We start from the raw sequence: 144,179 nt of genomic DNA, 5'->3' as shown, positions 1-144,179 counted from the left end.
GCAGAGCCTGTTGGGGACAGAGACGGCCGCCGGGGGACCGTGATGACTCCCCTCATGCGACAAATGCATCCCCTCCACCCTTCATGGACTAACAAAGCAGGACTGGAGTGTACTGTGGGAGACGGCTCCTCTCAGACAGTTAAAGTGAGTCCCCAAAGGAACCAGAATTAAAACTGTCAACTTTCATTTAGTCCAAAGCGTTCACCCCATAGCATTTGTTTTTGCTGTCAGCTGCACACTGTGTGCAGTGATAGTTATATTAGTGGACAGCATGCCTCACTTTGGATAAACGTCTGTATTACAGCTGTGGAGGTGTGCGTCCGGACAGGAGGAAAACCGACCAGATGACGTGGGATAGGCCCTCTGCGGTCTAAGGGCCACAAAGGTGCCATGCGAGTGTGAGAGGTTCATTTTAGGATACATAAACACACCCTCCCTGTTTGTCTAAATGTTTCTCTGTCTGTCTACTGTATGTGCAGCACATTCCAGCCAGACAGACAGACAGCCCACATCTAGGGAGTGACCAATGGGTGGCCATCCCTCTTCCTTCTTTTCTCCCTGCTCCCTGCGTCTGTCATCCCACCCAGAGAGGGGAAGTGGTGAGGTTGGAGTGGTTGGCCAGACAGGGCCAGCTGTGTGACCACAGACCTCTGAGAGTGTGCATGTGGGAGGGAGGGAGGGATCGACAGGCCTTATTACAGATGCAACTAAACACTGGGCCTCACAAACAGCTACTTCACAGCCAGCGGCAGCCACTGAATAGCAGGAGAAACACTGCAGGATTTGTACTGTGACAGGATGAGAATGTATGCTTGTGTGATACCATCAATCACAATCAGGCAGACCTAATGTTTTCTTCATGCATATTTCAATGGCTGGTTCATTTCTACATGTAAAAATAAAAATAAATGTTAGGTTTTGTGCTTCAAAGACAAAAAAAAACAGATTAAGTCACTGAAATGACAAACTTGGTAAACTGATACAGATGTTAACTAGCCGTGGCAGTTTTGGGAGGAATGTGTTGTAACACAGTCTGCTGCCAACTCATATCAGCTGAAAGCGACTGTTGTTGGACTGCACAGTCAGCCGGATCACAGGACAGAAGGTCTCAGAGTGATGATGTCACTGTTTTCCCTTGGTCCCCAGGGTGGTGATTTATGAGCTAATCTGGGTCTGTCTCTCCAGATTCCAGGTCTTTTTCTCCCTGGGGAGCCGCTAATGGAACAGTGGGATGGAGCCACCGTGCATCTGAAGTCCTCTAGGCTCACAGGCCCCAGCATCCATCTCCATGATCACAGACATGAAGGAAAAAAAAGAAGCAGAACAATGTTGACTTCAATGTGAAGTACACATAGATGTTCACATACACATGCAAGCATGCACACAAACTCATACGGACCAATACACACACACTTGCACAGAAGCAAATACAGAATAAATTAAGCGTTGCATATATAACCTTGGCTATTTGCAATTTGTCATGCAGCCCAAGAAAGATAATTGAGGCAACCTCCCAGCATGCAAATAGAATGATAATCAGCCTGCGCCACTCTACCAAACATATGCACACAAAAAAAAAACAGTTACATTGTTAGCAATTTCTAATAGAGGACACCTATTGACCCATTTTCTCTTGGAAAGCAATTTGTCCCTCCAAAATAAAACTAATAGGTGGCAAAATGAATGGATTAGAGTGGGCTAGACTGGGTGCACCGTGCCACAAGGCACTAAATCACCAGATTATTAGTTTTATGAGCCAAGCCCATGAGAGAATAATTGCTAATGTTCCCAGAGTAACCAAGGGAAATAAAGGTAATGGAGCAATTTATAAATTCTGATTGGTATACATAGAGAACTTCCAGCCCACCTCCTTTGTTATTTTACTGCTCTCAATAAAATACGCCCCAAGTCACACAAACACTAGAACCAGCTATCAAAATCAATACAATCACAGAAGCGCCAGTGCTGCTTCTGCTCCTTTGTTATTTTAAGTGCAATGCAGCCTGACTTGCAGTTATAAAAATAATGTGGAAGAAAAACACACCAAGATCAACTTCTGTTTCTTAACTTAATTTAGCCTGTCTAAGAGAAATACAGGCGACGATTTATTGATGACAGACGGACAGACAGACAGACAGACAGACAGGCAGACAGACAGACAGACAGGCAGACAGACAGACAGAAAGACAGGGTGCTGAGGCAGGTGTCCTGTTTAATCCACCCAGCTCAGATGAATAACCGTCCTTCATTCATCCTGTTTTGTGTAACCACACAACTTTCCATCACACAGACCCAAATCCCTAATTTCCACCTCTTCACAGCTCTCTGATGTTTAAATTGTAAGTTGCACTAAGTCCAAACGTCGTCTGAAATGTTTTGCAGATGTAAACCCTTCTCATGTGGCTCATGAAAGCAGAGATTTATCTGGTTAGAGAGGACTCATTGCTTTGCAGCCGCAGTCTGGCTGCCTCATATTCAAGTCGAGGTGGGTGGTCCTAGTGTCTTCTCGTCTCCATTTCTCAGGAGGATAAACAGCACGTATCCTGCAATAATCAACTCCCGTTGTTATGTTTTGAACAACCACTGAAATTATAATTTTATTCAAATCAAAACTAGCCCGCGTTCTGTTTAAACTAGACATTTGCAGCTATGGCCTCTAATGTAATTTGATCCACTGCTGTAATGGATTACACATTGAAGTCAGGGTAGAGAAGGTAAAACAGAATACGTGTGGGGAGCAATGTATCAATATGGAGGCAGGGTTAGAGTGTCATATCATCTCCCAGCCCTGAGACGCTTGTCTGTTGATGCATCTGTGATAGATTTGCTCTGCTGGAGTGTTTGCGGCAAAGCTGAGCTGATGTCCTGCCATATGCAGATACAGAACATGCAAACACACACACACACACACACACACACACACACACAAACACACACACACACACACACACACTACTTGACCTTTCAACAGTGGTGATGACAGCTTACAAGCTCCTCTTGAAACTGAGAAGCTCCTCATATACTTTTAACCCACTTCTTGTTTTTCTGTGGTGAAACTGCATTGCTCACTTGTGTCTTTACTTCCTTGTCTTAGAGGTATGAAGCAACACTGAGAACTGTGACAACATGATCTGTTCAGACCTGTGTTGAGTTAAGGTAAGTATCCTTCTGTGTATTTAACGTTCATTCCTAAAAGGGTGATTTAGCATAGACAATTCACCGATGTCACTGGGAAGATATGTATACATCTTTCAAATCCACACTCCCACTTATCTGCACTTTGTCATCCCATCTGTACTCCAGTAGTCCCACAGAGATGGTGTTTTCGGGTTAGATTGTGGGCTCGCCATCCCCTCACATTTGTAGTTATGAAACAGCACGACATCCGACACGGTGTAAAACAGATCTTAACGAACCATGAAAGCGGAAACTATGTATGATGGAAGTTTATCTTACAGTGGGATGATTTAACTCTACTGAATTTCATTCTGGCTTCATAGTTTCATTTAAATTGAAGCGGGTTTTCAAGCAATTCTCTAGCAACCTCAAATTTAAATTTAATTCCACACACAGCTTTCAAGAACCAGCGACAGCAGGACACAAGCTCAGACATGGAAATTGATTTTCCAAGGGATTGATTTCACCCCGGATCTTGTGCTGATCTACAGAGAAAAAAAACAATAATGACACATTCTGTGATCCCACAGTTTCTATACGATGTGGTTAGGTTTTATCCAAATGCGACAAGGCCTGTAATAAATCTTGTCTTTCTTCCATCAGCTTGCCAGCAGCTGGGAGCTGTCAAGGGAAGCCACCCCAAGCAAAATGTTATTCCAGCTTGTTAGTGTTTGAAGTCACAGCAAGCTGGGCTGCAGAAGCTGCTGCCTGTGGTTTATGGCTTGTGGGGTTGCTCAAGATATGGAGTCTCACTTTCCAAGTCAGGATGTCTCACCGCCATTGAAGCCACAACTGTAGCTGTGAGATAACGCAGGCACATTGAGAGGAAAGGACTTCAGAGCACACATGTGGTCTTGACTCAGTGAGTGACACACACTAGTGTGTGTGTGTGTTTGTGTGTGTGCGCTTTAGCTCATGTTATTTTTCCACATCCACCTACTGATGCAAGGCTGCAACCACTTGCTGACACACTATTGCTTCCTCTTCTTTCTACTTTCAAATGCTTTCTTTTATCCAGAAGCGTGCAATTGTTTTAAGAGTCTTTAAACTTGCCATGTTTTTGCACGTCAAAACATTGCTATGCTCTGTTTCATTATGACAATAAATAAATTAGGTAGTCCTGACAAACTGGCAAAATTAATACATTTGTACTCAGACAGAAAAAATGAAAAATGAATATAAAAATGTTATTGTTTTTCTGACTGCGGCAACAGACGGAGACATTTTTATATTCCACTACAAGGCCACTAAACCACATAGCTTGTTTGATTACTGAAATTCAATTCTATCTTGAAAATCTTTGTTCAGATCAGTGTTATAGTGATTAAAGTGGTTGTATTTCAACAACAAGAGGTCAAAGGTTATCTAAACCTATTGTACCCTTGCTCCAGTCTAAGAAATTTATTTCTATAATCCCTCTTTGTTGCACTGTAGGACTAATCCCTCATGTTCCACCATAGTCACAGCGAGGACCCTGAAGCAACAACTGCTTAACAATTTACAACCATCAGCAATTTTACTGGACTGTGAGTGAAAATATTTTGTTAAAGTATAAAGAAAATGTTGGTGGTTTACATGAAAAAGCAGCAATGCCCACAAAGGTACAGAGAAGTATTATGAGCACCAAGTCCCATTTTCAAGGCTCTATCTGTTTGAGGTGGAGGTAATCTTCATTACTTTATATATTATTAGGTTTATCCCAAAAGCAACATGTACAGCTATCAAATAAATGCTGTGAAGTAAAAAGTACCATATACAGAAGTGTGAAGTTGCACACAATTGAAATTAAGTACAGTACATAAGTATATGCTTTCAATTACTGTAGAAATTCACATTTAGAAATCAGTGTCTCTACATGTAATTATATGTTCTTCTGTCCAATGTATCAGTTCTAATTAAGGCTAAAACCTAAAATTATTTTAATTATCAATTTATCTGATGATTACATTCCTTTTGTCTATAAAATGCTAGAAAATAGAAAACAAATCTCAAATGTGTTGTTTATCCAACCAGCAGTCCAAAACTATAAATATATATATATATATATATACATATACAAATATATGTAATTCACTATCACAAATGAAAAACAAAAGATGCAAAACCTCACGTTTAAGAGGCTGTAACTAGGTAATGTTTGGCATTGCTGTTTAAAACATGACACAATTAATCAATCATTACAATAATTGCAGATTCAGTGATCAACTATTCATTGATCATTTTACCTCTACTTCTATAGGAGTAACTAGCAGTCATTCGTACACTCTGGGCTCAATGGGATAAATTCTCCAAAAGAAAGAAGAGGGCAGGACAGAGGCAGCTGGAAGAAAGTGCTATCAGTGAGAATGACAGGGGAGGTTGTGAAAATGTCTCTTGTGTACTACTATGAATAATCCATTAGAGCTTAACTGAAGGACATACAGACACTAATTGGATATGCTTAGTTGATTCTATTACACTATGAAGATAAGGTTAGGCAGAAAGGTCAAAAGGGCAAAGTGATGCTCCATCTGATTCAGTGATAGTTTTCTACCAAACCACCCTCCACCACACGCGCACGCACACACAAACGCAAACGCCCACGCACATGCACGGACGCACGCACGCACTTGCGCAACCTGGGGGTCAGTCGCGGCTCCAGCGCGTCCCTTAGGGACAGCGGGCGGACAGGCTATTGATCAGTCGCACTATTATCAGAGCTGAAGCTGTTTATCATGCTGTCTGCTCTCAGCAGGGAGTCTCCGTCTCTAATGGGCCGTGGTGCGGCACTCCCATGCACCTGTCCTTGTCACCCCCACACCTTAAGCACCATCGATCCCCACGTCAACCGTCCTTGCCCCCTGGCGGTGCACTCTCTGGGGGAGGGTGGCTCCTCATGTACTGCCAGCACTGAAATATGTTTCTCATTGGTGTTGCCTTGCTGATGAATCTCTCTTGCCTGTTAGGAACCACTGCCACCATGGTATCCGCAGTTTGGAAACACTCATGAACATAATCATCATACTCTGACCTCTGACATATTTATGGTTATCATTGTCATAATCTTCCCCCTTAATGCATTGTGTTGAAGGGCTACTCCAGAAATTTAGTACTTCCTTTAAATTGGAGAGCTCATGAAAGAAAGACAATACAAGAATTATCAAAATGTAAGCGGCAGAGTAAGAGATACCCTTATTTTTTGTTACTAGTATGTGTCAACAGAGATGGTCTGGAACCAGGATGGCCCAACTCAGAGTTATTGGACCCGTTGTTCACAAGACACATATCTCTAGAACATTCTGACACTAAAACGGCAATTTTGGCAGACCAACAAAGTAGGAAAAAATAAACCTTTTTCCAGACCTTTTTTTCTCTCTCTCAGAACCAAACTTAGGAAAATCTGACAACACAGATAACGTCAAGTTACTTTGCGAATGCCCTAACAAAACTAATCTCCGTAACACTGAATTTGTCTTTTAGCTGGTTAAATATCTACTGTCAGGAGAAAATATTAACAACTCGACAGCATCTTTCAATGACCCTCCCTTTTGAAAAACATAACTCCAGTTTGAGACACAGGCTTTTTATTATAAATTTGTCTCCTAGACCATGCCTAGGTAACCCTAATTACATCACTTTGACATCATCAGAATTAATTTCTCATACTGCTGCGCTATCTATAGACATTATTCAACTGTTTTCACAATCTATGATCCACACACTAATCTTGATGTGTAAGATCAATGAAGTGCCACTTTAAATGAACCCAAATTAGGCCGCCCTGGAAACTCACCTGGTTCAGCTGTCCTATCCAACAAAGGCCCCCAAAGAATTTGCCCAATTTCTGTAAAACATCCAGACTTGTTTTCAAAAGCCTGTAATGCATTTCTAACATTTGTCCTAATGATAAATAGAAAGATGCAGCCCATGTTTGATAACAAAGCTCAAGTGTATTTTCCATTGACGGTGTATGACCCACTAAATGTGCTCACTTGATGGGGAAAAAAACGTTTCCAGTCACACACTTCGAGGCAGTGGTCAATATCCTTTCTGTATACAGCGGAGCTGTTACACTGGCCTATTAAAAAAGAGGCAATAAATGTCATACACCAGAAGCTGGGCCCATAAACAAGCCAGTGGACAGTGGTTATTCAGAGGTCACGCAGAGTGCTCAGTCGTCTGTGGCGGCTGGCCGGGGGAAACAAAGTGATGAGGATTTAATGATATCCAGCTTTGTGGCTATTGATAGAAGAGTCAATGGGCTGCACTGTGGGTGTCTCTCTGATACACAGCAGATTAGCAGCTCTGTGCCAGATGAAAACGTCAGAGATCAATAGGACACAGGGGAGAATCAATAATCGTCCCACTACTCTGTGGCTTTCATTTGTTGGATTTCTCTGGTCCTTTACGGCATGCCGTGTTGTCAGCGTGCCATCAACTACATTCATAAAACATGAATCACAGATCTGTCACAGGCATCATATGTTAATGCCTGCTGCTAATGAATATGAATGCTCTGTTCATAAGCCAAGTCTCTCTCTCATTACATTGCTTTACACCTCGCTGAGCCTGGAGAGCTCGACTTGGATGAAATGTAAATCACTGCTTTATTGGGGTAAAATGCATGACTATCATGCTAAAACACCATGCAGATGAGAACAAAATATACTGACTTTGCAGTAGATTGAATGCTTTAAAGCCAATAGTCTTATTAACTTGATAATAGTCTTGTAAAAGTGTGAGAAATTCAAGATCTAATTGTAGCATCATCACCAAGCATGGGACGAGGAAATAACAGAATATTCAGTCATGTCCTAGATACTATAATCAGCATTACCTGGCTTGTCGCGCTTCATTATAGTCCTGAGATCTTAGATTAATTAGCATTATTGTGCACAGTGAGTGAGAGAATTGGACAGTAATTACATTAACCTTCGGGATCACACCTTGTCTTTTTACAAGACGTGTCTGGGCAATAAAAGATTGCTACTGCATAGATGATTACTCTTATCCTCGACAGTGTCTGCCTTCCAAATTGATCCAATTAGCCATTCAGGGCTAATTTAATTACTTGGGGCTGCTATAGCCTCTTTATCTTTCTGTCCTTGCCACCAGGATAATCATAACTCTGAGCAGTGGAACAGATTATCTTTAGCACATGCATGAACAAAGCAAATTTAATCTGATGTGGGAAAACATGAGTGAAGAATACCCCTCGTTGTCCTGATTTCTCATGTATTGATGTGCTCTTCAGCAAGCATATTCTTCAGTACAGACAGACCTGTGAAAAGGTAGTGAGTCTAGCCTTGTCACAGTCTCAGAAGTCTCTTGGTAAACTTCTCTGGAATATCAATCACATGAAAAAAAAACGATGTTTCCTTCTAGACACTAATGAAGGTGAAAGCTAGTTCATATGAAAGAACATATCCACGTGATTAGTATGCATGGGACCGACTTGAAGTTGATATTGGGTGAAACCGTCTTCATGCACACAGAGTAATCTCATCTGCTTCATTTTGAGCACAGCAGTGGGACGCTGGGCACAAACCAATCTTCTCTGCTCTGGGGACAATCTGGGTTTGAGAAATGAGAGGTGGAAGCCACCGCGTTGCCAGCCACATCCATAATTGGCAAACTGAACAAGATGAGAATGAACTCTGGGCTTGGCTCGTCTTTGTTGTAATTAAGATGAAATTCACCAATCATTTAAAGCTCACAAATGGAGGTTTTGACAAGAGGCCAAGAGCCCATTGAAACACCATTGGCTTGCAGTTTAGGTATTTATCCGTCTCTGCAAAAGGAGCCAGTATCATAGCTTTCCCAGAGGAGTCACCACCACAGACAACCACTGACTTCTATTCTGTCTATTGCAGATGGAAAACAAAAAAAGGTTATATATCAGAGAAAGCCGAAAGAATGTACCCTGTAATCTGAATTGAAACAAGACACAGGAAAATAAATCACAAATTAACCTTTTGTGAATTTGAAAATGAATTTACCATTAGAGCTTGTTGTCCGGCACATACATAAATACATTTACATGGTTCACACACACACACACACACACACACACACACACACACACACACACACACAGGAAAAGATATCACAAATTAACCTTTTTGAATTTGTAAATTACATATACGTACATACCTATACGTACACGCATAAATACACACATACACAGATCCATGAATACATACACACACACACACACACACACACACACACACACATACACATACACATACAGTACATACATACATACATATATACAACATAAAGAGCCACAGTAGACAAATGTTGAATATCTTGGAAAGTGGTCCTTTGTATCTCCTCATCACTCTTGGGATTTAATTCTTGAGCATGACATGTTAGAGTCAGGCCAAGTTTTGGAGCTAATGAGTTGAAACAGATCCAAAGACTTGGTGTTCACAATAGCCAGTGGGAGCCACATTAAAGACACTGTGTTCCCAGCTCTGCTTATCCTACAGGGTTTTCTTCAATGCCTGTGTGTGAATCTCACTTGGACATGAGCAGAGCATATAAACAGGGCTTTAATCAGGGAATTGTTTGGGGAGAGTTCTTTTAATCTGTGATTATAACACCAGATCAATGAGGATTGCTGCTCTGAGCCGTGTCAGTGATAAAAGGGAGGATTTACATCAAATATTCATAGCTTTCCCAGAGGATTCACCGCCACAGACAGCCACTGACTTCTATTCTATCTGGAGCAGATGGAACAAAACCACCAAGTGAATTCTAAAAGCCGGAGCTGCTCCAAATTGTGTCTCATGTAAGCAAAGTTGCAAACTGTAGTAATTATCTACAAAGTACTGCTTTATGTTTTGAAAAAACAACAGAACTTTAAACAGAAAAAAACTGTGCTTTGTTGCCATCCTCCCCTTGCAACCAGCGAGAAAACAACATGTTAAACATGGCTACACAACAGTATTATATAGTCAATGAAGGGAAGTCTCTGGAGACAAACTTAGCCTTGTCATCAGACAGTGTTTGGTCTCCACTTCATGACTCCTTCTAAACAACTGAGGCATAATTTAAGAGTTGTCACTGTATCAACAAAGTGAAACGTTTAAAAAGTTTTAGGGATTAGAGCGGTAGTTATCTCTTGCTATCAGCAGATTGCACAAGTGAAAATGGGTTTTTAATGATTTAGCTTTTTTACATACAAAATCCTGCAATAATGAAAAGAACACTTGTTTCGTGTGTTGGTTGTATTCACACATTTCTTCATTATTTACTATTTGTTAATGTATTTAACGGCACCAATTTTCTGAATGGTGACCTATGCTACAACACAGTGTTACTTTAGTGACCCAATTGGGTGCTAACAAATCAGAGCCTTAACGCAACATGGCCATTTATAACAAAACAGAACATAGAGCACAAACACAAGCTTATAGAGATGCAAGCCAGTTTTCTTTTTTTTTTATGTTTGATGGTATTTGCCTGAAAGCGAAAGCAACAAGTACATAATTATTCGTCTAGCAGCCGAAACACAAGCACAGTGCTGGAGCACCTCTGAAACAGTGAGTGCACCATTCATTAGCATGTGCTATAAGCTTATTAATCATCTAACAGGCAATTAGCACACTGTTACCATTTGCAGTGGGTGTGTAAATAAATTCCTGGGTTAATTTCTTCCTCTGACAATAAAGGGAACATTATGAAAATTAGCTCTGTGACTATGTAAATGATCTATGTCGTTAATTGCATAGCAGCGATAGATGTTTGCTGTGAACTGGGCTGGTGATGCAACAAATATTTCCCGGGCTGTTAGAGAAATTAATCGGGTAGCTGCAGATTCCCCGGAGAAATCCACAAGCTACAATAATGACATTTACCCAGCCCTCTGGCACACTGATAATGACAATGTCGCTGCTTGGCGGCAGGCCAGTGGGAGGTGAGGCCAATGGTGTGGGGCTGGCAATCATCTCTGAGAAAGCATGGACGCATGGACACACAGACACACACACACACACACACACACACACACACACACACACAGACAACTATCCACACACTGGCAGAAAACTGTGGGCTTTAAGGGCTAAATCCGCTCTTGTATCACCCACTGGTAATTAATAATAATTGCTTTCTAATAAGGGCCGTGCCATTAGCAAATTACCTTTTCTCCTGACATGCAACGGCAGCACAACATGCTGTTATTGGAAATGGAATCTAATGGGATTCACTTGACCAAAAAAACACACACACACACACACACCCACAAACACATACACCCACAAACACACAATGAATTCATTGAAATCAACTGATGACCACTCAAGGCTAATGGAATTAGATGCATAATGCATTATGGGTGTCAAAATAATGTCATCACTTCCACAGATATCGAGCTGTAGCATTGTGCAGCTCTGACAGGAGAACTGAGGGGAGATTTTACTGTTTCAACTTTTTACTGACAAGTCAGAGAAGTGAGAGATGTTGGGATGTTGGGATAAAAAAAAAGCGAGGTGGGCTCTGTTTCCTTTTGCTTGAACTCCACCCCCGATATGTTTAGGCCTTGTGATAAATGCTTCAAGCTGGTCTTAATCATGCATGTGACAGAGGAGGAGATGGAGGCCAGTGCAGACAGACAGGATGAATGGAGGATTTACTTCGGGTGGCTTCCATAAAACAGCCTTCCATGCAATACTGCCCTCGTACTGCTGACAATGCCTGGCTACTGACTGTGCAGCTCAAACGCTTTAGCATTGCACTTTGCAGGGCCAAGCGGGTAAAGTATAGCTTCACTAATGCCAACAAATGGATCTGCCAACAGTACTAGTAAACTTTTCAGATGGCATTGCTTACATGACCATTCACAGTCACGCTTGTTGTTATCTTGTGCTTTCGTGATTATGAAGGTATGTGGCATATCAAAAGTATCAAAAAGGACTACATTTTGCTGCCACTTCATTTTGTCACATTATGTAAGTGAATGTTCCGAGTTAGTGTTTATTTATCAGCTGCTAAGCATGAATTCTCAGTGCATCCAATTCCTCCCTCCTTCTGCTGCCCAATCAATTAACACACGGGTATTACCAGGCCTATTAGAGCCAGCCAAAACCTTCCCAGCCCTGTCATCTGCTGTTGGAACAATTGCTTAATATAACACCAGACTCAAAGGAGCACTTACCGGGGCCCAATCTTCTGGAATCAATAACAACAGGCAGGCTATATTGTTTCAAACAAGGAAACTGTGGGAGAGGAAAGAAAGAGAGGAGCGAGATGGGAGGTGGGTCAATACAAGTGCTTGGGTTTAAGAGACGCTGGCTCAGCCATAAAAAGAAAAAAAAACATGTGCCCCAAAGTGCTGCTGTTCTCTGACATGAATAAGCACCACATCCTGGGCACAATGTCTGTGTTGTCAGGATCTGAGGAAGGATGTGGCCTATCACCAGGCCTCTTCACAAATATGAGAAAAGTCATGAGTTTTAACCTCTGGGCTGCAGCAACAGCTAAAGGGCAGCAGCTCGGGTGGGGGTGGGGACCGTCTGCAGCTTTTGTCCGCAGCACTGTGGGACACCGTCAGGGAGTGGCAGCAGCCATGGCATTTAGGGTCAGGGAAGATTTCATTTTCTTGATGATAATTCTTCAGGAGCTGTCCATCAAAGTTGATGAAAATTCAAATTGTGCTGCAGGCTGATGATTAGAAAGGCATTTGCCATCCACACAACACAAATGTCACAGCCTTGCTAGCATAACAATGACAGGGCAGATCCGCCCAGCCAAGCAAATGGAGAGCATTTTTCTGGTAAGTGAAGCTGTCGCCTCTCTCGGGCTTGTCAATGTCAGAGCTGGATGAATCGCATCATTTCCTGTGCCAGCAGGGTGAGCTGGCCGGGGACACCACAAGGTATCGATCTGTCTGTAATCACAAGAGCAGTTTAGGCTTCAGAAAACTTCATCCTCAAGTGGTTATTTTTAAGGACAGGATTCAATTTCTTTGCACAGTGCAGGAGAGGCCTGAAGGAAGGAAGAAGGGAGATACAGTGTCAGTGATATTTACTACATTCCTGAAACTGAAGAGCAGACCAAAAATGACAGCTTGCTGTCTATCATCAGCACTGAAGACCTGACTTTGCCCCTGCACGACCCAGTGAGACCTCGTCAGCACTGAATCCTTCACTGTCCAATGACCAATCCTTACAGTTTTCGGTCACCAGATCGGCTTGGTTCAATCAGTATTTTCAAAGGGAGCCTCAAAAAGGCGGCAGATCAATGACACATAAAAACCAACTGAGAAATTAGACGCCACATTCCTGAAATTCTCCGTCTCCTGTTTTCAAAGAGAAAGAATGCTTTCTGTATGTGAACTCATGCATTTCTATTAACAAATGATCACTGCAGCCGAATGGCTTTGACGAAGTATGAATTTCTGAAAGAGGTAAAGATCAGCCTATTTGATGATGATACAATTTGAATAATTATTTTGGGAGCAGAAAATGTAGTTTTCACTAACAATGAACTGGTGAATGATCACATCTGCATCTCGGGATGAATACACTGAACCTCGACGAACAGAAAAAAGGATTGAGTGAGTGAAAGGGAGGAAACAGGTGAAGAGGAGGTTTGAACTATAACATTCTCCCAGGAGGAATATGATCATTTCTGACTCTCATCTCCCTTCTCTTTGATGTATTCACATGAAGTATCGCCAACGCAGACTCAGAATCTCCAAATGAAGGTTCAAATGTCTGAAAATTGATTGTGATACGGTATATTGTTTTACATTGTTTATGGATGCTGTCAATGCATAAATTACATCTACAACAAGAAATCTGTTCACGAAGATTTTACCCATAATAAAGAAGAAAGAAACATTTCAGAGGTTAAATGTAAAAAAATGGCATTCCTTCTATATTAGGTTTGCCATTGGAATATATGGCAACAAAGGAAAACAAAATACTTTGTAAAGAATCATTTAAATCATGAATCTGGGTGACTATTTACTGCTGTCCCAAATTGGTGTGAAAGCAGATGTGCAGCGGACCGTCCGCCTGCAGACAGGCACAGAGCCGTGTGCTCCTGTATGGCTGCTATCATACAGCACACTATGACTTCTTCCAGCTTACAGCACGCTACCTGCATACATTCCCCCCAGTTGCCATGGTAATAGAGACTGGCGTAAGTAGTGACGGGCCAACCACAGACATCAGAGTGGCTCAGAAAGAAACATCAGACGACTGCTGGCGGAGGTGATTTATTAAGCCTGTGTTCAAAGTCCATCTGAACCATAACAAGCCTATAAGCATGCAACGGATCGAATACATTACACTGGTTGAAAAAACCCTCTCCCTCTTCATTATAGTGTTCATATTCCATTACACCATGCATGAAAGGCTGAATGAATGGACAAACAATAATCTGAATAAAAAATACTGGGGTGTTTTGAAAATCAAACTCACAATCTTATTTGAAACACATCCTGTTTATGCACAGGATGAGCCGTTATTTGCTGCTAAATAATTGACTTCTCTGGTGTTAAGATCTCAGGAGACCCTTTCGGTTTATTCATTGAATGGCCTTTGCAGCACGCGCAGCATATTAGCCTTTCAGAGATGTCTTGTCAGGCCTGCCACCGGGCTGTACGCAGAGACACTTCTCTTCCATGCCTTTGCCTGAATAATAACCTTCAACTAACCTTTAAACCACAGTGAATAATTTCAATCCTATTTTCATATCAATGGCTGAGTCAAGCCAGGCAATTATCTTTTATCTGTATAGTTTGCTGTCAGTGGAGAGAATAATAAAGTTTTCCCTTGTGAGGAGCTGGAGAAGGAAGAAAAGAGAAGAAGCCAAAAAAAGCAGAGCAAAATGTGGAGATGCTATCTAAAGACATGAATGCGGCGATGAATTATTCAGTAATGACTACAAGATCTGTCATAAAAAAAAGCTCTGCTAACATCTGCACTGTGTTCTGAGGGGGCTGAGCAGAGCAGGGCATTGACGCCAGAACGCCTCTGAAGATAAACATGACAAATTGGCAGATCATCTGTTCAATTAGGATAGCGGAGCAGGTGCGCCGGTAAGGCGCCTGTGCCACAGGATGACACAGTTATCAAGCCAAACCAGAGGCATTATGGGAAATACCTTGTTTGTGTGACAGTGATTTAGAGCGATGCACCAGAAGGATACCCCAAGAAAAAAAAAAGGATATTCCCCTTGGTACTCATTAAAATTCGACTGCAGACGGCACCCTGCCCCTCTCCCCCTCCGTTTCAATGCTTCATCCTTCTGCTTTTGGCTCCTCAACTGCCTGGCTGGACCTTCCAGGATCATTTCTTATTAATCCATAAAACATACTGCGCTGGTGATTGGATTGAAGGGAGCGGTGGAGCAGCAAAACATGAGATATGGAAAAATATCACACATTTTGGCGAGCAAGCAGGCAGGCAGGTTTTGGGGGTGGGTGGGGGGAGTGTGGAGGAGAATAAGTGGTGAACAGGGAATGGGATGTGTGTGAGAGAGATGATGTTAAGGGGGGAGGAAAATCATGGGGGCAAAGGAGGGAGGGGAGGGATGGAGAGAGGAGAGAAGAGGGAGGGGGTGCAAGCAAGAAACATGTTTTGAAATATTAATCTGTGGTTCTGGCCGTGGGCTGGAGCACAGACATGAAAAAAAGCAGGGGAACCTTTGAAGCGAGGGAATGTTCGTTGCATTCATGAAGCAGGAGCTGAACAGACGGCCATGTTGGTGGAGAACAACTGGGGCAGGTGCAATGTTTCAATGCAATGTTCTGAGAGCCCTCGTCTCCACTCTACCCCATACGGCTTATTGGTGCAGCGTGTATTTAGAGTGCTTCTTTTTCCCAGCCCTGACACAAATGAGATGAGTGTGGTAGTCTCTTAATCCCCAGTGCCTTGTAAAGCCTTTAAAAAGAATACTTACTGCGGCATAAACTATCGTTCACAGTCTTAAAGCAAGCACATGAGGCTCTGTGCTGGGAGGTAAAGACAACTTCCTGCACGCAGCATCCACTGGCTATAACAGCAGATTTAGGTGAAGAGGAAACATTTATAACTGGATATCACAGGATCTTACTGAACCTTAATGACCTGCTGAAAACCTGCTGAGAGTCTAATGGATTCAGCACTCTGTTGCGACTGCCCTGTGTACCCGTTATAACCACGGCCCACTTACTCACAGCTCTCTGAGGCTGAGCAGCCAGCCAGCCACATCACCTCTCAGCCATCTCTCAGTGGTATCACACATGATCTCACTACACGCACAACACCAACACTCCCCACTCTTCACATAGTCGTACAAGAGCCGTGACCACTACGCACATGGAGCTGCATGAAGATATCTGCACAAAGCGGCAAAAAGAGAAGGCTCATTAAACACAGAAGAAAAAAACTCATTTAGATGGATAACTTAATATGCAGTCGTCGAATTTACCAAGGCAAACACATCCCCTATGAAGACAATACATTAAAACACTTTGAAAAATCACATTGGGAAAAGTCATCATCATTAAAGCGTACTCAGGCTAAGTATCTTAGATGAATTATGCTCCCTGCATCAAAAGACAGCAGAAATAACATTGAGAGTGTGTCCTTTTCTCTTCTATTCTCTGGCAGCACCCTGCTGGGAAACTTGAAATTACCCTCTGTCTGGCTATTCTCCACTAATAATAATGATAAAGTTTTTTCTCCCTAATTATGCAAAGAACTCTCAATTAGCATAACTCGTCCTCTGTGTGAGTACAAACATTAGAACACCCTGCGGGCCTATGATGGTTTCATTCTCAGCCTGTTGTGGTTTTTTCGTTGCTTTTTTCCCCCTGACTTCCTCTAGTGAGCTAATGAAGATGTATGTTAATAAAGAGAACTGTGATGGTTTTGGTGGTTGTGTTGGTGCAGGTGTAGGAGGTGATGCTGTGTTTAGTATGCTGCCCTCTGCAGGCACCCCAGAGGGGCTGCAGCGCTGTGAAAGCTAGGCCTAAAGCCTCAATGCAGAGGCAGTGACACACTCCCTCTCACACAGCCTGCAGCAAAGATTAAAGATGTATGTTTTGGGCAGATCAAATAGAATACAGAATCCACAGGCCCACAGAGTGAAAACAACACATTAAAAAAGATTTTAAATAAAACCGTACATACTGTAGCTTGAGGCTTTGTCTGAGCCTGGAGTCGTGGAGGCTGACAACGGCCATCAAGCCTGCAATCATCAAAAGAAACAGGCAACAAGAAAAACACTGCTACTGATTGTTAAATGTGCTTTTGAAGGACAATGCCATCCTGAGGGGGAACCATGAAAGAAGCTGCAAACAAATGGCGGCTGGTCCAGGAAGCTCTTCACGTAAATGAGTGTACAATGTGAGTGCAATGCCACCTCTAGATAGAAATCAGTCCTAACAGACACATATAAGTGACACCTTGGATTCAAAGGTGTCATATGTAGTATGTTGTTTGTTTTAAAAGCACAGAAGTGTGAGAGGAAAGTAACACATTAAAATCTGAGAAACACAAGCGCGGAAGTGTGCATTATGTACTTCTTAGTGCTGATAAAACTGCCGGAAGTCCTTAAGGGTTTGGCAGTAAACACTACAAACAACAATCCCCCAGAGAGGCCTATCACCTCCTACCTCCTGCCTTTACTGAGGAAGAGCTCTTTAAGAAGGCACACCAAGACCACACTGAGGCTGAAGACACCATTTCTTATAAAAAGTCAAACCAGAATAGATCTAGTTCTGCTGACTTGTGCTCAAGTACGTTCTGAGTACAACGTTTTGACACATCAGCAGCACTCCAGAGGGCCTGTGCGACTCAAGTGTCCACATTCTTGATCAGTGGGCGCTCGGCCCGGCCAGAAACACAAACACACACACATACACACACACACACACACACACACACACACACAGGCACGTACAATGCACAGGGTGGAGCAATGTTGCCTGTGAGAAGTGGAGATGAAAGGTTACATTATAGTGTCAGATTAAACATAGCTTTGAGTCCGGCCCTCTCAGAGTCTCGGTCAGAAACATTAGAGGGACATGTTTTCCTATCGCCTCATTTGAGGTGTGCTTTTGAGCTTCGTGAAATCCTCTCTCCTCCTTACATCCCACTTTCACCGCCTCAGGCGCTCACAAAGAAAGAGAGGCGAGAGTGAGAAAGAGAAAGAGAGGGTGTGTGTGTGTTTGTGTATGTGTGTATGTGTGTGTGTGTGTGTGTGTGTGTGTGTGCGTGTGTGTAAAAGAGAGCGAAGATTTCACGAATGCCTTCATCATTTAAACGGCTGTGCTGTCGCTGGAGCGCAGCATGAATTATTCAGTGAGATTGCTCCTTCTTCAAACAGACAAATAGAACAGGATTACGCCTCCACACAGCAAATGGTAAACACCACAATCAAAACAACAGAATTAATTAGGTAATTAGGGAGACAAAATAAATGTGAAACAATGATAAACTCTTCTTAGACCACAGCTGCAACTCTGCTACAGTATGCAAATATGCAGATTCAAGAGTTCAGAATACATTACAGGCTTAGAGGATTGTTTGGAATGAATGACGTTTTTAAAATGATGAGATTCAACACTTAATCCATATCCAAGCACACGGCTGAGAAGGACTTTCAAAAGTGTATTTGCAAGACATCCTTGCACAAATCTAAATGAAGCCAATCAAATGGATGGTGCTGAATATTTTAAAATATTTCAGGAGATCGTCAGCAGTATTGTATTGTTTAAAACCCCATTGCTAAATGAACTCATACTCTTATTAATGCTTGTATTTGAAAAGTTGAAAGAGATTATAAATCTTGTCTGGCAAGAGTAAATTTGTATATACACACTGACACTGATGGGTAGAAGAGAAAAAAACAGATGGCGGCTTACATAATTGAAGAATGAACAGCAACAAGGATTTGTAGTTCATTTGCAGTCTAGAGTTAAGGCATTTATCTCCTCCTCATTCCAGCTGGAGTAGTTCACTGCTCTGTAGCAGATTAAAAGTCTAAGCAAAGAGAATCCTTCTCATCTCTGAGAAATCCAACCATGAAGAACAAGTGACAAAAGCGTGCAGAGTAGCGGCCCTACAGAATTTTGTTTGCCTTGTGATCTGGAAAGGTCAGGGCTAAACATTCCGCTAGCAGAAATGAATGTCTTTGACTCGTGGTGCAGGAAGTACAGTGATCATCAGCCGACATCCTTGGCTTTCATCACATGACAGTGATGGGAGGCTTAGGTGAATATGAGCTATCCATTTCAAGCAGTATTTGAATCACATTTCCAATTTGCAGCCCATGAGCAGAAGTTTTAAAGCGGGATGAGGAGGTTGAGGCATAATGACGGTTTCTCCAAGGGTTATTGAAAGCGATGAATGCTCAGTAGAGGGGATTGCTCGTAGTGAATTCATGAATTTGAAAGAGATTATTTAAGCAGAGATCAATTTAAAAGTCCTACAGCGCAACATTGATGCAATATTTCAAGAGCACAAAAAAAAAAACTGAGCGTGACCGTAAGCATTGAGCCCTTCTGCCACTGGAACAAATTAGTTCTCAAAATCTGATAATGCCTTCTTCCAAACCAGTTTTCATCAGCAATATCAGGGCTCGATACATGGCGCTCTGGAGCGAAGAGACACTGTGCAGATACAGTTCAGCCAATTCTAGCCACTGTATTTGCGGAAGCAGCATGTAACGATGCATACCAAAGCAGCAGGGGTCACAAAAAAAGGGAAAAAAAACAGCAGCCCTTATGGCCATGGAGCACAAATTTAGAACCAAACTGCCTCTAAACTGCTGGGACTAACTATATTAGCAATTGCTGAAAACAAACCCCTAAAGAGAGCATTAAGGGCTCTACAAGGCAGACTGGAATTCAGTGTAGCTATCAAAGGACCACGGAAACAGATCCCCTGTGTCGAAGTAAAGAAAAGAAAACACATCACTAATGAATGAACATGAGATACAAAGAAAAAAGAAAATCTGGGACAAAAAAAGCGAGGCGCACGTATTTTGTGTGAATCTGGGAGTCAAATGGAATAGCGAATGAGGAGCTTCTGTTGCTGCTGTCCTGCAGGGGCAGGGCGGCTGTTTTTCTACAGCAGCACATCCCTGTCTCTGCCAGCACTCATTTACTGATCTCATTAATATCCCTACTCTGAGGAGAAAGACAGCAGCCGTGAAACAGCCTCCCCCATCTTCTCCTCCCTCCATACTCCATGTGCCTGTTCCACTGGGTCCCCCTCCCTCTCCTCTCCGCCTCTCTGTAGTTCAGTAATTGGGCTCAGCTCATTGTTATTCAAAACCCTGTAGAACCAATTAGCTGCAGACCTCCTGACCCTGGGTTGCTATGTAATGGTGCAAGCTAAAGACTCTAAGTGAGGAAGCCAAGAGCAAAGGTTTTAAATTCCTTTAGTTCCTGATTAATAATCCTGTCAGGGCGATCAAAGACATTAAAGAGAGACTCTGGTTAGCCTCCTGCTTTTATGGCTTCCCCCTCATTTCTAGGATGTCCATTAAAGCTTAATGATGCCGGGGGTCGCTCTCTATCCTCTGTCTTGTCAGATAAATGTACAGTTAACAGGATGATGAGATATCCTGATCCTCCAGCAATCATGGACAAAGCAGGCCTGCGACCCCGCTGGGGAGAAGCAGGGCGGCAGGGAAAGATGAGTGGAGAGGACAACAGAGGCAGTGGCGGCAGGGATGGTAGACCGAGATGTCCGGCAGCCCTAGAGGATAGAGATGAAAGAGACAGGGCGGATAGAACCCGGGGTGGAAGGCAGAGATGAGAGGGATGCAGATAACACCTCATGCAACATTGATGAGGCGGGCGAAGGTAAAGGAAGAGTAGTGGTGAAGGCTGCATAGACGGCCTGGTGCTAAAAGTGATTTTTTTAGCATGGAAAGATGCGTACAGATGTTGCAGTGTAACATTAGATTCCCACTTAGGAAATAATAACTAATCATACTACAGGAGCATGTGTCCATAAATTGCTTCATTTGGCATGACATCAACATTTCACAGGCAAAAGTTATATCCTAAACAGCCCTTCAAGCTTAAAGCCGGTTTAATGTATATTTCTCCATATTAACGATGGGTAACATTTCTTCTTGTACGTGAAAGTGGTCCCTTATAGTGATGAACCCACAGATTTGACTGCTTTGTCTCAGTCACAGCCAAAAAACTGTAAAACTGTACTCTACCTGCCTGGCACCAAACTTCAGACAAACAAAGTTAGCTGCTAGCTTGTGAATATAACAGCAAACGCTAAAGAGCCAGATTCTTCCCTCAGGAGTTGGTGGAAACCAAAAACAGAACTGAAAAGGAGAGTGAGTATTGGACTTAATATTTGCCATGTGTCCAAAAACACAACTTCAAATGAATGCTAATTTTGCTCTGTGTCTGCTGGATGTGTAAATAAGCAACTGTTTGCTTCACCAGGCATTTACCAGATCAACTTAAAAGGGTGATGTCATGTTAATGTTGTTTCTGCTCCCTCCAAGTGGCCAAACAAACTCTGTTATTGCAGGTTTAAAGTAAATGTTCAACATATTGGGAATTACGCCAACTTTCTTTCTTCCAGGGAGTAAGATTGTCATTTCTGCAGATAGTTATCTTAGTTAGCATTAAAACAGGAACCAAAGAGCAAATAGAACAAACAGAGCAAACAGCTAGCCTGGCACCGTGCAAAGGTAAAAAATAAAATAAACTAGACCAGCACCTCTACAGCTCACTAGGAGGATTGTTGATACCTTTGCCAGGCTAGCTGTTTCTCCCTATTTTTAGTCTTTATGCTAAGATAAGCTCAGCTAACTTGTGGCTGTAGTTTCATAATTCACATTCATACATAAGAGTGGTATCAATCTTCTCATCTATCTCTCAGCAAAAAAGTGAATGGGTATATTTTTCCTAAATTTCAAACTACTCCTTTAAATTGCTCAAATCTATTCGTAACCCCGAAGGTATCTGTTACAAGCTTGTTGACTGTCTTTGTAGTTTTTGGTTTCAGTTTAATAGAGCGTATAATTGTATCAAATCCTCACAAGGCACAGAACCATCATTTCCAAATGGGGCCATATATGGCCACTGACTTGTCTTGTTTGTGAATCCTCTCTGCAGACGATTACAGTTTTTGAACCAAGGGGATTCCAAGCTCACACCTGTTTTCTGAAACCTATTTTAAAAAAGTTGTGATGTTTGCATTCCTGGTGCTGAAGTGCTTATTTGGTTCAGTTCTCCATGCTTGGCTGAGAGTTGGGTGGAGGATTCACATGCAATGCTGTAAACACTGGCTGCTTCAAGCCCACTGACACTGATGCATTGCCTCCAAGGCTGCTATAAATCCTTTTACAACAAACTCCATAAAGCTCTTTGGTGCCTAAATATTTATGGTTGCCTGAGTTTCCCTTGAGGGTTGTTTTCTGTCAAAGTACCAACAGCACTAAGTCATGTGGAGCGACTCTAGACATCTTATCTGGAAGTCAGGGTAAAGGGCCTGGTGGTCTGGCCCTGTCCACCAGAAGAGGAACACACAGGGAGGAAGGGCCACTTATGAGTGTTTCCCCCTGCCTCACTTCTCCTCACCAACCTCCTCTGTTAGTGGAATCAATTGACCCGTCAAACAAACATACTGCTATGTGACCTCTGCTGAGCAGACAGACAAACAAACTTTTCCGTGTCAAAACCACCAGCCCCGCCGCTGTCAGGGACCACAATTCAGTCAATGTAGGACAAACATGCTGGAAATATCGATGGACAGAAGACAATAACGGACACGACTGGCTGTAACTGGACCTGGCTGCTGGATGACTCATGGATAGGGAGGTCAAATCGTGTTATCATTGCAGTACACACCATCACTGTGTGGATAAGAGATGGTTGGAAAGTAAATACAGGTGTGCGGACAGTGAATCTCATAGGCGGATGCCTTCCTGAAACGTGTCATTTCGCCCATCGCAGTGTTGCTGACAGCTGCTGAACAAGGTGTCTCCTTGAAACAAGTGTCTCTAAAAAAGCAGCAGCGGGCCTGATGAGTCCTCAAGCATCCTCCCAGTGCTGTGATTACTGACGTTTACCCTCTTTAATATGTGTAATTCCCATTTTCTCTGATTCATGAGTAAGAGCCCTCAGGGGGACCACGGTAAGTGGCAGTCTGCCAAAGCCTTCCTGTAGGAAAGGCTCTAAGTCACTTCTCCCTCAGCAGTTAGATACAGCGTGACAGTTACAAGTTGTCTCATTTTACCTTTATTATTGTTATTTGCATCTCAGAGCACTGATGATAGCTTGATTATACAATGCCTAATGTTATGTGCTTCACATGCAGGTGTGACACAATTATGACTGCATGTCTATAAAAAGGCACAGAAAAATAGGTAGATGATGTTTCACAAAACATTGGCTATAAATGTAAGACATGTTGCTACTAATCGCACGCCAGAGCCCATATAATGACCACTGCTTAGTGAAGCCAGCATGACTGTCCATAAAGGACACTAAGACAGGTATTTTCTTAGTCCATTTTCCAACACACTCTCATATAAAGATCTTAAAGATTTAATGCATTATGCTACAACATCACTGCCCAAATTTACATTTGTGAGGCTTGAAATGCAGAGAAGTGTTGATTCAACTGAATGTGCAAGAAAAACGCATGAATCATCAAATGAGATGTTGACTCTGTGACAATTTCCAAAGGGCTGTCTTTGCTGCAATGACCAGCATTATATTATCTGGCGTTCATGTTATTTTGTCCAAACCCCTATTGTACTTTAACTTTTGATGATCTTCAGGTGTAACCTGACCTGTTTCCAAGTCTCACACAGAAGTAGGCTAAACCTTGTTGACTGCAAAGTTGTACATACAAGCAAAGACAAACAGCTTGTTGTCAAAATGACATTTCCAGTTTCAGTTTAACAACTAACAGAAATTCAGAGACAAGTCAATATAATATTGGATTTCCCGCCACGTCCTGGCAGGAGGTACTCTTCATCTCCACCAGCAGAGACGATGCGAGACATAGTGGTTTCATTTAATGTCTAGTTAGTGTATTCTTTCATCTTTGGGTTACAGAGTGTGCTATAGAACAAACACAGAAGGCCCACTGTTGGAGAACAGTAACATGATGACAGACCCACCAAGAATGTTGCCCTGACCGCCATATGTAATGCAGCACCAGAGTTCCCTTATTAAGGAGTGAAATAATTTCCACCAAAGTGGTTGGTGGTGCTGACAGCTCAGATTAATGCTCTCTGTAAAACAGCCAGAATAACAACTGCTCCTGCACGCATCGTGAAAACCAGTATATGTTTGGCTGAGGGAAGCCTGCCAGCTCTACAAATTCATGCATATTTGGGTCTGTGAACATCTGCCAGCGCAAATAATTTATGCTGTTCTCTCAGTTAAGGGGCAATGAATCCCCTCTGAAAAGTTTTCTCCAACTTCTACAGTAAGTCTGCATCCCCCCCCTCCCCTGTCCCTGGTGTGAAGTGGTGCAGACACACGCTCCAACCACAGACCAGGCTGAATGAGGGATCCTGAGGCGTGTGGGAAAGTCCCAGGCACCACTTCAGTCGACCAAGAGCCAACTGTTTCCTGTCCCTCCTCAGGCCTCGGGGTTAGACACGCTGTCAAGGCCATATCCATAACATCCTCCATGCTGCAGCATGAATGGAGCCGTGCAATGGGTGGGATCTGCAACAGCAGCCCCAGACACAGAGCAGATATCTGCATGCACGCCTCACTGTTGGGGCCCTGTAGACGTGTTTCTCCACTGGAGCGGTGAATATCTTATGAGCCATCGGGAAGGTGGATCAAAACATTTGAGCTTGATGACACTACGGCACTTCCAAAAGCTCTGTTGTTGTGTTCCAACACAATGGTATCAAGTGAATTAACATCCGAGAGGAGTTGTATTGATATTCAAAACGCCACCACAAACAGATTGCACATTAATCATTAATTGATTCTTTGCCATTTCTGTTTGATCTACAGCACAAAGTTCTGGGCTAACTTAGCTTCGCTATGTGCCGCTCGGTGATGATAGACTATTTATGAGCATAGAGGGAACCTATCATTTTCCTCTAAAATTATAATAATACACCGCTCCCTGTTCCTGTAGTCAACACACCCCGTTGGACATGAAGCCAGCTCATACTCCATCATATCAGCTTGCAAATTAAATAACAACCGTCAAAATATTTTTGTCATTATACACCTGACAAATAATTATAGCTTATGAAAAGTACCTGGAAGTAAAAGAAAGTAGTAATTAAATAAAGGAACACTTTGCCCTTAGACTAAAACTGTTGAAATGATTGGGAGGAAAGCCCGGAAAAAACTCACATTAAATCTGCCAAATGTGTGTGTATGTAATGTGTGTATGAGGTGAGGCAAAAACTTGTCAAGAAATTCCCCTCCTCATTATTCCTCCCGTCTTCACCCTCTCAGCCCAGTCCAAACCGCTCTCCTCCAGCAGACTGGCAGGAGGTCAACATCAGGCCAATCCCTGGCAGCCCCAGATGGGAGCTGCTGTCAACAAGCAACAAGCATAGTTTGAACACTGAGGGCAAAGCTGTGGCACGCTGAGGTCAGGAGGAATCACTCAGGACTGACCAACAGCACAGTTGGAGGAGACGTAACTGTCATGGCTGAGGCCTCCTAATGAGATATCACCACAACATTCCTACAAATCTTAAGAATGCTGCTGCCTGTTCTGTTGTTGTTCATTTAGAAAACTGCTATTAAACTGGGTACTTTATTAATTGGCTTTTCATTCTAACTTTTGAATCCATAGTGCATTAGTAAACAGTATGTTGTTACCTTGTTAGCAATACAAATACAAAAGCATCATACACAAACTTATACACCTATTGCCAAAATGAATGCAGTCTAATACAACAGTCCTGCAATAAATCCCTTCATTAAGTTATAGTATTCTGTTTTTGTTAAATTTGTTTTAGAGAGGTGTTGATTCAACATAAAGTATATTTTAAAGGCTTTTTGTGTTGTACTGTAATGAGATCCGTTTCTTGTATTTAGTCTACCCTTTGATATACAGTAAATTGGATGATCATTAAACCGAACATTACAATTTTCACAAAGGTAGGATTTGTTGCTGTATTGGACTGAATTAGTTTAAATTCGGTGTACCTAATAAAAACAACTAGTAACTAAGTATAGCTTCTACTATCCTCTGCTCTCAACTCAACTACTAATTTCTCAGTTAAGTCTGCCCTCTGCAGGTTAAAACATGACTGTGTGCCTTAGTCAAATCCAATGTGGATCATTTTGTATCATGACGTTTTGTCATTAAAAGATAGAAACGAAAACATACTCAACCCGACGAAAAGAATGCTCTGCAACAACAGTCAAATCTCTCTTATACCTGTTGATGTTACTGAACTTGGAAACAGTAAAACAGGTTTTCCAACACCAACGTCTGTTCACATTGTCCCATCCAGAGGCCGATCCTTCCTGAGATGCAAGACTTCTTTTTTTTAGCCATGAGGCTGAAAAATCCTGGGAAGAGATGGCAAAGGTTAAATAACACCTCTGCCCTGAATCTGTGTTTTGAAGTGGGCTTTCAGAAAAAGTCTTCTAAAAAAATCTAAATTAACATAGAGACAAATCTACAGCGCAGAGGTGCAATCACTCAGGCGTGGATCAAAGCTGTGAGGGCACACAGGGGAATAGCAGATGAAAGAGCACATTAAGCTGTTTACTAAGGTGACATGAAAAGGCGTTTTAGCTCAGTATTCAGCCCCATAATGAGGAAGAGAGACAGAGGGTTATCCTATTAGGTATTCAGAGCTGGCAGTTCGCAGCCTTTTACATCCCTTCTCAACATCAAAAGAAAACTCAGTCTTCTGGCAAGGTGAAGTCTAATAATAGTGAGGTCCCTGAAGAATAAATTAACATTTAACTATTTCATTTGCAGGCTCAATTGCACTCTGTCATTAACTAGCTGAAGTAACACTGCACTTAATGGTGTGTATTTTGAGTCTATTGTGAGTCGAGGTTGGTTCCCAACCTAGGGGTTAGGGCCTCCTTAAGAGGTCATGCGATCAATTTGAGGGGTCTCCAAATGATTAACAGAGGTGGAAAGCAAGGCTGCGGCTAATGATTATTTTCTTAGTTTATTTATCTTTTGATTATTCTCTAGATTAATCAAGATTGTTTGGTCTATGAAATGTTGTAAAATTGTGTAAAATGTCACAGCGTTTAAAGCTTATCTCAAATGTCTTGTTTTGTCCACAACTCAAATATTTTAATTTACTACCATAAAGGAGTAAAGAAACTGGAAAATATATTTACATTTAAAGGTGCAATATGGAAGTAGATATTACTGCAGTACAAATTCAAAAAACTGGAGAGAGTTGTCTCCCCCGCTTATCTCACATAGCCACACATTACTTCATAGCACAGCGGAGGGACTTTAGCTAACTTTAGATAATGGCTATATTGACAGTCACAGAAGCCCGTGCTCACACAGAGCTCTGTACCCAAGTGACAGACACAGTTTTTCGGCTTAGAATTACGGTAGGAACCGTTAAAATAACACTATGTTGCCATCCTCACCACCTGACTTAACAAACTTTTTGGGCTTAGAATTACGGAAACAATCGCTAAACACACTGCAAACTCACGGTCCTCTCTTTCCGATTTACAGCCCCCCTCTTGGCCTAAAATAACTCACTGTTGTCGGCCACAGCCGCTAAATAGGCTACACGTTGTAAACAGCCGTGGCCCGCTTGCCCGGTCCTCCAGTAACGTTAGCAGGGTTAGCATGGCGGCGTTAGCCGTTCTCAGACCACTTTACAGGTTGTCTCAATTTGTTTTTGCGAGTAACTCAGGTAGGTGTAGCTATATATAATTCAATGTGAATATACACAAATGTTGAAATGAATTAAGATGTCCGTCCGTTGTAGCCGTGATAAATATGCATCATAAATATGCTTACCTGTTCAGAAGAAGGTTAGCCAACTCTGCATCCTTTTGGGCTCTAAGCTGTCTCCATCTTCCAAATGATTCTCCAATATTTACCCAGAAACATGCAGTTTTGTTTTAGGTTGGGTAGAAGTTGGTGATCCGGGTCTTTTCCACAACCCCTACCAGATGGTCCAAATATTGATTTGCTCCTTTTGGTTTATGACCAAATATGTGCAAAACTAGTGTTAAATAGTTTAATTATCAAATTTCAACATGCTAAACTGACAATTTTCACTGCTAATTATCAACATTATAGCATATTATCATAGTATTAAGTTTAAAGTAACTCTGTGTCAAACTACAGCCTTACAGAACTGCCACCATGGCTTTAAATCTTTTAGTTTTTAAAATACTGGAGAAAATGTTGAAATAAAACACTGAAAAAAAACTGTATGCTTGAAGAGGACATAACTGTAGACAACACATGAAGAGAGGTTTCAAGTAGACATTGGCTTTGTTTTAACAGGTCAAGTTAAAAAGAGTTAGGATCCACTCCAATCCCACTGATGGAAAACAGAAAACACATGAACTTCTCTAAAAAGGTACCAAATCTGTTTGCTTACAGATCTACAAATTCTTACTAGTCCTTTGATTCTGCTTTATTAGTAAATTCCGTTGTCAGATCATAAAACTCAAATTAAATAAGAAAGATACAAAAATAAGCAGCTTCTTCTCAATTACAATCTTAATCAGAATAAAATGACCACAGTCTGGGGCAGAGGTGAGGAAGAAAGGGAATAGTAGTAATACCACAGTGTGAAAATACACTACTACAAGTAAAGTCTCCAAATTATGTGGTCTCAACTTCTTGAATTTGAATCCCAGGGATAAATAATTTAAAAAAAGAAGGTAGATGTGGGTTTACTAACACCGTCAAATTATTTTTATGGATGAACTCATTACATATTAAAGTGACTGATTATCATAAAGGATAGTGTCACTCATTCTTTGTCAAATTAGAAAAATAACAACTAATAAGTACAAAAATTGCCCCTTAAATGGGGTGGAGTAAAAGTATAAAGAAGCAAACAATGTAAATATAAATTTACTACCAGTTAATTTCCACCACTGTTCCTGTTTCAGCAGAGAGCATGACTCATCACACATGATAAACCAGAGTGAAAATCTAGCGAAGGCCCCAACATGCTCTGAAGCCTCCATGATTCTTAGTTTCCCACTGAGTTGAGATCTTGTACACAAAACCACTACTACGCTGCATTGAAAACAGATGGATCATACAGTACCTCCCCTTTATTTGGACTGCTCTCTGTTATTGGAAAGAATTTCAGTAAGAATTACCAAATCTGGCCGCCATTCAGGAAAACAAATGGACACAGATGTAGTTTTCCATTTTACAGGCTGTTTATGTCTTGCAAATTCCTTCTCCAGAAGAGCGGGGTATGTTCTTTCATGTTTTAATGGTTCAGAGTGACCGCAGCCCTTTGTGGCAAATGCACATTTCCATTACTAATGACATACAGTCACACAAGGCTCTGGCAGCAGCGTGCTATTGAGGCTGCGTGCCCACTGTGTAATTAGTCTCCCACTAACTCCTAGTCTGGGGAAACATTCACAACCACATTAAACACTGACGGTTTTTCACCTCAGAGAGTCTGAAACAGATGGATACGCTCTGAAGCAATCATATAGAGCACAAATGGCTTTCATTAGGCAGTTAAACTGATAACATTAGTTGTCTCAGGGGGATCTCAGCGGTCCCTGCAGGAGTTTGTCTTGAATTGAAAGCCTCTAAAGGACCGAGACACATTGGATGACAATCTTTTTAATTGTTTTGACTTGTCTTTTATGTGTTCCTGTTAGAAGAAACAAATCTCTGGAAAAAAATAACAATCCAGGAGTCCAAAATGTCAGATCCCCTCAGAGAACTAACAGAGATGCACAAAGATATTTCACTTTAAACACGGACATTTATAGTTTTTATTCTTTCCAACTGTATGTATCTAGTATCTAGATATTTATATTTTTCTGGGTTTTTTTGACGCTGTATTTCATACAGGCATTCAAGCATTTATTTATTTTAATTCATATAAATCATAACTCGACAAATGTTTCAGTGCTGTGTTCTTTTTTAAACTTTGAACTTTGCACGTAATTTCGTACTACAGTGTACTGTAGTATGGCAATAAAGAAATCTGGAATCTTGAATTGAAAGTGTGTGGCTTTGTAGTTCTGTGCAATCCTGACATCTGGAGGCTCTCACACAATATTACACCAAATCAAATTAACCAAAAGAAATTCAGTTGTGGAAGAAGTATAAAGCTATTTTGCTGAAAACAACTAAAATGTATGTTTCTAGATCAGTGCATCAAATGACTGTGAGAACCTAAGAATATGGAAGAAGTTCGCTCGTAGTATTGAACCTACAGAGAATTATCACCTGAATCTGCAGCTACCCTCGGCTTTACAGAGCTTTAAGGGAGTTTCTGCTCATTGCTTAGAGTCTGGCCCGCAACAAGACTGTTTTGATTAATTCTCACCGCTCTCATAGTTGTTTTCGGCCATAGCAGGCATTCAGTGAAAAAGCTCTAGAAACATACACTACCAGCTCGGCACCAACATCAGACAGACAGCATTTAGCAGCTAAAAAGCCAGACATTTCCCTCAGGAGTTGGTGGAGACTAAAAACAGAGCTTAAAGAGAGTGAGTATTGGACGTAACACAATTTCAAATGAAAGGAATGCCCCCAAGTGGCCAATACAACATTACAACAAACCAAAAAGAAAATCAGGTATTACAGGTTAAAGCTTTGCCATTTTGGTTGTTAAAGGGTTATAGACATAGACTGTTTTATGGTTATAGTGGTTGTGTACCAGTATCTTGGTCTGACAAGTTTCAGCAGAGAGTCAAGGAAGATACTGGTCCGAACGGGTCGGGTATGAACCAAGAAGTAGCCTAGCTTATTCAGAACATGGCTAACTGCCAGTAATATGGCATTTGTCATTTTTACACTTCAATTTTCTCATTAAAAACAATATATAATGGGTTTAGATTTTGAGCGTTAGGACGTGCAGGTAGGTGGATATTGTTACCTTTGGAGAGACAGGCTAACGCTGTAGTTAAGTGGTCCTTGAGGGTGTTTGAGGGGGGGCCCCAGCAACAAAAGTTTTCACTATAGTTCCACACGATGACAAAATGTGTGACTTTTTGGGTCATGGGTTTCATACACTTTCTATAATAAAACATCAAAAAGCAAAACTCCTATCAGGTGGGGGACCCGTTAGACAAAAATCTTATCAAATGGTGGGCTAATAAATTTAGGGGCCCTTCAGTAGGAAAAGTTTGAGAACCACAGGGCTTACTTTAAACTAACACAAAAGACCAAAACCTTATTTTCTCTAATATCTAAAACAGAACCATACATAGATGCTAAAATATTCTCTTAAATCCTATGATCACCCCCAAAAGGGCAATGAACTAAAGACATGTCTGATCTCTGATTCAAGCAGTTCCTGCAGTGTGTCTTTTGGTTGGCAGACCGGATCAGACGAATGTGGGGGGAAACCTGCTGAAACCATCACTCCGACTTGAACCAGCCTCATTAGCCGTGACTGTATCATGCATGTGTCTCTCTCATCAATGGAGTAATGACAGCATGAAGGCTCTGTGTCACCAGGGTCACATGAAAGCCCTCACACCAGAGGAAGGCCTCATGGTGACCCTGCCTCCAACGCAGAGTGTAAAGTGTTAATCGCAGCAGTAAATGGAGCCAAGAAAGGAGCAGGCACTGAGGTGTTTCCCTGAACGGATCAGCAGAGGAGTCTTGTGTGCATGTCAGTCTTTCTGATGTGCTGTTAAAAGCCATCAGGGCGCTGTGATCTGAGAGCACACTCCAGTGAAAGCGCATATGGTGCTGGTTAAAGCTTTGGGGAAATTGGATTAGAGAAATTCTTCTTGAAATGGTCTGAATTGTTTTGCCGTAACAACTGCGAGCAGCTGACACGGACAACCTCACAAATTGGTCTGAAACTATTATATGCTTCTCTTTTTCATTTCAAGAAAGTCACAATTGTGGAAAAGGGGAGGCTGTGGCCTGGTATCAATAGCCTATTACATTTCTTTTCTCAAAAAACACTCAGCCTTCCATGCTTCCATCAGCGGGATTTTCTTCCACCACCGCAGCACTGTTTTGTTAACTTCACACGACATCCATCTCAGCCAATAAAAAGGAAAAAGCTCAAACAGGTGTCTATCTCAGCGTTCGATCACATTCACCACTTTGCTCGAAATGATTTAATAAGTGGAGTAAAAAAAAGCTTTGAGGCAGATCTATGGTATAGACCAAAAAAACATTTCTTTTAAGTGATTAAATTAAGAGCACATGTCCAATTCATAGTAAGTGATCAGTTTAATGTAATTTTTTTTCAAAACAAGAAGGAATCTTGGCTTCAGTCACAAAGCCACAGTTGGCTGGAATAAAGCAGGCTGGAGTCAACGTTTGGCTACTCAAACATCCCACGTTAACTTAACAAAGGAGACAGAGCGGGGACATAAGCAGACACTCAAGTCTTGCTTTGCCGGACCTTCCTCCACAGCGCTGCGGAGGAAGGTCTGGTTAGTCCACACATAAGAATAAAACTTCTTTAAATCAATCACAATTGTCATGGGCCGCTGCAAAATAACCTTGGGAAAGAACTTGTTTGGGTGGAACGTGTATGTTAAAGTGAGTCATGCAACAGAAAAGTGTGGACAAATAGTGTAACTAGTGGTCTGGATTCACCCAGCAGAGATCCGAGGAGCAGAGTTATTTGCTGCAGTTCATCCCCTCTTCAATTCCTGTCTTTTTCCCTATTAAAAGGCAATTATTACAGTTTAACCATTTAATGGCCATTCATCAAATTATGGATCTCAAAATGTCATTTATCACACTTTAGGTTTAAAAAGTGAATGTTTATCCTAAACAGATGTTAAAAATGTGTTTTTTAATAAATATAAATATATATGAGCATTTATTGGAATATTGCATTTTAACATTTGACAATTTAACCCTATTTGCCTTTTCAGTGATCCTTATATTTTATTTTCAAATAGAATGAATGCAAAAGCAAGCATGCAATAAGCAGTAAGCATTTTGTTATGGTTAAGTAATGGTTCAAATTGATATCAGTTCCTCCTTGTATGTAAAATTACTACGAAATATATGCAGCCTTCATTTTTGCAGATTCAGAGTGAAGAATTTCAAATAATTTACTGTTTCTCAAAGTACTAAACAAAAACAGCTCCTCTCTGAAACATCTGGCTTTTCAGGCAAAATGAATTTGTCTTAATCCCCTCTGGTACATTGTTTTTTCTCCATGAATTATTTTCATAAACAAGAGATCATTTAAGACACGAAAACGAAACGCCAATTTACTAAAGATAAACGGTAAATGAAGAGGGGAATAAATTCTGCCTTGACCTAACTATCTTAAACTAGCAAATCAAAGATGGACCAACAACTTCAGAATGAGACTTTTATTAGAAAATGATGATAGCCTACAAGACAAATTTAGCCAGCATCTAAACCAAGACAGGAAACAAACAAAAAATAATCATGATACAATTCCTTTTCAAAAGATCTTGGTAAATCTCCGGACAAAACAAGTATCGTAGAAACTAAAAAGTGGTACTGAAAAACATACCAATACAGGAAGAGTGTACTCAGCAGCTTTCCACATGAAAGAAAATGAGTTTGTCCAGGGATTAGTGTGACATCTTGCTCGGATTCTTCCTTAATAAATCAACAGATCTCGCACAATCCGTTCTCTGAAGGCCTTTTGTGAAATCCCATCCTTTCAACAGATAAGAATGTTGTCTCCAAACTTCAACATACAAAGGCTTTAGATCCTGAAATGAAAAACCTTAAACTGCCTTGCGGTGGTACTCTGGAGGGGCAACTTCATAGTCACTTGCATTGAAGAGCGATGCAGAGTTCTTTACAAGATACCTGGAATGGAGTTACATTTTACTCATTTCTGCTGCAGATTAATCAATACAAGCCTTACTAATACCAGTTTTGTGAATACTCACTTTAGGAAGTCTTGTAGATAACTGAGCAGCAGTGCAAGGCTCTTCTCATCCAGGGGAGTGTACGCCAGCATCGCTCCAATTCTCACTTTGAAAACCAAACAAAGACAGAATTTAACACACCACATTGTCTCTAACCTCGCCTTCATTCCTAATATTTTCAATATCATACTGATCCTCTAGGAGGTCATTTAAGTGATTAAAAAAAGTACAGGTTATGGTGGTAGATAGAGATGAATACTGTGTACAAAAAGAAACAACTTGCACTGTTATTTATGGGTATTATGGGTGCTGATTTTTTTACAAGAAAGTATTTTTTTTACTGTTTTTAATTGTACAAGAGGATAATATAAATCGGTTCACATAAGTTGACATAAATTCTGAAATAGCGGACAGGGGCCTTTTTATTGACCTCAACTGCAGCAAGTACCAGACATCATTTTAAAAAATATCAGTTTGTTTATTTATCAAACAGATATTTAATGATAAGTCATATTTTAGTATTTACATTTTTGGTCAGCTCTTGTTTGCATCTTTACATTCTTATACTAACACACATACAGCCACTGAAAAAAAAAAAAAAATACTTAAATAAATCCAGAACAAGTGTTAGAAATGATGTTGTTGGAATTATTAAATTAAATGTACATTATTCTTAGCAAGCATGCACATTTTATGAAAAGGAGTGCCTGCCAGAATGAATTATTGAAGGCCATAAAGGGCTGGGAGCGTAGGCTGGGACTGGACCGCTTGTGTGACAAATTGATAAATGTTGGCAGCAGTCCAAGGATGGATTTATTATTATGGCTTTGTTTTTAAGATATGATTCTAGTATAATTTCTATTTTTAGCTGCCTTTATTGCACACCATTTCCCATGAGACTTAGGCGGGCTAAATGTTGTGGCTCAACAGATGAGGTGATTTATTAGAAACCTAATATTGCTAATTCTACTTTGACTGGGATTACTTCTACAGTCAGATTGGTGCAGATGTTTTAAGTACCAACGCATTAAAGTAGCACCCTTCCCTATGACAAATACTTCAGAGTAGTGTTGATCAGGCGTTATTACCAAAGAGTCTGAGTAGGTGAGGGGCACCGTAGATTTGAGACATAGATGTATCTGGATGGTTGGCCAGGATGTCTGCGTACTGCGGCCTCTCAAATTTGTAGAGTAGTTGTGTCCCCAGCATGACACTGAAATATTCCCGGATCCCAGCGACCACCTCGTTCACAGCGAACTCCCTGCGCAGTTGAGGAAATCAAGTTATATCTCTCGGACACACAGAGCGAACAAGCGAGTCATGTTTTTGCACCGCCTGTGTGATCCACCACAGCTTAGGAACGTGTGAAATCTAAAACCATCACACAGAAAATGACAAGCGGCGATGTGTGTTTTTACTTGCTGTCAGAGTTTCCTCTTGATTTCTTGTAGTTTGCATAATCTTCAAGGACTGCATCCACGTTCTTTTTGGCAGGCAGGTGGAAAAGCTGAAGGCATAAAACAAAAGGAAAAAAAGAAACATGCAGATAAATTACTATGTAAATGTTACAATGTAAATGTGTACGATAATATTAACTAATGAAATGGTGTGAATCAAAAAATAATAAAAAAAGAGTTGATTTTAGGGTTAATTACCTGTTTTTGCCGTGTAATCAGGTCCCAGTCGTCCACAAGCCATGGTTTCAGCTCCTCGGGGATTTTTACTTTAACCTCCACTCGATTTATGAAGGTCTCCTCCTGAGCAGACAGGAACACATTTAAGAAATAAGCCATGAGGAGTCTTTTTAGCGCAATGTTTACACGGTTAGAGTCATCGAACCTCCAAAACATCTGAATCAGTATTTTTGAATGTTCCCACTATAAATCTGCAACTACTATAATTCTTACTTACAGTGGATATAAAAAGTCTACACACCGCTGTAAAAAATGCCAGGTTTTTGGGATGTAAAAAATGAGACAAAGATAAATCATGTGAGAACTTTTTCCATCTTTAATGTGACCTATAACGTGAACAATTCAATTGAAAAACACACTAAAATCTTTAAGGGGGAAAAATAAAAACTTACAATAATGCACCTCCTTAAACTAATACTGTGCTGAAGTACCTTTTGATTTTTATTACAGTCTTTTTAGGTAGGAGTCTATCAGCATGGAACATCTTGACGTGGCAATATTTGTTCACTCTTCTTTGCAAAAGTGCTCCAAATGTGTCATATTGCGAGGAAATGTCATATGCAGAGCCCTCTTAAGATCCCCCCCCACAGATGCTCAATTGGATCAGGTCTGGGCTTTGGGTCGTTGTCATGCTGAAAGGTGAACTTCCCCTTCATCTTCAGCTTTCTAACAGAAGCCAGAAGGTTTTTTGCCAAAATTGCCTGCTATTTGGAACTGTTCATAGTTCCCTCCACCCTGACTAAGGCCCCGGTTCCATTTGAAGAAAAACAGCCTCAAAGCATGATGCCGCCAGCACCATGCTTCACTGTGGGTATGGTGTTCTTTGGGTGATGTGCAGTGTTGTTTTTGCCCCAAACATATCTTTTGGAATTATGGCCAAAAAGTTCAGCCTTGGTTTCATCAGACCATTACACATTTTCCCACATGCTTTTGGGAGACTTCAGCCGGGCTTGGATGTTTTTCTTTGTAAGAAAAGGCTTCTGTCTTGCCATCCTACCCCAGCAGATTGTTGTCATGTGTGGCACACAGCCAGTACTTGCCAGTACTTGCCAGAAATTCCTGCAGCTCCTTTAATGTTGCTGAAGGCCTCTTGGAAGCCTCCCTGAGCAGTTTGCTTCTCGTCTTTTTATCAATCTTGGAGGGACGTCCAGTTCATGGTAATGCCTCTCCCATGTTTTCTCTACCTGATGATGACTGTCTTCACTGTGTTCCATGGTATGTTTAATGCTTCGGAAATTATTTTGTACCCTTCTCCTGACTGTTATCTTTCAACAATGAGATCCCTCTGATGGTTTGGAAGCTCTCTGCGGACCATGCCGTCTGCTCTGAGATGCAACTAAGAAAATGTCAGGAAAATCCTCCTGGAACAGCTGTGCTTTATTTGTGATTAATCAGAGTCCCTTTAAATGATGGCAGGTGTGTAATGACGTCTATTTAACATGAGTTTGAATGTGATGGGTTATTTCTGAATACAGCCACATCTCCAGTTATAGTGTGCACACTTATGCAACCAAGTTATTGTAAGGTTTTTTATTTTTCAACCTCAAGAGTTCAGTTTGTTTTTCAATTGAATTGTTCACATTATAGGTCACATTAAAAGTGGATAAAGTTCTGACATGATTTATCTTTGTCTAATTTTTTTACATCACAAAAACCTGGCATATTAACAGGGGTTTGTAGACCTTTTAGATCCACTGTAGTCACTTTCAGTGCAGCTTAGTTATATTTGACGTTAATCAGCAACCAACCAGAACAAAAATATATTACTAATAGCAACTTAGTAAATCATGAACTTACACTTTCAACAGTTGGGTCGACGCGTGCCCTCTTCTTTCGTGGAGGGTGGGTCGGGTCTCCTCCTGAACTAGTGCCTTCTCCTGCACCAGGAACTGCACAACCAGAAAAATGCTTAAATGTTATTTCATTCTTTTTAAGAATACATGCCAAAGTTATTGTGATGCCCTTTGATGCCCCTTAATGTAATTATGTGTGTATTTTCTTGGTAGTTTCCAGTTTCTTTTGTAATGATGCCGGAAACACGGCTAACACATCTACACTTATGTAGATTTGCAACATGATATACTTACTCTTTTGTTTGTTCTTTTTGGTTTTCCTACAACAACAACAAAAAGGAAAGATTTTAAAATACTAAAACGAATCATTAACCCCTCTAAACCTGTTCAGCAGGAGACATCACAGCAGGTCAAAGGGAGGATAACTAACGACTTAAACTCACACTTCATTTTTCTGCGGTGCAGGAGGTATCTTCTTATTCGGCGCAGCACCCCTCATTCTTCCCTCTACATAATGGTCTCTAAATTAGGAAAACAAAACAATTACTTGAAAATACATCATTCATATCAAAGTCAGTCTATTTTCAGGAGATTTTATGACGGACGACAGTTGGTATTTTTGTAAACCTCATCAGTATTTTTCTGTGTTTCGGCAGTGCCATCAACGCATCGAGACTTAACGCATTGTCCTGTGTGTCCCACGTCAAGTCTTATATACACTATTCACCACATAGAACATTTTCTACTAAAATTAGATACAACTTTTTGTTCATTTGCTCTCTCCTTGGAGATAAAAAAAAAAAAACTCATTATAGTGGCATTTGTAAACAATAAAGTTGGTAAGAAACTACCATAAAAAAAGAGAAATTAGACTTACTGATTTGCCCTCTGAAGCTCTTTCTGTTTCTGCAGATTACTGTCCACATACTTCAGCACTCTGCTTTCAGGAACCCATTCGTCCCAACTGGAAGATAAAACGCCAAGAAAGAAATCAAGCACATGGGAAATCTTGACTGCAGAACGCTTAAATACTTGATTTATTTAAACCAAAACTTACTTCTTATTCCAACCACTGTAATGAATAAAGTATTTGATTTGTTTGTCCTTGATGTTTATCTTAACACACTGCAGAGAGAGACACAATTCATTGTCAAAAAATGTTTTCGTCAAGAGACACAGGGGAGGATCACATGATCAGTGAAACGGGCTATCTAATGCCTACCTTAGCTTCGTAGAGCAATGGCCCATGAAAACACAGCACTCTTTCACCTGAACAGAGTGTTGGTCAATTAAAATCAGCATGAGAGCAGTCCAAGTAAAACACGATGCAATTGTTACGCTGACTAAACTACTTGCAAAAACACGAACAATAGTTACACCTTAAAATTTAATTCCTTAACGTGCGGTCTCTTTCTGATGTTTGAGAAACAATCATTACATAAATGTTTAAAAGTTCATTTTAGCCACACATAGACTCAGATCACATTAAACAAAAGAGAGTCAGACTAGAGTCAAGAGTTCACTAGTAGAACTTTAGAAAGGCTTGACTACAGTGTGCGCCACATAAGCTAAAAAATATGAAATAAATACATATAATGGTATTGTAATGTTTGTTTTATTTTTGTTTAATGGATTTCATTAAATTGATATAAAAAAAATAGTTAAGGAACCGGAATCAAATTTGCGGTGAGGAACATTTTAGAAGATATCCAGCCCTAGTTTAAGAACTTGTAGCACATTGCATTAAGTTAATTTACAACGATTTCATTTGAGACAGTTGTAATTATTATTATTATTATTATTATTATTATAATAACACATGCATATTAAAACATCAAATTAGAATATCTCAGCTCATGTGCAACGTTTTAAATAAGTAACTTGGTAATGACTTGTAATGTATTTACTGTTGATCGCCAACTAAACTCACACAGCTATAGAAACATGATTCACATATTTCTGTTTACAGTTAAACTCAGTAATTAACCAATACATATGATATTTACTATACTTAATTAATTACAGAATGTATTAATTATTTACTTAAATAATAAACTCATTACAGATGTTTTTTAAATTTCTTGAGTAAACCTGATTTGCTACACCAACAAAGACCACTGGAGAACATTCACAATCCACGATGCACTGATCATATGTTAGAGAGAGAGAGCTGCATAAACCCCTGACAACCTGACAATAACAGTCAGCCAGCCAGCCAGCAGGCCAGCCGGCCAGCTAACACTCAGCTAACACTTCACTGTGTGAACAGAGAGGTGGGCGGTGAAATCAATAGGGCGCTAACACTGCATGAATGGAGCTACTGCTTTTAGATAGCTAGAAACAACATCGCTGAAATAAAAACCATGGATTTTGCCGGATTACGCTACCGTAATTGTTACACTCCGTATAACGTTACGTAAGAAAAGACAGTGTATAACTAACGCGGCAAGTAAAAAAGCAATACTTGTTTTTGTGCCACAACAATGAAGGCTAACAACGCTAGCGGTTCGGTGGCGGCAGTGTTAAAGCTAGCTAACATTTCGGACCTTTCCGACACTGACCGACACCATAAATCTATCTGAAATGAGAACTGACAACTTGTTACCTTCTTGAAATTTAGGTTTCGGGTCCTGTTTCGGCGCCATTCACGGATTAAACTATCAAAATATGGGAAAAATTGCTCGCTCCCATTCCAGTCTGAAACGGCGCCGCTCTCTAAAAACGTCATAACCAACGCGATGATGCATTAATACCGCGGCAAAAGCCAAAGAGCTCTCTCTTCTTCTTTGAGTTTCAATGGCAGCTTGAATCCATCCTTAAAGTTGCACTACTGCCACCGTCAGGAGATAGGTAACTCCTACAATATCAAGTATGTTACACTTTCCTCATCAGTCACGTTCTCATTGGGAGGCTGACTATGTTCTGCCTTGTCTTTTTCAAACTCCAGGATGTTCTATAACTCCTGCTCCTGTAACCCTCATCACTGTCAAGTTACTTTTTTTCCCTCAGCTTTTGATAATATAATATTGACTTCGACACTGTTTTTTTTGACTGCTTCTTTCGCCAACCTGTCTGCTCTCTCGTTTCCGAGGGTCCCTAAATGCGCTCGGGCCCACATGAACAGTATATGTTATACATTTTTTTTTTAAACAAAGCTTCATGAAGAAGATCCTGATGGCCTCTGGCTGTCCTGACTTTATGCTTGCAAGGGTCGAGACATAATCACTACAACATTATCCTCCAGGACAATTTCACAGGAAAAAGTGTTTTCATGTTATCTAACTTTTCTTGCTTTGGTGATACTACACTTAATATCGATATTTCAAATGAAATAATACAATAAAATAGACTGAATGGATAGCCTAATGCAATTCTCCATACTAATTCTGGTACTGAATGAAGGGTTTGAAAAAAGCATCAAGTAAATCTGTTTTATCGGATTTTGAATTTAAAAAGCCATTGAATTTCTAGCACTGATTATTTATGCATTGAAATTATGTATCTGTATTTTTTGTCTCTAAATTTTACTCTAAAATCTGATGAAACAGATTTACTTCCATACGTCGATGCTTATTTCAAAACCATCATCTATTCAGCCTATTGTAATTTTATTTAATAAAAAAATTCTATATTCTAGATTCTAAATTCTATTAAATACAATTACAATAAGCTGAATGCATAGCCTTATGCCTTTCTCTATACTATTTCAACCCCAGGATGAATGGAAATAGACTGATTACGGTTACTTCTGCACTTAAAAAACGTTTTGTCCAATTAATTTGGTTTATGACCAAAACTCAGAAAACTGTCACTCCCATCAGCATCAACAGTACTTAATGTTTAGTGTTGATTAGCAAATGTTAGTATGCTAACATGCTACTACTAAGGTGGTAAACTTGTTTAAATATTACTTGCCAAATATCTGCATGTTAGATATGGCTGTAGACTTTTAGTCTTGTTGCTAGATGTAAACTCAGCAGGACATTTCAGTTGACAAATTGAGTTTGTCAGTACCCTCTGGTAGACAATATAACAGGACACCATTTCTAAACTACTCAAATATAGATTGGCTTTTCTGTACAGCAAATACTTGTTACCGAATGGCCTTCATATAAGCTGATAGATATACATGATAGGTATATGCAAAAAGCTATTATTGGCCAATATATCTGCCTCTACGCATTAGCTTTAGTAAAGTGTTTATAAGGAAGGTGTGATTCTTGCCAAGCCGCAAACTAAATTAGCAGACTGGATACTGAACACATGCAGCTGGATCTGGACCGCCCTCGGAGCAACTACAAATGTGCACTTTCTAATATCTGTTTAATTCTTACAAATATTAAACAGCACAGTAGACCTTGTAGCGGTTCAAAATGATCAAAGCCTCAATTGAGTTATTGACATCATCCGATAGTAAAACAAACAGAAAATGTTACAATGCATGTCAAGCAACTATGACATCTTTAAATAGCATTAATTATATAATTACAAAAGAAATATTACATACAATGACAGCAATGCATATCCACGAAACAAACAAATGCTGAAAATATATATGATAATAAATAATCCTAATTATAAGCACAAGTCAAGAAAAATAAAGGGGGGGGGGGATGCGTAACTCCTGGGCCAAAATGCATGTTGTGATCGACTCAAAGACTAAGCCATCACAGTTCTCTTACAGGCTGTTGCAAATACACCTAAAGGCTACGCATCCTGGGACAGCATAGCACTCCAACAGCTGATCTTTCTGGTAATTCGCAAAGACATGCAAGGCTGAAAACTACTCTCAAAATGTTTCCTGCAATTATGAACGCTTCACCGCTCCACACAGCCTTTACGTGCCAAACATCATGAAATGTAAAATTAAAGAACTACCTCAAGCTGACCAGAAACTCGCTTTGTCGCCAGACCGGCCACGTTGCTGTAGTTTTCTGTATATTGTACTTCAGAAAAACATTACACTATAAAAAGGCTGCTTGCTGGACTAGTGCCATTCATTGATTTACACACTGAAAATGCCTGGTCTTACAATACTGACTTAGTCCCAATTTATATGTATCTTAGGTACAGTCTAAACTATACACTATTGTTCATATTTGAATGACTGAAACAGGCAGAACATGTTATGACAACAGAAGGATCTAGCGTTTGCAATTCTAGTGGCAAGACTTCCTAAAAGCATAAAGGAATGCTTCTTTAAAAACAGCATACATCCCACATAACTTACATCATAAATAATTCCTTAAAAATAATGACCACAGCATGAATGTCTTACAGAAAAATCTACAGTGATGTAAAAAAGGACCAGATCTTTCTGCTGTCAAAACATTTGACAGAAATGACGTCATTTAGAAAATAAAGAAAGTGTTACACCTTTTCCTGTTTTGCCATGAGTTGCCTTTTGTATATCTACAACAATGCCCATTTCCTTTATATTCTAAATATCATGTTACATAAGGTGTAACCTCATGGGGTTCTGTGTACATAACATGAAATAATGCCATTGACATGGAATATCGAAAACAAAACTGTAAAAACCAGGTACAAAAGGTACAATATAATCAAAGGACCACATGAAGAGGTGTGAAAAAGGCTTCAGTATTCACAGAAAAATATCAACTGAAGTAACTCACTGGACAAGAAGCGTCCTAAGTTTATATACATATGATAAGTAAATTGAAAATAGATTTTCCTCTCTGTACATAGCACTGTATTCTTTCATCTTAGTCTTCCTTATTTACAAAATCCTGTCCTTGGGGTCTCCCTTGTCTTTCAGTTCTGTGTGGATCTAGTCAAGTGAGATAACGTCAGATATGGAGCCATAAATGGCTGCCGCCGCTGCAGATTCCACCGAGGACCTCGACAATCCTGAGATGGTGTGGCTGTCCCTGTCTCTGTCTCGCTCTCTGTCTTTGTCGCGGTCCCGCAGGCTGCTGGAAGACACCAAACTACTGGTGCTGCCACTGTTGCTGCCTCCGTTGGTGGCTGCCAGCGTGCTGCTCCCTGGGGTGCCCGGCTGCTCACGTAACATCTGAGAGGAGCCGTAGGGCAGGAACCGGTTGAGGAGCAAGTCGTGGTCCTCTGAGGCTGAAGCTGACGCAGCTGCTGCGGCAGCCATCACCATGTTGTAATGCTGACAGACATAAAAGAGTTACCATTAACACAGCAGCCAGACACAAACACACTACAGTATGACAAAGGTCAATAGTTTGCTTAAATATACCTGATTGTCTCCTTGGAGGAAGGAGAAGAAATTCAGATCTGTAAGAAAAAGAAGAGGGCTCAGTCGATGAACTTCATTCTGTATATATATACACCAACGTTTAGTTACAAACTTCTTTAACAAGCAACAAACATTATGTATTCAAACATAGGTTAGCTTGAATTTTGTCAAGTCTGTCTTAATAAAAACACTTGCACGGCTTATTAACATTGAGAGAATGATGTGTCGCTGTAATAATTCATTCTCCTGCTCATCCTGGCTGCGTAATGATCCTTTCCTTCTTGAATTTTTGTCCCCTTACAAACACGGTGAGCAGTTGGAGCTGCAGCAGTGACTATGACACAAGCTCCTGGAGGACATTAAGGTATGCTTCTTTAAAAGCCTTAATTTGTGTCAAAAATAGTCAATTAGTCAGAACACTTACACTCCGATGTCCATCCAGCATGAATTCATAAATCTGCTTAAAAATCATAACTCCAGAATTTGCCAGAGGATAGTCACGTAAAAATAAAAATAAATCCCGTATCCAAGTATTCCAGTGATAGTAGTCTGTACAGACATGGAAACATTGCAAACAAGCAAACTGAGTTAGTCAAATCAGGTGGGTGTCTTCAAGACCAGGTTCACTGATGAGGATTGTCCCAGCAACAAGTCTACACACAACTAGGACATAATCCTCCACCACATCTCAGGAAGTAACCACTGTTTGTGGAAACATAAAGACAGATTTTCAAATACTATAACTTTAATAGATACCCGTTTGATTCAGCTGACTCAGACTGCTGAAGCATCATGTTAGCTTCAGCTGAAGACGTATTGCTTTACCACCAGTTTTACTGATACTGGGTACCGGGTACTGGATACTGGGTTAACATCTGGGCATGTGATTACCTTATTGAGGCAGACTTAACAAAAATCAAAACCTTTCCGTTAAGGCAAAGCAGGTGTACCTGGCAGGTCACTAGCTGTGTGATAATAGTGGCGATAGTCCTGGATAAGAGGTGGAGGGGGAGGAATGTAGCTGGTCTCCACAGGGGGCATGCTGGGAGCTCTGCTTACAGGTGAGGCCTGGTTGTGTAGGTTCAGTATTCTGAAAGGAGATAAAAGAATTAACACGGCTGACCACAAAGTCACTAAAAATTCATTTGTTCAGGGTGCTCTTATTTCCTGTTTGTTTATGAGACTCACCCCTTGTTCGGGGGTGGAGAGACGGGTGACACAGAGGGACAGGCCCTTTTAGGAGGCGGCTCATCATCTAGCTCATCCTCAGAGGAGCTATCCAGTGTCAGGTCAATCACATCAACGGTCTTGCTGTTGTCATTGGATGATCCCCGTTTTGGCTCATGCGTTTCTGTTCGAGACGAATCTACAAAGCAACCGTTAGCTCACACTGTGCTCAAAGATCACAATGCACGATTACACAAGAGAAATCTGAAATGTATGAGCTACATACCACTATCTACCCCATTGTACGACGCAGACACCTCCTGCACCTCCTTCTTCGACCTCATGGGGGCCCAGTTTCCGTCTTCTTTGAATTGGATTTCATCACAGTCAGAACAGCTATTCAAGATTTCCATGAACAACCTATGAACACAGACATTTTAACTGTTTGGCCACTTTGCAACCAGAATTACATAAGCTTTTAGTCCTTCCTCATCCCTTAAAACTTATATAAATATAAAAATATCAATAAAATATTTTGGATATTCAGTGTTATGGGCACTTTTTAAAGCTGTAATTTATTTGGGCCATCAGACCAAAAAGCACTTCTATATAAAAAAGGGCTGCCTTGGTGGGTACATATGAGACGATGAAAGATGATGCAGGAAGTTGATTAAAGCAATAGATCCATGAGTGTAAAGACTTATCAGAAGCCAAAGCACGGCTCGGTGCCAAAGAATACCATGGAGAAGGATTTTCTCTTAACAGTTTTAACAGCAGCATTTATTTTGTGCTCCTTCTCAGAGTCACCAGGTAAATTGAGTGTAATCTACAAGGAATGTTTGATGCGTTTTGCTCACCCGTCAATAATGAGTTGCTCATACGGGGCCTTCTTGTCACAGACTGGACACACCCAGGTTGGCTTCTTCTCATTCATTTGGATGTAAAGTGTTGCATCAAAGCACTGAAGGTGAGAACACGTTATCGCTCTGCAAGGAATAGTCAGCCTCATCTTCCCCAGCTTTAAAACAAAACAAAAAATAAATGTCACTTATCAGTACTACATTTACTACTGCACCAGTTAGTTTTATAGTGACAGAACACAGCAGGGGTGTGACGAGACACTCAGCTCACGAGACAAGACGAGACACGATATTGGGGTTCACGAGGACAAGATTTTCACACTATTTTACAGAAAACTTCAATGACAAAATATGACAACTTTATTAGTTTCCTTGCCCTACAAACTCCAGCCTGTCAGTCTGTAACCAGGGCATAGTAAAGACTGTGCCTGTTGTCTGAAGTGAAAAGTTAACTACACCGCAACCTCGCCATTAAATTATATTCCAGCAAACGCAGCCAGCGCTTTGAATTTTGAAAACCTTAACTATACTTGTGACTCTTTACCAGCATTGTTGTGACCTAATTTGACTTGAACGCTTCAAATGCAACGTAACGGTAGTCCCGCTCTGACGAGATCTCATCACACCTATAGTATACAGTATATGGCAGCACAGTGGGAAGTACTTTTTGTCTATCCACACAATAAATTACAGGTCTAGGGGACAAAATTACAGAGGGACAATAATCCCTCTGTAATTAGAATTGTCAATTTCTTGATCTGTCAAAAGGCTAATTGACTAACTGATTGTAAAGGTGTGCTGTAGACTTCAAATTATACTTCTCACAACTAACTACAATACTAAGTTCTTAGTTGAGCAGTATAGTGGGGTATTTACAGGACACAGGAGAGAGACTCGGAGACTGGTGGTGGCGATCTCACTCTCTGGATCAGCTGTTAATTTCTCTTTGACTGTGAAAAAGGAAAAACACAAAGATTAAAAACAAGTATTATGACTGTTTAAGCCAATTATGCCAATTTGTTTAACAAGAGCCCAAAACTCCCTCACAATTAATCTTTCATCATTTGATGGATGGTTGAAATATGTAAATTCTATGTGTGAGCAAAAAAGTGCAGTGGAACAACAAATGTTCTGAGTATAGGAACTTTTCCCAGGAATCTTTAAGAAACTAAGGAATTTAGCAGGACTGCGTTCCTTTTTAGGGTCCTAAATTTAATTCCCAGAACTCACAAGTTGGTTGTTACTACGTGGTGAAAAAGGTGAAAAAATGCACAGTATTTACTATATGACAGAAGGTAGTTTATGTGATTGTTATGTTGCATGTTCTATGCTTTTAACACAAAGTCTAGAGACAACTTACTCAGAGCTCTGGAGTGGTCGGGGTTTCTAATTCCTTTGGCCCGTAGTCTTTGCAACAACACTGCAGACGACTGCTGTCTTACCAGATAAACAGCCATGGAAAAACTCTGCCAAACACAGATAAAATAATGAGCACAACAAGTTACATTGAGGTGACTTAAGTCCTCTTTAATGGACTATGATGCTAGATTTCGAAGGTTTTGCTTGAAATTCCTACCCTCCCAATTTCTGAAGTCCACGACACCACAATTGTGTTGGGGACTGTTGTGGACAGTCGGACAAGAGAGGTTATGTTGATGGGACGGCTGGGCCTTTTTGGTTCAACTCCATTTTTGGTTGGAGGAAGATATCCCTGCAGACCAAACATCAAACATCAGTGACCTTGATTCTCAGTAACAGGTGGTGTGATACACAGAAAATATGACGATTGACTCACCGGGAGATTACAAGGTTTGCCATTCACCTTCACACACAGATTCGGGGGGAAATGATCCTCCTGGGGACAGCTTGTCTCTGATAAACAAAATCTGAAAATGAAGAAAATAAATGACAGAAGCGGTACAATTAAATGTCGAGGGACAAATGTCAAAAGCAATTTGGTTCTGTAAAGTTGCCACTTTCACAAAAAGGTTGGCTTGCTTATTTTACCATTTCAGTTCTGTCAAGTACAGCCATCTCCATCTATGATATAGGAGAGCACCTCTTAAAGGATGGCAGTCATCCATACAGTGAATATTTGATCAGAAACACATCCGTTTTTGTTAAGGTTATTTAATGTTTTTGTCAAGTTAAACAATGCCAACAAAGTGTGCCTGTTTGGTTAAATTGTTTTAAAGTATGGTTATTGTAAGATAATAAAAACGCTTGCACGTAAGCTATCACAAAACTATAATCCTGGAATTAAACAAAATACAAATTATTTATCATATTGGTGAAAATTTTGTCTAATAACATCTGAGCACCTTTTTTTTTTTATTTTTTTACAAATGCCTCAACTTCATTGTGAATAAAAACGAGTGCATCCAGGAGACAAGCGTCCCTGCATTCTTTACTCCACAATTTAAAACCTGTTCTCTTGAGCATTCATTTTGAGTCCTATAATTGTCATTTATCAACACCTATAACTGTAAACTTAGGTGAAAGTTACAACTTGGGTGAGGGTTTTAAATTCTTGCGTCTGAATCTGAAAGTCAGACTAAACCACTAAGAAGAAAGACTGAAATGACAAAACTATTTCCGTTTGCTTCAAAACTAAGGAGCTAAACGCAGACCCATCACTTAACGCAAATATACTATTGATTAAAAAAGAATGTTTGTATGCTCTGAAAAAAAGTATTTTAAACATACCTTAACTGAACTTGAACAGCAAAGTCACATTTGGTCCCAGATATGTCCCTAAAGTATTAAAAGAAACTCAGATCAGGCTGAACAAAAGTTTCACATTCAATTTAATGACAACTCAGTGTATTCTGACTGATTGCTCTGTCTGATAATGCATTTTAAATCATGTAAACAGTACAAATAGGTTGGTAGTCTCAAGGCTTTAACAGTATTATTTCTTCTTCCCTTTCATCTCTTACCAGATAGCTTTCTCACTTACATGGAGCTGCTGATCTGTTGAACTTGCTGTGGTGTTAATGCAAAGGCATAACATGCTTCCTGGAACCGCTGACTGTTGTCCGAGGCTACAAAAAATAAACGAGGAACAGAACACGACAGTCAGAATCACTAGGCCCTAATGTCAACTCAAACCGAACTGAACCATTGTTACTGAACATGGTTTTGACAAGTCCCGGCTCAGACATGTTAGTGTTATCGCAACACAGCCAGCAGATTAGAAAGTGGTTGACTCACCCAGGCTAGTTGGCTTAATGAGCTCATCCAGAACGTCATAGAATGGCAATCTCTGGAGCTTGACATCAGGGTGTACAGGGTGCAGGGCGGAGGGGAGGTGAGGCAGACTCAGCTCATGCTTGGGCCCGAGTAAAGAAACAGGCAGAAGAGGCGATGGGGAACCGTGGCTGTCAAATCCCAGCTGAGCGAGGCCGGCGGGCAGGCTGGAGGCCGAATGAACACCGGGCAGAGCCAGGTCTACTGGCGAAACCATTTTGGTTGGGAAGCGTCGTCTGTAGAGCTCTTTGATCTTCATCTGCACAGCAGGACTGCAACCAGCCTTGAGTAAGTGAAGAGCTTTGGTCAAAAGTTCGTGTTTGCGCCCGTGCTTATTCCGTCCTGCATACCCCAACAAAACTTGAAGCTCCGAAACTCGAAGGCTCATTACCATTTGCTGGTAAAGAAAAGAAGAGTGTGAAAAATTGTCTTTTAAAATTTTTTTCATATTCTGATAAAAAGAAACAAGTTTCCTTTTCTCATTTGAGACTTCACCATTTAAAACATTATTATTAAAGCATGTCTGATTTCTTTCTTTACATCCTTAAAAACCCTTCACTACCTTGCAAATCGTCTAGACCTATAACATTTTCACTTTTGAGACAGGCTTGGAGCAGAAAGATTGGTACAGTTTATTTGGCCTTTGTAAAGTACTTTGGTAGTATCTTATAAAAAAAAAAATATATATATATACAAACACACACACACACACACACACACACACACACACACACAAACACAAAAAACACAAACAGTATATTTCACAAACACATCCACTCTGAGATTAATTTGGCTTGAAGCAGAAAATGCACATTACTACTGATTTCTACTTCAGGTTTTAATCCTCACCACCTCATGCTGCAAGTGACAATACAGGGTAGGGCTGTGCAATTAATCAAATTTTGATCGTAATTTCAATTTAGGCTCCTAATGATCACAAAACAATGTAATCAAGAAAAACAATTATTTTGCAGATTACACTGCAAGTAAACTGTTATTTTGTCTTTTGTTCTGAAGGGGAGTTTAAAAAGGTGCAACGGGAAAAGTCTGATTTTTACTATTTAGTCGTTTTAAGTGCAGTGAACGCAACATCTTTCCAATGGTCAATGAGTAATCGTGTTAAATAATCATGATTTAATATTGACCAAAGTAATTGTGGTTATAATTTTTCCAAAAATGGAGCAGCACTAATACAGGGTGTGGACACAGTAACATGAGTATCTGTACAAAATAAAGGAATCCAATACACCAGAGACTTTTTCTTGAGACTGTGTCAGAGAGGTGTTAATTTCCATTTCTTAAGAAGATAGTTTGCAACGTTGTATTAGGCGACCCTGTTATTCTGTTGTAGTAACATAATACAATCTAATGACAATTTGTTTTTGTTTTTTAATTCTTAACTAAATTCACCCTACAGTGTAATGAAGTCAAATAAAGCAAAACCATGAATTTCAATTGAACTGGATCACACGAAAACATTTTCATCTCCACAAAAGCGAGCTTCCATTGCATTAGGTTGTATTATATTGTACTGGTACATCTGTCCTTAGGTCCACCATTAGTAAAGTCATCTTTTGTGAATGGCTGTGTGTAAAAGGTGCAATGTGGCCCCACACGAATGCAACATTGAATGACACTTAATGGCATTAAAAAGACAACCTGCATAGATATGCAAATGTTACTGGCAATCCACTTTATCAGTCAAGGTCATTCCAGCAACTGTAAAACATCCGGATGACGCTAGAAATGTGACATGTTAATAAAATGTGATGTCGCATACCCCCGGATATAAGTGGTACATTTAGATATATTCAATAAATGAACTGAACGTTGATGATGAATGCCTTTTGTACCGTATAGAAATATTACGGCTCATCCGAATCAGAATCAAAGAAGTCTTAAAGGGGAAGAGATTTGTTCAAGAAGGGAGCAGATCAAAACGAAAACGTTTCACAAAGAGTGTTTTCTATTAATAACTGATTACCAACATTATACGAGTAGAATAATGCCGGTTTAAGCTGACTGAAACAAAAAAAGAAGGTAACAGTATTTACTTTATCTCGAGTGACTAAACAATTATCGCAAACATGAGTTACATTACCTTACATTACAGCAACGATACTGTGGATAATGACTATCTTTCGTGGACTACCGTCCTTCACATGAAAACCTGAAATAATGCTAATGGGGGCTGCGCTTATCTTCCAGGGAATAGACAGAGCCCACTTTTAAACAGACACTGCGGTCCTCCAGGCGAACTAGTGAGAATGTCAGGTGGTTAATACTACAGTGCCGTTGGGTACAAAACATTAACATGAAAGTAGTTTTCACATTTAACTAAAAGCGATATTTGGCCTTATGTGCAGGTGAGCAAAGGCAGGCTAACGGGACGTCGGCAACAATAACAAAGCTAATGCTAGCGTGCTAGCCAGCCAGCTAACAGTTTATCTGGTCTCCACTGCTCTCCTGTTTTGGTATTATATGCTTTGATAGTAACATTCATCGGGTATATACTGTCAATTTATAATGATTCTATGATCTGGAATTCCCAAACTCACTGTGTGAAACGTCAATTTGTCAAGCTAATGTAGGGGCTCACTTTACCTTCAGTTCCGCATTTTCCGCCATCTTGTTACATTGGGTACGCATGCGCAAAAGCCATCCTCAAGGGACAGAGCAAAATTCTAAATTGTGTGTCGCTTCCTCGCCGCGGACAGCAGGGGGCGCTGCCGCAACACAACACCAAAGAGGACAATACTGCACATGGAACGTCAAGGGTATAGGTTTTGACGGGCCAACAGTCAAGAACAGAAAATTGAAAGATGATTATAAAAAAAAAAAAAAAACAGTCAAAAAAATGAAATAGCGTGCATTTAATATTCAATGATATAGTAAAAAAAATCCTCACATTTATTAAATGAGCAAATCTTTGACATTTGTGCTTGGTAAATGTCTTGAACGATTAATTGATTATCAAAGTATTGCCATGAATTTTCAGTCAATGACTAATAGAATTATCGATTAATCGCTACAACCCGAAATAAAAATAGATAAGCCTAAGTAACACATAAGAAACACAATTATACTATGTCAAGCCTACCTACACCTGTCCGTTTTAGTTTGATGTGTTTTGTATTCGAGCAAAACAAAATTCCTCTAAAATTTAAATGGTAGGCCTATTCCAGTGGTAGGATAGGCATTGAAAGGTTTAATAAGGGATGTCACATCGGGCTCTGGGAACTATTTCTCACTATTTCTGACATTCTGTTGTCTGCACAATCAATCAGTGGATCAGACAGGCTCACTGGCAGGGGAAATAATCATTAGTTGCATTTTTTCGTTGTGTTTAAAAAAAAAAAAAATAATAATAATAATCTTTTTTGCTGTATCAAACAGGCTAGTGACAGGTAAAAGTTGCGCGTGAATTCAAAGGCAGATCAAATTTACTGCTTCTCCTAATGGTAGAATTAAGTTAAGCCAAGCCCTAAACGCATGGAATAATGCATGATGGCAACATCAAGGGCAATAATCCACATTTCTTTTAATAAAATGATTTATTCATTAGCGATGAAAACAAATATGCTACATGAACAAATACGCTATACTCTTGATATGCTACTTACAAGGTCGTGGATGTACTAATTTTGACTACTAACTTTGTTTTGTAAGTCTTCAGAAACAAGTAGGCATGGTCTGACCGCTACAACTTTAATAATTATATTGTAGGCCTATTTCAATGCACAAGCTTTTTAAGTTAATTCCAATCATTAGTTTAAAGTGCATAGGATCCAAAAGGAAGCCATTGGCCTGCAAAGAAGAACACAGCAAAAGTAGTAGGCTAATTCACAATACTGAGAGGAAGAGGAGCAATGAATTGGCTAGTCAAAGCTGCTATGTTGACAATAAAAAACGAAAAAACACCCTACCTATTACAAGATACATACATTGTCATTGCACTTTGCCACAAATAATAAATATCATCAATGGTATCATTTCATCAAAACAAATTACACTGTATGCAAGATAAATGCTGAGGTTTAGATCGATCTTTTTTTTTTTTTTAAATATCCCAAATACAAGTTAGTCTTCTTTCAACTTGACCCTTCGGATGTTATCCATGATTTGACAGAAGCTCTAGATGTGTCCTTTGTTTGTATAATCCGATTTAGGGTGGTAGCAGAGGAGGTTTGAAGGAGCATGATCCGCTGCAGTGGCGAGGAGTCAACATCTTACACGAGAAATGGTGTAAAGCGTCATGAGCTCCTATGAAGAAGTAGATAAAACAATCAGGAGCCTAGTGTACGTATACAGTGAGAGTAAATCGGCCTTATTGAAAATGATATAAAAGTACAACACACAGTAGACGTGTTTCCACATGCATGTTTAGGTTGAACACAGTTACAAAATAATAGGGTCAACCGATCAAAAGCATGCTCCCAAAAAAGGCTGGATGTATGTAGAGTTAAGTGTCTGCCTATAGGGTGCCTATGGGTGCGTATAGGGTGCAGACATTTTTTTTGGATCAACTTTTGCTGCTTTGGTCTAGGTCGCTAAAATGTCAGCCTCAACATAAAGACACAAGATGCACTGAGCCCAGCCCAAGCAATCAATTTAAATCTCGGAAAGAAATATTAAGCCTATTTATTTGTCATTTCCAAAAGGTTATAAGTAGGCTATTTGTCTGTATATTTGATTAGATTATGATCATGATTAAAAAAATCTCACAAGGGAATTGTGAGAAAACTCACGTAAATGCCAGTGATTCGCGTGAATTTAACAGCATACTTGCTTGCGAATCATAACAGTAAATGAAAATCTCCAGACAGCCCACGCAAATCAGTGATATATCCTGTATACACAGAGCATTACAAGCTGTCTAGTAGGCCATCTGTGAATCCACGCCGCTGTATCTGCCTGCCTGATGTTTCTCACCTCTGACGATGTGAAGCTGCTGAACCATCTCCTCTCTATAGGAAAGTTCCCTTTTCATTTGATCCTGAAAATTATCTGAGGAACAAATGGCAGACATGTGTTTCAGTGATGAGGTGGGCCTTTATTTAAAAAATTAAAATGAAAAAAAAATAAAAATACAACCATCAATAAAAACCTAATTATACACACAAAACTGTAGGATTGAGCCAGATTGGACCCTAGGCTGCTGTATCAGGCCTATTTGTAATTATTAAATTTTAGTTGTTCTGACATTTGTCATGAATATTCGTGAGGACATAGGTTTATGATGTTAGTTGGATGAAGTCTCGCTATAAATTGCTGACTGATAACATTGATAACACTTATTGTTTGCAATGAAGTGGTCCATGCAGCTCGGACCATCCCCAGCCTCTAGAGGGCGCTGTGCTCCGGATAAAGCTGCAAACTGCAGCCCCATGTTCAAGGCTCCCATTGTAGAAACTATATGTCATGATAAAAAATACTTACATTCATGTCTTATAGTGGAGATGAGAAATGTGCATTTAAAAAAAAACAGTGTTATTAAATAACACTTATAACATATATTTCATAAAACATGAATTAAAAAGTTTAAGAAAAAAAGTGTAAAGGGAAAGCAGTTTGCAAAAGTACTGTAATCACCTTTAGTTTAAGATATCTAAATTAAATCTAAAAATGTCCTTTGTAAGGACCTGTTTAGACATTTGAGTTGATGGAATTAACTTACTTTCGTCAGTAATTTAATTGTCTTGTTTGCACATTAAGACTGGACTTGATCAAATGACAAGCCACCTAATGCCAATAACGAGTTGGATAAAAATGTTGAATAAATGTATAACGGAGGGGTTTGCACCAAGAATCCAATGCTACAGTGGTGCTGTTTTGTCACATATTATGCTTTGAGTTTGTCAAATTCCCAAAAGCTTGATCCAAATACAATGAATGCATAAATAAATGGTTTGTGTGTATTCAAGTAAAGTCCAACACACAGCTCAAAATGATTCAAAGTGACAGCTCATGTAAGACACATCCCTGGGAACTGACAACAGATTTGTTAGCTAGTGATGGAACAACAGAACCTCAAAATACTTGAAAAGTATTAGGTGAATTAATGGAGAACCAAATTTACATTGATTTTAAAGTTACAGTTAATTTCTAAGACATCCTCTTACTTTGACACATGTAATGTTGCACAAAAAGGATAGACAGAATAAACATAATTTCAAACAAAATGCAACAAGTCATAGTCTATTTCAAATACTTTTTAAGGTAAAATGATTAGTATCTTGTATATTGTCTTGTCTATCTTGTTTATTTAAACCCAAAACAGATGAAGACTGATCTGGATCATATGTGCTGGTGTAGCAATGTAACCATTTTGATAAAAAAGACTTTGTTAATACTTAACATTACAGAGTCCCTTGTCTATCCCTTTTCTGTAGATCTGAAGTTTTGCACAATTAAATTCAATTTAACATGTCTGTGATAGAGCCTACTCTTACAACCCCCCCACCCCCACCATCTGCCCCCCCTTTGCAGCACCAGTGTCGGATTTTTTAATAAGCTCTTACAGGCTGTGTATATAAGTGCAGATGTTCTAAATGCAAGCCCATTTATTTTTCACATTTTTCTTTGTGTTGCCATTCAAGATAATATCAATTCTGATATTTAAATTCTCCTCAGGTACAGTACATAAACTTGTTTCATTTTGCCTTTTTTATTTTTGTACGTCCATATCTATTTACAACAAATGATTTGTGCACTGTATCAGTGATTCTGTAAATTACATTGAGTCCGTAAATATCTGCACTTTCTTCTCCAGAGAGAACTATTTTCTATGATGTTTTTGAACAGAAGGATGAAATCATTATCCTCTCAAATCATTGTTAATGGAGGTTTTGGAAGCATCTCTTCCCAGGGGGAGTGTGCCCTGAACCACTTAGAATATTTGGAAGAACGATGCCCTTTAACAGATGTTTGCTCTGCAGAGAGGAGCACATGAATGCCACTGTGAAGGTGGATTTGGTCTTTGCATGGCAAGCGTTCATGTTTCTGCTTGAATCACAAACATGAAAGAAGACCAACACTTAACTCGAACCAAGTCTCTGTCTATCAAATCACTGCTTGGTGATAAAAGCCCAAATAGTGGGAAAGCACTGTTGCAAATCTTGGCTTACCTTTCAAGTTTTGGAATTCACGTTCCAGCTTTTTCCTCAGCTCAACTTGCTCTAACAGCTGCTTCTGTAGTTCCTCTAAAAAGCAGACACAGATAGAGGGCGTTGGAGGTGGAAAGGTACAACAGGCTTTTGTATCATCTTCCTTCTAGGACAGTTTTCTATTTTTAATGACAGTGATGAGGACACCGTCATCATTTACACTGACTATTCAGAGCAGGTCTTCCTGGGCCTGCAGTAAAAAAAAAAAAAAAAAAAAAAAAGAACTTCCATTTTTATGTGTTTTAGGACAAAAGCCAAAGAATCTGCCTCCAGGCAAAAACATAGAAAAAAAATAATAATATAAAATAATAATAATAATAATAATAATAATAATAATAATAATAATAATAATAATAATAATAATAATGATAATTTTTGTAGAAGAGGTTCTCATCTGTCAATCATTTTATCTAACAGTAAGACATCGTCTTACCTTTTGCCAGACTTTCTATCATGGATCTTTGGGTAGGCAGAGCTCTGGCTGGCACGTCCTCGCCTGAACACACAGAAAATAAATAAATAAGATTCCTCTGTCTGCCAAAAAAAAAAGTAGAGCGCTATCTTTTAAAACTTAGCGCTCATAACAGAGAAAACTCCCCTGAGCTGACCTCGGTGTAACTTACCCTCATCCGGCTCTCGCTGGCTCTCCTCGCTGCTTTGTTCGTGGAAAGATTTCGTTTCGATCTCCTCCACTGTGGAAGACGGCTCTTCTTTACTTCCACTCTCATCTTAAGAGAAAATAAATCGATGTAATTTTGAGCCCCTTTTCTTTTTTGGTTTTACAGCGACATTTTTTTTTTTTTTTTTTTACAAAAGCAGAACAAACTGTCTAACCATTTGTTGTAACTCCAGTCTTGTAATTTGCAGGTCTGAACAGATACGGACTGCTCCTTTGTTGCAGCTCAGCCCTCTCCGGTGAGTACACCTAAAGAAGACACAATCACCATTTCTTTGAGCTCTTAAAAATACAAGAGGTTTCGCAAAAATAATTATAATTTTTTTTGTTTAAATAAAAATCTAAAATGAATTAAATATAATAATTAAAACTATACTCTAGGTTGAAGTGTATACACTTTTTATTTAAAGAAGTGATTTGTGTGTTTTTTCTCTAAACGTTGTGGACATGCTGTTTGCTGCTGCTGTTACACTGTTGAAACATAAAAGACATTTACCCACGAGAACACAGATAAATACACACAAGCCAAGGAAAGAAACAAACTTGCAAAACACTTCAGAGAAATATATTACATCTTGTGTTTATCGCCAGTTTTTCTCAGTCATGAGTCACTCACTTCAGTAAAAGACGCAGCTATGTGGGTCTCTGATAACTGCTTGTTCTGCAGTTCTCTGTCAGAGGACTGGGACACGTTAAGGCTCCTTTTCTGGGAATCAACCAGACTGCTCTCCTGCAGGCTCTTGGAGTCCGAGTCGTTTGGTGAAACACTGTGAGCCGAGCCGGGAGGAGTCCGAGGACATACCGAGGACAGAGGCCGGGAGTCCTCCTCCTCCTCTGGTGTTTTATTTGTCTCCACATCCACGTCCGGCTCGCCCTCACTGTCCACGCAGGGGGACACGGACCGGTAGCTTGAGCTCTCACTCAAAAAATCGGGCGATAAATAGCCGGTGCGACACCCGTTGTAAGCGCCCCTGTTGCCGTACAGCTTGGCGATGCAGTCTGCGTCTTTAATGACGGGTCTGAACGCGGAGACGTAGCTGATTTTCCGGGACGCGAGGGTCATCCCCTCCAGCGGCCTCGCCTCGTCACCCGACTTGTCATCTTCGTTACGCGTAGACTGAGTGCTGGAGCACCGGTCGTTTTCAACCATGCTGTCTTTGGACGTGTTGGTGCTCCGGTCGCTGTGCTCAGATATGTCCATGTCTGTCTGCCTGGGAGGACACAGCAGCTCTGGTGGGGGTTTGTGCTGAGTCTGGGGGTACGGAGGCATGGGCAACGCGCCCGCCGCGGGCCAGAACATGGGGAAGGAGTGATAGGCGCTGTCCTTGGTACCAGGCCACAGCACACCCGGGAGGCCTGCTTTGCTTTGCTCTCCCAGCATACTGTCGTCTTTCTTCTGACAAAGGCCGAAAGTTGGGAACCCGTACGGATGAGGGAAGAGCGGTGGTGGGATCTTTTGGAGCATTCCGAAGCCTTTACTGGGCACGGGGATCACCGGGTAACTTCGTGTGCTCGTCATGCCGCCCCGGTTGTCCTCGCAGCTGAGGATTTTTGCCGGCATCTCGGGTGAGTCTCGGGGACGGTTGTGTCCATGTGGTTTCAAGTTAGATCCGGAGTCTGACCCGCTGCCTGGCAGCGTCCTCTTGCGACTGCCCCCATTGAACATGGCCTTCACGTCTTCCCATGCGTGTAGTACATCTGTCTGGCTGCCTTTATCTGATAATTTAAGATGCCGCCTCCAAGAATTAAAATTAGCTGCATCTGGCTGCGTGTACTTGGACTCTGGCGTGCGATGCGAATGAAATATGAATTTATTTGGAGAAAAATACATGTTGCAATAGGAGCACTTGATGCACTTGGCCCTGGAGCTGTTGTATCTGGCCGGGATGAAGTTGCCTCGACTCCCCCAGGCACATTCGTGGGAAACATCGAAGGCAAAATTCTCTGGTAGTTTTGGCGGAGCATGAGCTCCTAGGAACGACTTGCAAAGTCTCTCGGCCTCGCGTTTAGTGATCATCCCGCAGCGCCGGGAGGAGATTGGCATCGCACCGGCTCTCCGCAGGATCTCCAGCTGGACAGGAGTGCACTGGACGCAGGTGATCCCCAACGCCACACGCCGGTTGTGTATCTCGTTATAGCTGTAAGTCTTCAACAGCGTGTTCGATATCTGTGCAAGGCAAAGTCTCTCCTGGCCATCTATCACCAAAGACACGATCGGTATTCCGTACAGCACCGTCTCTCCGACCTGGTTGGGCTTCAGGTTCTTGGCGCTCGGGTAGGAAAGTTCTTGTTTGGAGCTTGGCGAAGAGCTGGAGTCTCGTCCCGCAGGTATGGAGTCCATCCTTGGAGGTCTGGAAGCTGCATAGACGACGTTTAACATGAATATCTAATATTTGCCAAAGTAACAACAGCCTTAATAACTCTTTAAAGGAGCCTTTTAGTTCATTGTCCCATAGCAAGTATACATAAAAACAGAGTGGACAAGATCAGACTTTCCTTATAATAAAGTTGCATGGAGGCATTTGATTTGTGTTTAGACTGAGCCTTAATAATATAAGGAACCCCTAATTAAGCAATATGTCTGTGACATGATGAGCATATTATATATCCCTTGCACTTTAAACTCCACTTAAAGTAATTGAGACTGTTAACAGGTTTACATTTTGAACAATCGCATGTAATAATTTAAACAACGAAGAAACCGTCAGGCTACATGGACTGAGGTCATGACACAAATACACAGTGCACTGTCGAAATCACTTTCCCAAACTCACCTTTAATGTTCGCGCAGCCCCCCTTCGTCGTGAATGAGAAAGCTGTGATCAAGTGAAAGTCGGAGCGATGAGAAGACTCTAGTCTGTGTTGGAGGATGTGCTTTAGGAGTGGGACGCAGTTGTCCGTGCAGCCCCGCCTCCCTCCTGCTCACTGTTCTCTCTCTCTCTCTCTCTCTCTCTCTCTCTCTCTCTCTCTCTCTCTCTCTCTCCGCCGTCGTTGTGTGCGGTATGGTTTGTGTTGTGATAGCAGCAGCAGTGTCCACATGGCAGGCGGACTGTAGTCCAGCCCCCTCCACGACACACAGCAGTCAAGTGACGACAAAACTTATGGCGAGGCTCTCACACTCACACACACAGTCCGCATTAACTATGGATTCATGACCAATGAAGACGGTCGGGTTTGAGTGTTTGGTTTTATAGCAGCATGCAGGTCTACACATATTGATAACATGTTGTCTATTATCAAATCGAAAATCCCTACCTAAATGTGCTGTTTAATGCAGGCTGCATTAAACAGCACATTTAGGTAGGGATTTTCATATATGTTTGCATAACTTACATTCTGAATAAAAAAAGAAAACATCCACATTAATCTTATATTACTTTGCAGCTGGTTTGGCCGTAATGCGTTTAATTAATTCTTTTGCACTTTCCAGTTGAAAAAAAAAAACCACACACAATGTTATTGACATTATGCACGGAGGAGGCTGCAATAGGAGTTGGCATTCCGCTAAAAACAGCAGGGACCCAGCGACACATTGTTGTGTGCAGGCAGTCAGGGCCCGCTGATGAATACGGCGTGGAGGCCTTCAACACGTGCGGGGTTCCCACGGATTCATCGTTCACAAGCTACACTTCGCCTAGGCTACATGTGTTTTGACAATAACCAGCTGCTCTAAAGGTCACCCTCTGTGATCTGCGCTTTGTTTTTTTTATTGTTTTACTCGAAGCTGAAAGAATGAATGATCAGACAGAGGAACAATGCGGGCAGCCTCGCGCCATAAGCGACGGGCGTTTAACTTTTTAAAGTCAATACAGCTTCGGGTGGATTCTCATCTGGCAGCACGCGCAGCGCCGAGCACCCATGTAATATTGATGAAGGAAACAGGACACGTCCCTGTTGGTGCTATTGACTTCACACAGAGCTGGACAGCATTAATGACAATTTGTCCATAATTATTCACTAATTGGAAGAGAGGAAGATGTAGCCTTGTTAATTTTAATTACATAGGCTACATTTGGGGAGTCATTTCCAAAGAAACAATAATTTTAATTATAATAATAGTAATACTAATAATAATATGGCTGGTCTATTAAAACAATAGTTTGATCGCAAAACAGTTACCAAATGCAAATTAACAATATGACTGTTTTTGGTTATTACCCAAATTTTTGTCACATCGTTAAAAATGTCTGAAATGTGATTTGTGTCTTTAGCTGGAGAGGGAAAATAAAAAAAATAAAAAATTGCTAATCTATTGGCCTCAGGGATTAAATACATTTCATAACTATGAAACCACCGTTTAAATCTTATTTGAAAATGCATTTAGCTTGAAAGAAAAAGTGTGTAGACGGTTGTCCAACTTGAGGCGTCTCCTCCATCTGCTTATCTATCGATTATTGAACGGGTATGGCCTGTTAAACATTGACTGTCATCAACACAAACATCTTAATTAAAAGTCATTGTTGCTATTTGATAAATTATTGGTATATTGACCGTGTAAACAACTCCAGTTGAAATGAAATGACCCCAAATGCCTATTATCTCAACTAAAGAGACCACGAATAAACCCTTAAAATTCCGATTATGAAATCCATATTTTCAAACTAAATGCAACATTCAGACTCATTCCTCGAAGGAAGTGATGTAATATGAGTCCCTATGGGAGGAAATGAAAAAAGTAACCCAAAAGTCAGAAAGGTCATTATCAGGCTCATGCTTATTCTACCTTTTTTGTGCAAGAGAGAACAGCTCATTTAAAAGTGTGTCTGCATTAATCACAGTGCGGCATCAAAGTATGATAATCACCTGAACACTCTATTAAAATAAAAGTGCCAGCCCAGGGGAAATCTTACCTTACTCTTTAATTGTTTTGAGGCTTTGATAGGCTTTTTAATCTAAGATTAATTTATGCATTCTTAAATAACTCTACATATGATTAATAAGCTTGAAAATTAAAAGGAGACTGAAGCAATTATAACAAGTGGTTGGTCATCACCTCATTAGATGATAGAAAGATGCAGTTTGTGTGTGTGTGTGTGTGTGTGTGTGTGTGTGTGTGTGTGTGTGTGTGTTTGCCTGATTGGGTATCACAAAAATTAAGAGTTGCAGTGTAAGAGCAGAGCAAAGTGAAACTGTTTGGAGAGCTGCTGGCTAATAATTCTGGATCTTTTCTAATATTCTGGTTGAGTCACAGTCATTTATTAGAAACTAGATATGATACATGGCTTATTTTAACTGACATATTAAGATCAACTCAGACTGGTCCAATCATTCACCATGGACCTGACTGGATTCTGAGCTGCAAAGACAACAAAAGAGAAAGATCAGCTGTTTGAGAGGCCACCGGAGAGACGCAGTGAAAAACAGTGAGACTTGCTAAATGGTTGCTAATGTGTAAACAAGACATCACTCCTCTCTTGCTCTGATGTTTATTTGTCTCCTAAAAGCCCACCCCTGGGTCCTGACCCCCACATCCTCCACCACTAAACGGAACATTTCTTCTCGCAGGAGGTGGTGTGCAATATATGTGTGTGTGTGTTTGTGAGTGAGGGGGGAGTTGGGGGAGTTCATCACTGCATCAAATGAGGCTGAGCACAGGGACCCTTTTGTCACAGACAGGGACTCATCTGCCAATGGTGAGCTGTGAGGTCCTAGGGGAAGGCAGGAACAAAGGTGCTAAAAGGCTGTGTGACAATGAGGGTGCTCCAAGGAGAGCCTTCAAGTGTGGGACGCAGGCTGCACGGGACAAGCTGTGCCAATCACGCCGCAATTACTTTTTTGTCTCAATCCAGAGGCCTTGTGTGGGCATTCATGAAGAGACGCAAGGACACGAGCAGCCACTCTCTCACTAACTCGCTGCTGCTTACATAGAGCTGACCTAAGCTCATCATGGCATACATGTAAATCACCTGCTCTTCTGTGGATTGGATTGTAGAAAACCTGACAAGAAAATCTCTGCGTACCCACCAGAGAAGAAGATGAGATTTGACACTGAAAAGATTCAAAGGTTTATCTGTCACAAATGCAAGTTATTTTTGTAGTGAAATGCAATGTGACATACTCCTAAAGTTTTCGGAAAAACACAATTGGAGAAAAGAAATATAGATGATCAAAATTGAAGATAAAATTTAAATAAAATTAACAAAAAAAGTAGAATGTACATGTCACAAGCGCAAATATGCAATGGACAGGGGAATGCAAAGGATGCACTGAAGATAAGGCTAGAATATGTTTCTCTCTCTATGTGTGTTGAAAAAAACAAAACATAAAATTGACATAAACCATTTAACCGTAATCTGAGGTCTGGTATATTATGTGTATACACATATTTTAGAATATGAAGAAAAATCATACATTAGACATAATCTAATGTTTTAAATGCAGTGAACTCTGTTTTACACGGCATTAGATGATACCACACTCTTCACCCAATAAAAACTACAAGTAGAGGTAAATCTCCCCACAATGTCCACAGTGAAGAAGCTTAATTAATTTTGAATTTCCATTTTGCTTGGAATTATTAACAAGGACATGTAACATGATATCATGTTGACTTATCGTTTAGCCATATCTACAAAAAAAGCACAAATACAGCAGCACAGAGGCCTCTCTACTGCTAATTCAGTGACAACCCTCATCCTTAATTGTCATTATACTGACTACTTCACTATATTTATTTAAAGAGTTTAAGTTTTGTGTATCAACAATGTATGCTACAATGTAATAAAGAAAGATGCAGGAATTTGTCTATCCAACCCCGAGCAGTTTCAATGGTGTAATGAGAAGTCAAGTGAGAATGGGAATTATCGTAATGATAACAAAGGTCTATGCACCATAGCCTGGGGCTATATTGTAGGGCATTACCATAAAGATGTGATGTGCTTGTATTGCAGGGTTTTTGTGAGGGAGCAGGCCAAAGAGATAATAACTATTAGTAGATGACAGTGCTTTGTGGGATTCCAGCTGTGGAGCCCAAATTTCCATACAGATAGAATGGCTCTGGGTGGATGATGTGCATGTGTGGGGGAAGGGCTGGGTGACTCAGTGGACACACACACACACACACACACACACACACACACACACGCATGCACGCACGCACACAGCAAGTGGTAAATCTCAGTGTTGGCCTTGGTCTTGGTGTCCCCAGTTACACTTTAGGGTGAGGTGAGAGCCTCCGGTCTGAACACTCTGCAAGTCTCTGTGGAGGAACTGTCCAGAGTACTGAAACAGCAAGCTGTTGCTCTGCTGACAGCTTTCAAAGTCAGGAAGTGCAAATAGCTAGGGCTGTGTGTGTATGTGTGTGAGAAAGAGAACAGAGGACCAGCGATTTCCATCAAGATGAGGTGGTGAGAGGGTGTACAACATAGTTGTCGGCATCAGGGATTGGGGGAAACCTTGTCTCACAAACAAGTAAAAGCTCTTGTCCAAACAACGATGCCCTTTCAAGGTTACAAACTTTCAAAGAGGCACACGTCCCAGAAATACAAGGTGCACCAACACGGATGGGAGTAAATAGTAACTGTTTAAAGGGATAGCATGGCATTTTATATCAGCTTTCTCACAAAATTAGATGAGAAGATTGATACCACTCTAGTCTATGTGCACTTTAAATATGAAGCTACAGCCAGAAACCTAAGAATACTTCCCTTTTGCTGTACAGTTTTATCAATGTTTCAGGAACGAAAAACAGTGGTCCGAAAACAGTGACATCCGGCGGAATTACCTGCAGAACAGGAGCAACCCGGAAGTGGAACGCCATGGATACACTATAGACTGGGTAATCACAAACAAACTTACTGTTCACTGTGTTCATCAGTGAGCTGATCTGACCTTGCAGGATATAGTGGTCCAGAGAGAACCAGGTGGAAACATCTAGCCTGGCTATCATACGCCTACCAGCACCTTGTTTGATTGTCCTACCTATACAAAGACAAAAGTGTAAAAATGATACATTGTGGTTTTCAGGAGAGGTCACAAGTAACACCATGAAGTCACTAATTAATAAAACTGTTGTTCTCTCTATGTGAACTTGAACAGCAGTTTGTGAGAGTGTGTCATCATGACCCAGAAAGGACATGTAGATGAAAGGAGACAGAAAAAGTGTGAGATTAGAAGGTAACTGTGATGAATCATCTACGGGAAGAGGTTAGGTTAATAATAGCAGATGCAGTGGTGGAGAATTAAAGTCTGCTGTCTCCTGAGTTCCAGTCAATCCACTGGTGTAAATAAATCCACAAACATCTGTAAACAATGGTGCACATGTTTTCTATTAAACAAACACAGCTGTTTAAAACAGGGCCCCGGAGATCGAACAGGTAAGAGGGCCGGGATCCCGGGACTGAGAAGCTTTTTTGGTCAACTTCCAGTGCCAGACATGCTGTGTGCGTTTCTGTAAGGGCAAGGCTAACAGAGAGGAGACAAAGATAGTGAGAGCAGAGAGCGTGAGGAAACCAATCACCCTGTAATTATCCCCCTGGTGTGTGAACTGCCCAACTCTCTGTCCTTGATAAATTCACCTGACCCAATAACACAACACATAGCCACAATGGACTGGAGGCAGGATAAAGACAACACCATAGATCAGCCAGGGATCAGCAATAAGACAAAGACCTAACATCTGGGAGCTGCAGTGAAATTAAAGAACCGAAAGATTGAACCAATCCTGTTACAGCTTTCCATTAATAGCCTGGAAGCTGCTTGAGAAACGGCACAAGTGAGGTAATGCGGGATTCAATTTCCTTTGATATTAAAGAAACACCCCTTGGCATCTCTCTTCCACTCTTTCTCATACTCTCTCCCTCTGCTGCTCACACATCACTCTGTTACCTTAGAGTGATGTATTAAGCCATTTAAATTAACAATGAAATGACTTATTCTAATACGCCCATCCTGAGGAGAGCCTGGGACGCTTGGTGTAGTGGGACATCAACACCATCTCTAAACCTCAGGCTGGGCAGCGATGCATGTCGCTCTTTCCAGATAGCCAAAACAATATGGCCAGCACTCCATCGAAAAGGCATTCATATGGTCATTATGATGAGGAGAGGGTGAATAACAACACTGAGCTTGTCGTTACTGGATCCCGAAAACTACATCTCCTAAAGACGAGTAAATACAGGTCATTTCTGTTGTGGAATTGAGAGAAAAATAATCAGTAAATACACCAAAGCCCTATAAAGAAAATTACTTTTTTTGGAGTTGGAGGCAGCGAAGCAGAAGCTGCAGTGTTTAAGAACTTCAGCAGCAGTTTCTAAAATCTCATATTACTGCCTCTCATCTAGTCTATGTCTGATACAGACTTCTAAATCATTCATACTAATGCCTTGGTCAGCTGAATACAAATGAGGATACAGTGGGTGCCCCGTCTGTCCCTGAGGGAGTGTACGGAAAAAGATCTGAGAAAAGCACAGTTTGATTGATGCTGCTACACTCTGAATAATGATCGGTTCAGAGGTCAAACTACTTCAGAGCCATGCATTATATCATTAATTACAGACATCAATAAACAATAGGACACTGTGCATATGCTTTAAGTGTGCTTATCCCTCCTCTCCTCCCTACTGGATGATTTCACAATCAGTAACCGTGGTGATCTGAAAAATCAAGAAGAAACAAAAGACACTCATCAGCAATTGATCGCATTCTCAGAGTATCACAGTAGAAAAACGTGGTGTAGTAATTACACGTGATGAGAGAAGCACATTTCGATCTCACAGTTACATATGCAATTAAAATATTATTCATTGCCTCTTAAATAAAAGCCTGGATCTGAAATCCCATTAAATTTGGGATAATTGTGTGTGTTTAATTATAAGCCGTGGCAGGCAGGATGGCAGGAAGGAAGGAAGGAAGGAAGTTTCGGAAAAAGTGACAGAATGTGCTGTGACCTAGATAGCGGAGGAGACATTTTGTTTTAAAAGTGACCTTGCTGTGAAACCTCAGCTCAGAATAGCTCAAATACTTTTCCACTCTCAGTGCACAGACCTGTCACTTCAGGTACTGGTTAAACAGAACTTTAAGAAGAAGTGAATGGGGCCATCAAAACCTCTTTTCAACATTTTTTGCTAATTGATAGCTTCTAGCTTCTAATTCTAGTCAGAATATGTCACTATAAGAATACTGAGATATAGTAGGACTGTTACATAGCAAAGCAGCATAGGAGCTACATAGATAGTTTTTTTTTTTACAGTTTGATGTGCTGTGAAAATAAATGCTGCTAGATTGTGTTTACTGGCAGAACAAAAACTACAGCTGCTGGCCTTTTTCTAGTTCTGGACTAAGTAACTAAGTACATGTACTCAAATTGATGGATGACTGAGACGCTGACTTGAATACTTCAAGATTATAACTTGTCATTACATATCATAGATACACACAAACGAACACACACATATACATATATATACTGTATATCTGTATTTGTGTCCACAGATTTGCTGCCTGTGCATAAGTTTATGTGTATGCTGTCTGCTGCCCCGGCCTAACATCCCTGCTGGGTCCCCCAGAGCAGCTTGGCTCGGCCCGGTGGCTTCAACCTGCAGGCAGCCATAGGACAGCCCAAGCGGAGCTGTCTGCCACTCCTGTGCTTCATTAGGAAACAAAATATAAGGTTTCCACTCCATTAGGAATGACTTTAGGAGTGAAAGCACATAAGACGCCGACTCACCTCATCAACAATGCATTGCAATAACGGCTGAGGATGAATGAGAGTGAGCAGAGAGGGGAGAGAGAAAAAAACAGCATTAGCTTGTACACAATGTCTTTACAGCAGAGTGGAAAGGAAAAAAAATCATTAATGCAATAAAATGTGGTCAGATTAATCAAACGCCTCAAACTCTTATGAAAATATTACAGGGAGAGAATTTTCTATTACATCTAATGGTATCTAATCTAATACTGGCAGTTAAAGGCTTGGGCATCTATTTATTGTGAAACACAATTTAGGAAGTTTAAAAGGAAGCAGTGAAGCATGCATGCTACATAGCCGTCAGGAACATAGGCAGCGGAGATCTTTTATTTTCTTTCCTTCAACTCATAAAAGCTTACCATTAAAGACTGTAGGTCTCTCTGAGTTTGGGGTGGTGGGGAACACACAGAGAGGAAAGGCAATATGTAATTAGTGTGTCATAATCAAAATGACCCACTCGGACACTTTATGATCAGCAAGACAAAATTATTGCACCACTGGTGGCAATCTGTGGGCATGTGTTAACACCATTAACATAATGAAAATACACAAATGTTAATAGCCCGCCTCTTCATGCCGACAAGGAGCTGTAGCACATGTTAATTTCACAGCGCATTTTCACTAACCTGCAGGTTGTAGGGAAATGGCGGGCTGAGAAAACATACAATCTTTTTGTAAATGGCTTGGAAGAAGAAAAAAAAAGTATCCTTGTCTCTTAAAGCAATCTGTGAAAAGTATCATTCCCCTGCCGCACATCTCCAGTGAGAGACTCTATGGAAGATCTCATTTTCAATTAAAATCTCATTTGCTTGGAAGTTGAAATGAAATCATGTTGTGAATTAGCACATGAATTTGCATACTAGGATAGCTGCCAGTGTGCACGGAGACTAATTTACCTTTAAGATTGATTAATATATATATATATATATATGTATATATATATATATATCTATATATATATATATATATATATATATATATATATATCTTGGTGATGGCATGAGGGCAATGATGCATAAGTGAGATCTGAGAAAACATTTACCAACATCCAGCAGCAATGGAAAACTGGATTGTAAGATGTAACTAGTGAAGAAAACCCAATTCTATCTCTAGTAATGCATAGTTGAGAAGCTTCTCTTTAGAGAGGAAAATAGTTTCTGCAAAGTTACAAATACAAAATAAAACTTAAAAGAAAATCACTTTACAAACTTTGGAAACCTTCACAAACATATATAAAAATGATTGTAGGTTAACATTGTGGGCAAGGAAAAAGCTGAAAATGGAAAGGACATAATAAAAGTTCTTATCTTTAATTATGAATTTAAAGACATTTATGCACAAGGGACAAAGTAATATCCAGTGTTTCTGTCAACTGTCTGGTGAGGAGAAAATACAGTACTGACAAATTACTCCAGTCACTCCTTGGCACTAAAACAATCCATCCATGGAAGTGCTTGTCCCTAATGTTTATTAAGTTTTTAAGATACCCACCTGCACCTAGCTAGACTTGATGGTCTAATACACAGAATACACTCCCTCAATCAGCTATCTACTGGGCCTGGGATTGTCCACAGTAAATTACTTGCTCATTTTGCAAGGCCTTCTCTGACAAAGGGCTACAGCTATTATTGATCCATTCTTTCAATTAAATAAAGCTTTGCTCTCTCCACTCCTTGTAAATACCTAGAGACCCCCTATCCAACACAATATCCATTCTTCTTACACTGCTAACATTATCAGTCTGCACGCAAAATTAATTCCCCCACTATTGCTGAAATAACTATAATTGCAAACTACGCAGAGAGAGAAATTGGAAATACATTTCCAGGTGTATTCTCCATTTGTTCAAGTCAATAACATTTTTCATTAACATTTGTAATAAAAAGAGCAAGCGCTGTCCCCTGCCCATTTCTTTTTTAATTCAGAGATGAATTCACGACACACTTTCCAAACTGCTATGTGCTACACTTTCTCATTTAATTTGGTTTAAGACATCCAAATGAGATTAATGTTGGCTATCAACTATAAAACATTTTAATTTACATATTTATCAGTTGAATGAGCCATGACTCACAATAGGTAAGATGTATTAACATGATATCATGTTGATGCAACACTTTAATATAATAGAAAACCAATGTGTGGATGAAAATAGAAAGCAACAGTAAGGATGCAATTCTTGTCACTTCAGATTTATATTCATTGGGAAATTCCATTTTCTACTTCAAAAGCAGCACGCTGTTGTGTCACCAGCTATATTCTGTTGATGACGAATGAAGAAAAGACGGGAGACGGTCAGTGTGCAAGGACATTCAGGTGTCTCCACAGACAAGCCAAGAAGAAAAAAGAGAAAAGAGAGAGAGAGAGAGAGAGAGAGAGAGAAAGAGAGAGAGAGAGAGCCCCCCGTCTGGCCCCCCGCCTTCATTGTTATCCCACTGCCGATCCTGCAGGTGGGCAGAAATCAGTACGACCTGGCCTCAGCTGTACTGAGGTCAGCTCTACGCTCGTCTGTGCTGGAATTATGGGCTATCCTTTAGCCCACGGCGCACAGATTTAGCTGTGACCCTGAACACGGCCTCCCCCAGAGGTTGACAAATTTTATCACCACATTTTCCCAACTTTGCTCAGAAAACCAACTCGACTCACCAACTGACAGCCAATGCAGCCCCATCAGGAGTTTCCCCTAACCTCATATCTCATCTCAGACATAATGGAAAAATCAGACCTCTGTGAACAGGAATCGTTTAAGATTGGTGGAAAATAAGGGCATTTGCTGGAATCGAGAGGGACAGTGAATGCTCACAGACTTTACTGCGTAAAATTAGAATTAAGATATTTCCTAACAGTATTATCAGATTGTAATGATCAAACTTTTGTTTTATTGTTCCCGTGGGGAAATTAGGTGTCCAGTTACACAATGGAACTTTTAAACATTATCATCAATAATTTAAATAGTAGAGATAAATGATGTAAAATCAAATTAACAATGATGCCAATTAGAGTGTATTTACTTTCCTTTTTGTTATAAACTTTATAGCAACGTTTTGGAAAATAGTAAAATAAATTTTAAAAGTGGTCAGAAGTTTTCTCATTTTCACAAATGTAATCATTGTAACCTAAAACAAACCTACATCTTAAATCGTAGTTCTAAAATGCTCAGAACTCATTTATCTAAATGATTGCTGAACACATTGTTATTTTTAAGGTGAAAAGGAAACTACAAAAGTCCATTTTAGATGTAAATCTGGTTTGTAGAATAAAAATCATGACACATTTCTTAGCAGTGTTTGCGCGCTTACTCTCTGCAAACCATTTGAAAGCACATAGTCCTACCCCAAGACAAGGAAAAATGGAAAAAATGAGCTAACACAATAGACATAATAAATCAGAAAGCTCTTTGCTAGCGGCTGCATGCACATTAGACCACATTTTCAAGATTTCCAGAGCAAACTGTAGAGCAAAACTCCATTACCTCCTGACACAGAATGCAAATGAATCACAACATGGGGTGGGATGGAATTAAAGACCCTTCTCTAATCAATGACAAGCCAGGATGAAACCCTTTCTTCCATGGCTCTGCCATAGGCAAACTTCACACACACACACACACACACACACACACACACACACACACACACACACACACACACACACACACACACACACACACACACACACACACACACACACACACACACACACACACACACACACACACACACACACACACACACACACACGGCATTATCTCATTGACTATTTTCCAGCTTGACTTTTCCAAACTGGTAGTGCGGATGTAAACCTTTTGCATGAAGGTTTTAGCTTAATCTGACACCGCCTTTACATTTCCTAAAGAGCATCTGAGTTGGTCAGGTGGATGGTGCCGGACTCAGGCTGTGAGTTGAGAAGAGTTGTCTCTGTTCTGTTCTGCTCAAACAGATGCACAGGCCTGTGTAAATGACAGCCTGAGCCCGAGGATGTCGGCTGGCTGCCGCGCGGCCTGCCACAGCCTGCAGGTGAAGTGTCTGTGGCGCCATATGGAGCAGGGAAAATTAACAACGAGAGGAAATTCTCCAGAACAGCGGGAGGCCTTGCTAGTCTCTCCTCCAAACAAAATTTAAAGACGTAGGGAAACAAGAGAGGGGGAGTGATAAAATTAATGGGGTTCAACATTTTAACACAACACCGACGGCAATGTTTGCACAGAAAAACAAGAATTCCCTTTACAGTTTAGTCACACTGCACTCCTGCATTATAAATCAGTGCCTGGCTTAAGTAGTTTGACCTGTTCTATAAATGTACATTAACCCTGCTGCTGCTCCCTCCCAGGTTCTAGCCTGCTCCACAAGCCCAGCACCATGGCTGTTAGTGCAGGTGAGCTTCCTGCATCCCTGGTGGCTCCTTATGCTTGCTGCCATCATAGCGGAGGCGCCCCCCGTGGAGCCTCTCTTGGTTTGGGTCATTGATTACAAAGAGCCTCCTGGTTTTGTCTGACAGATGTGAATCCATGCTATTTAATTTGGAGAGCTACCCTCAAAGGGACCACCATTAGCTATCCAATCTGACCACAAATAGTGTTCCATTAAGCAAAGAGTTTGAGTAGCTCTAGCGGTGCGTCTCCTGACAGCATGGAGGAAGCCTCGGCATATTACACTGAATGTTAAATGCTTGGTTGTTTAAACAAAAGGAAGATCTTACTTTAAAGAATGTCTTTGTTTTAGAGATACATAAAGAGTCCCCTCAGCGGGTTTCTTCAGGCATATTAGAGCTGACACTGTCCTTGTTTAGTGTCTAAAGAGGGTGGGGCTGGTAGTTAAAATGTTAATAAGTGCAATTCAGTTTTAATTTAACAGCCCTCTGCATTCCTAATTACTCCACTAGCTGTGAATAAATGAGGAAGAGAGCTCATCTCTTGCCCTCTGCTTCCAACACAAAACACATTCTTACCATTTCCGATATGGAGCTAAAGAGGAAAGTGATCTCAACTCATCGTCTCTTCATGAACAAAGCAGCATGGCTCAGTTAGCGGTTCTAGCTATTTATTTTCTCAGTGGGCATGTGCCTTCATATCGTTGTGAGAGCTTTTACGGATTTTGTTGATAAAGTAAGAAGACGAGTGTGAAAAGTGAGAGGAAGCAAAACAAACAAGATTCAAAGAAGAAGAGACAGTTAAATGAATCTGATGATCATAACATGTTCTTTTTAAAACATTCAACAATAGAAGCACGCATCCCTGTGCAGCCATGGAATAGAACTGTGCATAAATTACTTTATGTAATCATACAATGTAGATTAGCATGATAATGGTGGGTGTTAATAGATGCCAGGAAGCAGGGAGTGACAGCACTTTGAAATGAGACATGCTTGGGGCAGTGGGCTCACACACACACTCATGCATACACACAGCATTGGGGAATAGCCAGTGAGGCTCTTGTGCCATTACGACAAATGTGAGTGACGGGGAAGAAAGCCACATCTAGCCAGCTGCCTGAAGGCTGCTAGTACTTCCACCACTCTATAGGCTCCTGATCTCTTGGGGGGCTCTATTAATTGTGAGCAAAATGGTCCACCATTAGATCTAATGCTTTTAGAGACCAGAGGACATCTTACCAGCCACTAGGGCCAGATCCAAAAGCTTGCTGAAATAATGCCATTCGAGATTAGCCAACATTTTACCTGCAATGTTTTCCTAATCCTTTTTTTTTTCTTCTTCCAAGGACTTGATTAAACCTGGTCCTAGACCAAGTACATCTTCAGTGGAAATCTACTTTGAATGATGATTTAGTCTAGAGTTTATAAAGTACATGTCATTTAAAAGTACTAAAAGTGAAGAGGATATAATCAAAACACATGCTGTGTAGCTATCAGTTAGATTCAAGGGCAAATCAACTAGACCACAGGTCTAATCTCCTGACAAAGAGTAAATTGCATGATGACAAGGCTTTGAAGACAGCTCTGCAGTCACCCAAAACCCCTCATTTCTAATAAAATTGTAGCCATTAGTTAATCAGACTAAATGCAGCTCCCTACAGAGACAAAAGAGGGGTAAGAAGAAGAGACTGGGATAAACCTAAGAATAGGTCAATGGCACTTATTTAAAAGCCCTCTTGAACACAGTTGGCACATTTGACAAAAATATATCAAGTCCCACTTCCTTTCATCCTCCAAAGCCCCAGCAGATCACAAAGCCCGGTGGGGTGCAAGGTGGAAACATAAGGACCTATAGACTTACAGACCAAGCGGGTGTGACCACTCCTGTAAATTAATCCAAAGCAGAATGGCTTTAAGACAACAGCAATTTGATCAGCTCTGATCTGGCTTATCCACAGGCCGCTCAGATTTGTATTCGTGCATTGCGAGGGAGAGCTGCAATAAAGGACAATTTCGACGCAAAATGAACCTAGGGGTTAACAACACGTGTACCATGAACGCTGTCTACCCAATAACCAGTAACACAGCTCAAGCACAGCGTTAATGGTTCGACTGGTCATGACTGATTTGCCAAGATGGCGCTTGCCTGTGTACAGGAAAAGGTAATGTCTTCATAAACTATTTTTTTAATAATGTAACTGTCTGTTCTGAATTCTTCGGTTTACATGCAGGAACCCTCATAATGCTACTGTGGAAATGTGGGGCTATTTGAGCCTTGTTAGTGGTATAGAAATAGCAATTTATTTTTACTTCCTCCATGCCCTGACTATAAGGGAATCAGAGGTTTGCGCTAGCGTATTTCAAGCTAAATGACATTAGCATGAAAAGATATCCCTGAGAACGGTCCACGAACGCGGTCCACGTCATATTTACCCTTAGGTTAATTTTGCGCCAGAATTGTCATTTAAAATCCTTTTTACTGTGGAGTCTTAATGCAACTTGAGGGTGTGAAAAAAACATAACGTCCTTCTAAAGCTTAACAGGTTAACTGCTTTGACGATTTTGTCAATTACTGGTAGAGCTACGTTAAAGACATACTATGGCAACTGACAAAATAAGGGTCACATACTACTGAACACTACACAAAAGCTTGATATTCAGAATCAATAGTCTTCATCTTGTTTAGCATGCTCTTACACAAGTCAGACTGAACTGCTATTTCCCTCTCTGACCTCTATCACATGCATGTTCTCAAACACATGCGCCTTCCTGCTAAGGACAATGGTCACAGCCTCCAGAGTCCAGCAGTATAGAAAACAGGGCTCTTACTCAGGGAGTCTGCACTGCTGACCTTCTGACAGCCAGGGTTGTGGAGAAAGCTACATTCATGAAGCAGATCTGGGGGTCAACATCACCACACAAGCACTCCGAGGAGAGCTGACTGAAAATTAATTAAAAACGCTAGTGTGTGGTGAATGACAGGGCGCTTTTGTTGGTTGTCTGCATTGACGAAGGAGGCAGGACGGTCCTGTGTCCCTGGTTGCTGGCGAGCCCCTGGTGGCCTCAGCCATTGTCTCGCTGCCAAGCTCTTGCCTTATCAGCGGCAGCATATCAATGAAGCTGCTGTCTTGTTTTTGCAAATGGTAATTACAACATCCACATTTTTGTGCATTAAAACAATCACATCTTAGTCAGGAGTAAAGAGTGTTAGAGGAGAATGGTGGACATTTAAACAGACCTTAGGGAGGATACGCCAAGGTAAACAAAGAAAACTCATCTTTGTTTCCACACATGCATTTGATCAAAATAAATATACACACAAGTTGGCAATGATTGTTTATCCAAAACCAAATATCAGTCCCGCCAGGATTTTGCAGCTTTTTTCTTATATTGTTGCAGCCCAAAATGCCTGATTTTCCGGGAGCTTTTGTAAAAAATTGTGATAAAAGTTGCGATGTCATTTGTATTTTTGTTGCAATGAAGTTACGAGAGACAGTGTAATTGCAAAGAAAACATTTTCTTGGTATAGTCCTTTAAAAATAAAGGGAAACTCAGGCAGTTAGTAGAGGGAAAAAACGTTATAGCCCACATTGATGTCCAAATAAAAACAGGTTGGCTGAAACGGTGTAAAATGTTTTGCATGGTCTTTAGCTGTGCATTTTGTTGGTAAATTTGCGATTTTTGAGTCACACACGTCTCGCCTTCATAACAGAAACAAGGAAATTAATTTGGCGACATACGTTTGTTACATCAACCTGGTCTCCCGCTTGGTCACTGGCTCTCAGCGTCGCATACGGACGTAAAGTCTAGTACGTGGGACTGCTGTGATGGTTTTAAAGTCGAGGGAACCTTCTGTTATTGGTCAAAATTGTCACACAGAATTCGCGGTGATTGGTTGTATTTTTTGTCACTGTCATTGCAATCGCAAAATTGCAAAATCCTGGAGGGATTGAAATATACAGTTCAAATGACAATCCAACAATCTCATGGAAAAATCTCTGACAGTGTGTGGTCTTCCCACAGTGATTTAGCTGAAAAGATTTAGAGTGCAAAAGCATTTATGGAGGATGAAGCTCAGAGTTTAATGTGGTCCATCAATCCCATTCACACAGAGCTGCAGCCTCTACATCTGTCCTGTGAGACCATCAGAGTAGTTTAGTGGCATGTTGCAGTTTAAAGGTGCAACAGAGGAGTCAGGTAACAAGGGACAAAATGGTCTCGCCAACTCTCAGTTTTAACTACCCAGGTTCCCTTTTGCACACACTCATTAAATGCAGAATGCATTTGTCCTTGTAGCTTTTCACACACACACGCGTGAACACTCACATATACTGTTGTTCACAACTCACCACATTCAAAGGCGATGGCCATTAGGTGTAAATGGATGGTGTTCTGCCCAAGTCTCAGCTGAGCACATGGTCCAGGAGCAAAGCAAATACAAAGGCCAACAGATCCATTAAACTCCATCCAATAACCCAGGGCAAAGTCTCCAGCAGAAAGGATACTGCTTTGGCAAAATATCACTGGCATTAGGCTCAGCCAAAATATCTCAAGAGATAAAGGTAAAAACTGTTTTGGTAAACCTTAGACTACAGTATTCTATTATTGTTATTATAAACTTCTATTTTATGAAACCAGAACGAGGCACCAAGACAAAAGAGAAGGTACTTCTCACAGTGTATGAATTATAACCACAGCAGATAATTATTTTTTATTCATTGTAGAGCCACAACAATTAGTCAATTGACAGAAAAATTAACCGCCAATTATTTTGACAATGAAATAAGAATTTAAGTGATTTTTCAAACAAAAATGCCAATGATTTTCTGGTTTCAGCTTCTCCTGTGTGAGTATTACCTCAGTATTTTTTCTGTGTTTTACATAATTGAATATTGAATATTTTACATGAAGAGCAAAGGTTTACAGGTGGCTTTTGAAAACACAAGCCACCTGTAAACCTTGAAAGTAGGTGAAGTTGTCCCAGAAATCTACCGTGGTTAGATAAAACATAGTCTCGCTTTGCCAGACCATCCACGTACTGGGGAGCAAAGGACGGTCTGGCTAGTCCACACAGCATTCCAGATGGGAGAAAAACGTTTCCTGGTTTAGTGGCATTTCCTTAAACCCATCTCAACCTTTATGGGTGGCGCTACATTCCGCACAGAGCCGCTGCAAAATAGTCGTGCAAGAGAAACTTAGATTGGACAGCTAGTCTAGCTAGCTGTCTCACTTTACCCTGCAGAGATCTGAGGAGCAGTTAACCAAAGTCCTCATAAATCCAATGGAGCTTCAAATTCAAACAAAAAAGAAAGCGGAAGGAAACGGAAATCAGTAAAACTACATGCATCCGGGGGAATTTCCTGCAGCACAGGAACAACCCCAGAAGTGGAACATCAAAGATATAGACTAGATAAAACATGACATTTGAAGATGTCACTTTGGGAAATCATGTTAAGCATTTCATGACATTTTATAGACCAAACAATAATTTGATTATTAGAGGGAAATACTGGCAGGTTAATCAATAAAGAAAACAATCGTCAGTTACAACTTATATTTCTATAGACTATACAGATATACAGATAATTCACAGGGGGAACAAATGGATTGATGAATTGTTAAGCAAGACATTAAACAGAGCGATCGGACCCGGTGCAAAGGTGAACACCATTATGTTAAGATTGTTAAGATGTACAAACAGAGGACACTTCAGACATATTGGAGTACATGTGCATGATTTTTGTGCACCATTATGTGTGGTCTGGCCAACTTTCAGTAGCTTATCCAATGGATACATAATATACAGCTCTATATTCTGGTAGTGTTAATGGTTTGCTCATTGATGCAACAGTTCAACAGTATCAAGGTAAATAAATCCTTGTACTGCAGACTGCTTTTAAATATTTATTCTGATCCAATCCAATCCAATCCACTTTATTTGTATAGCACATTTTACAAACACAAAGTTACCAAAGTGCTGCACAGAAAACTCAAACATACAAAACAATTAATGTAAAACATTGTAAAAACAAAATAAGACCATCTGGTTTAAAAAGATAAAAAAATAGATAAAAATAATAAATACTAAAATACAATAAAACAGTAAGAGCCATCAGAGGACCACACAACTCACATGGAGTTAAAAGCCAAAGAATAAAAATGTGTCTTAAGACGAGACTTAAAACACTCAACTGTTGGGGCTGTTCGGACATGGACATTCTGATGAAAATGTTTAGAACTTGTAGCTATATAGCTTAGACTTAAGACCAATGTAAACATAACTAACAAACAAAATGTCAATATCCTTAGGATGGCATAATAAAAACAGGAGGCGGGAGAGCGATTTGTTGTCAACTGCAGGGCATGCTACAGGGTCAAAAGAGCCGTGGTAAGCTATATAAACACAGTCAAGTGACTCAATTACCACATTTGCTCTTTGTGTTGACCCCTCAATTAGTGTGAAACTGTAACAATCTGCCCACCAAATACAGTCATTCATCACCAACTGCCCAAACCACCAGCCTGCTTCTCCGAGCCACCTCACTGGAGGAGAGGGCAAGCAGAGGTCAAATTAAAGTCTGGCCCTTTGTAACCAACCCCTTAATATCCTCTGTTCAACAGGATAAGCTCTGATAGCTCCACAGTCATTACACATGCAGTGCAACAAGCCACTAGGCATTAGAGTAACATAGAGGAGACATGACTGCAAGACTCCAGGAACAGCACTGCGCTTTAGAGGTGGGGGAGTTAAGATCGTTCACTGATCTGAACGCAAAATAAAGGCTTATGTAGGTTTAAGAATGTGAAGGTAATCTGCAGGTTAATAACTAAATTTGCACCCTCCTTCTCAAAGGTAATGAACTATGTTTAAAAGGACTGCTGTAAGTAAGGGTAATGTAGGAGTAACTAAGAGAGCGATAGCCCAGATATCCAGATAAGGTCTAAGCGGGTGTTAGGTGGGTGGTTGTTGCCTCATCAGTTCCTGCCATGCTAGAGCATTCAGAGAGGCTCTTAGCTTTTGGTTACACTGTCATCACTGGCCAGCAGAACTACGCTCCTCTTACCCCTCTCCTGCTGTGGTTAGGATTGCAGGCACAGTAAAAGCGAAGCACTAATGATTTAATAATGATACTGGTTCATTCAGTCATCAAGGTTAGGTTTCCAGTCAAGGGTGAACTGATACGAGCTAAGTTTGGTTTACATTCACAGAAGCATACGTTGGATTCCAAGCAAATAACATTTAATCTCCTTGCAAGACCAGCCAGAGGGTGTGCGGTCTGCAGGGGGAAACTTCCCATCCTAGCCTCCTCTCGCTCTGCTCTCAGAGGCCTAGTTTATTCATAATATATAACTATCCACTGTCTTGCTACCTGCATCGGTTCATCTCCTGCCCGGCAAAGTGAGTGTCACACCTCACTCTGAGGGATTCAGTTACTCAGAAAAACTCTTCACAGGTTCTTGACTGACTGCTTTGATTAATGGCAGACGTCTGCATCCGAGTGGTAACTATCATAATTGATATTTAACTCAACCCTGACGGCTACAGTGCTTACTTAACCTCTACCTTCATCTTATGGAAGACACAGCAATGTATCCAAACAGCCTGTCTTTTGTTTCTCACAGCAAATCCCTGCCTACACAACTGTTCATGTCTGTTATGACTCCAGGGTCTCTATTCACTTTTTAGTTTGATGGCTTGCTTATCCTTTAAACTACAATCAATACCTTTTAAGCAAAAATTGCATTTCTTAATTAAAGCAAGAGGGAGATATCAATCTGGAGCCATTATGCACCAGGCCTTATGGTGTCTGACATTTAGTTGTGATTACACCAGTGCCTGTATACTGTCATGGAAGTCATTAGACTGCTGTCATCTCAACATGTTTTCCTGGCCTCATTAACACTTCTTTTATATTGCAACGTGACTGCTACCTATAAGCTAAATTATTTTTGCTTATTAGCATGTTTACTGAGGCATTATTGTTGATGTCCATTTTTTAGCCCTGCCCAGCAACTGTTGGATGCATTGCAATGACATTTTGTGTAGACATGCACGGTCTCCAGAGGGTGCACCCTACTTACTTTAGTGATCTCCTATCTTTCACTATGTCCTATTATACTGTGAGCTTATGAAATATACTTGCAAAACTCAGCCTCAGACCTGAGACCTGAAATTCATTCAAGGAATTCCAGTTTGAGTAAAGAGATCTGTGCTTTAAGTCTTTTTAGATACAAAAACACGGCACATGAGTTTATAATACCACAAGACAGGAACTACAACTCTGAAAAGCTATTACTGCAGCAAGTACTAATCTTTCCTTAAAAAGACCCCAAGGCAAACATTACCAAATCTGCCAGAAAGGTGTGCTTGCATGTATATGACTGGCTAATGTAGTGCTTTGCCGGATGGAGTTGCGTTTCAGCAAAAGTTACGCCTAACTCTTTTATCAAGCAAGTACGCCTTTGTTTTGCCAGAGCACTCTGCATTGGCACCTCTACTGCGTTGTTTTTCTAGGGCCTACAGGAAATATATTTGCAAATAGAAAAGCCATGTGAAATGGAGCTGTAGTCAGCCTGAACCTTGAAATGGTTTCCCAGTCACCTGCATCTTATTTACATTCAAGTCTGGGCTGCAGCGAACGCTTCGACATCAACTATTCATGGTGCTTTCTAAAGTACCCATCAGATGACAGTCGTGACCCTAGGGAAAACAAGAGGCTATGTTACAAATACTGACGTACCAGCTCAACAGCACCAAGAACAGAATCTTATTTTAGTTTGAACTTTTTTGCTTTACGTTGCCACTGTTTTTATCTCTTTCTTTTGTGAAGCCCTTTGAGGCATGCTTTGCAATATTGGGCTATAAATAAATAAAACCTGACTTGTCTTTAGTTGAAAGGAACACCATCTGCTGAGCATTTAAAGACCATGCACACTATTCTGTTCAAAACCAGCTCCCTGATGTGATGTCTCACACTAACCTGTAACATAGAAAACAAAGAACATGTATCAAGAGCTTGACACAAGTGCCAGACTGGGTGTTCTTTTTTATCTAGAAGTGTGGTTCCTTAATGATTGAATTTACGTTAACACTGATAACATGTCCAGTTAAAACTAGCTTGTAAAATAAAGCAACATTTCTTTCAATATCTAAGTTGCAGCCTGCAACACTACATATTCTTTTGCATTCTCAAGTATTCCCTTAGCTGTTTTTTGTTGTTGTTTTAATTAAAAAGACAGATGGGTGAGTAAAAAAAAAAAAAAAACAGGGTGTATTTGTGTGTATTCAAACTGTTCTCTTTCTCTGTGTAACTTCTTGCGATCCTGTCTGACAGATACATGGAGAAAAGCCCAATAGGCCACCTGGCAGCATAATTTTCTGTGAAAGCAATCTAATGTAATATCCCCCATGACCTGCTCCACACAAATAACCCAGGCGTAGCGGTCAGCCTGGTTGGGTTTTTACAGGAGTTGCTGCATGTACATGAGGTGGAGCACAAAACAAATTAAAAGCAGGTAAACGGCCACAAGGCTCGGCCTTGCGTGCCATACTGAACACAGTGTCGCACACTGGCTGCACAAGAATACATCCCACACAACAACTATTCTGTGTAGGCTGCTGGAAGCTAAATGATATTGCTGGTGTTAATAATCAATTCTGCGGGATTAGTTAAAAGTGGAAGACAAAACACTAACAAATAAGGTGGCTTCTTCTAAAACGGCACCATAAAGACATTGAGCAGCAGACCGTATAGATTTTCCACAGGGCTCAATTGTGTGAGAAGTTGTTGGGTGTGCATTATTGACTTTCTCAGTATGGTGGAACCGTGGCAGTTAGGTGCCTTTCCTCAACTCTAATTATGGTGTCATAAACAGTAGAGACCATTAATGAAACCCACTCATGGCTTTAAAACCACAGATAGGATTTGGACAGGTTAGAGGAGGGGGGCTAAGAGCCATCTTAGAGTAGTCGTGGTATCAATCACAGCAAACTACTCCTCTGTTGAGTAACGAGCATGAGAGCTGGTCAATAAGTCAGCCAAAAAAGCTAACAGACTGTAATAGAGACACAGCGGAGGATGGGTGACAGAGGTATTTGACCTGAGACTGACTGTCATGTTCACAAGGCTGCGGCCATGCATCACCAAGGAGAAAAGGTCAGTGTGCCTTGTGCCTGTCTGCAAAAATCAATATCATACAATAAGACGGCATGTCATGTGTTTCGTTCAACATTGAGATCTGATTTTATTTGTTTTCTTTTGCCTAGTAGAGTATTGGGTTTAGAACCCGTTTAGAGAACTGAGATGAAACTAACAAAGAAAAGGTATGATTTAAAAGCCAGGGACATATCTTTCTAACTCAAAACATCCAAGCAGAAAGCAGGTCACCTCAAGTTCAGGTGCTACGAGAGGTGGAAGATCAATATAACATTTGCTGTAGAATAAAACAATAATACCAGGAAGAAGAAGCTCAATCTTGTGACAAATCTGTTTGGTTAGAGTTGTTTCATCTAATTTTGATAAAAGCTGCTGGGACAGAATTAAAAAAAAAAGGCCCTAGTGCTGGCATTATGGGACAAGAAGAGTCCTGCTATTTTTTTTCTACATCGTGGTCAAACACCTCTGTTCTTCAGAAAAAAACTTTTGTCAATTTTTATTGTGCACATACACGGTCAAAAGTTTGGGGTCACTCAAAAATTTCCATTGGACTCCATTATAGACAGAATCCCAGCTGAGATCAGTTGCTTTGTTTTTTCTAACCAGGGCAGCAGTTTCCAGATTACATTATGTGCTTACATAATTGCAAAAGGGTTGTTTAATGTTTTCTTAGTTTTTAAAATAATATCAGATTAGTAAACAAAATGTGCCTTTGGAACGTTGGATGAATGGTTGCTGATAATGGGAAATGTAGATATTGCATTAAAGATCAGCCACCCACCCAGATCAGCTGGTATCCTGTCTATAATGGAGTGAAATGGAAATTTATAAGTGACCCCAAACTTTTGACCGGTAGTGTATGTCAGAACTTTGTGTTTATTTATAAAACTTCCCAAGACCCAAAACTTGCCCAGCATTATCCAAAAATGTTTTATGCTGTCCACAGTGATTCATTCATGTAATACAAGTCACTCTAAGTACTTTCATTTCCCATTCTGTCAGAAGTCCTTTAACCAATATACATTGCAATACAGAGGACCATCTCTTTGAAGCAATCTACCAGCATCAATGCAATCAACATCTACATTATTATCATCACCATTCAAAACACATTTGAAAAGGTCATTAATCAACAACGACTTGATTTTGTTGTAATTCCTCCCATTTTGTACATTTCGACCTATTTTGATGTTCTTTTTTAGTTTTCACCGGTACTTAGTGTTATATAGAGGGGTGGTATCTTTATAAGCATTTTTCTTGGTTTCTAACCTACCCTGCATAATGTTTTACCTTGTATCAAGCCTCTTTTTAAATCATTTGTGAATAAAGTAAACTAAAATAAACTAAAATCTGTTTTATGAGAAAAGATTAATCCCTTTCTTGGCTGTCGACAAAAAGCAGCAAAATTCGTAGTAGTTATGAATGTACTTTGTCTTTTCCATGAGGGAAGATAATACAAGCAGATAAAACATGGCCAATTTCCAGCATTGTATGGCTATATTTACATAACTTATCAAGACACAAGAAAATCGGTCAATGACTCAAGTGTAAAAATGACCAAGTGCATGTACTTCAAGTAACGCTTTGCCAATTTGTGTCTTAAATCTTAAAAGATATTATTTCAGGTATTAAAATTAAAAAACCATTACATGGAGCTTTACATAAACAAAATGCAGGACTTTTGTTCACATTTCACTAAGATATTTCTAGTTTTACTTGTGTGAAGGGTTTGAGTACCTCCTCCACTAACGGACACGCAGGACGTTTAAATGCATTTACAATATGATGGCCGCGGTAAAGCCATTTTGATTTTCTAGAGTGAGAAGCAATAAAATGTAATTACAACATGTTTTACTATTGACTTCAAGATGGAGTCACAACAGCTAAAGCAATTTCATGCTGCCTGTAAAAACAGCATCCAACAGGAAGGAAAGGCAGAGTCATGGTTGAGTGGCAGAGGAGAGAGAGCGAGGCATTGATAGCCCTCTATGGACTATCCACCAGACCAGACACACGCACTGTATACCCAAACTAGACAAATCTATTTCAGACACATATTAGATAAATATTTATATATCATAAACTGTATCAATCCCTTGGGAAGGGAAGCTATTCCACAGCATGTCAATAACTGATTTCACCAGGAGATTTTTCTCTCAATGGTGGAGCTTGATATGACGTCGATACATGCTGTCAGAGTTCATTTGGGCTTTAGCAGTTAGAGAGAGCGTCACTGAGAGGATATGGCACCCTTCTATTCAGGTTTATTGATTGGGAGGCAGCGTGTTAGTGGGAGGAGAGGAGCTGGCTGTCATGTCTTATGTTGTGTGTTGTATTAAGCTGTAGGGAGACTGTGTGCCGTGTGGAAAGTCTGGAGCTCCATTTGACCGCAGTGTTACAGGGGACACAGGGGATTCAGGCCTTTTAATTGTCTCATCGAGACTTAGCTGCACACAAGTAGCCGTGATACACAGGAGGGGGAGAGCAGAAGAGGGTTCATGGGTCTGAAATGGCAAATGAACAACACTGCGCTGATACGATGAACATATACAATCAGTCAGGATAAAGATCTCACCCTTGGCGGCATGAAAGGGGGAAGTGAGCAGCTCTCAGGAAAAATCAATACGGATCCGCTCATTTTGGAGGGACATGTGTGTCACAGTCAATAGGAGTTAATAGGCTGGGTTGTTCAGTGAAGACAGGCAGCTTGGGAGAGCAGCCCACTCTGACAGCTTAATACATACTGAATGGCAAGCTGGTTGCATGTAACAGTCACTATGGACACATCAAGTGTGGAATGGAGCCTGATGGGTGCAGGCAAAAGTTAATTATAGAATAGAGCTGAATGTCTTACGTACAGAAGTACAAAATTACCCATCCAGTAATCAGAACAGACACATGCAGCTGACCCACAGTATGGACGTACACACGGCACACGTTTGTTCTCTATTATTAACAATGACTGTGAAATACACTGTGGAGGGAAGTATGTTTAAAGCTGCCCTTTTGATTGATGTGTGAAAGCATGACCTGCATCACACTGTGTGGATAACTGAGATGACTCTACATGAACAATTCAATGTGTGTTTCGGTGCACACATGAGGGAACAAAGGCAACAGATAACAGATAAATACTATCTTGTGCTCACCTGAGGGCTTCCCCACAGCATCATGTGTAGATCCCTTCCCTGCTCTAATTAATCAGCATCGTACCAACATGCTCATCGCAGGTTAATTGGCTCAGAGGATGGGTGAGGGACCTTGTGGCATAACAAACAGAAGCACATTTTTATAGGCTTTCGTAACATATTTAGAGGAGATCCAGATCAGCCAAACACAGGGAAATGGCTAATAATAACTTCATTAATTGGGGTCTGCAGGTCATACTGTTTAGTTCCATAAAGAAGGATCCTACTCTTAATTAGCACCCATTAAGACCTAATTTGGATTATTGTCATCTCTTAATTGTATCCAGCTAATTAATAATGAATCACCATTTCTGTATAAAGTAAAGTTCAAATGATCTGCTACATTATTATTTTAAAATTGACAGGAAAACTGCCAGTCATGGATTAATTCAGATAAACATTAAATAAGCTACTCTAAACCATTACTACCCAGTTGAGTTCCTGGTAAATAATGTCTTTGAGGACAATCACCACAATAATAAATACTGATGAAATTTAGCAAAATATCAAGCTCAGTTTTATCCTGTTAGTAATGGACTCAGACTGGAAAGAAAAGGTGTGGCCGTCACAATGTACTGAGAAAGAGTGAGAAAAGAAGTAAAAGGGTCTTGACTCCAATTGACATTTCAATAAGTGGAACAGAGCGTTAGCAATCCATTCCCAACTTTTCTGAAACAATTATTGAGATGGTACCTCCAGGCGTTGTATGTTCTTGGTCCCCGGAGTCCTGCTGGCTGAAACAGTAATTGACTAAATTGTGGAACACATCAGGGCCATTTACAAATTTGCCAAAAATGAATCGTTTAAAATGAAATGAGGGTGGCTCTCAAATTAGCAAGGAGTATGATTGAGATGTGGCTCTGGGAATTAAGAAACATGATTTAGAGCTCTGCAATAAGGAGCATCTGTGAATAGTCCAGTATTACTCACCACCCTGCTCTGACTCGTATTTAAATATTACTGTGGTTTAACAGATGTTCAGTAAAACACCACAATTCATATTTAAATGTTCAATAGTGTCTTATACTGTAAATAGACAGATAGAGAGCGAGACAGGTTCGATTTTATGTATATGTTCAATCAATGTACACTGAAATGTTTGTGAGTTTATATGTGCCTACAGTACAGTATGTATATATACATATATACACATATACATATATACACATATATATATATATATACATATATATATATATATATATATATATAAATATACACGTAGATCCTATCTAAATAAATAAAAATTTCTAATTTTTGTGCATTTTTTTTCATTTTCATTGTTTCATGACCTACCAAAATGTAATTTAGTCCTATACTCAAATGTGAGACTGACTAGTCAATCGTTTGAAAAGTGAAAAACAAAACAAAACAGAAACTGTTGAGCTATACCACTGAGCCACTAAAACTGTGAAGAGATTTTAACATTTAACCATAAAGTACATTGTATTGTAAGATCAGGTGACTTCAGGCTTGAATGGAGTAATTTGAGCTCAAGGAAATGTTCTTTAGCTAAAAATAAAAAATAAATTGTTTCCAGTAGCACTGTGAAAAATCATATGACACAAATCTCACTGGTTTAAAACTATTGTGCTGCAAGGTGTTTGGGAAACTGATCTTAGCTACATTTTACAAGGTGTACTCATTTCTGAAAAACACCAGCAAATTACTCTGACTGTTAAGAGCCTGACAGTTGTGATTGATTGTTGTGCAGACACTGTGTTGATTGTTGCCTGTTGTGCCATTCCTGTGGCTCCCAGCGGCCACTGCTTTTATCTCACCCGGGCTAAATTCTTCCAACCAGTGATGAGTAATTACTAAGTTCATTAGCCACGCTAGTGGCCTAGAGATTTATTAAAATAAGATTTTTCATCAACTCTCTCCACTGCTTTTGAATATCCTGACTGCATTTTCTTAGAGGTGAAACAGACAAAAGTGGTAGATAGGAAGACAGTAAAGGTTGAACTGAAAATTCTCTGAAACAGTGTTTGGTGTCAGAGGTCCTTGAACATAACACTATTCATCTGGCATTATTTAGTGTGATCACACAAAAAGGATGTGCAAAAATGCTCTGACATCTGGAAATTTTCAACTGTGTACGTAATCCTTATAAACAGTGAACGAGCATTCAAATTTTGGTCTGCTTAAGATCTAATTTTAACATTTACAGGACATGTTATAGTGTTTTAGCTAATTTTCTCTGTAATGTGGATGAATAAATCATTAGCGGGGTTGTAAAAAACAATTATTTTTCTTAGCAATTATTCAATTGACAAACAGTTAAAGATATTCAATCTAAAATGATGCAAAACACAGTAAAGCAACAAATCCTAGAACCAATTGTTTCAGCACTAATAATGAAAAAAGAATTATATTGATAATGAGAAACTGTTCTCACATTTTTTTAGAGAAGCTGTGGTACATCTGTGTGATGGCTTGTAAGATCAATGTTGTCCATCACAAACGTGAACAGTGTGATGGATTAAGACCGTCACGTGCAATCAAGTTGGATTTAAAATATTTGGTAAAAATGTATGGGACAGTGAAAGCATTCATAAGGACCATTACATAAACCTACAGTCAGACATATTCAGGCACCAGCTGCAGCCTGCTAGACACGACTGATTTGTGGTTTTTGTGACTTCATGGCATTTCTGAAAAAAAACACAAATAAAAACTACAACCCGGTACAATCATTTTAATAAATACCATGGGATCCAGGTTCAAGTTTCTTTCTCTTATTAGGATCGGGGTTAGGGGGGGTCCAGAATCCCACCACCACCTCTTTTCACTGAAGTTATTTCCAAATACCAGAATGAAAGAAAAGCAAATACCACCTCATTCAAGAGGGAATTACACAAACCTCCAAATCCTCCAACAAGAACCCTTTCCTCCACAGCTGGTGGAAAGGGAAAGAGCCACAAGCTATCTTAGTGCAATGTCCAAGTAATTTCTCTTTAATAGGAAAATAGTTACTTATTGATCTGCACTTTGTAAAGCCTTCCAGCACTACTCCAATCCCCACAGCTGTCAAAACCATGGAAATACACCGTGTTCCTTTGCAATTTGATGCCATCCGAATTCTCATTACTGGCACATTTCCAATGTTAATTACCTTCAACATAACATCATGTCTCTCAAAAAAGTCTCGTACAGGCCAATGGCGTCCCACCAGAGGACAGCGGGGGGTAAGAGTGATAGGGCAAGTGTGGAGATACCGTGCTTTGCCTGTCTAGAGCTTGTGCTGAATCTGTGCACCACTGAGTCTGGCCATTAGGCTGCATGATGGGCTTTTCCTTTCCAGACCATTTCCTATGGTCAAAATAGCATAAAAACACAATTTTGCTTCAATAACAAAGACTTCAACTGAATAATCACAAGGGTGAAACTGTAACTATTACAGAGGCACCTCTGGGATAACCATACATAACAGGGGTGTCAAAAACACTGTAGGTTTTCTGGAGGGCAAAGTGTTTAAAGTGTATGCTGTTGGCTCTTGCTCCAACATCTGCTTTTAATTACTCAATTAGTGCAATAATTTAGTCTCCTTGACATTCATCCAAATGGCAAATCATAGCCGGAAGTTGTTCTGTTTAAACGGAGCGTTAAGAAGAGTCATGAAAAATGCATACGCAATAATGTATATGGATACTTAACTAATTGAACCAATTAAAGGGAGGGAACTGGTTTGAGTGAGAGTAGCACCGACATCGCCCTCCGGGAAGAAGCTTCGACACCTCTGATCTACAACCTCCCATCTCCCTATTCACAGACCTGGGCCTGAGGTCATATTTCAGCAAACAAAAGCTTTTTGACTTCAGTCACACAGATTGAAGGCTGAGACAAGCCACCATACAACAAAGTATATCCAGATTATTGTGTGGTAGTCAGAACATTGAATATGTCCTCAAAAACTGGAGAATGCACAATTCATGGTGGCACATACAAAGGTAATGTCTCTCTTCCTCACTTTGTTAAGAGATCCCAAACTGTGACATGCACATTAAACTATAACCCTTTATTTCTTTGTACTTCAGGAGATTTGTTTGCTCTTTAAGTATCATATCTAGACTCCTCTCTCAGATATAGTGTATATGTATATTTCTGAACAGACATACCAACAGATCAACCTGAGGTTTAAATTAATATCTGATCAGTTAAACATGAGCTAACTCACCCCCTCCCAAAGTTAACCCGCCCCAACACAAAAAAAGAATGATCGTACCCCTGCGGTGGTGATTTCCTGCATGCTATGGATGCATAAATAAACATAGGCATAAATACACAGAGGACACTGACTGGGACTAGCTGGCCAAGTGGGGCAGCTGTTATTAAAAGGGCTATTTATCACTGTCACCCCTCTCAGGTTCCATCCCTCTCTGCCCTACAGCGATGTCACTAGGCCGCACAGGAACAATGTGGCTCATCCAACCAAACCCCCCCCACCTTGGTGAGTCAGTGGACACGCACCACACACACACTTATACACGCACAAACTCACACACACCTGCCTGTATATGTATATTGTTTGCATAAACTGGGATCGATTTCTCGTTTGATGACTTGGCTGAAACAAACACAAAAACAAGAACCTCGCTCCTTTCGATTTCCGTCAAATATCTACAACACAGCTACACCACACACACCGTTCATTTTCCGCTCTGTTACTTTATTGATTGTAACCACAATTATCCACTTTTCTGAAGCACTGCATTAAGTGAATTCCCCCTTTGTTGGACAATAAGTACAGAAGGTTGGCTAAGTCATGCTATTCCTCAGCCTAAGGGGACAGTCTACTTCTCCAGCAACATCATCATCATTAGCAAGCCCAGATAAAAACACACCTCAATTAGTCCACCTCTGTTGGGGGAGGCCGACGCTTCCAACTGACCCACACCATAACTTCACTTACAGAAGCTCCTGCCGTGTCCAGACTCAAGGCAAAGGATTATGGAACAATTACATATTGCTTAAAGGTTTCAGCATTCAAAGGGAGTCTTTAATTATGTCCCTACATTTTCAGTGTGTGTCTTGCAGTAAAAGTGGAAAATAGTGTATGTATACAAAAGATCCTGAGGTAGAGAACTGTATCCTTAGACAGTACGTACAATGCCATCGGCATGTTATAATGTAGAAATGCAGCCAGCGAGACTCTAAAAGGACTTATCAAGAACCTCATGCTACTAGTGTTTACTTGCTTTATTTGCCTAAATACATAACAAAGTTACGATACAAAGTGTATATATTACTGAGCAGAACATGTAGAGTACATTATATTAGGGATGGAACAGTTATCTTCATATTTTCATTATCAATAAACCTGATTATTTTTAGGATCCTTAATTCATTGTTTTTAAAAAATAAACTGTGAAAAAAATCAAATTACAACTTCCCAGAGCCCCAGGTGACATCTTCCAACTTCTTGTTTTGTCTGACCAAAAGTCCAAAAGCATTCAGTTTATGATATATGACAAAGAGAAGCCAGAACTATTCCCATTAGAGTACCTGGAGGCAGATAAATTGACATTTTGTCACTATTTCCAACAACAAATGACTGAAATGATTATAATGAAGAAAAAAAAATTGTCAATCAACTAATCGATTAATCGTTTCAGCTCTACATTTGGAAGTTTCCTTGGAAGTTCTTATCTACATCTACTGAGCACCAACCAGCTTTGTAATTCAGAACTCCTTCCCTTTCTTTCATCTAAGCACTAGCGGACTACACCACCTATAAACCTCTCACACACAGCAATCCACTCAAGATTAATGAAGTGCTTACTTAACCAATTTAAACCCTTAATTCCTATTAATTCAACATAATAGCCACCCTCTCTGCCAGAGTTAACAACACTCGAGCAAAAATCTACAAATCGCTGCGGGCCAGAAAGAGTCAACCCAGCAAATTCCACATTCTTTGATAAATATGTAACAGTATGTATATCACTGTTAAAATGCATAACCCTCGTGTAAGACCCCTATCAAGTCTGCTTTACACCTGTATTACATTTCTCCCTCAATCAGCAGCTTTTCTGAGACACTGGCCTCCCACGAGGAGCAGAAACCATTACAAGGGACTGCAGCTCATTTGCAGAAAGATTGGAGATCACGCTGCATCAAGATGTATGTGAAGCATTTCTGAGGACAAAAATTGATTTATTCCATTTCTATGTTTGTATGCAGCATCAGTATGAGTGTATTTAATGTAAATCTGCAGTCTAGCACTGAGTTGCGGTGTAGGCTGCTGCTTATTGTGCAAGTAAAAAGCAGGGCAATCATATAACACAAGGGGCTTGCTGGGGTGCAAAATTAATGTACATGCAGTATTTTTAATACACAATTTTTTATTTGGAACTGAGTGATAAAACATATATGCAATGTAACAAATTATAACATGCAAACAAAACCATGCATTATGCCCTTTTCTGATCCACTGATGCCGCTTGTTTAAGCTACAAAGACATTAGTCTGTTCTCTGGTAAAATAAAACACATACGCAAATAAATAAATATTTCTGAACATTTTAATTTTGACTTGGGAAAAACAGATCAAGCAGAGCCCGTGGCTAGAGGAGCTTGACTGCATGCTGGTGGGGGGTAAAAGACAGCCTGGGGGGTGTGGAGGGCGTCTGTTTTTTAATGAGCTGAAACTTTAAATACTGCATAATATATAATAAAAATGGATAGTTCATTTAACTCTCCCGATAAGTCGTGGAAAAACTATTAAAATCCATTACTCTCTTAATGTCAACAGAGTAAGCATTGAGTATGAATGTAGTGAACATGATACCATCATCAACAAGAAAGAAAAACAAAACAATCAAGTGATCTTGAAGAAAAAACGGATTTGGGGGATAAAGTTAAGTGCACATGCTTAAGGGCATCAACTAAACACAGGGAAAGCACTGACAATGATATATTAAACTATATAACTTTGGAGCCACTCTAAGAATACAACATTAGCATGTTTATCACACTTTACGTGAAAAGTAGAATATAAACAACCTTGATGAAATTGTCCAGAATTTGTATTTACTGCAACTTAGTCCTAATGTCAGCTGGGAGTGGTCTTGAACCAGAGCGGCCAGAATAGAAGACTGAGAGACATTTTAGCCACCCACTGCTGATTGGCACAGCAGGCATAGTGTTTCACTACTTCCCCTCCCCCCAACACACATACAAACACATATATAACTTGTCATAAAGACAAAAAAAGGGGGTGTAAATAAGAGAGTTATGGTGCAGCTCATCATCCCTTGGGTGAAGAAATACGCCATAATAGATTTTAAACAGCTTAAGTAAGCTATCGACCCTCCAAAAGAAAAAAGAAGAGATTCAAGTGTCAATGTGAAAAGGTCAGCAATTATTAACTACAGATTTTTTTTGTTGGGGATGTTTCTCACTCTGCTTAAGTATTACTCTTTCAAAGCTGATATAAAGTGTGCATATGTCTGCAACTGGAGAGTTTTCTAGTTGAAGAGTAATGAGCTTTTAGGTTTCCGTTGTCACATTATAATTCAAAAAGTGCCATTTCACAGCAAATATTGTGACAATGTGTGCTGACACCTCTGCATTAAGATGTAATTCCAAGTGTGATCCTTAAAGTGATCTGAGTGATGGCTCTGGTACCCCTGCTGCTCCTGGAGCAAGCGGGGAGACGGTGCTGGTGGCCGATCCAGAGGCTTAATAATGATAACCTCGCCAGTATTAGCTGCAGGGGTTGTTAACGCAATAATTGTTTCTGCCAAGCCATATATCTATGTGACAAAGAAAAACCTGCTGTGACTTTCCTGCTAAATAATTGATTTAAGAATCGGGTGCATCAACTATTTCAAAAAGATGAACATGAACATTTGTGCATTTTTTGTTGTTGCACTGAATAAACCCGAGAACTTATTAGCTAATTAGAAGATAATTACAAGTCTGCAAGTTGATTAGCAATTTCACCGTTGAACATTAACAATTTACAGGAACACCACACTCCATTTCAGCTCTTGTTTTGCCTTACTTACCTAAATTCTAAACAGTACAAGTATTTAAAGATTTCACCTTGACAAAAGTTATTACCAGCTTCAGCATGCAATTAAACCTGCCAAACAGGCATTCATCCTTTGTTCATTACCACATTAGATGTGTGTTGGGTAATTTAGACAGTTCAATACAGGACAGGACTACCACAGCTATTAAAAGACATCAATCTTGCACCAAATGCTCATATATATTTGGTTAATTTACAGCAGCTCATTTGCAGTCCAGATACTCTAGACCGAGGTTCGATGTGTAACGCTAAGCCTCCGCCGGAGCTGAAGCAATGCCCTCCCCTGCAGTTTAGAGTGACTCAAAGGTGAAGTCCTGAAAACAAATACAATGTACTCACATGCTCCACAGTTTAGATTTCACTGACTCGCATCATCCTGTAATAGCCGCACACAAAGCTGCGGTCAGTTGCAACCCCATGCAATTGTGTCTGGCTGTACGATGGTATCAATGCAGCTTGTGGGTCAAAGGGTCAATGAGTAATTAAGACATGGTTGCCTGAGCATTCCCCATGCACACTTTCAGTCCTGATGAAAGGTTGGAAATAAAAGCAGGGGGGTTTAAGTGCAGCCTGATACTGTGGATCACATTTCCATAAGTGTGTCTAAATGTTCCTTGTTCAAGGCAATTAGTATGATTAAGAGTTAGTTTGGTGTCATCACACTGTTTAAGAGGATTCTGCACATGAATTCTGCATGAGGTTTGGACATTTCTTTACACAAAAAATGTTACATTGCTTAGGGTACAAAATAAAGAAAAAGGGGGGGGGGGGTGCTAGTGTAAGTGATGGTTAGTGTTGTTGGTTTGGCGTGTAAACAAATGCAGATGCCCATCTTAAGAGGAATAAACATTCAATGATATATTTTTGTTACATTTAATTACCCTGAAAATTGTTCTTCCACAGGACGCGCAAGTTTTACAAAACAGGACGCTCATGAAGAGGCGGTGCATCATGAACATCGTGTAGGCCAATATCACAGCCTTCAAGTCAAAAGGTGCATTGATTTACATGTACAACAAGAAATTATTCGTTGTTTCATTGTTGCTAAAAAATGAAGAGGCCAAGGCCAGATAATTGAGGTCACAGATAAATGCTATTAGTATGAGATGCTGAGGAGTGAAGAAATCAATATGGCAGTTTGTCAACCTGCATCTCAGAGGGAGCAGGAGGCAAGTGTGCCCTGTCAGCAAAGCACATTACCAGAAATCAAAGGCCAGTGGAGGCCTGCATGAAGGGATGTAGATGTCTCTTTGCAAAGGCCACACTTTGGTAATTAAAACCTATTTTATCAGACCTGTCTTGTCAATGGTTTTTCTCTAACACTATTGACTATCTGTTGCATGCAGAGTGATCACTAATTTACCTTTAAATAAATGAGCAGGGGTTATTTAAATTCCTGCATTTAAGTATTGTCAAATAAATGCTGCCACTTGGTATCACTTATGTGAATTATTTACACTTTTTAAGACTCCATACACTTTAATATTCGTTGCAATAATATTCTTTTACAATGTAATGACTCTGAAGGCGTGCACTGGAGGCTGGTATAACATTGACAAATATCGCTGTGTAAACACCCAGGAAAAGGCTTTGGGTCAAACAGTCTATCCACTGAGAAATCCTAAACTTTTCATTATACTATAATGGATAGTTAGCTTTCTGAACAAACACTGTCCATATCGAGTGTCAGTGTAATAAGATGCATAACTGACTCCTTCACTGCAACATTTTAATCTTAAATAATTAAACACAAATGAGCGTAGTCAGACAATTGGAGCAGGAGTTATACAATATTGTATTTTTGTCAAAAGGTCCACTACAACATCACTTGGGGAACTGTATTAAGTAGGCGACAGCAGTTGGCACACAAGAGCCTTTTGCAAACACACTTAAAATAGTGTTTTGTTCAGGGTTTAATACTGTGCGCCTTCTTCTTCTTTGTAAGCGAAATAGACTGTGACAGGTCCAACACTTGTCTGCACTCTTTCTGACGCTCCTACCACCATCCAGCAACCAATGCCATAGGCCAAACAAGGGATGCCTGCAATAAAATGACACGGTGATTTTGTAGTATCTCCAGAGTTTAAAAATAATAATTTGTATTTTATATAAGGTAGATCATTAAATATATTTACTGACCCAGATTAAGTACTTTCAACATGGTGAAAAATGTGTCCTCAAAGTCCAGGTTGTGTGGAGGCGTTTTGGTACAGTGATATTTTATAAAGGGGAAGCAGCCTGTTCTGAGTATTTGGTAGTTGGATCCCTGGACTCTCCAATTAAAGTTGGACAGTCCGAACTGGTCATTTTGAACGGAGCTGTAGCGGACACAGAATGAAGTCCACGGCGGGAGTTTACGCTGCAGCAGGTGGCAGGTCAACACCTCTGAGGCAGCTGGCCGTGGGCCAGTCCTGCCAAACGTGCTCGGAAACAGGACGATCTTTAAAACGAGGCTGTGTATCTTCCTAAAAACCTCCTTCATGACTTATTCTAACAGTAGAATGATTCACCTTTTTTTAGTTGTATCACCTGGGCCGCATGTAAATTACTTACAGACAGAACTCTGACTACTAACCATAGATGAAATGTACAGACATTTTAAATCAGCTGATGTACAACAGCAAAACATGCTGTATCAACTGACACGTCCTTCAAACAGCGGGAAAAAGACACAGGGCCGTTTAATGTTACACGAGCAACTAACGTGAGCTAAGGTTAGCAAACCAGACAGTGCATATTTGTGAACTAAACAAAAAGTTATTCTGCGGAAGATATTTCACTACACAGAGCAACACCTCCGGATACACATGCTGTCACACACGCGTACAATTTACTTCAACGGCCTGTGAAGAAAGCAGCTCTTAGAATGCGCGCTTAGAGCTGTGCTGTGTAGCTAGTGTTTGATCTGACCTGGTTCTCCTGCTAAAGTCGTCCGGTTGGAAACGCAGCGCTGTGCAGTTGTTTCTCTTCAACACAATTTGTGACTACGACCGTCTGTTCACCCGATGTGGTTCATGTGTGAAGTGACGGCACTGTACTCACACCAGCCACCCTATAAAACAATTAATTTAACATGAAGTTCTATCATTTATAATTTTACAAATGATTTACAACAGTCTAATATGTGTGAGTGTACAACGAGACATTGTATGGGAAAAACCTGAGAAGCTATAAAGTACAAAAATTAAGTAAAATAAGTTATTAGATAATTACACATGATATGCAAATTGCACATGCACCCATAAAAATAGTTTGCAGTGACTAATGTGTTAACACTAGCATGCAGGTTGGGGTGGTGGGGGGCAGAGGAGGTGGAGTTTGTTCATCACTGCAACTGACCTCATCCGCTTATCAGGTATCGGGTCGCAGGGGCAGCAGCTCCAGCAGGGGACCCCAAACTTCCCTTTCACGAGCCTCCGACTGGGGGATCCCGTGGCGTTCCCAGGCCAGTTTGGAGATATAATTTCTTCACCTAGTCCTAGGTCTTCCCAAGGGCCTCCTCCCAGCTGGGCATGCCTGGAACACCTCCTTACTTTTTATTTTATTTATCAAGATAAGTATGCTGAACGTGGTTATCAGGGAGCATAACCATTGCTTCAAATAATCCCTTTGCAACTTTGACCATTACTGACCCCAGTGGTAATCAGTGTTATCAGTGTTAGGCTCCTGACCACATGAAGACCACCAGCACATCCTCCTTTGCAAACTAGATCCAAGACACTTTACAAACTAGGTCCAAAAACAGTAAAGCCCTTGGTGAAATATTTTCAAATAAACATTCAGTTGTCTATTGTGGATCCGCAACACAGACAGCAGTCCACAAACCTGCATATGGGCCACAAAAAGCCAAAATGTTAAGTCAAGTATGTATACACACATATTATGAATTTCCATATTAAAAGATATACATGCTGTATACACATATGTATATTTGTTTATAAAGAACCTGTTGGTTTGTGCGGGCGATTAGTAATGTTTTAGCTCCTCAAACCAATTTGAATCACATTGAATTGAAAGGAATTTCTTATCATCAAATCATTTTGTAGTGACAGACTGAATGCAAACATTTATAAAATCAGCTCATTTCAACTTTTACAATTCACCACTTGCTGAAAACGATATATGTACTGTATAATAATGAACAATAACAAAATACTGTATTTCTGAAAACTTTACAATATACTCTTTTTTAAAGAAATAAATATTGTCAACTTACAGGAGTCCTTTGGCAACCAAATTACAGCCAGTACCAATCACTTTTTCATCAACCGACCAAAGAAATGTGTGGCCACATCTTCACAGAGGCAATGTATTATGGAACATCTCACTAAACGATATACTCATTCTCATCTATGTTCTATACATATAGACATAAAGTCATGATACTATGAAGTTCATCCACACTATGTATTCCCTTGTAGTAGTTTAAGCACAATTAATCTGCGGTTTCCAACACAAAATAAAACTGCTTTATATCATGTGAGTGCATAAATCCTTAATAAATTCATAAGTGAAGCCTACTGATTCCCCAGTGGAATTACCTTGTGTATAGTTTACTGTATGTTGTTAAAAGCTGTAATTTACCAATATAATTATTTTAATTATTATTATTATATTAATTATATTCAAAGAGATCACACAATCATTATAAAGGTTTGTTTAAGGCCTAACTGGCCATGTGTTTATTGGTGAAGCTGCTGTCTAAGCAGCAAGTTTATCCTCCACCGCTCGCATCTTGTTCTGTACAGTCATCTGCAGTACATCTTCTATGTCCTTGATCAGCTCCTCCAAAAACAAAATATAAAAGAAGTTAAGTTACTATCCGTAATTATTCCACGCGAGAGTCTGTTTTTTGAAAATGTATCAATGTTATTATATTTAAAACATAATTTGGGTTACGTTTTCTTCAACATAATTCCAGACCAAAGCTTGACTCAAGATGCAAGTTTCATAATATAGATGAGGAGAGATCGTTAAGTCATTATCCATAGTACCTTAAAATTGTTTTCTCCTTGCATTTTAGAGGGCGATATTTCCTGATGAATGTCTGACAGATTCCGAGCAAAGGTCACCAGAGCTCCCTGGAGATCTTCTGAGACTGTTCTATTAACGACACCCCAAACAAACGAGTTTACTAATGTTCCCCATGTTGGCAGCTATGAAACAATCAGCTTTTTCATCAGATGGTGGTGGTTAAATGAAACTTTCAATAGGCAACATCTTCATCATCTCTAGTGGGATGAGCTAAGCTTGATTTAAATGTTACAACACTGCGTAAGCTAAAAGATATAAGTGAAAAATGTGTTAAATAACCTTCTGCTTAATTTTCAGAGGTTGTAACAACATTTACAAAGCCAGCCCTTTTTCCTCTAATGGAATTGTCCTCAATCTTTCCAAAGTCTTTCACCCACCTAATCCTTTACTGTTTATTTCATGTGCCTGTCTATTTCAACAAAGAGAGGTAAAACAAACCTAAATGTGCTCAGAAATCTTTCTCCTAATGATGAACCCTAAATGTCATTAATACTGTGTGCATAGGAATTTGATGCAATAAGAAATACTTACATCATTCCAATAGTGCATCGCTCACTGCTGTCATACAGAGCAAATACAGTGCCTTGCTTCCTCTGAAAATTAAGAGCCACAAACACAGAGTCAAAAGAACAGCTCCATCAGCTAAAAAAAGCACTTCACCGATGCAGCATTGTACTTCTATAACATTTTGTGACTCTTGAATTAAGATTAAAATCAATGCAGCAGAACCATAGATATCGTCTTTCTTATTCCATACAGTCTTCTTTTGTGTCAAAGCATTGCACCTTCATTACCCACAATGCAACTTGGCCAACTGTTTATGCGTGTTATGCTAGTAGATGCTAATGTAGCGTTGACCTGCTAGCCTCAAGCTGAGATAAGGAGTGGGAAAAAAGTCTGGTAAGCTCACTTCTTTCTAACTCCACAGCTTTTATTATGTAAAATATGTGGATTTAAATCAATCATATACTAAGCTGCAAAAATAAACAATATGTAAGGATGATATAAAGGCAAACATGTTCATTTTGAGTTTTTACCTTCATGTTAAATCCTATGCCATGAGCCTTGCACACCATAAAGAACACATTGTGGTATAACATGGAAAGGTTAGAGTGAAACAAGTGGCTCCCAATAACTGCATAACGATTAACCATGGGAGGCTGTAGAAAAAGCAAGAAAACAAGAAAGAGAAAGAAAGTATGTATGATAAAATGTATGATTATTGGCATAAGTCTTTCTGTTAATCTAAAACGTAGGTGGTGATGTGTGTAAAATGGTAGAGACGGCTGAACCCCATGCACATGTCCTTAGGGTCACTGTTGAGTTTGGGGAGTGTGTGTGATTAGTAAACATGATGAGTGTGGGGCACATGTGGTAAACTGTTGGGCCTTTCTTAATTAACTGCGGGGAGGAACAATTAATGTTTAGAAGACAAGCCAAATACAAGATGAGCTTAATTGTACGATGCCAATAAAATAAACCAGTTTTGGGACCGCAAATGTTTGCATTCAATTTGAGACAAAAAGTACTACAAATGCACAAAAGGACTACTTGAACAATACACATCACTATAATAGAGAGGCTCTGAGGATGCAAGTGTCATAACTAACTCTAGAGAGGTTGATTACTTAAAGTGGCAGGGCTCAAGAGGATAAAAATGTTCCTGGTTCTCAGGCACCTTTGGGAGACCTAAAAGCAGGACTAAGCCTCTGTGAGCACAGGAGATAGCCTATAACTCGCTGTGATGGGTGTGTGTTTGCGGTTGTCAAATACAGGACCCTCACACAACAATAAAAGTGTCCAACAGGGATTTAATTGTGTTTGTTATATGCAGGCCCCTAATGATGGCCACTGCTAAAGCCATTAACCACAGCGGTGGCTCAACTGCTGTACTGAAGCACCAGGCCACCGACTAAATGAATGTTTGATAAAATAATACAAGTCGCAGATTAACAAGCGTAAACTCAGGCATATTGCTAATAAAAGAGCTCTATTGTTTAAGGACTGGCACCAGGTTGATGAGGTGTTCAAGCATGCAAACACATGCATAATGAAAATGGTATGAATTATTAATGTGTTGATTATTTAGGCTCATCTATCAAAATGATAATAAAATCAGCACCTAAACACCAACTGAGCTCAGTGCGTAATTAAAGTATTTAGTTGTATTTAACAAAAATGAAGAGCAAAACATGATCTATTTTGTGATTACTGTAGTGGTATAACAATATCCTCTAAAATCTCAGCTTGCTTTAAAACGGGTGATTTCTTCCTTAATGAGGAAACTGTAAAAGTATACAACTACAAATATAGCATTTTAAATCAACCTAATGTTTAAGAAAATGTAACTTTATCAAAACTGTCCTTATAAACAAATACAAAAATGGTACTTTGGCTGCAATTTGGTGTTCACAGCATTTCTCTCTGATTGGAGTTGGCACTTCTAAACAGCCTGTGTGGAAATTCAGCGTTCCTCCAGTCATCATCAGAAGCAACTGCGTCATGGCCAACTGGTCGCTGTATGTGAGGTCCAGATCAATAGCCCACACCTGCAAACAGGACATGGTGAACTCGGTGTCACAGCAGAGAAAAACAGACCCTACAAACTTAAATTCCAATTTAATCACACAAATGGAACATCAAAGTATTTCACCCACCAGTCCTTATAAAGAGAGGGGTCAATACCTTTTAATCCTTACAATGTTATCCACGTTGAGAGGCGGGGGAAAGGGAAAACACGGTTAATGGTGTGTGCTCGACAGATTTAGGTAATTCAGTTGTAGAATGACACATGCACAAAGTAGATACTTCCCTGTATTTGTATTCAGTCTGCCTTGGGCTAGTTTGTTTGGCACAGGTCTGATGAGAAGCTAAGTTCAGATATGTATAGTAAATGGCATCATTATAAGTATATTAAGGGGTCAGGTATGGTCGTAGCCCTCTGCTTAAACAGGGCTAATTTTCCCAATAATAACCTAATAGCTATGCCCTCTCTTTAAAAGTGGCAAATAAATCACTAGTGAAGGAGTTGGTAATAACTAAGTGGCAGTCGGCTGCCTCCTTTTGCTGTTCCTATTTGTCAAAGTAAACGTTCCTGCCACTGAATGCAAATCGCTGCCTGTCTGAACCCCCCAGTCTCTGTAACCTGAGCACTTTATCTCCACTAACGCATGGATATCTGACCGTATACAGTAATTCTCTTATGAGCCACATTTCATTCTTTTTATTAAATTATAATATATGTTATAATATAATTATAAAATATGTTGTAAAACCTAGTTATAGTCTAGGGCTCATTTTCATTATTAATTATTCTGACAATAAGTTAATTAATCATTTCTTTCCCAGTGAAATTTCAGAAAATAGTGAAAAATGCTGAGAACATTCTCCAAGGTGATGCCTTCAAATGTCTTGTTTAGTCTAAACAACAGTGTAAAACCTAAAGATATGGATTTTACAATGATATAAGACAAAGAATGTCAGCAAATATTCACATTGGAGAAGCTGGAACCAGAGAAAGTTTGGCATTTTGTTTGAAAAATAATCAAAATATTAAATCTAATCATAAATAAGCAAATAATAATAAATAAATAATATCAACATTTTAATAATGTATTAATTTTAAAGTGACTGTCATTCAAGAAATAATTCATAAAACTTTCAATAAACCACTTGAAGAAGTACCCCAAATAATGTCTAATAATTATTATATTGACAAAAATGTTTTCATTTATGTTAAATTATAGGCAACATGAACTACAATGTTGCAGTTAGCCCTCTGGAACAGTTTTCCAATGTGAAGAAAAGCCATCGCTTATTATTTGTAATTGCATGAGTCAATATTGTAATTTCGTAATTTAAATAAAATTGCATATACTTTATGTGAGAATGACGTATAGAATATACAATATATGCACAAAGTGTTTAAACAGTACACATAAAATCAAAACAATTGCAAGCTGTGTACATTCATGTTCAGCCGTAAACTGCACCCAGGGACCGTTACAGTAAGACAGAGGTGCAGTAGCTCCCACTGGATAGATGCTAGTTTCTATGCATCAGGTTGCTACCTGGGCCTCAGTGAAGGACACACTCCACCGCGCCATTCACTCAACTCACTAAAAATCATGCTCCAATGTCTCATTGTCGTTCTTAACAAAGCCGTGGGAAATGTAAGCCTGGATTGTACCTGTTTTCTATTGCCTTGCATTTTCATTAAAAACCCTGATGCTGCAGCTGGGGCCCCACCATTCCACAATGTGAGAAAAGACTGCAAGGGCAAACATATGTGACCCACTTCTTCCCATCAAATAAAGTAGGCAGCTTTTAGCAACAGGTTTGAATCTAAATTGATGTTTAAATCCAGACAGGTTTGCCCATGTGGCTGTCCTCTGTCTGAGCTCTATGCGTGGGGAGATGGTTAAGAATCTGTCTTTAATGTCCCTGCCTCTATTGAAGCACATGCTGTTATAGTCTGCTCTTACTTATGCTGTCGGTGAATCCCATTCAATTTTGGGTCAACATTGATACTGAAAATACATTTTTAGGCTGTCATTATATCAAGTTAAAGATAAGGAAAGCTTTAGTTCCTATGATAAATTTGAGATATAGTATATTTTCTAATATGAGTTACACTAAAATTAAAATGTAGTGACTAAATGAAATCCTGAAATATAAGAAATACTGTTACGTTTATATCAATATAGTTTTTTTATTTCCTTAAAAGAAAGTCAAAATAAAGACTACTGATAAAAATATTCTGTATTTAAAAAAAGAACCAATAATACAAAATATATATTTACACAGCAGTATAGATACACAGTATTTATACTTAATGTGTGTATATATATATTTTGTATTATTGGTTGCTTTTTAAAATACAGAATATTTTATTAGTAGTCTTAATATATATTAATACTTAATATATGTATTTAACAAAAAAGTGTGAAATAACTGAAAACATTTCTTATATTCTAGTTTCTTCAAAGTAGCCACCCTTTGCTTTTTTGATAATGCTGCAAACCCTTGGTGTTCTCTCAATGAGCTTCATGAGGTTGTCACCTGAAACTGTTTTCACTTCACAGGTGTGCCTTGTCAGGGTTAATTAGTGGAATTTCTTGCCTTGTTAATGGAGTTGGGACCATCAGTTGTGCAGAAGTCAGGTTGATACAACAGACAACAGCCCTATTGGACAACTGTTAGAATTCATATTATGGAAAGAACTAATCAGCTAAGTAAAGAGAAACAAGTGGCCATCATTACTTTAGAAATGTAGGTCAGTCAGTCCGTAAAATTGCAAATACTTTAAATGTGTCCCCAATTGAAGTCGCAAAAACCATCAAGCGCTACTACAAAACCTGCTCACATGAGGACCGCCTCAGGAAAGGAAGACCAAGAGTCACCTCTGCTGCTGAGGATAAGTTCATCAGAGTCACCAGCCTCAGAAATAGCAAGTTAAGAGCAGCTCAGATTAGAGACCAGAAGAATACCACACAGAGTTCTAGCAGCAGACACATCACTAGAACAACTGTTAAGTGGAGACTGTGTGAATCAGGCCTTCATGGTCAAATAGCAGCTAGGAAACCACCGGTAAGGAGAGGCAACAAGCAGAAGAGATTTGTTTTGGCCAAGAAACACAAGGAATGGACATTAGACCAGTGGAAATCTTTGCTTTGGTCTGCTGAGTCCAAATTTGAGATCTTTGGTTCCAACCGCCGTGTCTTTGTGCGATGGTTTTGCTGGTGACGCTGTTGCGTATTTATTCCAAATTGAAGGCATACTGAACCAGCATGGCTACCACAGCATCCTGCAGCGGCATGCCATCCCACCCGGTTTGCCTTTAGTTGGACCATCATTTATTTTTCCACAGGACAATGACCCCAAACACACCTCCAGGCTGTGTAAGGGCTATCTGACCAAGAAGGAGAGTGATGGAGTGCAAAGCAGTAATCAGAGCAAAGGGTAGCTACTTTGAAGAAACTAGAATATAAGACATGTTGTCAGTTATTTCACAGTTTTTGTTAAGTACACAATTCCATATGTGTTCATTCATAGTTTTGATGCCTTCAGTGAGAATCTACAATATAAATCGTCATGAAAATAAAGGAAACACAGTGAATGAGAAGGTGTGTCCAAACGTTTGGCCCGTATATATTTAAATTTTTAGAGAGACTACCCTGTGGGGGCAAGCATGCCCTTAGCTAGTGTCAACTCTGAATCCATAGTTTTATTATGAGAATAAATTATAAATGTAAACACAAATAAAGCTTAAAGAATAAAGACAAAAAACCCCAAATAGAATAGATTTACTGACATGCCCTGAATAAGAAGAAGATGTATGGTACCTGATGGTAATTTAATAAAATTTAATGAAAGAAAAACAAAAACTGAACACATTCAGATTCACTTTTTGTACCCTTTTGTAAACTGTAAAATAGCTCTAGTCCTTTCTCCACTGTTTAGTATTTTTAGTATTTTAGTAGACCATATTATAAACAAAGCATTTCATTTTACAGCTCTGGATCAATAAGCAGTCAATTTAGCCAAAAGTTAGGGGCAAAGGTTAAACCATCATAAACCAGCTCATTTCCAATATCATAAATCAAGAAGGTATCAACAAAAATGTATCCTGACAAATGAGATAAGGCTTCGATGGTGCCTCACTGCAATAACGAGACAAATTTCAGCAGACCGCTGCAGGTAAGCAGCTAGGGGTTAAACACTGACAGGGCATCGCTGTGAAGCTGCCAACCACTTTAGAATGACCTATTGTCTAAAAGATAGTTGTCTCTGAATTTCCCGGCACTGTGAGGTTAAAGGGCAAGCCTTAAATGGTGGAATCAGTGTATTGACACGATAACACCTGACAGTTTATTAGATGTCCTTGTGACACATTTGGTCCCTGTGCCCACTGTTTGCCTTGCCTGTTGTTCAAATCCCAAGGGAGCAGTAGGGGAGACACCTATCTGTTCATATGGATCGCTGATCCAGCCTAAAAATTGATCTCTTTCACCAATATGGTGAAATAGAGAGCTTTGACACCCCACGCTGCAACAGCTCAGACTATATTTATCGTGGTAGTATGAGCTAAGGCCACCTTGCTTGGGTCTCACCTTTTGCTTCATGGTGTTGCGGTTCAGAAATGTAGCCAGGTCCACGGAGACATAACCTACTATAAGGCGCTGTAGACAAGCCTTGCCCACACGCATGCAGATGGATTGCAAGGTCTCTGGGTGTACAGAGGTCTGAGGAACAGTGGAGCCTATAGCTTCCAGCTGACAGGAGCCGTGAAGCTGGTCTCCACAGGACAGCATGGTCACCTCACCCCCGGGCTCCAGCAGCAGATCTACTGTCAGACAAGTAACACTGTCTGAAGGGGGGTAGGCCTCCACCACACCTCCTGGAAACAGAGTGAGAGCAGAGGAATGGCTACAGTATAGACAACAAAAAAGTTACCAATAAAAGTTAACAGAGTTACCATCTAAAACTCTCCTGGTAGCTGTTTAACAACCAACAAGAGTAACATGAATTTTATCAAACTTGACAGGTTACATAGGCAACATTAGGGAACTAGGAAATACATAGGAAATGACTGTTAGCATATTCCAAATGGTTGTATTTGCAGGTGAATAAACATTCAGTGCCTGACAATAGGTATCCGACCTTGCCTGAGGAAGGTCTTCAGGAAGAAGGCCCAGTTGGGATAGCAGGAGGTTTTAACTGGCTGACTGTAACGGGCGAGCCACTCTGGGATTTCATCTAGATATCTAAGAAGCACAGACTCCTGCAGAAAAGAAAGTTAAGGTGCATAGATTAGGGATCTACTGCAAATTAGTTGGTGACAGATCTGAAGGAATTATGTAGGTTTGTTAATTCAAAGTCAATTCCATAACAAGTCCTGGCTACTTTATTTTTTCCCATTATCAAAGCTTTCAAGGGGTCGACTACATTATTGGAAATGCCCTTGTGTAATCCGGATGACTCCAGTGACTGCTTGTTATCCTCCAGACCTTTGGTGGCTGCTTCAATTTATGTGTGAGTGTCTGATGGCTACTGCGGGAGGGCCTATTTGTGAGTGACAGCCTATTATCAGAAGGCCTCAGGAGTCTAATGGCTTTAACTCACAGCCACAGAGACAGCATCTGCCCTCAATAACAACTCTCTCCACTGAGCAGCTGATGAATGCCTAAGCTAACCCCATCTATCTGGGGATCAATCAGGGCTTGACTGGGATCGATATCACTCTTGTTTCTGTAACTAGGAAATGCCATAATGGTTTCACCACTTAATTATGCTGTTAATTTCTAACTTTTGCTTTAGGTGTCTCTTAAACAGTTTGGCAACTCAAGAACAATGTTTTCTCTGAAAATGCTGTAATATAGTCAAAGTAACAACCAAGACTCTACTAAACCTTTAGCTGTCATTATATACCATATATATTGTGTATTGTATAAAACTACAATTGAATGCTTATGTTGACTGTATGAAGTGTTCAAATGCTGAGTCTTCTTTCAAATACAGGCTTCTGTACGCAATAAGGTCTGTGTATGACCATTAGATGGGATTTTAATTTGGTCATACCCAATAGAATATGTGAAACCTGTCTGAAAGATGACTGAATTCTGAATGGAAATAATGTCTTTGTTCTTTCATTGTTCTATCTAGAGCGTTACTTTGTTTTGAGTATATGCTGTCTGGCTTCACTAGAGACAGGACTGGAGATTATGCTGTTGATATTCCAGTCATGTAACAGCCATCATCATATTCAAGTACTGTAAGAGGCGAGGTCAAATGCTACACAGTGATTCCCCCTATACAAACCATAAAGCACACAATGGTGCGGCAAAAAGTGTAAGGGAACGGTTGTCATTATAAACGGAAGAGCAGGCTCACCCCAGGACTTTGCCTATGCAGTTCACAGAAACAGCAGGGCAGGAAGAAAAGAAAGAGAGGTATTTTGCAATAAATTATTTGGACTTAAACTGCGTACAGTACCCTGTGATAGGATTCAGGCTTTGCTTGGTGTCCACATAAAGCCAAGCAATCTGGTCATAAATAAAATAGATGTCGCTTTGCCTCTTTGATTGCCATTTCATTGCCTTTACATGGAGAAACAACTGAGAAGCTACAGTTAGTCTTGAGAATACTGTAGAGGGATATGATTTGACCAGTCATACATTTTGTATGAATATTCATTTTCTGTAGCAATGTCCCACCAAAGTTTCAACATCAATCTACAACAGCCCATGACTAATTTCATGTGTAATACTAAATGATACATTTAGCTAATCGCTAAGATCTTCTCATCCCTGGTTGGATTTTAAAGATTTTAAAGATAATTTAATGACTGCACAAAAGGCACTGAAGAACTACAGTGAAATGAAAGAAAACACAAAGCAAACGTGGAACACAAAGAATATTTTAAGATCGCAGTAAGGTTAATTCAGGTTAATTATGTTAAGGCAGAGCATTATATATTTAAACTCCTCCATGCAAGCACAGACTGCACAATATTTAGACAGAAAACATCTGTACAAAATGTCCCTGTACCTCTTCAGTGGTAGTGATTATCAAATGACCCATTTCGTTGACAAACTTAACCTAAATAAGGTGTTGCTCAAGATCTGTTTGCACACAGTGTGACAAAAAGAAGTACTCCATCTGTTGACGCTATTAGGTGTAATTTTTACCCTCTTGTGCCTAATGATCCATATGCAAGCTGTGTGAGCGCTTAAGTGTGTGTGTGTGGCCCCCTTCAGGCATTGCATGGGTGCAGATCTACATGTCTTTAACCTCTCTCTGTGTAAATGCTAAAAGAGGCCTGGGGGCTTTCTGCAGGCTGAAACACTGTTAGGGAGGCTGTGGGCCTCACTATATTCAGAGAAACACACCATCTCCTAGATTTCTGTGGAGGCTCCTATAGTGTGGCTCCTCCTTCTTGTTGTCCCTTTTTAGGCTTTCTTTTACAAAGCCAGAAGGAATCTGATTGTTGTTGTAATTCTGAAAGACCACATGGTACTCTTGTGAGTCAAGCTTTTTCATGCTGAGCCCTTCAGAATGAGCAATAATTACAAAAATATGCACACAGTCTGTGTAGACTGAGGCCAAGTATACTCTCTAATCGTCTCTCTACTTTTACAGTGATTATAAACAGTATAACATATTTGTACAATATACACTTCAAACAACGTATTTGTTATTTTTTGCAATGATCTTGATGTTATTACTGGTAATTATGAATTCATATTAAAAACGCTTCATTTGATAATTTGTGTTTCATTATTAATTAAGTTGCTACTATTTCCATAAACAACTTTAATCATCTCTTGTTTAAATGGTCACAAATATTCAGTATCTATCCTATTCACAAGCTGTCATTGCCAATGTAATTAGGTCTACTTATTTTTGGAAAAGTGCTACGTTACGAGTGTTATGTCTTAGAATATACCGGCAAGTTTAAACGTCCACCTACAGTTTTTGCTGTGAGGAGAGGACAGCGAGGATATGCAATGTCATAAAATATTCATGTTTCTATCTAATCAACAACATTGTTCTGTAATCTTACAGCATATATTGTAGAGCCAAATTGCTATCTTCAATATACACAAGTACAACAACAGACAGACAATGTGATATATTTAAGGGGGCGAATACATTTTAGGGGGAAACAATGTCATAAGAAAAAATCATGCAATGAGGAGCACAGGATGTGGGCTTTGCTTTGATTAAAAGAGCAAGGTGTAGAATAAAGGCCAGTTAAAGTGTTGTGTCCATATGGCCCAGAAGCCCCGAGGCTGTTGGTCTACACTGGGGGCCTCGGCACTCGTCCCTCTCCATGGGACCCCAGCTGGTGAAACAAACCCCATTTACTTTCCTGTGCTGCCCCAGCCACCATTACGGACCTTGGCTGTGGCTCAGCCACTCTCTGCCATAATTAACAGCACCAATGCAACAACAATTACAGCCCCACACTGCACATACACTATGAATCAAAGAACGAGCTAATAGGAACAAAACAGAGCGAGCCATAAGAAGCTTGAGATGATTGCTGTTCTTTCAAATGGAATAAAAAGTAAAATCGTTGTGCTCCAAGCCCACAATCATTAGCCTGTAATTAGTTTACACAATGCTCTCAGTTAAATGGCAAAATACGGTAATTAACACATGACAGAAAATCAAAGGCTACTTTGTAAGCATATGAGAAATAAGAGCCAGGGGCTCAGAAGCAGAGTACAGATTGGGTCTGTACGAAATGAATGGTTTACTAATGATTATGTGCATTTTATTTGTTTTGAATAGGTCTAAGATTAAATCTAAATGTATTTATTTTTGTTAAATATTTACAATGTCACATTTTACACTACATACTGTATTTGTAATAAATGTTCTCTTTACAAAGGGCTTACACCCATCCAATAAGTGTTATGGACAGACACAGAAAGCTCAGTGTTGTAATGCTTGAGCAGAAAATCAAAGCATCTGCTGCAATTTAGGATCTAACTGTTTGGTGTGATTTGTACTTTGATATACTTTTATCTACTTTTTGTAATACAAATTAAATCAGATGTGAATCTGTGGGACAATAATTTGCACAATAGTTTCATAAAAATAGAAATATATTGACCAGAATGTCTGTACTGTGATTTGATACACTGAACACTGCCAGGTGAGTTAGGGCATTAGTACCACTGGACAGCCTTTTGTTCTCCCCATCACACCGACATTAGGTGATGTATGTGCCTCGGAGAATGGATAGTAGCTGTGTGTATAAACAGATATTTTATCTATTGATTTAATGTTCTATCTGTGGAGACGATGCTCAAAATACTACGAGGACCAGCATTGTGACTCCCCCTACTCTGGGCTAAATGATGGCAACTCTCTGACCCCACTGTGACCTATGCTTTTGTTCATTTGATGACAGACATGAATTTAACAATTTTTTGAGCTGTGTCATCTCAACAAGGAGGACGATCTCCTTTTTAATACCTAGCTGTTACTGTGATGTTATCTGTTAAGTATAGTTGTTACCATGTTAACTTTAAATGGCCGGTCCCTCATTGGCATGAGTGTAATAATAATAGCAATACACTTTATTTGTATTGCACTTTTCTAAAAGTAGTGCTTTGGATTGAGCCATAAAAACAAGCCATAATAGTAAAACACATCAGTTTAGGGAAAGGTAATAAGATAAATAAATAAACAAATAAAAACACAAACCAAAATGTTTGCAAATTCAACAAAACATAGCATAAACGTAAGTGTATCAAATTTCCAGTAAGAAGTGGTCCTATAGTTTATGACAGGGAATGACGTAATCCTCACATCTTACCTGAATCCATTCTGTGTTCCATATCTCAGGATCATAACGACGGCATTCCTGCAGGGCCCAGTTATAGCAGCTAAGATAGCATACATCACAGTATGCTGTGCCACGGCCGTCATGCTCAGAGTCGATCTTGAAGAGCCAGCGCTGCACATCAATGTTTTGAGTCATGATCCTAGCCAGTGTTTCATGAAGCTAAACCATGAGAGAGACATGAAAAACAAACTTATAATATAATTAATTATAATTAAAAGTAAAAAAGTGTTCTGTGTTATCAGGCAATGTGCAAAACACCTCATGCTGTATGCTGTGCATACAGTTGTGGTTTTGATCTCTGACCTGGTCTAGCGAGTAGATGTCCCCTTGACCAGGGGGTACATCAAGCTCGGCCCCGGCAAAGATCCTCCTCCCCCAAGACTTGGTGCTGTAGTGCTGTGCAATAGCTGGTTCTGGAGCCAGGATTGGCACTCCTAGCTCATCAGCCACTGCCAGGTCATCCTCATGGGCTACTCCACCCACAATATAGGCCTGCTTCCCCTGGATCAGGTTCCTGATGCGCTTTAGGGTGCGTGGACTATACTTTAATAGTGTAGACAGGCACATGTTATGGGTCTGGAAGAGAAGATGGGGAAAAATTTCTGCTGCTGCTAAGATGTCTAAATGTGTCTTCCAAGGGTTGTTTCATGACCTGATTTATCACTGTGTACACACAACAGATCTATTATTGTAATAGCCAGCAGGGTTGTAACCTCTCCTGTATTCCAGCAGGTTGAATTGATAAAAGCTGCCTGTGGGAGGCTTCCCCTATCCTTCACATCTTTAATGTGTGCTAGCAATGAGCTCCTTGGGAATATAACTAATTACTTTACATCTGTATTTATTTGATCCACATGGAATTATCCCTTCTGTCACTGGCAGAATGCGCTGCCAGCCATGGGTACCAGTGATTCATCTCAGCAACACGTCTGGCACAGTTTAACAACAAAACAGCAGGAAAATCAATAGAAAGAAATGAAGAAGACCATGTCATGTTGCACATTCAATCTAGTGGAAAGGGATATTAAAAGATGGATAGAATGGCTGGATGAAAAAAGACAATATAACAACACCTTCATTTTATTGTATGAAGGTCATCAAAACACTTCATAATTTAAAAAAATGCAGCAGTTAGATGGAATAAACAGTTAATAAAACCAACTAATATAACATTTTATTATTTCTTGAAAACCAGCTAGAGACTTCTAATTTAAGAGAAATATTGTTTTATAATATTGTTTACAGTTTTTAGTATTTTATTCTTATTACAAAAGTAAATTGTTTTCAGAGACATTAGATTTCAGGTAATTGGTCATGTTGCACAATGTACTCTGATGTGTGTTTTGCCCTATTTGGACTCACACTATAATAGCCTAATCTGCTATTGGAAAATTTTGAGTTGGTTTCTTAAATTGAAGTTAGTGTAGGTAAGGCTTCAATGGAGCAGGATGGGAGCAACAATTTTTCTGACCGCTGTCAGTAGACTGTATTTTGTGTGGGTCAGTTTCCTCATCTTTATTTTTTAACCAATCCATGGAATAAACAGTTTTTCACTTTCTACCAGCTTGGCACTCTCTAGATAGCCTAGCATGTTGAAGTTGGACATGGCGGTAAGTCAGAACCCTTTACATCATGCGAAAAGTGGCAAGAAAGGTTTTTAGCAAGTTGTTACTACAATTAATGGACATGTATTTTAATTAATTATAACTTCATATAGCTCTAGTGTGTTTAATTTGAAATAAAACAGATGTTTATTTTCAAAAGTAGTAAAAGGGAATGAAAAGAATTAAACCCACTGAGGGAACCTCACACATTACAACTGTATAATAATCTCCTCTAGTACCCTCTAGAGGAGAATTCATAAACTACAGATGCTTGTAGCATCTCTACAGTACAATACAATTGATGCCTCTACAGTAAATTCTAAGATCCTGCTGAGAAATGTAAGGCATTGTCAGGGTTTTTTCTTTGAAGATACATCTGTGCACAAAATGTTAATGTCATTGACCTTACCGGAAAATAATCTACAGCCTCAGGTGTGAGGATGATGAAGCGTCTGACAGAGGAGGATGAGGCCTGAGGGGTCCCGGTATAATCCTCGTCTGTGGTTCCATCACATTTCAGGAGGCTGGTGTAATAGTGCAACATGTCTTCCCCCAGATGCCGTGGACATACGTAGATGACCTCCACATTTTCATCTTAAAATATACAAAGAGTAAATTACATGTTTACAGTAAAGCAGAGAAAGTTAATGTATGTATATGGGGGTGAGGCTGTGAGAAGCTTCTACCTCTAATATCACACACTCGGCCTATTTGGATGTTCTGTAGGATGCCAAATCCCCTCAGGTGCATTCGCTGGCTCTGAGAGAATCCTGTCGGAACAAGTTTCACAAAAGTCCGCATACAACTTTGAAAGAGAGATTCATATCATCTCTAACTGGCGTTATTAAAATCTGTTGCTCTGTACTCTTAGATGTGCGCTACTAAACTTGGGGGATAGGTAGTTAAGTCGAGTCACACAGCGTCTGTCATGTGCTGAGCGTCCTGTTGCACCATGTCCAGGCACTACTGAGCTACATCCAGTGGTACCTCCAGCTTTTTACTCTATGTCTGTCTGGATTTCTGCCTGTGAGAGAATCCTCAACTGAATCAAGGTAATTAAATGATTGAATTCATGCTAATTAACAACAATGGGGTTCAACTTTCTAATCATCCTTGCTCACACAGCACTCTCTGTAGCCACCCCAAGTGGAAATAAAGCATTCCATCTGCTAGTAATTAGGCTTAATAATTTTAGACAATCGCTCAATGATTTACAATGCACATGCCTAATTATGCTAAATGTGAGTGCCATGGTGAAATTTGAACAAGAACAGATCATAGCTTGCGCTCTATGTCTAGTTCAAAAACACAGCTGCTTCTTCCTCTTTTTGTGTGTGTTCTTTTTTGCACAGCAATAAAATAAGACCTTTGTGCCTCTTGCAAATATTCAACATAATGGCTTTTCATTTGCTTAATCTGCAAATTAAATGGCGATTGAAACTAAATTGTTCAGTTCCCTGGCATGGGGACTGTCATCATCCTGTGAGTGGTTTCCTGCAGAGAGTCATTTGAACGAGACAGAGTGCCTTCACCAGGGCCAAAGACTGGAGCAGCAGAGTGGTGAGACAGGGGATGACTGCTGCTGGATCTGATGTGTGTGTGCAGCAGGCAAAGAAAGCTACCTAATGAAGGGATGTGGATAATGGTCCTCTTGGAGGACTGGATGTATTTCCAGTTGGCTGCCAGATGCTGGGGATGGAGAAAAGGAGTGATCAGAGAGGGAACTGGTTGAACGCGTGTGCACACTCACACACTCACACTCACACACACACACACACACACACACACACACACACACACACACACACACACACACTCACACATACACACACACACATATACACACACACACACACACACACACACACACACAAATCATCCCTGCATAGCTAAAACACATCAAGCCAATCTCTCTCTGGGCTAACAGAAGCAATCCAAGCATAAAATACCACCTTAATTAAATTAAGCGTTTCCTTCAGAAACATCTTCTCACAATTAATTCAATCAGCAAGGTACATGATGCTACTGCCAGGGGAAGATTACCAGGCTTAATTAACAGGGTATGAATGTTTTAAGAGTGAGAACATACATTTAGTGCATGTATACACACACACAGTGATGTTAAAACTAAATGAACTTGTAAGCACTAATTAATATTATGCCAGTGCTCTAAAAGATGTTCCACCCAGATGACAGCACAGAGATGACATCTACGCTGAATGGGGAAAAATGTAAAAACATGCATCTAGGAAAATTGTGCTTTCATACTGCTCTCTTGAAGAGCTAAAAAGAAGCAACTGTTTATTTATTGAGTTTAAAATTGCAGCAAGGTTTCACTGTGGCAGAAAGTCGTAAAAAATATTTGTAGTAATGTAAATTTGTCTACATCTCCCAGGGAATCTAAAATGTCTAAAATAAGATGAAATTGGATTCATGAATTAAATTGGTTTTGGCATGTTTTAAAATTTTTTTTTAACCAATGGCTTAATATGTCCTACTCAACTACAAACCTTACATTTTGTCACAATAATTTTAGCTGCAAAACATTAATTTTCCTTTTACAATATATTTTCATTTAACACCTAATATCACATTATAACACATTTTTTAATTTAAATATTTAAATCATCTATAATATTTTGCATGCCATTGTATATTTAGCTACTGTTACATGTTCCTTAATTGGCCACTGGAATGGATTGGGTCCCTTTTTTGCCCTTGATCTCTAGCCCTCCTGTTTTTCTATTTGCCTTCTTGTGCTATTAATGTCGCTGCAATTTTACTTTATTCATCTGCCTCATTCTTTACTTCTGCTATTCTGTACTGTTTATCTGTCTTACTTTTTCTTTGTGCAGTTCCCCTCTGTTTGTCTAGTCTAAGTATGTTTATCTTGCTTCTTCCTGTTGTTCTACTCTGTTCCTCTGTCTCACTGCTCCCCTCTGCTGTTTGGTGTTTCTGTTACTCTCAACCCAGAAGTACTAAAGCATCAGTTCTTTGGTGAAATTTCATACCATGATAAATGTCCCTGCATTTTTATTGACATGGCATTAACCATTTCTGTCCTAACTTCTTCAATCATTTGGGCTACTCTTAACACCTCTAAATGACTGCTGCTCAAAGCCGTTTTGATTGGCCCTCTGTAAAACACTGACATTTTTGACTGAATGGGATATAGTACTTTATAGCAAGCTGAAATGTAGAAACATACTTTTCCTTTTAGCCTAAACCAGATCTTTCAAGACAGAGCCACATTAGGTAAGAGAGAAAGAAAAAGAGAGAAAGCACATTGGATTTAAGAAACATCACCTGGGCTCTGCTGCGGTAATTCTGCAGTTGTCTGAAACGCCGGGCCTGCAGGGCCTTCCGGACACGAAGCATCTGAGTGTGCATCAACCATGAGATAGCGATGGTGCCTGCCGCCCACTTGCGCCGGCAGTGGCACAGGTAGGCAGTCCGGGCTAAGTAGCGCCTCCAGCAGGACTGGATGTGGATGGCAGCTGCGTCAATGCCCCCCTCTCCCTTGTAGCGCTGACCTGGGCGTAAGACCAGACCCAAAATCTCCTCCCAGTTTTCAAGCACTGAGAGGAGGCCAATCACAGGAGGAGCCTTTCTCCAACCATTATACCAACCATAGCCAAACTCCACTAGCCGTTCCCCTCTCACTTTGGCTAGAGGCACGGCAAAGTCCCTGAGCAGCTTTTCCAGGGCCTCTAGAGCATCTACCACATTGCTCCAGCACAAGCTAAAGCTCTGCTTGAAATGACAGAAATCTGTCGCCATTGGGTTGATCCGTCCCTTTATGATGGTAAAGAGGTATTTACTAATGTTTACTGGAACTTGCACAGGTAGATTCTACAGAAAATAGGGGAACAAATGAGAAGCAACCAACCTAGACTTTAATAATTCAGCTAGCTTAGCAATAAGGAATTGAAACATTGTCTTTGATTAACTTCTCTTTCTTGATTTAATTTAACATCTATTTAAAACTATTACAGCATTCTTACCTCAGGGCTTTTAGGGATAAGATCATTGATGCCTTGCATCATACCCCTGTGGTCCGCGCTCTTGGAGCTTGTAGAGGGAGGCGGTGTCTTGGTGGTCCAGAGGGGTGTGCATTCTCTGCCTATTCTTTCGCAGGTGGATCCAGGTTCTGTTTCCCATTTCAGCTGCTTGTGACACTGGGACTTCAAGCCTTTCAGACCTAAAGCCCCAAACATACAGGCACAAATGTAGCTACTCTATTAGTGATCAATCAGTGGCAAACAGTGTTTAATTTCAAATCAGGTGGCAGCTGTACAAACTACAATGGAGTCACTAAATGGTTAAACTAACAGACAAACAAAACAATGACAGAATTGGGAAGAGAGACAAAATGCATAATTGCATTGAAGTCCTAACAAAATATTGGATTGTCACAGTGGCGGGACTTTTCTTAGTGTAAATATTTCCAAGGGCAGCGGACCTGTCTTGTAAGAATATGAATCCTCTCTGGGGTGAAGAGATCCAGCCTTGTGCTGGATCGACATACGAGGCAAACTTGTATCTGGCACTGATGAAAATAGAAAATTAAAAAACAACTTTCAAAACATTGCATTAGATTAAAAAAAAATAAAACACATTAATATGTAAAACAGAGTGCTAAGTTAATATAAAAACAATCTAAAATGTAAATTATAGTTAGCAGTTAGTTATTGAATATAAGGTAGTAGCCTGATCAAACTTCCACGAATATCAAACGCACACTTAATAAGCATTTGTCTAGAGTATAACAGAGGTCAGCTGTTGAAAAATCTGTTTACTTGTATGCATGTCTTCTTCAGGCATTGCCAGACTATGACGGCCTTTTGGTTCAATGGTAGGAAGACTCGCCACAGGGCCATGGATTATTCTGTGATGTTTTGCCTGAACAGAATTTTTATATAAGATCAGAGGTTGTACATCTGAAATAAATAAAATCAAAGCAATGCTACTAGATAAAAACATTAAAAGAGTGCTTCCGCACTGCCAAAGAAGCCCGCCCTAGCTTTATAAAACTAAATGCAACAAGTACAAGTTGAGAGTTTGAGCATGTTTGAATTGAATGCTATTTTTCTTTTCTAGAGATACTGTTGTAAGAACAGGAGGTAACCAACCATTATAGAGACTCATGCCAGCCTTGTGATGTAAGAAAAAAGCCTACATGATTACAAACAACAAACAATAGATTTTCTGTATTTATTAAGAACTCAGCAGTGCCATAAAACTGGCACATTTAAAGTTGTAAACTGTTGTGTGACCCATCTAACCCTACATAAATTAATTACAAAGTAGTCAAGGTTTATCTTAAAACACAATTACTCTGTTTTGCTAAACTTAAACATTTGTGTACACACTTCTGTACCATAATTAAATCAAAAGTACATTTAATGGCCTAGTTTAATATGCAGATTAAAATGTGTCATTACTTATAACACACAAAGTTTGTGCTGCTGTTGATCCTCCAGACTTGTCACCTAATGTCTTCTCCTTCGTTCTCCTCAGACCACTGAGCTCTCTGACAGACCCCAGGTAGTAGCCAGGTGCTGGGAGAATCTCCCCTCAAAGGCACACATCTGTTTCAGGTGAGGTTAGGAAAAGGGGGCCCCTTTTTGTGAAATTGCTAAAATGCAAAAGCTAATTTCCTGGCTTGGGTATGGAGAGGAGAAGAGCTGGCCTGAGTTGCATGAGGAGGCAGCAGGCAGAGAGCCAGTGGTTAGCAGTTGGGGAAGATATGGCTGTCTTATTGGCATGCTGGACCAGGTACTCACTTCTGTCCTGAGACAGCTGTAAACCAGTAGCCCGTAGCACAGCAATCAGGCGCCTGTTTCTTTAGAAGAATGCTGATGTGCTGCAATCTGCTGCTTTCTGCAGCCAGCACTTCCATTTCTCCTATATCAGAGTGACAGTCTTGGCCACTATTTCTCATGTTAGGTATATATCACCAAAAACATATTGGAAAAGAAAGTGTGTAAAATATATCTAAAACTAATTCCGACCTTTGCAAAGATTACTTTGTTTGCTGTGACAAGGGCTGGCTGTCATCACTGCGCCAAGTGACCTTTATGTCCCTGTCTCTGTGAGCATGACACTTAAAGCATCTATTAATGCAGACCTGTCCCATCACTCTTTACGCCAGCATAAAGTGTCTCTCCGGAGGATTAAAGGAGTAAGCATCAGGAAAAGGAACATTAATATCCAATTTTTCTTAGTTGTAGCTGAAACTCTTGTAATGCTTTCTAATCAAATCTTTCCCGAGGCATTAGCTGTATGTTGCAATTAATATCAATATACAGTACCAGTCAAGACTCAAGACACAGGAATCAATTTCTCACTGTGCAAAGCAAATAACTGTAGGACATAGGATCATTCTGATAACAGTGTATTATTATAGTTGACTATAGTCCTTTCCAGCAGTAAGACTAAAGTGTGACAATCTGCTCCATAACTGGATGTAGCCTGATCTCTGCAACTAATTAAAAGTAAAAAAAATCTTCTGTTTATTGTTCAGTTTTACAAAGCCACAGTTGAATTAACTGTCACCTACTACATGATTGAATCATGACTGATTCAATCTGACAACAATTTGCTTAACAATATATTTTCTTAACTAATAAAATCACTAAAATCACTAATACCACCTTGATTACACAAGCCTGACTGAAGTAGCATTTTTCAGTTCATAGTGTTTACATTAAACCCACCTGGAGCACACAGTGCATCACAATGTGATACTGACATGGAAGTCACACAAGTATACTTTTAACATTATTTCTAGCATCAATTAATTTGACAATACTTTAAATTATCATGATAGTGATGACCCAAAAACCATATTGTAATTTGAAAGTACCTAATCAAACCTCGGTAAAATGGCATTTCTATACATGGCATAACATTTATTGAATACTCTCAATCTACAACTGAAGTGATATTGATCTACATGTTAAGTCATATTACTTACTGCATTTGTGCTCTTCTTGTGGAAATCAGAGAGGGGCATCCCACATTTCTGGTGCATAACGACTCTGTTGTTTGGGTGAGCAGGATTACATAGCAAATGCGTGGTTAACGCATATTTGTGCTAAAGGAGACATATAGAGGAAATGTTTTTAAACTTTAACTAGCAATATCAGACTTAAATGTTTGTGTATTTCTGCTAAGCAAAAAGGAATTAATGTTTTCTTTTTGTCTCCTGTTTACATTTGTTTAACTTGTCTGTCTAAATGTTTAATAGTAGGAAAAGTTGAATTTCTAACTTACCTATAGCTTGTACTCTATATTACAAAGTAATACTACTACTTAGTAATAGTATTACTTATTAGTATTACTAAATTTTCATTTCTGAACGTGAATAAAACTCTACCTTTTTCCCAGGTGAAGTCCCTTGAAGGCCTTCCCTTGGTGGACGCACATCTGGGATACTCTCCAGAGCAGGTTTCCTGTGTATTTCAGACTCACCAATACCAATCACCAGCATTTACGCAATTCTAAACATATTTCTTAAGAGTTCTAACAAATGAGATGGTAAAGGAAAGTACACCCACTATAGGCATTTATTTAGTTTTTTGGTAAATATATGTAAGCTTCTCCTTACTTACCACTTGGGAATCTGCTTCTTTTGTTGTAAGTCTTCAATTCTTGGAAGAACCAGCAGCTGCTTACCCCACTAACACAGAACGTTTAGGAAACGTAAGGGAACGTTAGTTTGTGGTTCTCTAAAGGTTAATTCAAACCAAACCAAAAACTAACGTTTAGGGAACGTTCCTTCCGGGTTATAACGTTACCTAAACGTTAAGAGAGGATTACCTAAAAACGGTGACTGTCACCGTTTTTAGATAATGCATGCTTCTATTTAAAATAAAAATATTATAGAAGTTGCAATTCCGCTACCTTTGTCTGATGTATATTAATTAGTATTGCTTTCAATGCTTATTCTGTACGAGTGCAAAAATGTAGCATCCTCACCCTGATGCCACTCTCCGTCTTGCCAATGGCAGCGTCCAAGGCTTGAATGTCCAGTGTTTTTCCCTTCTCATTGATAGTGATTTTCTCGAGACTGCATTTGGGTTGTCTCAAATCCTCTTGCACCTGTAATATACAGTTGTGTGATGGACATACTGTGCATAACTGGCCTAAAAAGCAGTCAACAACCAACAACAGAATTTAACGTGTAAAGTTAGCTAGCTAGCTTGTTCTTGAAAAGAAATTCTTAACCAGTATATTAAAACATTAGTTATTGTCTGTACTGTGGTCATAAATTAGCTATTTTGTTACTTTTCATTTGACCAGAAAAACTAAAAACAGATAGATTAACTAACGTTAAACTAAGTATTGTTCAATAAATTGACTAACGTTACCATTAACATAGGTTAGTTAGCGGTAATAGGTTATTAACGTTAAGGTAGCTATAACATAACTTACCTGAAATAAAACTGCTCCCAATTTATCTTCGTGTTTAAGTGCGTCAGACATGTTTGTATTGTGTCAATATATAATAATAATAATAAGAAGAAGAAGAAGAATAAGAATAAGAATAAGAATAATAACAATAATAATACAAATAATGTGACTCAAACATGTGACACAATATCTTAAAGAAGACCTCTAGCAAATATTAACGTTTACTACTTTAACCACACCAATTAGCGAGCTAGCTAGCTACTCAACAATCAAAGTCTTCAAACAGTACTCGTAACCAAGACAACGAGAAACACACATAGTATTTTTCCCCGGGTACGGACTGTCTGACAGACAAACCACAGGACAACTATTTCGTTACATCAACCTTACAGTCTATGATTTCATCCTAACAGGCAGATTAAAAACAATCAGAACATGTCCTACTTGAATCCTACTCCAACCATTAATGTAAACATACATTAATAATTTATTGTTGGAGCCTTTTGGGAGATGCTTTGCCTGAAAGGTAATTTCAGGGCACAAAAGTAGCTAGCCCACTCTAAAGCAAAGGAAGTGTAAATGTTGCCTAAGATGACATTTTTAGTTTGTATACGATTTATAAGCCACGGCAGTGGGTCACTTATTTTATCGATTTTATCCATGGACGTACGATTTTGTCAACTAGCTAGCTAACTGTTATACCAGAATATTGTGTAAGAAGAAAAACTGGGCAAACAATTCAATTTTAGGATAAAGACATTCTGAAGGTAACGTTAATGAGATTAATGACAATTAACTATTAATGTTAATGAATGTTAATGAATGATCATGTTATGATTGCGAGCAGTTCACATTCACACGAAGAAATGGGTGGACTCCAAACAAAAGTTTTTTTTTTTTTAAGGCAAAGCTAATTTTTGTGTTTGATAACTCACACCTTACGCTATACATGGATATCTGTGGCTGGTAACGACAGCTTTGTGTGAATATACTGTTAATGTCATAGAAATAAAATAATAACTATAAACTTGTTTTCAATTCATTTTTGTTGTTTAAATAAAGTTAAAAAAAAAAAAAACTTTTACCGGAAGAGATCGTTGGAAAGTAACCATCTGCTCCGGTCAGAGTTGAAAGGTTACAGCGTCACGTCAAGCTAGCAACTAGAGAAGCTTGTGCTAAATATTATAAAAAAATGTCAACCACTGAAGAAGACACTGAGATGACTATTCCGTGTGCACTCATCACAAGCTGTGACAGTGGGTTTGAAGAAGAAGAGCTGGTAAAACGTAAGTTTAGCAAAGATTAACGTGCAGGATTTGGAAAAGAGGCTAATATTAACGCTAAACAAAGCTAACTTGCTCTTACCACAACAGATGGCGTTTGGTTGCGCCTGCATGTTGCTAGTTTCCGTTACAGGCTAATAACCAATTTGTCTGTTTGTAAAGCTAGCTTGTGTTTTTTTGTTTGTGCGGGGCTGCTGTAAAACGGCAAAGGTAAGGCTGATCGGGTTACATGCATCTTATTCCATTAGCAGCTAGCCGGTGGTCACAGTGAAAGCAAGTTTTTATTTGAGATTCATAATCATAAAAGGCGTATTTTTGCTTCAGAGATCCTCAGTTCGAAGACTCTGCCCGAACCGATCAAGCAAGAAGACACAGTAGCCTGGTATCCATGGACCATCAACAACAAATATTATACAGCGGATGTCAGATTATGTGTTGTACCAAGCACCTTTCAAATGTCATCGGAGATTGCCCAGTCCATGCAGGCTTTCATCGTCTATTTTGACAGTACAGTGGTACGTAAGAATAAACTAACGTTTGAGAATCTCTTCTGCATGTCATGTGATACATGTGCAACGTTTATAATGTGTACATGGTGTTTGCAGAAGGACGGTCTGGAAAAGCTACTTCCTTGGATATCAGTGGTGGAAGATCTTGCTCCAGAGGTGCTCATTCTAGTGTGTGACAGAGTCTGTGAAAATGGTTAGTTCTGGCGTAAGGTTGGATTATTTATGGTGTCGATTGGCTTGCAGAAAGCACTGGAATACAACACCTGAAATTCAATTTGTATTCAAGGGGTCAGCAGACATGAAGCACAACAGTGGTGTTTGGCCCATGCCTTTGAGTTGGTGGAGCTCAATCCACAGGAGTTGCCAGATGAGGATGGTGAGTTTTACAGAAAGTAGAAAATCCAATGACACCACGTACATTTATATTTTCATTCTCCATATTTTGCAAATTTTGTACTCCTTTACAATGTCTTGTGTCCTTATCAGATGACTTTCCAGAATCCACGGGAGTAAAGAGAATTGTCCAGGCTCTAAATGCCAATGTGTGGTCCAGTGTGGAGATGAAAGATGGTGAGATTACATGACTAATACAATTACCTATTGTACTTTCCCCTGACTATATCATTTATCATTGTGAATGTGTGGTATGTAACAGTTTAAATATATATTTAATAGGGCACAATCAGGGCTTTGGTCTGATGAGTAGTTTGGTCGCCGCCAGACACAACAACCCACACAGCTGTCAAGATCCACAGGTCAGTGGCAATTCTGTTGTTACCATTTTCATTTACTTTGATCGTAATTTCAATTATACTTGTAATTGTCTTTCAATTTGTTTTACTTCTTTCTAATATATAGTCGAGCCATTTTTATTTAAATGTGTCTTTAAATCTGTCAGTGTTCAATGAGACATGCTAACCCTAGCTTCTTTTCTGTGGCAGTCTTCCAGCTTGCCAGTAGAGGGCTCACTTGTTAGTGTGGAGACTAACCATACAGAGAGTAGTACAAACACAGACACGGGGGAAGACTCTGTGGTTGGTAAGTGAACAACTCCTGATGAAATCTGTTTTTGCTAACATCTAAAGTATCTTTCCCCCCCCCCCCTGCTGGCACATTTTTGTCAGTATGTTCTCCCAAGACACTGATATCTTGATCATCGAAGGTGACATTTTAATGTTAAGTTATTAATATTCACTTGTTGATTCTCTCAGATGCAATGACTGATTTGGACATTCAGGAACTTGCTAATCTCACGGCTGGAGATGCAGATGTGGATAACTTTGAACGTCTCTTTACCAAATTAAAAGAGATGAAAGGTAATTAGGGAAGGAAAAGGGAATGCGCAACTATGTCAGCAAAAGCTTTGTTGGCCATTTGTAAACCGTACAGGATGGTTTTACCTTGCTCTCATTGTTGGTGTGGAGGTCAAATATTTGTAAAGCTGAAGCCATTTACAATGTTTGCATTTTTCTGATTTTCAACCTGCAGACAAAGCTTCTTCATTACCGCATGATCAGAGAAAGGTTCATGCAGAGAAGGTAAGCAACTGTATTGACCCTTTTATAAGACTAGAAACTGTTCATGTTTATCCTGTGTACCCTGGTTATATAAATGATTTACAGTATATCACAAACCAATAATAGTGCCTTCACAACCTCACACTATTGTCAAACTACGCCCAAATAGATAATGTGACAGATAGAATGTTAGTTTTAGTTTGAATCTAATTGTTGGAGCATATTTCAGTAGCTAATTAAGTTTTAATTTGATTGGCTCAATAACTTGTGTAGATGAATATCTTGATGTAAACTCTAGTATCAAGTATTTACACTAAATCTACTTTCCAGGTAGCAAAAGCGTTTTGGATGGCCATTGGTGGTGATGAAGATGAGATAGATGGGTTATCATCGGGAGAGGAAAGCTAAAAGCAGCTACCTGTGTCTCAGTCTCTTTTCTCCTGGTCCTCCTCCTTTCCTGGGGCTCCCACAAGATCCAGCGCCCTTTGACTTGCTTCTTGCACCTGGAAAGTGGAGATGCTTACAGATGGTACTGTTGGCATAGTCATGTTTAGAAACGTGTGAACTTAAAAGGAAATGATTGCAAGACTGGTGTATATTGAGAAGCAGCTGAATATCTTAATTGGGGATCCAACCAATGACCCTAACTCTTCTCCCCTGGGTCCCTCACTATGCTATAAGCCCTGAGTGAACCTCAGCACCTGATGCCGTTGCAGGTGGATAAACAAATCTGAATTATGTGGGTTTGATTTATGTGTGTGTCCCTTAGGCACAGTTGTCACAATGACTTGCAAGTGACATAATGTGCCTTATCCTTAGTTGTAAGACATTTAATCCACATTCTGTTGAATCAACATAAAGACTTGTGATTTTATTTTGTGTGTGTGCTTGAGTGTATTGGATTGCATTCCTGTACAGGGGTTTCTATTTTTCTAGTCACTGTATTAACAAGCCATGGTTAAACAAAAATTGACTTAATCTTTTTGCTTGGTTGCAATTTATTTAATTTTCACAGATAACAAAACAATAGTCAATTTAAGGACAAATATTAGACTACATGAAAAATCATGTACATAAGACTTGGAACATAAAATCTCCAACTAAGAATACCAAGGACCACAAGTAGTACAAGAGATCTACCAACTACCTAATGCACTGTAGTACACAGTATTTAAGTTTAGCACTGTTTTAAATAAATTACATGGTAACTCAGTCTTATGTACTAAGTAACTGTAAGTGCAGGATGAGCATGGTGGCTTTATAGACAATGACAGCGAGCATATTACACATGCCTTATGTTGTAGCAATGTATGTAATTACAGTATCTACTGGACACGCAAACTATCACTAGAACTAAAGCTTTACACTGATCGACACGGTAAATTAAGAATTGCATTATTTATCCACAAGGAGCATAGTGTACTATAGGCTAACAGTAATGTGAAAAGATCGGAATTTTTCACTCTACATGCCGTTGATGGATGAACCAAAGCCGTGGTTGCTGCTAGTGAGGACACTTCACACTGAAGTCACACAGGTTCCTACATACAACCAGTTCACTATGATCCCTCATACGGTATGTCCTTATTCAAATAGTTGATACAGTAATCCTAGATGTCAAACTTAAGAACCAGTTGACCCGGGTTAGAAAGCTAGGTTTTGGGTCATTAAAGCAAAGTTTTTCTGTGAATCTACTCATGCCAGAGGTCAGTCTGGTCCACTGTTTCAAGCAATGCATGACTACAAGAAATTGCAGGCTATAAATATTTATGTACAATTGTATTGAGGCAATAAAAAAAATATATTCCCATGCAGGACAGTATGCAAAAATAACTTATAAAATGTCTCTTTCACTGAGCAAAATAGTTTTCATACAAGGGTTCTTTTGAAGAAACAATAGTGCTAATGTCTATATTTTGTTTAAAATAGATAAAATACCAATTACATGATCAATCAGATAATTGACAATTCATAGATACATTAATACGGACTAAGTACCTTGTACTTAAGATAATTAAATATATTCTATTTAAATCACTCCTCAGAATGACTTTGTATGTTAATTTATGGTTTGATTGACAAATAAGCCTCTTAAGTCCGTGATTACAAAGAGTGGTACTGGGACACTGAAACACCAGTGATCATAGCGTATTTTAGCTAATTCATAGAATCAAAAATGTGACGAAACATGTAAATGGTGAACAAGCTGAAACTGTACCATCCCTTTAACTTGGGAAAATAACATTTCAATCTCCTTCATAAAGAAAAAAAATCACAACACTGAGCACAGACATGTCTGAATGAATAATGAAGAAAATGTGTTGTCTTTTAAAATCTATTGCAAATACCCTGTGGCTGCCCATTGAACACATGAATAACGAAACAATGTACAAGTTCTGAAATAACCATCAACTGATAACACTAAATAGTACTGAGCAAAGTGCTATATATGTGAGGTGAAATGTTAGAGACAGCGAGGGAGGAGAGTGATTTGTTCATTTGATGAATAGCGTTTCCTTATTTGGTCCCTTAAGGAAACACTATTTTTTTTTTTTTATATATATATATATATATATATATATATATATATATATATAAAAACCTTTGTGGTTTGTAAATAAGAGCTGAAATAGGAAAGAGGGCTTCTGTAAAGCATGTACTGCTCCTATGACACACTGGAGCAGTGGATGCTGGGAGAGCCCATCTGTGTGAGGACTTTGTCCAGCCACTGCAAAGGGCCATTAAGATGCAGTTCTATCCAGCAGGGGGTACTGGTCACTGTCTGGCGTCTGCAGGGCAAAGAGAAGGAGAGGGGCAGCACAGTTTGTCATTACGGAGAGATTTTCATACTAAAACATAGTACCACACATTTATGACAATCCTTGTCATTATTAATGTAACTTCATTTTAGTCAAAGCAAAGATACAGTCTTCTCAGTATTTCTTGTCTTAGTTGAATTTGCAGCAACACTCAAACCAACTCTACATGCTATTTCTGAAGTCATTCAAGTTTCTGTCAGAGATGTTTGCCTCCAAGGTGTTTGGTGCCAGAAATATAACATGCACCACTCATAGTCCAGTGGGAATCCCCCTTGCAAAGGGTGTCGGAAATGTGTTCACCTCCCAAACCATGTCCCCTCACGAATGCCTGCTGCATTCTTTCTCTGTTACTCAACCCTCTCTTGCCGACTAACAGCAGCACCCACCCCCCATTGCCCTCTTTTCCCTTTCCAAGTTTGCTACCGTCTGTGCACAACACAGCTTCATTTTTTCACCCCTAAAAGTGACGTCAATTATCCTGATCATAAACATCAAGGCCTTCTCGCCTTTTTCCTTCTAAAATTTATGGCACAAGGCTTAATGGAAGTTTTGTGTCCTAAATGTGTGCAGAGCAACAGACTGAAGGAAAAGAAGAAGAGCAATGAACCCTTAAAAGCAAATGTTTACTGATCAGGGATTTTCCTGCCATTATATGGCTTAGGCACATAAGTGTTAGGTGCATAGGTGTATTAGCGCACATCCCAAGGACTCCTGCACACTGCCTGCGGGGCGTAAGCGTGGCGTTTCGGTTGCGTGTTGGCTGCGTAGGGTTTTCTATGTCTTTGCACACCAGAAACGTGTCTGATTCTGCCACTAACCTTGTCTGTACACATGTATGCTTCCAATTGATAAAATTAAATAATAGAAGTAGTATACTTCATGTTAAACCTAAATATACTGTATACTGATTTAATAACAACGTTGGCAGTATTGCCGGCAAAATAGGCTACAGAATATTTGTTTCAGTATTGACAGGTGCGATATTTGAAAATCAATAATTATTTATTAATTTTTTTTTAATTACATTTAGATGTGCATTTATGTCAAAACTAGGAACTTTCAAACATCAAAATGTCATTTATTAAATGTATTTGTGTCCAAATGAACATATAAACAGTTTTTCGTATTCTATCTGGCCTGGAACCGCTTCCAACACGCTTGCGTGTTACGTGAAAAATAAGTGTTGGTCCTATTTCTAGCACGCGTTTTCAGTGCAGCTCGAGCCGTGCGTGTCTCATGCCACGCAGGTGGTAGTGTGTCAGATATTTGGCAAAAACAGGTAAATGTCAGAAACAAATGTAAAGCATATATATAAAATTTTAATTTTATTATAATTATAATTCTTTTAATGTCTGTCTTGTTTAAAATGTATTAATCTACCTGTACTCAGCTCCCCAACCCTTGACAAAACTCATGCGAATGGTGCACATCCTGGTGAGTTGATAGACCGCCTCAAAGCCCTGGTTGACTGACTGGGCGAGCAGAGCAGCAAACTCCTGGTTGTTGAAGATCTTCAGGTTGCAGCCTGTAAAATAAATGTAATATAAGTGTGTGTGTGTGTGTGTGTGTACACACGTACACACAGTTTTATATTCTAGTTTCTTTAAAGTAGCCACCCTTTGCTCTGATTACTACTTTGGACACTCTGGCATTCTGTTGATGAGCTTCAAGAGGTAGTCACCTGAAATTTTTCCCAACTATCTTGAATGAGTTCCCAGAGATGCTCAGCACTTGTTGGCCCTTTTTCCTTCACTCTGCTGTCCAGCTCACCCCAAACCATCTGGGTTTTGGTCCGGTGACTGTGGAGGCGCAGCACTCCATCACTCTCCTTGGTCAAATAGCCCTTAAACAGCCTGGAGGTGTGTTCCGGGTTATTGTCCTGTTGAAAAATAAATGATGGTCCAACTAAACGCAAACCGGATGGGATGTTGCTGCGGAATGCTTTGGCTGTTGGTTGTGTATCAACCTGACTCCTGCACATCACAAATGATGGTCCCAACTCCATTAATAAGGCAAGAAATTCCACTAATTAACCCTGACAAGGCACACCTGTGAAGTGAAAACCGTTTCAGGTGACTACCTCATGAAGCTTTTTGAGAGAACACCAAGGGTTTGTAGCATTATCAAAAAAGCAAAGGGTGGCTACTTTGAAGAAACTAGAATATAAGACATGTTTTCAGTTATTTCTCACTTTTTAGTTAAGTACATAATTCCACATGTGTTCATTCATACTTGTGATGCCTTCAGTGATAATCTACAATGTAACTAGTCATGAATATAAAGGAAACAAATTGAATTAGAAGGTTTGTCCAAACCTTTGACCTGTACTGTTATATATTTATTTAAATATGCTAACCTGGAGGTATTTTGCAGACAGTGGCAGGATGCCAGCCATAGCGCTGGTTGCAGTTTGGACTCTGGACAAAGATGGCACTGTCACTGAGACACTCGGCAAACACTTCTCCACCAATGTAGTACAACCTTACGCCCCGTCCTGGAAAGGGAAGAGAGAAGACTGTCACTCAGCACACAGCTACCTACTGATTATGTCAAGAGCGAATATAAAAGGCAAGTCCATGTGAAATAAAATGAGTACCTATGTGTCTGCGTGTGAGCTCTACTGCTGAGTTGCGGTTGACGTTGGACAGCAAGCCTAGACAGAAGCGTTCAGAGTTGGATGGGTCTGTGAATCCATCTACTGTGAGGGAGGGTTGGGAGGCGTGGAAAGTCTCTCCTACACGTTGGTTCAGCTCATAGTAGGAGATAGAGCACCAGAAGGCAGACTCGCAGTATGTCACAGGTTGTAAGTCTGTGTGAGCAGAGGGTGGGGTTAGATGGAGAGACATTAGCTAAGATACAAGCTCATAGTCTAATACATCATGTCTAATAATGTTGAAACTATCCTCCTATAGTAAGGATGATTCCTTAATGGACATAACAGGTACAATGTCCTTTATAGAACAGTTAAGGCTTCAGTGGATCAGCTAGAAAGCTTTGATGGGTTATTTACTGTATAACCACTACAAACTTATATAAAAAAGCCTAATGGGACTGTGCTGAGGTTGTTTCAGACCTGATACTTCAAAGATCTGATGCTAAAAGATGATGAATGTCCAAAATCTCCATTTACTGCTCACTTTTGTTTGTCCACTATGAAGCAAAACGTGAATAAGTGAACATGGGAGTGATTTCAGACCCAGTCTATATTTCATGATATGTAAAACATAAAAGCAAAAATTGGTAACACAGTAAATGAATGACATGATATAATGTAATTTGATTACATATTACATGTTTGTTGGTCATGGTATGAGCAGTATTATAGCTTATATAATGTCAATGCTACCAACCAGATAAGTGCACATAATGAATGATATGCTCTGTAAATTAAGATGACCCCTTTGGTTTTGCTTACCAAGATTACTGTTTGCGGGCGACACTGGATTGGGCGACAGGCTGGGTGAACCTGAAATAGAGCGGTAATAGAGGTTTGGTTCACGATCCAGATAAGGCATAATTAGAAGAGCACCAGCTTGAATTGTGTGTACCTTCATGTGAGTCACCTGTGTCCATGATGTGGTTGAGCTGGTGATCATTCGTCTCACCATCCTCACTGAGATACCCCGGTGGGGGAGTTTCTACAACATACAAACATAGACAAAGATTAGCACACTCCCGATCTCAGCATATCAAGGATTTGACATGTTTTCAAATGCTAAAACATGTTTTTGACACATAATGACAGCTTTATGGCTATTTTGTTTGAGTATATTTTAGGCCAATGCTATTCTCACCAGGGATATAGTTACTTTGGGGCTCAATGCCAGCAGGAAAGTTGGTGTTCTCAGGGATGGATGGGCTGTAGTCACCCAATGGTGGAAACTCTGCGGGGATATCTGTATGTCGTGGTACTAGGACAGGAGGCAAAACTGGAGATACACAGATAATTTCATTAAAAAAGGACAAGTTCAGTTCTGTAAATTGTATGGAAAAAAGATTATTTTAAAAATTGTAATTTGGATCATGTGGCAATTAACTGCACTCACTTGGTGTCTCAACCCTCTGGTAGTGGTAGGGGTTGACGCAGACTTCATCCTTCTTGGTGTGAAAGGCAAATTCACAGTGGTCAACAGCCCTCAGCTCATGGTGGGACTGCAGGTCTGGCCAGCGCCACAAGCGACAGTAGATCACATGAGGAAGACCTTTTCTGTGGGAGACCTGGAGACGCCCATCTAAAGATCTGAAAGACAGCAGCAAAAAGGCTTTAGTGCTACATTCACATTGAACTGAATAAACCAACGTGTTGACTGACATTAGACCTGATAAAAATATTTTATTTCCAATATTACTTATGCAGTGTGCTATTTAATGCTTTTTCGTTTACTGTGTTAAAATACTGTCAGAATGAAAGAACATATTTTTGCCAATCATTCCCTCAGCCCTTACCACACAGCAGCACCGGTCAGGGAAACAGTCTAAACCATCCTAAAATGACCCCAAATGTCAAATAAACATTTTTAAATGTAAACAAAGAGCTAGACACAAAGCCTATGAAAAATGTTTTTTTGATTATTATGGGATAATGACAAACTATGAAGTTTAAATTGTAGTGACTGTATAAAAAGAGAGCCGTTTGACCTTTGCACAAAAAGCATGTGTGACCGTGAAGTGTAAGACCCTGCATGTATATATTGCCATGAAATTTAAATGACTTAAACAGGAAAGGAAAGACTCATATGGAGTCCAGTGTGGTGATTACTTTTTTCCAGCTGAACTCAACAACAGTTCAGGTAATTGTTAAGCTGAAAGACGAGAAACATATGGTTTTCATTCTTTACCAATGCTTGGCCTCCGGTTAGAGGACTTGGGGTTCAAGACAATCAAATTAAAGCTAGCTTGGTTCTAGTTCAAGATGACCAACAAAGCCAGTACCAAACCCAAATATCATAATTTCTAATACATTTGCATTTTTAATTGTAATGATTTAATGATTTAAATGAACAGGGTTTGACACAGTTTTTTTTTTTTGATACAAATAAAAAGACTTAAAAAAGGAGAACATTTCTAGCTCAAGCAAGCAAAAAAAAAAAGATTGTACCAGTGAAGTTTGAACAGTGTGATACCTAAATAGTTGGAAGCATCTTCCAAATACACACAAGACCACCAAGCTTCCAGACTACATCAGTGACCACAGCAGAAGAGATGGGTACAGACTCATCTTCCAGCACTGACTCCTGCATAGAGGGTATATTTTTGGGGTCAGTTGAAGTCAGCCTTTTCATACCTCTACTGAGATTGGCCAGTGCTTTGTCTAGTCTCCCTGATTTGCCACGCTGAAATGCTGACCACTGTCACCCAACTAGACTGGGGCAACCATCTTATCTACCTGTAGAAACAACACTGTGCATCAGTCAGCCAGGCATCTCAGCACCAATGCAGCAGCACCTCTTATCCTGTGAAAATACTGAGTGGGAGAGAAAGCACTTCCTTTCGAGTTTTGGTCCCAGAACCAAACAATACAACCCAGTGCCTTCATGAAACAGATGAAGAGTTGCAACATCATTGTTTTTTGTGGGAAATCTGGTGGCCTAGCGTTTTACCAAGCATACCACACACACTGAATCCTTGTATCCACAGTCTCGCTTTGCCAGACCCACCTTCACACGCTGCAAAGAGTGTCTGGCTAGTCCCCACAGCACTCCAGGATGGGATAAAAACATGCTCTGGTTTATTGGCATTTCTTTAAACCAATTAAAATAGTTAGTCATGGGTGGTGCTAAGCTTTGAACATCTGCAAAATAGCACCAGGAAGGAACTTGTTTTGGTGGAATGTATACATTCAAAAGTTGTTTTATTCTAGAGATGGTCCGATACCATTTTTTACTGGTACTGATACTGGTATCGGCACATCTCTATTTTAACCGTGCAAAAGAAAACTCAAATTGGACAGATAGTCTATCTAGCTGTCTCAATTTATCCTGCAGAGATCTGAGGAGCAGTTCATCATAGTCCTTAAATTGAACAGAGTTTAAACTCCAACACAAGAAAGCGGAAGGAAACGGACATGGGCAAAAAGACATGCATCCAGCGGAATTTCCTGCGCTCCGAAGCAATCCAAGGAGTGGAACGTCGTGGGTATAGAACAGTGTATCCCCAACAGATAGCAAGGCAGTTTTTATTCTGTTAACCTACAGTCTTTGGACACACCGACATTGTACCACAATCCAAACAGTAGCCCATGCCCCTCCTAGAGCCTGGTGCACATTTCAAAGAACTGGAAAAAGGTTTTTTATGTAGGTTGACACACTTCTATACACCTTGATGCGGGAGTCAGGACTCCCAGTTTCATTAGCATTTGTGCTTGATTAAATTTTCCTTGGCAAATAAATTTACTTTGAAGTATGCTTAACAATTAAAGAATTTACTAAGGGTGTATTTTACCTTTTTCTACAATGCCCTTTATCATTATTTTATGTGGTAAAGTAAAAAAAATTTAAATTCTTACAAAATAAGTTCTACTTGATATTGTTGTTTCTTGTCTGAGTTATCATTGAATTCCTTAACTAATTTTAATTTTAATTTTAAGGATGCATTTTAAAATCAACGGGATGGAAATAAGGATCCAAGCCTAAAACACTGGCTCACAGTGTCCAACAAGTAAACTAAGTTCAACATCCAACCAAGGAAAGACATTTAATCAACATTTGAGACTCATCCAGCCCACTTAAAATAAAACTTTACGTCTGCACAATCCTGCACATAGACTGTATGTTATTAATCTACGTTATTATTAATATACAGACTATGGTATTCTGAATTACTAGTCTTAGACGAATGGGTATCCCATGTGGGGAATCCCAAACCGAGTTCTTATTCCAACTCTCCCAGAGTACACACTCCAGTCTAAACATCCACTGAGTCAGGGAACTGTTTTGCCGAACCAACCCTTCTACTCCTGCTATTCATCTCACCTGTGAACTGAGGACATAACGTTTTTGTTTACGCAGCATAGATGCACCTCAGCTTACATGTCAGCAGGTAAAACGTGCTTAGACATAAAAAAAAAACTTTGAGAAACACTTACTACTATGTATGTCACATTCATGGTTTAATTAAGATAACATTCCTATACAATTGCTTAAATTGTAACGTATAGGTCACCGCTGCTCTACCGGTTATGCTAGCTATTTGTGCAAACTAACAATATAATGATAACATTCTCACATGTAACTCGTGTTTACGGCTAGAGGCGCATCAAGTCTTCTTTACCTGGCATTCATAATCACAACACTAGCTAGAGTTAGCTAGCTAGCTCAATTAACGCTAGTTGCCATGTATCGGTATTTCAGACTGATAAAATGCCAATTTGATTTTAACGTTACCGGTTTACACAAATTGTTTTAGCTTAGCTGAAAAGCAAGTGAAGTTTTACTTGATAGGCTAATGTTAGCTCTAATATGGATTGTTTTTAACCATAGCTAGCAGCTAAAGCTAACTATCAATGCAATCAAAACCCACTGCATAACATCACACTTTTTTAAATTGAAATTAAATCAATGAATTGGGTAATTTATTCAAAGTGAACAAATGCAATTGCTTCACTAACAACAGCACTAACGTTAGGCTTCTAATAATAGCTCAGCCTCACGCTAACTAGCCAGCTACTTAGCTAGCTAGCTAACGTTAGCTGCCATCAACCTTAGCATCAGTTTAGCTAACGCTAACTACGAGGCAGCTAGTTCGCGGTTTGTGTCGTTACCTGGGTATGGTTATGCATTTCGTGTTGACGTTCTGTGTTGTGATGGCTTTTTCCAACTCGTCCAACTGTCCCGTCTTTTTCAACTTCTTCACAAGACTTTTGACAGCCTTTTCGCACCATTTCTCCTCTTGTCCGTTCTGCTCTCCCTTCTTCCAGCCAAGAAGCCTCTTCACGATTGGAGGAGTGAACGGTAATATAGACATTTTGAATTGCAACTTAAACAATTAGTTACAGTACTCTGATTTAATACCCAGAATTGCTAACAGTATTGTTTGTCGTTGCTTTAACAAACTCCCAGACAGACGAGCGGCTGGTCGCTGCCGGGGGAGTCTGCAGCAGCGGCTTGTGTCGCAGGTTCACTCTGATCAAGTTGGCCGTCTGTCGAACTGGAGTGGATCAGCTCCCCCGCCAGCCTGGCTATCGGTCTGCCCCTCCTCCTGCTCCTCAGTCAGCTGGTCTGTCCTCCACCTGCATCAACCATGTGTGTCAAGACATGCTCTTAATCCCACACATTTCAGTACCACTACTAGATTAAACATTATTAAACTGGATAAAGAAATGCAAAAGCAATTGGTCACGTTCCTATAGACTTTTAAATTTAGGATAAAAACAGCAACAAGTAAAACAACTAAATTAATGCAGTAATAAAAGCATTGTCTCTGATAAACTACATTTATTCTACTGTGTTTTGGTCATTTGTTTCTATTACCAATTCAGATACAGTATGTTTACATTTTTATTAATAATGTGTCCACTTCATGTATTCATGTTGGGTTAGATTTAGACCCTGTTGCATCTACTCAACATAGGCCTACGTCAAATTCAAGAGCCAAGAAATGTAAAAAATGTGGTAATCAGAGATATGCAGAGGGTGAAAAGTGATCTTCTGCAACTTCTGCATTCACTGTCCATGAATAGAAGACCCTTTGGAGTAATCCCTTTCATCCCCTCATAAAAGTGATTTTATTTCACCACAGATGCATGTTTCCAGAAATAGATGATGGAGGTGACTGTACATTCAGTGCTATTTGTTTTTTTTAATGCTGTTATTGATAAGTGCACTCCTGGCTGCTGCCACCAGTAAACAGCAGTGTGCATGTGCTATAAATATACTCCTCCAGGACCATCCCCTTTTCCTTCTCTCTATTTATAACTGCCATCAATGACTGCTGTCTATATTTAAGCAAGTATTTGGCATGGCTTGTTACTTCCTTCTTAAATAAATATTATGACTATCTTGGCAATGGCACCTGGAAATAAAGTTAAAAGCTCTCCAGAACAGTCATATTGTGTGTATATAAAGTTACTGTATGCTCTTTTCTTAGTAATAACCTTAGATTAACACTAAATTAGAGCTGCAACTGACGATTATTTTGATTATAGATTCATCTGCTGATTGTTTTCTTAATAAACAATACATTATTTTGTCTAGGCCTATAACGTGTCAGAAGATGGGAAAATTCACAAATCACAGTTTCCTGAAGCTACGAGGCAAAATCTTCAGTCAGACATACTTCAGTTTAATTCAACTTTATGTGCTTTATTGACAAATAAATATAATAATCTTGCTTATTCAGGATAAGATAGTGCTGACACATATTGATACATACAGTATAGAATATGTTGCATACATGGAATCAAGACTCTTTACCAAACAGTGTTGGTCAGAAGTGTGTGTAGCTACACATGTGTTTATGTTAATCAAACTGTTCAAATACTACTGATCCTGAAAACAGTTTACTCACTGGCAAAGGAAACAGACTGCAGATCAGACTGCAGAGCTCTCTTTATTGTGTATTCTGGCTTTACGGCTGGTGTCTTTTACTACCAGGGGAAACAAGCTGGACAGTATAGTGAAGAGTTTCTGCGTGTGTGTGTGTTTGAGAGAGAGAGAAAGAGAGAGAAAGAGACAGAGAGAAAAATGGGGGGCTCGTGTAGTATGTGTCAGACAGGGGGGCAGATGGTCCGCAGCAGGCAGGAGAAGGTCTTGGGGACAAGAAGAATGATTTTGGACAAAAGGCATGACGGCTGGGTGAATAAGTAATGACTGCGGACAGGATAACAATGGCATTGTGATGGAGAACTCATGGGCTATGTGGGAAACAAGCTGGATGTGTTCCACGGGACTGATCAGCTGGGCTGCTGTCACAACAATACTTAGACAAGGCTGAAGCAGCGGTTTGAGTAAATATGCTTTTTGTGTGTCCATATGGGCAAATTGTACTGACATTTAAATGTTATAATGTAAAATAATAATAAGTAAAGCATCTGTTGCGATCACATTTCTATAAGCACATATATTCTGTAGGATAAATGATAGCTTCCAGCATGATTTAAAAAAAATCTTAGTAGCTCAAATTTACCCTCCACAAACCTGTATTTGCCTCAGCAGCTAATTGCAGTGTGTTAGAATCAGATGTGGCTGTTTAGCATAGACCCAAATGGGTGGGGTCCAGTTCTCCCTGCAATCTCTGCCTCTTTTTTAATCTCTATTCACACTGCAAGCTGTTATCTGTTGCTTGCAGCCATCAATCTCTCCCCAGACAGTGGCACCTCCAAATCTGGGGCAGTAGTGCCCTCCCTCCCTCTGGCCTAAACCAAAGCACCCTTGAATCCTCTTACTCCGAACCCATGGAGGCGATACATCCTCCTCTCTCTCTGTCTCCTCACTGTCATTCTCTCCATTCCCCATATTTATTTTCTCTTTTTTTGTTTCCTAGGTGCCTGTAATTGCATTACCTTACTATTACTTACATGCAGAGTATGTAGTACAATTGTATTAATGGATTACCAACATTTCTAGCTGTATTATTACCAGAAAAAAGGTAATCACTAACCAAAACGCTTTCTTATTATTGTCTTCTAAAGGATCTATAAAGCATTAGTATATTGTGTTTTAACCAATAGCAATGTATTTAGTTGTGAATTAAAAAAACATTCATAAAGTGTGCCTTATTAGAAAGTTGTATAGCACCTTACCGTGAACACTTAGATCCTAAGAATCTGAGCATGAAGTGCTCTTCTGCATTGATTTTACAGTACTATCTAGAATATAAAAGTCATATATTTTTCAAAACTGCAATCAAATCTGTAACATATAGATTAAAATCATCACATCAATCCATGACATGCACAAGCTGGTAAATTGGCTGAAATAAAACAAGACTATCAACAAGATAGATGACATATCCCCACCTAGTGGTACAAAACCTTTACTACATCATTTGTTGGTGTCTGTTAAGACACCAGGCTGGTTTTTGTGGACCTTTGTCTCAAATCATTTTATAATTTGGTATACACTTGTCAGCCTATCTATTCACCTTTCTTAAATATCTAAAGGGAAATTCTCGTCAACAGGCTTTTTATTCCCCAGAAGACATTTTGGCATCTCCAAGTAGAAAAAGCAAGAGTAAATAATACAATTAATCTTGGCTAAATCCCATTTAGTTGGTTTAGTTTCAGGATCCTTCTATTGTGCATGTTGACTCACTGTCACACCATCATGGTTTATGCAGTGGTGAAAGAAGTTCTCAGATGTTTTACTTAAGTCAAAGTACTGTAGCAACACAGTGTAGTAAAGTCATGTGTACATATTTGTTAAGTACAAATACAAAAGTATTAGCATATAAATACATATTAGTTTTTGTCTGTTGATTGTTTATATTTTGAATTATTCACCTGAGTCTGAAAAGAAACTTGCAAGTGGTGTCGACATTACCCTCTGAAAGTAGTGTTGAAGGAAAAAGTAGAATAAATTGGAAATTCAGTTCAGTACAATACCTCAAAAGTCTACTTAAATACAGCGCTTGAGCAAAAATATACTTACTTACTCTCCACTACTGGTTTGTCGGCACGCTTAAATAGAACAGAACAATTGTTAATGTTATTCGTCACAAGCTTTTTCTGCTATGTCAAAATGTGAAGGCTTATGATGCAATGCCATTATATTTTTTCAGTTTGTATTTATGTATAAAAGGACATTCTCTTTGTGTGTGTGTGTGTGTGTGTGTGTGTTTGTGTTCTTCTTCTTTGGCTGTATCAGTGTACGACTATAGGACTCACTGTGATTATAATTTATTTGTGAATCAGTGCCATTGATTTATATTCTACTCCATGAACACAATTTACATGTTTATTGTGAACAATGAACCATAACAGTATTAAGTTGATTCAGAGGCTTTGCAAAATATCTCCCTATCTTACACATGGATGAAATGCAGCACTTGGCCATGATTCATTAATTCCACCTCAAGGCTAAAATGGCTTTCTGTTAGGCCTGTAGCTCAAGCACTTGGCCCTGTAGTTACAAAAAATCTCCCCCCTCTGTGACTCTGTTTTATAGTGGACACTGATATCATAAATGATTGACACTAGATAGTTATGATTATTTAATATTAGTTTGTCCTTTTGTATTTGGAATAGAAATATTTGGATATGAAAGCCAATTTTCTTTTGACTGACAACACTGCTGTCACTGTACAGTTTAAACACAGAACAAACACAGAACTTCACATAGATCCGACTTTCATCTTTACAACTTCCTCCACAAAGCTTGTGGGACATTTTTTGAGATCTGGTAAATACACTCTGTCACTCACACCACCACCAAAACTAATGATTGTGAAATTAGTTTCAGAGCAATCAAGAGCTCCCCTGCTAAGACCCACTGTATCCATATGCATGAAATTGCTTGTGTTAATACATGCTATGAATCGTGGGTAATGCAGTGAATAATTCTGACTGCACGCAATAATACTATCTTCTATTAGATTGGGGAAATGTTGTGAAGCCGGAGCCCTGTGGCAATAGGCTTGTAAATGGCCATGTATGGATAATTAAGCATTACTCTTGAACATTAAAACTTGCTTATTTCAGAGAGCTGCAGGCAGAGAAGAGCTCTTATTGGACTCATCACTATTTTTGGTGTCTCCTTATAATGTGTTCTCATTAGTATGAGAGCAGTTGTAAACTTTCTGATCTCTCTTACTGTATCCTGAAAATGGGTTTTCATTAAAAAGAGTATATTAACAATTGTAATCTTTGTGAAACATTTTCAGAAATACTTTTTTTAATTGTGCACTACGGTGCGTTAGTTGTTTGAACCTTCACTAAAATGATTGATTCTATGATATTCAATAGTGCAGGAAAATACATTAAAAGTATTGCTTTTTCATCTGTACATACCGGCATGTGCCTTAAAGGTGCAGTATGTAATATATTTAATATACTGTACACAGTATGTATTTAATCCAACAATGACCCCAATGTGTCATCAGATATTAAGGAAGCACGCTACGTTGAAATACTCTGTATTCTGAGAACAAGGCAATGTATTATTTTCCTTTGAAATTTTCGTTCCGAGACAGAATGTCTGTGTTTTGTCTTGTGTGTTGGTAATAACGGCCCATTTTGACAGCCAGGCCTGGTTGCCAGATACACCTGTACAAATAGCAATGAAAGCAGAAAACAAACGATTAAACAATGACATTTTCATTAATTTCATCATTTGATATCAAATGAAATCGTTTTCTTAAGTTAGTTACATGCAAAACAAAATGTAGACAGTCGGTGAAGTGAGCTTGACAGGTGCTATTGCGCCATGCTAACACACGCTAACTGCCAACGTAGGATCCATAACAAATGCCCGAAACCGCAAGTTTGACTTCCTCATAATGGAAACATGCAATTTAACTTTTGGAAAACACCCTGTAGCCTGAGTTGTTGGTGGTTGCTTTGCAATGTATACAACATTATGTTATGTTATGTAATGGTATGTTATGATATGTTATGGTATCTAGCAACTCTGCTGCACTGTGGACAAATGAACTGGCAATGCAAGACTAGCATCACGCAACACTGACTGTGTTCCGTTGGGTTTACCGTTTTCAACCTGGCAACTACCGTGAACTTTGACACTGGGAAGGAGGGGCTGGGGAGACAACTCTTTTCAGTATTTTGAATTTGGACTGCAGTAACCATTTGAAACGCTAGCAGAATTACATACTGGACCTTTAATATGATACAGCAGTGTTGCATTTTTCATTGTAGCCTATTTTCCTTATTTTGTGACCTTCCAACAAGCAACCCACCTTCAGGCAATTATTTATGAGCTGAATGACCTGCACTGGCAACAGGACGCCATGTTTCAGGGTAGTAAACACATGCCCAAGGATTGGGCGATGACAGGAGAGACCCATCCTGTCCCTCAGCTGTTGCCTTTAGGTAAACCTTGTTTGAATTGGGGGTGTCATTTGCTGCATCCATCCCCATTGTGTCCACCCACAATCCAATCTACAGGGGGTTCATGTAAGAAAATGGCAGAGTACCTGCAGACCCAAACCACTGGGCCTTTAATAATAAGTGTGATGCAGCAATGTCAGAGATATGACAATCAGGTTTGGATAAAAGGTTGAAACCGAGGCAATGTAGTTGTTTATCTTCTTCACTTCTTTTGTAAAATGTGTGGTTGGACTCAAAAAACGGATGTGGGGGATAAAGTCTGAAGGGGGGGGGACCAAACTTAATTATATATCACATAAAATAGTGTCTTTATAAAACTCACACACACAACCAAATCACCTCAGCAGTTTTAATACAGTGGTCAGAGTAAAGAATGTTCGTGACACTGAGGGGCTGCCAGTAAAATTTAATTACACAAAAACAACATTTAAGGCACTTGATCTTAATCAAGTGCCTGAGAAGATTTTTATGAGCACATCCCAGTGGCGATTCTAGGGTCTGTTTGGGCCCTAGGCAAAAATGTCTATGGGGGCCCTCCAAACCAGTGTTCATCTCTCTCATGTTCTAAACTCTACAAATGCTGTTCAAGGGCCTTGGCTACAGCTACACTATATCCTTATCTAAATATCTAAAGACCTTTGCACATTTTGCTCTATTGAAATGAGAGCCAGTCCTGAACGTCTCTCCTGGGACATATGTTTGACCTGAGATGGGTATCAATGTGTTTTAAAGCTGAGAAGCTTCTTTCTCCAGAGGCAAAACTAACTGGAAGACTTAGAAGCAAAGGACAATTTTGAGGATTCCACAGAGATCCTCACGCTAGACTTCTCTAAAGTATGCATTACAGAAAATAAAAGCAGCGATCAAAATGATTAGTCAATTAATCAATATAACCACTGTTGAACTGTTTTTTTAAAGGGTAACTTTGTTATTTTTTTAAACCCTATTTACTTATGTTTTTGTGTCTAAGTGACTGATGGGACCAACAATCTTTGACAGTGATCCTGTATTAAGCAAGACCGCTCCTCGGCAGGAGTTGTTGCGCAATTGTGCACATTCAATTTACCTTCACAATTTCAAGGTTAACTAGTTAAAAAAAAAACGCTGAAGAATCAATGTCCTTTATCTAATGTTAATGCTAGCCATAGAGCATTAAGACAGTTACTGTAACACAACTTTATCTTCATTATCTGCTCTACTTACTACTGTCTTGCTTTCTTTTTTGTCATCCCCCATTTTTTTTTGACTTTCAATTGAAAAGTATTGGTTATCGTGCCTCTAGGGAATGACATGGGGCCCCTACTGAAATGTCATTGCAAAAGTAATTTATTTGTGTAAGGGGAAGGGGAGTTGCGGTCCCTGTGGCTGTCACATTATGAGTCATTGCTGTGAAGTAAAGTTTGTCAGCCCTTGAGGGCCCCCTTAAGGCCTGGGGCCCCAAGCAGTTGCCTGGCGTTGCTGTTGCCAGCGATCATTCCTCTGTTTGGGTGTCCAATTACGTTTCAAGACTTTTGCAAGACATCATCAAGTTACTGTGATAATTACAAAAAACTGTCAAACAATAATTAGGCTAGTTGTTTTTTTAAAGCGGTAGTGAAATGAATTCTTTGCTAACACCAAAATAAAGATCATATAACTATACTGGGAATTATGTTGATAAATGTAATGTGTATCTGAAGATGCTTAACAAGCTTGAAACATCTATGATGTCTATGAGGTTTGTTTTCTTCTCGGTACTCCAGTATCACTACTAATTAAAACTGAACTTTGGTTATCTTTTAAATGGGAATGAAGTTTGATATTGCTTTGAAGATGATTTAATGTGGCTTCAGGAAAAGAAAGCAATCAGGCTTGTTGTAGTCCTCAACAATTGCCTACATACATTTATCTATAACACATTTTCTCATACCCTCTGGTCAATCTGTATTTTGCTAAGCTTAAGAAGCAGTTTAGCCACAATCAAATGATTTGTTATATTGCTGACAAAAGCGAGATGTTATTGTTCTAAGTGTGATACAGGAACATTTTTAGTGCAATAAAAATGACAAACGCACAGTGTGCCTTGACACAAGACAATCCTCTTCAAAGTATATTCTATCCATTCTCTAATACTACATTTTGCAACAAATTAATATGTACAAAAGTCTCACAAACGATAAAACAGAAGTGAGTGTGCAGTAGTGCAGCAGTAGTGGAGAAAGACATGCACCAGGATTACTTTGCTTCATTAAATACACGACATAGCTGTGATGCCTGTGCTCTTTCAAATCCATATGTAAACCATTTCCTCCCGCCTCCTCCTCCTCTCCCTCTCTTAAGACCTCCGGCTCATTAGTGCGGCCTTTATGACATGGCTTTACCTAAATGCCGTGGATTTTTCCATTCCCTTTCTGGCTCGTTCTCTGGCGGCACAGACTCTGCTCGGTAGCTGAAAGACATTTTCTTTCTTCAACAGCATTCCTCTGCAGTGATTGCATCGTACTATGCACAAAGACTTGATTTTAATCTTTTAATGCGCTTACAGTAACTAAGTAACTAACAGTAACTGCGCTTAAAGTATGAATTAACACCACATAGACTCGAAGTGGTGGGGTGTTTTGGTTAAGGATGGTACTATAGACCTTTGATCTTTGTTGCACATGACCCTCACTGTTTGCACACTGTCAATTAGAGCAGAAGTTCAGAAGTGTAACTATATTATATTATATTTTATGTATTATATTTGTATTTACAAATCCAGTTTTGCTGATACATGTTTAATGTACCTAGCTTAGCTTCCACTTACTTCTGCTACACCAGAACTGGTGTTTGAGACCGATTTTAGCTCACAAAGAGAGATACAAAGATAAATAGCTTACAAATTTGTGTAACAAACCTTGGTAGTTCGTTTTTTCTTTACGCCCCCATTAATCATCTCACTGCCGCTCACATTTATTTTGTGACCATTTTGAAGGAGTGTGACCTCTGGGTTGCGCTGGACTGAACTACCAAACTGTTTATAAAGTACAGCAAACTAGCTCAACCACAACCGGCTACAACAGTAAAATGCTGCGTACAATTTGATGCATCAGCATTAACCATCTAATAATGTCATATGTAATAACACCACACTCACTTTTACTTTGATACTTCCAGTACATTTAGCTGATAATACTTTTTTTACTTCTCCTCAAGTAGGATTTTGAATTAATGACTTTTACTTTGCAATGGAGTAGTTTGCATGTTTACAGTTACA

At 39.6% G+C, this 144,179-nt stretch overlaps 7 protein-coding genes across 8 annotated transcripts; 1 reads left to right on the top strand and 6 right to left on the bottom strand.

Annotated features, from left to right (window-relative positions):
* Window positions 1-33,583: 33,583 nt before the first annotated feature.
* morf4l1 (mortality factor 4 like 1) lies at window positions 33,584-40,453 on the bottom strand. The gene is made up of 12 exons (XM_034879508.1): window positions 40,222-40,453; window positions 38,839-38,885; window positions 38,674-38,741; window positions 38,494-38,580; window positions 38,060-38,137; window positions 37,911-37,936; window positions 37,621-37,712; window positions 35,785-35,886; window positions 35,548-35,636; window positions 35,218-35,390; window positions 34,151-34,235; window positions 33,584-34,067 (listed from the first exon to the last, which is right to left on the bottom strand). Exons 1-12 carry the CDS (start codon window positions 40,259-40,261, stop codon window positions 33,983-33,985), a joined length of 972 nt encoding a protein of 323 aa, XP_034735399.1. The 5' UTR covers window positions 40,262-40,453; the 3' UTR covers window positions 33,584-33,982.
* A 1,469-nt stretch (window positions 40,454-41,922) lies between these two features.
* Window positions 41,923-51,781, bottom strand: pias1b (protein inhibitor of activated STAT, 1b). Its single transcript, XM_034879269.1, has 14 exons — window positions 51,723-51,781; window positions 49,083-49,515; window positions 48,829-48,913; window positions 48,576-48,623; window positions 47,665-47,755; window positions 47,446-47,580; window positions 47,230-47,335; window positions 46,746-46,819; window positions 45,867-46,027; window positions 45,296-45,429; window positions 45,031-45,208; window positions 44,793-44,932; window positions 43,843-43,880; window positions 41,923-43,752 (listed from the first exon to the last, which is right to left on the bottom strand). The coding sequence occupies exons 1-14, from the start codon at window positions 51,765-51,767 to the stop codon at window positions 43,408-43,410; spliced, it is 2,013 nt and encodes a 670-aa protein (XP_034735160.1). The 5' UTR covers window positions 51,768-51,781; the 3' UTR covers window positions 41,923-43,407.
* Window positions 51,782-53,184: 1,403 nt separating this feature from the next.
* skor1b (SKI family transcriptional corepressor 1b) lies at window positions 53,185-59,954 on the bottom strand. Its single transcript, XM_034879268.1, has 8 exons — window positions 59,735-59,954; window positions 57,577-59,318; window positions 57,119-57,209; window positions 56,908-57,012; window positions 56,718-56,780; window positions 56,246-56,320; window positions 54,051-54,125; window positions 53,185-53,381 (listed from the first exon to the last, which is right to left on the bottom strand). Exons 2-8 carry the CDS (start codon window positions 59,299-59,301, stop codon window positions 53,284-53,286), a joined length of 2,232 nt encoding a protein of 743 aa, XP_034735159.1. The 5' UTR covers window positions 59,302-59,318; window positions 59,735-59,954; the 3' UTR covers window positions 53,185-53,283.
* Window positions 59,955-85,166: 25,212 nt separating this feature from the next.
* Window positions 85,167-121,042, bottom strand: iqch (IQ motif containing H). Its single transcript, XM_034879171.1, has 24 exons — window positions 121,002-121,042; window positions 120,839-120,904; window positions 120,383-120,505; window positions 120,016-120,083; window positions 119,781-119,856; window positions 119,379-119,498; window positions 117,199-117,301; window positions 116,862-116,948; window positions 116,404-116,600; window positions 115,706-116,251; window positions 114,022-114,088; window positions 113,086-113,169; window positions 112,809-112,993; window positions 111,099-111,371; window positions 110,766-110,954; window positions 106,097-106,217; window positions 105,547-105,833; window positions 100,825-100,983; window positions 99,472-99,594; window positions 98,966-99,027; window positions 98,395-98,503; window positions 98,066-98,185; window positions 91,820-91,829; window positions 85,167-85,178 (listed from the first exon to the last, which is right to left on the bottom strand). The coding sequence occupies exons 2-22, from the start codon at window positions 120,887-120,889 to the stop codon at window positions 98,102-98,104; spliced, it is 3,114 nt and encodes a 1,037-aa protein (XP_034735062.1). The 5' UTR covers window positions 120,890-120,904; window positions 121,002-121,042; the 3' UTR covers window positions 85,167-85,178; window positions 91,820-91,829; window positions 98,066-98,101.
* On the bottom strand, window positions 94,889-96,351 carry c8h15orf61 (chromosome 8 C15orf61 homolog). The gene is made up of 2 exons (XM_034879172.1): window positions 95,540-96,351; window positions 94,889-95,441 (listed from the first exon to the last, which is right to left on the bottom strand). The coding sequence occupies exons 1-2, from the start codon at window positions 95,880-95,882 to the stop codon at window positions 95,314-95,316; spliced, it is 471 nt and encodes a 156-aa protein (XP_034735063.1). The 5' UTR covers window positions 95,883-96,351; the 3' UTR covers window positions 94,889-95,313.
* Window positions 121,043-121,898: 856 nt separating the features above from the next.
* Window positions 121,899-125,339, top strand: aagab (alpha and gamma adaptin binding protein). The gene is made up of 10 exons (XM_034879465.1): window positions 121,899-122,103; window positions 122,425-122,615; window positions 122,706-122,802; window positions 122,896-122,985; window positions 123,096-123,179; window positions 123,285-123,364; window positions 123,551-123,647; window positions 123,821-123,925; window positions 124,098-124,147; window positions 124,457-125,339. The coding sequence occupies exons 1-10, from the start codon at window positions 122,010-122,012 to the stop codon at window positions 124,532-124,534; spliced, it is 966 nt and encodes a 321-aa protein (XP_034735356.1). The 5' UTR covers window positions 121,899-122,009; the 3' UTR covers window positions 124,535-125,339.
* Window positions 125,340-126,724: 1,385 nt separating this feature from the next.
* Window positions 126,725-135,133, bottom strand: smad3b (SMAD family member 3b). 2 transcript variants are annotated; one of them, XM_034879461.1, is made up of 9 exons: window positions 134,705-135,133; window positions 130,992-131,185; window positions 130,740-130,874; window positions 130,494-130,583; window positions 130,361-130,411; window positions 129,542-129,754; window positions 129,302-129,439; window positions 128,326-128,470; window positions 126,725-126,915 (listed from the first exon to the last, which is right to left on the bottom strand). In XM_034879461.1, exons 1-9 carry the CDS (start codon window positions 134,905-134,907, stop codon window positions 126,792-126,794), a joined length of 1,293 nt encoding a protein of 430 aa, XP_034735352.1. In that variant the 5' UTR covers window positions 134,908-135,133; the 3' UTR covers window positions 126,725-126,791. The 2 variants fall into 2 exon arrangements, with proteins under 2 accessions (XP_034735352.1, XP_034735353.1); XM_034879462.1 differs by having other exon boundaries at window positions 130,509-130,583; window positions 134,705-135,132.
* Window positions 135,134-144,179: the final 9,046 nt, after the last annotated feature.

Source organism: Etheostoma cragini, chromosome 8 (genome assembly GCF_013103735.1).
Source record: "Etheostoma cragini isolate CJK2018 chromosome 8, CSU_Ecrag_1.0, whole genome shotgun sequence".
NCBI lineage: Eukaryota > Metazoa > Chordata > Actinopteri > Perciformes > Percidae > Etheostoma > Etheostoma cragini.
Note: the sequence above shows the minus strand (reverse complement) of the source record. Positions and strands in the feature narration are given on the sequence as shown.

What these genes read in the sequence shown, in the direction of transcription:
- morf4l1 (XM_034879508.1), bottom strand. Translation starts at nt 40,261, where the DNA reads ATGGCGCCGAAACAGGACCCGAAACCTAAATTTCAAGAAG. An exon ending in GAGCTTCAGAGGGCAAATCA is followed by an intron (nt 38,138 to 38,493) that starts GTAAGTCTAATT and finishes TTCCTAATTTAG; the next exon opens with AGACCATTATGTAGAGGGAA. An exon ending in AGAGGAAACTCTGACAGCAA is followed by an intron (nt 35,391 to 35,547) that starts GTAAAAACACAC and finishes TCAACTGCGCAG; the next exon opens with GGAGTTCGCTGTGAACGAGG.
- skor1b (XM_034879268.1), bottom strand. Translation starts at nt 59,301, where the DNA reads ATGGACTCCATACCTGCGGGACGAGACTCCAGCTCTTCGCCAAGCTCC. An exon ending in TAGCTGCGTCTTTTACTGAA is followed by an intron (nt 57,210 to 57,576) that starts GTGAGTGACTCA and finishes TGTCTTCTTTAG; the next exon opens with GTGTACTCACCGGAGAGGGC. An exon ending in CCAGCGAGAGCCGGATGAGG is followed by an intron (nt 56,781 to 56,907) that starts GTAAGTTACACC and finishes CTGTGTGTTCAG; the next exon opens with GCGAGGACGTGCCAGCCAGA.
- pias1b (XM_034879269.1), bottom strand. Translation starts at nt 51,767, where the DNA reads ATGCGTACCCAATGTAACAAGATGGCGGAAAATGCGGAACTGAAG. An exon ending in GTACAATGGGGTAGATAGTG is followed by an intron (nt 45,209 to 45,295) that starts GTATGTAGCTCA and finishes GTTGCTTTGTAG; the next exon opens with ATTCGTCTCGAACAGAAACG. An exon ending in TCTCCACCCCCGAACAAGGG is followed by an intron (nt 44,933 to 45,030) that starts GTGAGTCTCATA and finishes ATCTCCTTTCAG; the next exon opens with AATACTGAACCTACACAACC.
- smad3b (XM_034879461.1), bottom strand. Translation starts at nt 134,907, where the DNA reads ATGTCTATATTACCGTTCACTCCTCCAATCGTGAAGAGGCTTCTTGGC. An exon ending in AAATGCATAACCATACCCAG is followed by an intron (nt 131,186 to 134,704) that starts GTAACGACACAA and finishes GCTGTCTTTCAG; the next exon opens with ATCTTTAGATGGGCGTCTCC. An exon ending in CCAGAGGGTTGAGACACCAA is followed by an intron (nt 130,875 to 130,991) that starts GTGAGTGCAGTT and finishes GTGTATCTCCAG; the next exon opens with TTTTGCCTCCTGTCCTAGTA.
- iqch (XM_034879171.1), bottom strand. Translation starts at nt 120,889, where the DNA reads ATGTCTGACGCACTTAAACACGAAGATAAATTGGGAGCAGTTTTATTT. An exon ending in TTCATATTCTTACAAGACAG is followed by an intron (nt 116,601 to 116,861) that starts GTCCGCTGCCCT and finishes TTGGGGCTTTAG; the next exon opens with GTCTGAAAGGCTTGAAGTCC. An exon ending in AGGCTGTAGATTATTTTCCG is followed by an intron (nt 111,372 to 112,808) that starts GTAAGGTCAATG and finishes CTTCTCTTCCAG; the next exon opens with ACCCATAACATGTGCCTGTC.
- aagab (XM_034879465.1), top strand. Translation starts at nt 122,010, where the DNA reads ATGTCAACCACTGAAGAAGACACTGAGATGACTATTCCGTGTGCACTC. An exon ending in TCTATTTTGACAGTACAGTG is followed by an intron (nt 122,616 to 122,705) that starts GTACGTAAGAAT and finishes TGGTGTTTGCAG; the next exon opens with AAGGACGGTCTGGAAAAGCT. An exon ending in ACAGCTGTCAAGATCCACAG is followed by an intron (nt 123,365 to 123,550) that starts GTCAGTGGCAAT and finishes TTTCTGTGGCAG; the next exon opens with TCTTCCAGCTTGCCAGTAGA.
- c8h15orf61 (XM_034879172.1), bottom strand. Translation starts at nt 95,882, where the DNA reads ATGAAGGAGGTTTTTAGGAAGATACACAGCCTCGTTTTAAAGATCGTC. An exon ending in GTTGAAAGTACTTAATCTGG is followed by an intron (nt 95,442 to 95,539) that starts GTCAGTAAATAT and finishes ATTTTATTGCAG; the next exon opens with GCATCCCTTGTTTGGCCTAT.